Source organism: Leopardus geoffroyi, chromosome B1 (assembly GCF_018350155.1).
Source record: "Leopardus geoffroyi isolate Oge1 chromosome B1, O.geoffroyi_Oge1_pat1.0, whole genome shotgun sequence".
NCBI lineage: Eukaryota > Metazoa > Chordata > Mammalia > Carnivora > Felidae > Leopardus > Leopardus geoffroyi.
In genome coordinates this window covers 147,167,383-147,311,561 of record NC_059327.1, presented here as the reverse complement: position 1 = coordinate 147,311,561, position 144,179 = coordinate 147,167,383, and the positions used below count along the sequence as shown (strand labels likewise).

General features: G+C 36.9%; 1 protein-coding gene across 3 annotated transcripts; it reads left to right on the top strand.

The window, feature by feature from the left end:
- The first annotated feature begins 43,478 nt into the window (after positions 1-43,478).
- Positions 43,479-138,496, top strand: NPFFR2 (neuropeptide FF receptor 2). 3 transcript variants are annotated; one of them, XM_045473792.1, is made up of 6 exons: positions 108,204-108,800; positions 111,785-111,838; positions 112,487-112,623; positions 120,184-120,533; positions 130,225-130,324; positions 136,899-138,496. In XM_045473792.1, the coding sequence occupies exons 3-6, from the start codon at positions 112,601-112,603 to the stop codon at positions 137,746-137,748; spliced, it is 1,323 nt and encodes a 440-aa protein (XP_045329748.1). In that variant the 5' UTR covers positions 108,204-108,800; positions 111,785-111,838; positions 112,487-112,600; the 3' UTR covers positions 137,749-138,496. The 3 variants fall into 3 exon arrangements, with proteins under 3 accessions (XP_045329749.1, XP_045329750.1, XP_045329748.1); XM_045473793.1 differs by lacking the exons at positions 108,204-108,800; positions 111,785-111,838 and adding an exon at positions 43,479-43,982; XM_045473794.1 differs by lacking the exons at positions 108,204-108,800; positions 111,785-111,838; positions 112,487-112,623 and adding an exon at positions 43,479-43,982.
- Positions 138,497-144,179: the final 5,683 nt, after the last annotated feature.

Genomic DNA, 144,179 nt, shown 5'->3' with positions numbered 1-144,179 from the left:
AGATAGAGATAAAAACAGACCCTCAGAAAGATGAACATTGAGTTACAAGGCACCATCATAATTTGAGGCCTCTGCAAATTTTTTAAGCAGGGCACATAGGGAAGGGGCTCTGCCTTTCCACAGGGGGAATGGACCATTACTTCAGGCTTTGAGGGTTTAAAGAAATCTGAAGATTTATAGTTTTCAAGTGTACACACCCTGATAGGTCCATTCTAAGTCTCTGAGTCCTGTTCATTCTATATCAGGGCCCTGACTTTGACGTAATAGTCTAGGCTCTGAAAATTTAAGCGTTCTTTGAAGTTCTGCCACCACTGCATTCTGCTCTTGAGCTCTATCTACCCTCTAGCTGCAGGAGATGAATGTCTCTTTAAATACTTACAAGATGGCCATGTCAGCCTCATACTTTCTGTCTTTAATGAACAATAACACTCAACAGCTATCTAAATCTGTAATCCTTATAGTCCATTATTTCCCCAGCATGCTAGGGACTGTGAATAATCCTCTTCTCACCGGTGATAGGGTTTTGGGGGGTGAGCTACCTCTAGAATCCATTTTTATTAAGAGTTTTCTGACATCACTCTTGGTGCAAACTGTCTAAGGTCCGTGTATTAGTCTGCTAAGGCTAGCATCACAGAATACAACAGAATGGGTGGTTTAAAAAACAGAAATTTATTTTCTCACAGTTTTGGGAGCTGGAAGTCCAAGAAGAAGCTGCCAACATGGTGGTTTTCTGGTTTTCTCTCTCCTTAGCTTACAAGCAACTGCCTTCTCACTGGGTCCTCACATGTGTACTCCTGGTGTTTCTTCATCTTCTTATTGGGTCAGGCCCCGCTATTTGACATCATTTAATTAATATCTAATTTTCTCTTTAAAGGCTATATCTCCAAATACAGTCACATTGAGGATTAAGAGTTTAACATGAATTTTGGAGGGACACCATTCTGTCCATAAAAAGTTAAATAGAATCAGAGCCTGAGAAAAGAGATTCCTGCGAATGTGATTTATTGAGGGAAGACTTTCAGGGAAAGAGAAGGAAGTGGGGGCATGATACAAAGCGAGAAAGAACTAAGCAAGACTGTAATCCATCTGAGACGAGTTTTGACCTGATTCTATAGAGAACTCTGGAGTTCAAACAGCCCCACAGAATTGTCCCCATCTTGAGGCAAGGAGGCTGGCACTTGTACCCCATATCCATCCGTTACTGGCTGCTGGATGTCCCTGGGAGTGTGGCATAGCCCTCAGTCCCAGGAGAGGGCAATTCTTTAGAGAAGAAAGCAGCTGTAAGCAGTTACCAGCTGGTGATATGTGTATCTACGTGTAAAGGAGGTCTGGACAACCAACAGCATCCATTGTACACAAAAAAGTTTGTTTCATGTCTCACAATATGTACACACCACTTAAACCACAATTTCACTTCTAGAAATCTATTGTTGGAAAAAATTCGAAGATACAATCAAACACTGATGAATAATGAAGTATGCCACATTATTATTTATGGTGTTGGAAATTGGCAAGCATTCTAAATGTCTAAAAAGAGAATAATGCTTAAAGGGATTGTAGTGCATCTCTATCTGGGAATTTCTGCATTAAATTTTCATAGTTTTAATGACTTGGAAATGTTTATCATATGTTGTTAAATAAGAGTAGAGATTTCAAAAAACTACATACAGTTTAACTTCAATTGTCTATCTCAACATATTTATATCAAAATGTCAGAATAACATATTAATATATTAACTGGGATTATCTACTAGTTATAGAATAAATGAGTTTTGGATTGTAGTTTTTCTAGGCTTTTCTGTACATTTTAAATTACAAAGTCAACATCTTTATGAGTTATAAGACTAGAAAGATTTCTAGTTATTCTTAGATTTGTTCATGTTTCTTTTAATGGACATGTCCATTTTGTCCTTGCCAAATTTTTTGGCCTAGAAATGTTTATATTACCCCCATGTTTCTAGTAATGCCTAGAAGATCTTTGGTGTATCCTCTTTTCATTCCTAATATTGGTGATTATATCTTCTCTCTTTTCATAATTAGTCTCACTAAAGGTTTGTTAATTTTATTGAGCTTTCAAGGGAACAGCTTTTGCCTTGTGGTAGCAGAGTAATGACACTCCAAAGATGTCCATATCCAAGTCCCAGGAACTATGAATATGTTATTTAGACAGCAAAGGAACTTTGCCAATGTGATTGGGGTTAAGGATGGTGAGATAGAAGATTATCCTGGATTATCTGAATGGACCCAGAATAATTACATAAATCGTTAAGAGTAGAGAAATTTGCAGCTGAGTCAGAGAGAGATGTGACTACATAAGGTCAAAAAGAGGCAATGTGAGGGGCTCCTGGGTGGCTCAGTCAGTTGAGCGTCCGACTTCAGCTCAGGTCATGATCTCACGGCCTGTGGGTTCAAGCCCCACGTCAGGCTCTGTGCTGACAGCTCAGAGCCTGGAGCTTGCTTATGATTCTGTGTCTCTCTCCCTCTCTCTCTCTACCCCTCCCTTGTTCACACTCTGTGTGTGCCTCTCTCTCAAAAATAAACATTAAAAAAAATAATAAAAAATAAAAAGAGGCAATGTGAGTTGACACTATAATCCTGGCTTTGATGATAAAGGAAGGGGGCTAAGGAATATGGCAGCAGAAAATTAACACATTGTTTAATTTCTCTATTCTTTGGTCGTTTATTGATTTCCTATTTATACTGTATATTTCCTTCACTTTTTATGGTATATTTTGCTTCCCCCCTCCCTTCACCTTCTTATGCTGGAAATTTAGATAATTTAGACGTTTTAAATGTCTATGCTTCTTATGCTGGAAATTTAGATAATTGATTTTAAATTTCCCTTTCTAACATAAACATTTAAAGCTAAATTTTTAATTCTCTAAATTTATAGCTGTACCCTACAACTAGTTATGTTGTGTTTTTCTCATCATTTATTTAGAAATATTTTTTAATTACCCTTGTGATTTCTTCTTTCACCATTATGTAGTTCCATTTCTGTATATTTGGGGGTATTTTGGATACTGTCCAGTTAGTTGTAATACAATTCCATGCTAGCCAGATTTGTGTGATTTCAATTGTTCTAAATGCATTGAGGCTTGTTTTATAGGCTAACATATTGCTAATTTCCTTTATCATTTCTTATAATTAAGTTTTTCTGTTAATGAATTTTCTTGTATTTTTGTCTGGAACATCTTTGTTTTCTTTCATTTCTAGATAAATCTAGATTGACAGCTTCCCTCTCCATCTTCAACATGCTAAGGATGTCATCACACTGTCTTCTGAATTGCATTATGTCTAACAAAATGTGCATGATCATGATTATTTTCCCTGTGTTCATGCTTTTAAGATTTTTGTCACTGGTTTTTAGTAATCTGATAGTAATCTGCCTTGTTGTGGTTTTATTTAGATCTATGCTGATTAGAGTTGGCTGAGTTTCTTGGATCTGTGGGTTTATAGCTTTTATTAAGTTCATAAAGCTTCTAATTATTATTTTTTCAAATATTATTCTGACCCTTCCCCTTTAATGAGTCCAATGACATGTATTTGACCTCCTAATATTTTTCATGTGTCAATGAGGTACTCCTCATTGTTTTTCAGTCAGCTTCTTTGTGCTTCAGTAGTGCTAATTTGTCCTGTTGTTTGCTCATGTTCACTAATCTTTTCTTCTGCGGTATCTAATGTGTTGACACCATCTGGTAAAATTTTCATTTTGGTAGTTGTATTTTTCAGCTCTCTCAAGTCCATTTTGACTTGTATGTATATCTTTTCTTCCTCATTATGTTAATACAAATTCCAGTTGCTTTGACCTCTTTGAAGGCCATCTCTTTCCTCATCTCAACAGAAATGCCATGCTCTGCTTAAAGTGTCCCTCTTTGATCTGGGTCCGGAAAATACATCTAGAAAGAAAGCTAGGAAAAATGATGGGACTCCTCATTTGTACCTTCTCATCTCTCAGGGACCACAGTCCTGTACTACTTACTGTTAAATTTCAGAGAACATTTTCCCATATATTTTGTGTAGTTTTCTAGTTGTTTTTAGTGATAACATAATTCCTGAGTCTGTTTTTTCCCTTATGACCCAATGCAGAAGTCTGCTGTATTTTTAGGCTATGTCCGAAAAAAAAAAAAAAAAAAAAAAAAGAAAAGAAAAATTGGCCCAACCAATTGATTTGTGAAATGTGAGTATGTTGAATTATGGATAACATAGTTGCTTCTTGTTAAATTTTTAACAAGCTATGCATCTGTATTCAAGTAGGAGAAAGGAATATTTCTTCTGCTTCTCAATTTTCTACTTTGTAGCTGGATCCCAGAAAAGTTTTCCTGCTTAAAAATCATGCATACCCTTTAAGGTCAAGATCACATAATTGTATCTTCCAAAAGAACTTCTTTTTCTCCAAGGAAACAAGGGAAATTCTTTTTGCCTTTGGACTTCTTAGAGCATGTATTTATACCTTTGTTAGGGGACTTACAATGTACTATCTTGAAAGCAGGCATGTCTCTTTTCTAGCTTGCCTGAAAATTCCATAAGGGAAAGAACTGAATCATACCATCTCTAAAATTGCCATGATAGCCTACACAATACCTTTCTTAGAGTAACTATCAAGAAGTATTTTTAAATAAGTAAATAGACTTAACTGTTTTGTCTTTGTATTAATTTTGTAATACATATCACATTCTTATATATTGTGTATAAGGAGAAGTTAACTATACTTTCAAAGTGTCAGTATTGTGTTAAGGAATATTTTGGAGTTAAAAGGGGCTATTTTGGAAAGAATTGAGTCATACCTTTAAGATTCGAGCTAAATGGAACAGTAGAATTCCCATTAGTTTATTTTTATGTGCCAAAAAAACAGTACAAATCCATGATCTTAAAACCTGGAGGCACATTTTCAGTAGAGCTCCTTTTGAAACTTTTATTAATTGTAGGCATACGTAGAAGAGAACTACACATTGTTCTGGTTCAGTTGTCATATGAACAGAGTCACCCTGAAATAAAATTAAGGCTACTATTCTGTCTTTAGAAGAGAATGAATATATCAAGCTAACTTTAAGGGGAAAATGTACTATATAACATTTGGAGACCTATAAAAATAAAGAATAGTGTTATTTTTTAAAAGCTAGCTTATTGCTGCTCAACTTTTTTAAAATTTTTTTAACGTTTATTTATTTTTGAGACAGAGAGAGACAGAGCATGAACAGGGGAGGGGCAGAGAGAGAGGGAGACACAGAATCCGAAACAGGCTCCAGGCTCTGAGCGGTCAGCACAGAGCCCGACGCGGGGCTTGAACTCACTGAACATGAGATCATGACCTGAGCCGAAGTCGGACGCTTAACCGACCAAGCCACCCAGGCGCCCTGCTGCTCATCTTTTTTATTGTTAAATTTTCAAATCTACAGAGGAATTGAAAGACAAATACAAGAAATATCTGCCTATCCTTTGCATAAATTCACTCATAGTTTACCAACATTGCTACCGTTTTGCTCTCTTCCTTTGCAAAGACACACACATACACACCCCTTATTTTTGGTTGAATCATTTGAACTGGAGTTGCTGACATCATGACACTTGAGTTTCAGTATTCAACTACAAAAAAGTATAGCAGTTTTCCAAATTAACCTAATTATCACTAATACAAAAACATCATAACCAATATAGTTCATATGTAAATTTCCCTGATTGCACGAGGTGTAGATTTTAACAGTTACTTGATTATTCATCATTCATTCATTCCTTTGTTTGTTTTAGGTAGTAAGATCCATAAGCTCTAACTGAAGTTCCTGCACAGCGTTTGAGTGTTATAGGACTTTTGTTTCTTTTAATACCTAACAGTAGAAAAGTCCCAATCTACTTTTGTTTTTATTTTGTTCTGTTTTTCATAGTATTGAGTCTTTTAAAGGATCCAAGCCAGTTCCTTTGTAAAATGTGCCAAGTCCTGGATTCATTTGATAATTCCTCATGATTGGATTAAGTCCAGATAGTTTAAGCAAGAATATACTATGTCAGTGACATGTATTTTTTATATATCAAATCAGAAAGTGTAAAATGTCACATTGTCACACACTAGCCATGCTAAGATTGATTGTGCTTAAGTAGAAGAAAGCATAATTTTGTACAAATTTGTACAAGTATAGTATAAAGATTTATATAAAATTATATATAGTATAAAATTTATATAAAGAATAAATTTATATTGATCATAGCAAGTGAAGGCATTTTAAAAATAATGCTAAATATATAATTTATTGTTGGGTTTCTCTACTTCATTGATAAGTGTATAAATTTAAAACACATTCAGATTTTGAATCTGAATATTAGCTGTTATAGCTTTGCTACATTAAAGCACTTATTTATTTCTTTTTGGTGCCTATTATCTTGGGTCAAGCTATTATCTCGAAGACCATAGAAAGGTGAATTTCAATGAAAAATGTGTATACATAAATTTGGTTGCAAAATTTTATTTTTAATGATAAAATGACCAATTAATCTGCTCATAAGCATGAATAGGATAGTGTGTTATTGTAGGTAGGTCCATAAAACTAATTTGAATAGAATTTCATGTATCACAATTTTAAATGAGCCTGAATCACCAACCATCCTATTTATTTGATAACCAGGAGGAAATGATTATGCTAAACATCTTTTAATGAATAATCATAACTTGATTTGAAAGCACCAGAGAATTCTGCAGATTTTGATAAATTGTCATAGAAACTTTCTATCAGTAATGGGCCAAGAAAATGAAATGCTATCGTCTACTTCTGTTTGCGAAGCTACCTCTTTCCTGTTCTTACTGCATGTGCCAGAAACACAAGCATTTATAACTAACTGAAGCTCTCTATTGAAATGCAATTCTATGATCAGAAAAGGTAGGCAGGAGTATGTTGGCATTAGGATTAGCTGAGGGGTAAGGAGAGCTGATTTTACTATTATGAACTACTCTTTGAGTCATGGTTTGAAAATAATATTTTTTGTCAGTTCTTCCATCTGGAATTGGTAATATAAAAAATCCATTCCCCTTCTACTTCTTTCCATTCATTTATTCTACAACTACTTACCCAATAGCTACCAGGTGCTGGGATATGGTTGAATAGGCAGGAAGAAGATAACATTTCCTATGGAGCTTACATTTTCATGAGAGAGACAAATGATAAACAGATTTGTATCATAAAATGGCAGGTTGGGACAATTACATTAAAAAATAAAGCAGGGATAAAGAATAATTGAAAATAAAAGGGCCTTTTACACAGAGTGATTAAGGAAAATATCTTTATTGACATTTTAGCAGAAACCAGTGAAGTAAGAGAGAACCATGAATTGATTTGAGGGAATAGAATTTAAGGCACATGGAAGAAAGAGCAAGCATAAAGGTCTTGAAAAAAGAGAGATTGATGCATTCATAGAAAACCAAGGAGGCCAAGGGTGTTAGAGCAGAATGAATAAAGGCAGAAGGAAGTGATAGGTGATCAAGGCAGGTTAATTAAGAACTGGGATGTTATCAGAGTGCAGAGCCTAAACGACAAAACCCTTAGCAGTAGTTCTCAGGCAGGGGTAATTTTGTCCCCAGGGGACATTTGGCAAAGGCTGGAAAACTTGTGAGTTGTCACAACTGAGGGTTTGATATTGACATTAGTGGGTAGAAGAAAGAGATAACTGTCAAACTTTCTACAAGGCACAGGACAGCCATCAACAATATAGAATCTTCCCATGCAGAGTGGCAATAGTGCCAAGGTAGAGAAACCCTGAGGACCAGAGGGCAAAGAGGTCTTTTGGGCTACTCTGTGGAGATGCAGGTGCAGGTAGAGCTGCAAGAATAAAAGCAGTGTGGCTGGGTAGGAAGTTATTGCAGGATGGTGGTTTGGACTACTGGCGATAAGAGGAATAAGGAACAACGGAGCAATGCAATCAGATAGTGATTTAAATATATGATCAACCAACTATAAATCAAAGGAATGGGAATCTTAAGAATGACGTGTTATTTATCATTGACAAAATGAAAGGTAAGGGTTAATTTGTCCCACGCTTTTCTGGGCAACCTGCTTATCCAGAAAAAGTCTCCACCCACTCCTGCAAAGCTCCATGGAAAAATGGATATCATCCAGTGCTTAAAGCAGTCAGCCCTGATCGACTCCAAGAAATGGACCCCGCTCCGACATACCCAGGCAAGGACTGGTATTTGCACAGCCGTAGAGGCTGGTGTGGCAAATCCTTCCAGAATCTTGATCTGGTAAGCTGCCTGCAATGCAAAGCTTTGACCCCAGGCAAGTGAATACATCAGGAAGAGGCAGGATGGGACTGGAGTTAAGGTTCTGACATATCATATTGCTACTGTCCCTGATCCCACCAGAGGAGGGGTTAACACTTCCCCTAATTATGGACTTACAGCCACATAGTCCGTGGGACAGGGTGTCTCTCACTGAGCTAATGTTCTTTTCTGCCACATTGCTGACCATTGCTTTGAACTATGAGGAGGCAAGAGGCCAAGTTAGGAGAGAAGAGGGACAGCCCTACACCTGCTCTTGATCCTTTCTCAGCAAGTTTTTCCCTACAAAAGCAAAACCAGCACATGTGGTATATGTGCCCATCGGCCATTTGGATTTATTTGTATCCAAATACACAAATATTACTACTTGGAAATATACTTACAAATACTAGTGAGTATATCAAGATATAAGCACTCTTGTACATGTCTGACCTTTCTGGGGTGAAATCTGGAAATAAATTCCAAAATATAAATCATGGAAATGCTGTGATGCAACAGTCTAACGTCTAAAAAATAATTAGGCAAATATACAAGGATATATATATATATAAGCAGTGAAGCACTATCTTTGTTAGTGAAAATTGGCCAAAAGACTTAATCTAATCATTAAGGAATTGGGTCCATAATTTATAATATATCAACAAAAGGATTCCATTGGATATGATATATTTCTGTGTAAAATATGTAGTAGCATGGATAGTGAAATTCCTTTTTATATTAGTAAAAATATATACATGTGTGCATTACATATGCAGCAAAATGTTTATTAGTAATGATTTTCTCTGAGGAATAGGAGTGAGGGGGGTTTTCCAAATTGTGATTTTTTTATAACTAGTTTGAATTTCTTAAGATAATCATACTTTTACAAAAGACACACTAAATTTTATTTTTTTTAATTTTTTTTATTTTATTTTTGAGAGGCAGACAGAGTGCGAGTGGGGGAGGGGCAGGGAGAGAGGGAGACAACAGAATCCAAAACAGGCTCCAGGCTCTGAGCTGTCAGCACAGAGCCGGATGCGGGCCCGAACTCGGAGATGGTGAGATCATGACCTGAGCTGAAGTCGGATGTTCAACCAATTGAGCCACCCAGGTGCCCCTAGACACACTAAATTATAAACACAGGAAACTCTCCATCTTAATGTGTTCTATATTTTTGCCTTTTAAATGTTGTTTCAATATATCACAAAAAAAGAACTGGAAAGTAAGAGAATAATTTCAGTCCTCCAATTGCTACATCATGATAGATTTGCTTTAAATTAATTTTCACACACAACTGCCTCTTGAATTTCCATACAGTATCTTATAGGTGAAAAATAAAACGAATGCCAAGAAGAAATACGTTGTCTTTGAGTGGTGCTATATTTAAAGGGAAATTTGACTTTTTTGTATCAAAAAGGTGTATTTGTTGGCAATATAACACTATAGTCATATAGTTATATATACGTTCAGTGTCTTGCTATTACCTAAAGTGAAGAAATAAAAGGAATCTATGCAAATATTATGTAGAAAATACATGCACACGGAGAAATTACAGATCTTGTCAATGCTAGAAAGAAAAACTGCCCCCAACATGCAGTAGCTAGTACTCATAGCTAGATCTTGGTGTTCTTCTGGACATACATTTCCGGGAGCACTGACATCTGACGAGGCAAAAACGAGATTGCTGTGTAATGACAATCATGACAGACATGATTACATGTCTGAACACAAAGACATAAAAATTGTCCAAACCACAAAAATGATCAAATATCCCAATATGTCAGCCAATATAAGTAGTGTTTCTTCTTTAATTAAGGCATTAGCTTCATTTAATTCTTCCTACCTTCCCGATAAGATTTATTAGGCTATCCAATCAGAGAAAACTTCCCCACTTTCTGATACCATCCAAGCCAGAGAAAGCCCTGCTTTTTAAAACCCACTTTGAAATCACTTAACACAAAACCTAGATGTTAAAATATGTCTTTCCCACCCTTCTTCAATAAGCTGCCGCAGAATCACCATGACACAGGTTCTTCCTCACTGCAACAGCATGAAAAGGAAGATTTGTGTCCCTGATGCTATTGAGTTGGATTGACAATACCACCGGTTCTTGAAATAGACAGATTTGTCTCTATGGGCCCTTTCAGCTCTAAGGTTTTTCTGTTCATCTAGTCATATTGAAGCTGTCAAGTTAAACCATTCTTAAATAGTTGATTGTGATGTTTTCTGGTGCTTAAGATCTCCATGCCCCGACATGAAATAGCTGTTTAATCATGAGTAAATTATTTAGCCTCTTAAGTTTTCATTCTTTCAACTGTAAAGTCTGGAGAATAATACCTATCTGGGAGAATTTGGCAAGAATTAAGTCAGATATTGTATAAGAGTATTTAGCACTATTGTTGGTCTGTAGTAATTGCTCAATAAGTGGTACTTGAATTGACTGTTAGCGTGGTCATTATTATTTTTTATTACTGTAATTCAATCCTCTGTGTAAAACATGTTTTTCTATGATTTATCTGAGTATATGAATTTAAAGTCTATCCAATGTCTAAATTTATAAATTTCTACTGCATAAGTCAATATTTTCAAAAAATTAACATCCACATCATTGTGTTATAACTTGATTTAAGTCTACTATCTTCACCTGTTGGCCATACTACTTTAAATTATCTCAATTTCTTTAATAACATTTATACCAATATGTACAGAAAGCTCAGTTTTTATATTTCCTTTTTATATTTTAGAATAGAACATATAACAATGAATAAAATATTCCAGAAAAGAGTGAAACATCTAAATTTAGGGGTGTCTGGCCCCGATTGTACATGGGTGACTGTTTACCTGTAGACCACTGTGACTTCTTCATTCATTCCTTCAATTGCTTAGGCTATAAATCTGAGTTAGCCCAAGTTCCTTTCTTTCTCTCCTATTGATCATTTCTCCTTCTACTCTCCTCTCCTTGGCTGAGCTACAGCTCCTGCCTCTTCCTATTTAACAATAAATCCTTTAAAATATATGATGACCTGATAATTTATGTTCCTCTCTGTGTGAACCGCCCCAGTTCAAATCATGTCTGTCACCAACACAGACTATCACAAATGCTTTCTAATTGACTTTTCTGTTTCCATTATTTTTGCTTCTCTTTTGTACATTTCTATCTGATAGCTGGGATGAACTTTTAAACAAACAAATCATATCAGGTCATGTCCCTGCTTACAACTTTCCAATGGTCTTTCAGTAAACTAAAAACTCAAACTCCTTATAATGGCCTACATGATCTAGCCCTGTCTCCTCTCACTCATTTCCTCATCTTTTAACTTTGTCACTATTGGCTCCTCTTTTGACCTTCGTTAATGAGTCTCTTCTTCAGAAAAGTTTTCTACCACCCATCTAAAGTGTCTCTCCCCCAATCACTTTCAAGTCCCTTATTTTTTTCATAGTATCTATCATGATCTGATATTACATCATTTGCTTGTTTGATTGGCTATTCCACCTTCCTAATTTCTCAAATCTCAAAGTATAATGGAAACTATTAAAGAGATAAACGGTAGGCATGGAGGTGGCCGAGGTTATTAATGCTAAAACGATGGATTCCCAACAATGCAAATTCCAAGGCAGTTCTGTCAGAACACAATTTATAAAATATGTTAGTAAACACAGGGAACCAATTCCTACTTCCTGTGCCAAGAGGTCAGTTTGCTGTTTTAGACAGTAAAGGCAGTTCTGACAAAACTCACCAATACCCCTTTCTGCAGAGGGACAAAGATGGAGGCAAGGGAGAATGACCTCAGGGACTTTTTCACCAAAGATAGAGGATGATTCCCCTCTCTTCACCACATCCAGAATAGCAAAAGTAATTTTAAAAATGAAACAGTAACTGGGGCGCCTGGGTGGCGCAGTCGGTTAAGCGTCCGACTTCAGCCAGGTCACGATCTCGCGGTCCGTGAGTTCGAGCCCTGCATCAGGCTCTGGGCTCATGGCTCAGAGCCTGGAGCCTGTTTCCAATTCTGTGTCTCCCTCTCTCTCTGTCCCAAAAATAAATAAACGTTGGAAAAAAAAAATTAAAAAAAATGAAACAGTAACAAATTCAGAATCAGTAGGGTTTTTTAGTCAATTCTCTTTATTTTTTTGATCTGATAAGTAATAGATTTTACCTGCACTATTTCGTTTATGTTAAGATTTCTCTCCTTAATGGTGACACTATTTCAAATTTCTAGCAGGGACGTAAGACCTCCAAACTGCTCACCCCCATCCTAATTTTAGAAAAGGCAGAGAAAAAGATATTTCTTCATTGAAAATATCCTGATCTTGGTCCAGTCACTGTTTCTCCCTTTATAGGTACTGTGTTTCCCTCTTTATTCAATGTGAATGATCATGTGGATTCAAAATTCAACTTGTCCTTTCTCATTTTGAGAGGCCAGCCTCATATATTCTCTAACAGAGCTCTTACCAAATGACAAGAATGTAAAAGAATTCTCACAACGTAATGCATAAAACTAAGGGACATGCTATGCATAACTCTGTTGCCTTGTCAAAACTTACATAAAATAACCTACAGGGAACAGAACAATTTAACCTTTCTGATTCATGCTAAGTAGCAGTTCCCCAGATATGCATGTTCACAAAAAAGGACACACTATCATCTAGAAATTGGCCTACGAGCCTCATTAGTTTGCTTAGGTAGAATTGCCCGAGGTTCTTTGGCAAAGCGGATCCTGCAAGTGAACAGAATTAACACGTACTTTGAGATCCTTTCCCTGAACAATCTGGGGTCATGAAAGAAAAATGTTAATTTCCCATTTTCCACCAACAAGTTCTGTTAGCAGTGGAAGAGACTCCCTTCAGTGAGAGGGAATCATAATTATATTGAGGGAGAAGTCTGGAGGCGATCCAAACCTAAGAAAGAGATGAAGATTGATGTATTTGAAAGTAATTTGCACATGTTAACCAATAGTCAACACAAGGGTGGCTGATGTGCAGTACAGAATACTTCACTAAAAAGTCACAGTTCTTAGGACACTTCTCTAATTCAGCTCCCCCATTCTATTCCAAAGCAAGGCACCTGAAGTACATGATAATGAAAGAGATTAATCCATCCACAGGGACAGGTGGAAAACAAAAACACAGAGATTTTAGCCATATTGTATTCTTGAAGGAAAAAAAAAAAAACTGAGCAGAGATAGAACTAATTACTGGGCCACTGGTTTTAATATACCTGGGAAAACAGTTCCAAATGCCTAAAATGTCCCTCTTTGTTCAGGCTGTCTAGATGACTTGAAAGGATAATGTAAACATTATTAAGCAGGATCTTCGGCTTAAAGTCTAAGGATGACATTTCAATATTATTCAGTAACTCGGATCTACCCTTGCAGGATCCACCCCAATGACTTTAAGACAAATAGCAGTGCTAGATGAACCTACTCCCCTTCAAAAATGAATGCAAAGGAGGGGCACTTGGGTAGCTCAGTCTGTTAAGTGTCCAACTTTGGCTCAGGTCATGATCTCATGGTTCATGGGTTCTAGCCCCATGTTGGGCTCTGTGCTGACAGCCTGGAACCTTCTTTGAATTCTGTCTCTCTATGCCTCTTCCTGGCTGCACTCTGTCTCTCTGTCTCTCTCTCTCTCTCAAAAATAAACATTAATTTTTTTTTTAAATGAATACAAAGGAAAAAGAAAGCAAGAGAGGAAAAACTAGATAAGGGTAATAAAGACCATGGCATCTATGCAAAAATTCTGCAAAAGAAAAAAATAAAATTAGCAAAACATTCAAAAAACTTTTTTAAAAAAGCATTCTTTTAAAAAATATGCCATATTCATGGGGCGCCTGGGTGGCTCAGTCGGTTAAGCGTCCGACTTCAGCCAGGTCACGATCTTGCAGTCCGTGAGTTCGAGCCCCGCGTCAGGCTCTGGGCTGATGGCTCAGAGCCTGGAGCCTGTTTCCGATTCTGTGTCTCCCTCTCTCTCTGCCCCTCCCCCGTTCATGCTCTGTCTCTCTCTGTCCCAAAAACAAATAAACGTTGAAAAATATTTATTAAAAAAAAAAAAATATGCCATATTCTTAACAGCATTTTTACAAACCAAAGTTATAATTGAATTCAGTTTAAATCACAAGAACTATTTTTTTTTGTTTTCCCATCATAACACTCTCATAACAAATATTTATATTTTTATTATCCCTTTTTAACATTTAAAAATGGAGAATTTTACTGCTCTATATGTAAGATTTAAAGCCCTTTTATCTGTATATACTTTGAAACTAAACCGTATAAACATTATGTTAAAATTCTTATTCCAAACTATTACCAGAACTTGAGTGGTGTCATCAACTATGGATATTGTGGTATAATATTAAACTTGCATGGTTTTCTTTTTCTTGTAAGGCTAGTTTAGTGGTGATAAACTCCTTTGTCTTTTGTTTATCTGTAAAGCTCTTTATCTGTCCTTCAAATCTGAGTGATAACCTTGCAGCAGAGAGTAATTTTGGCTGTAGATTTTCTTCTTTTTTTTTTTTCTTTTAATGTTTGTTTGTTTATTTTTTTAATTTTTTATTTATTTTTTTTAAATTTTTTTTAACATTTATTTATTTTTGAGACACAGAGAGACAGAGAATGAACAGGGGAGGGGCAGAGAGAGAGGGAGACACAGAATCTGAAACAGGCTCCAGGCTCTGAGCTGTCAGCACAGAGCCCGACGCGGGGCTTGAACTCATGGACCTTGAGATCATGACCTGAGCCGAAGTCGGACGCTTAACCAACCAAGCCACCCAGGCGCCCCTGTTTGTTTATTTTTGAGAGAGAGACAGAGAGTGGGGGAGGGACAGAGAGAGACAAAGAATTCAAAGCAGGCTCCAGGCTCTGAGCCATCAGCACAGAGCCCAACACAGGGCTCAAACCCACAAACCATGAGATCATAACCTTAGCTGAAGTCAGACCCTTAACTGACTGAGCCACCCAGACACCCCTGTAGGTTTTCTTCTTTCAGAACTTTGAATATGTCATGCTACTCCTTTGTGACCTGAAAAATTTCTGCTGAAAAAGCAGCTGATAACCTTATAGTTTCCCTTACTTTTACCTACAAAAAGTTATAAGTAACTTTTTGTTTTTCTCTTGCTGCTTTTAAGATTCTTTATCCTTGACCTTCGACATTTTAGTTATTATGTATCATGGTATGGTCCTTCTTGGGTTTAAGGGCAGTTTTCAGTTATTATTTCTTCAACTAAGTTTTATCTCTTTCTCTTTCTTCTTCTCTTGGGACCCCTATCATATGAATGTTTGTTCACTTGATCTTTTTCAAGAGATCCCTTAATTTATTTTATTTTATTTTTTTTTAATTAATGTGTATTTATTTTTGAGAGAGAGACAGAGAGACAGAGTGAGAGCAGGAGAAGGGCAGAGAGAGAGGGAGTCACAGAGTCTGAGGCAGGCTCCAGGGTCTGATCTGTGAACACACAGCCTGATGCGGGGCTCAAATTCACAAATGCAAGATCATGACTTGAACCGAAGTTGGACGCTTAACCCACTGAGCCACCCAGGTCCCCAAATTTATCCTCTTTTTAAAAAAATGCTTTTTTTGCTGTTGAGCTTGTATGCTTTCCATTACTCTTTCTTCCAGATTGCTGATATGTTCTTCTGTATCCTCTAGTGTGATTTTTACCAATTTCCTCTAGTGTGCTTTCTATTTTTACTTATCATATGCTCCAACTCTTATTGGTTCTTTTGAATATTTTCTATCTATTTATTGAAGGTCTCACTGAGTTCTTCCACTCGTTTCTCCAGCCCAGTGAGTACCTTTATGATCATTACTTCAAATTTTCTATCAGGCATTTTACTTACCTCAGTTTCATTTAATTCTCTGAAGTTTTTTTTTTTCTTGTTTCTTTTTTTTTTTTTTAATTTTTTTTTCAACGTTTATTTATTTATTTTTTGGGACAGAGAGAGACAGAGCATGAACGGGGGAGGGGCAGAGAGAGAGGGAGACACAGAATCGGAAACAGGCTCCAGGCTCTGAGCCATCAGCCCAGAGCCCGAAGCGGGGCTCGAACTCACGGACCGCGAGATCGTGACCTGGCTGAAGTCGGACGCTTAACCGACTGCACCACCCAGGCGCCCCAACTTGTTTCTTATCTTAATGCATATTCCTCTCTCCTAATTTTGCTTGACTTCCTGTGTTAGTTTCTGTGGATGCTGTGGATTTGTTTTTATGCATCTAGTGAAGCGGCTAAGTCTAACATTGGAGAAGTGGTCTTATGTATGATGGCCTCTATGTAGACTGTGTGTATTTGGTGCCTTTTGCTGACTGTTTGGACCTGTGGCTTTATATGCTAGTTACTCTCTTAAACTGTGGTGTGCCTTGATCTGTCTTGCAGTTCTCTCTCTTTGGTTGTCCAGAAGCTATTTAGTCCGCCCTGTGTTCTTTAGGAGGAATTGTTCTATTATTAGGTGTCATTCTGTGTGTTCTGCAGAGGAGGGGAGTTCAGTCTTCCTTCACCATCTTAAACTGGAACCCAGATCATTCAGTTAACTTGACTGGTTATTTCTTCACAGGTGACAGTTACGTGGGCAGGTTCACATTGTGGTAACTCATTGAGCTGTACGTGCATGATTTGTGGGCCTTTCTATATAGATGTTATTCTTCCACACACAGAATTATTGTTAAAAGGATTGATTAGCTTTCTTTTTCATAGGCTCCTTTATTTAAATTTAGGCCTGGGTTTTTGTTGTTGTTGTTTGTTCTGGTTTGTTTTACTAGAAATCGCATAATTTGGGCAAGCAGCGAGGTGTAGGAGCCGTTGGGAATACACCAGATAGAACACATTCTGATGCTGGAGGTAAAATAAGTGTGTGTGTCTGAATGGCACCTTTTCTTTCAGGCAAGCCCTGCCTCACCTGTCATTAGGAACACAAATTATGGGAGATCATTATTGAACATCAGTAATACATACTATTCTGCTCTGTGTGGACTGTGAGGGTCCCGATCCAGATTCATTCTCAGAGAAGACCAAATAAGGAATCACCTTCAGAGAAAATCTTGTCAAAGCAGAGAAATTAGAAGGAAATATATATATTTATATACACACAGTCGATATATAAATTTAGTGTGTATATATATATGTATAAATTTAGTGTATAAAACATATATATGAATATGAATATATATTTATATTTATGGCCAATGGTATTTTATGTTGTCATTTTTAAATAACATTGCACTCATATTGTCTATTAAAAATGACTAGTTATAAAAACTTGTATTAAAAGAAGAATATTTGGGAGCATCTGGGTGGCTCAGTGGACTAAGTATCTGACTCTTGATTTTGGCTCAGGTCATGATCTCATGGTTTGTGAGTTCAAGCCCTGTGTCTGGCTCTGCACTGACAGTGTGGAGCCTACTTGGGATTCTGTCTCTCCCTCTTTCTGCCCCTGCCCCTCTCCCTCCCTCCCTCCCCCCCTCCCCCTCACTCTGTCTCAAATAAACTTAAAAGAAAAGAAGAATATTTGGAATGAAGTAATATCACCAAAGACTTCAATGTACATTGAAAGATTCATTAGGATTTGATGAAGATAAATTGATTCGCATAGTCATTTAAGTTGCTTAATGAATCAATTTGAAATTAAAATTGGTTTAATTTTATTAAATGTCATCTGTTTCTATTCCAACGAAAGCTGTAGTGCATTGCTTAGATGTTTATCATAAATATTAACAGTAAAAATTCTAGGTCACTGGGTAATTTTTCTTTCTTTTGATTTTATTATCTATGCCTTAGGTACAAACAGGACTATTTATCAGCGAGGTAAAAAATCTGACAGGGTAAGCAAATTGAAGACTTTTTCCCAAGTATTATTTATGGTACCAACTACTCAAAACTTAGTTTTTACATTACTTCTATTCTTATAATTTGACTTGTCTGTTTCTATATACATAGATTTCCAATTTTTACTTACTTTCTGTTTTTTTAACACTACGTTAAGGAAAATCTTCCCACTTTTAGGATCATTTCTAAAAATAGCCATTGATTCGTATACCAAAGTAAAAAGCAAACTAAATATTTATAGTCAGTAGTTTCAAAATATTTTAGTAGGCAGTATAATTTTTCTGTTTATTTTTTATTAAGTTTTTAAAAGAAATTTTAGGTTCATAGCAATACTGAACAGAAAGTATGGCGTTCTCATATACTCCCTGTGCACACATACACACAGTCTCCCCCTCTGTCAAATCTCCCACCAGAAGGGAGTACATTTGCTACAGTCAGCGAACCTACACTGCCACATAATTATTGCAGTGCAGTATTTTTAACTGACATTTTCTAAGAACTTTAGTGCTAATCTGTTTCTTCAGGCAGTTTAAATGTCATTTGAGAGATAATACCATAGTGACTCAGAATCTCTGAAAACCCCTCTTATTCAGTGAGGCATAGTTTGCAAAGCAGGGTTCTAAATAATAGTTATAAGTTATGAAGCACTAGTTATTACACCTGTTCATCAACTAATAAGAATTCAACAAAACAGAACCTTTTAAATTAATATGCTCCTTCTGCATTTTTTTTGTTTTATTTTTCAATAATTATTAAGCAATTGTTGCCATACGCTGAACATTTCTTACTGTCCAATATCTGTATAAGTGACAGTTATGTCTTGTATTTGCATAGTACACCATTGTTTACAATACACAATGCTACCTCATATTTAAGCATGAATACATTTATTCTGCTGTGAAATGATCTTCACAATCATGGCCCTGAAACCCTTTGGCATCCTGAGTAATCCAAGAAAGCCCAATTATAACCCTGCTACTATACTTTAAAATCCAGAGGAGTATAGATTTTTCTTTTAAGCATTAGGTAGTAGTTTGAAAAAAACAACATTGGTAGCAGTGGTAACAAAATAATCATATATCCTGGCTGTCATTATTTATGCAGTCACTGCAATTATGTTACATTTTCTTATATCCCTATTAAGCTAATATTTTACTGCTTAAAATGTACAACTTTATTATATCATTTCTTCCTTATTTCTTTCTTTCACACTTCTGTTACAAAATCACAGCGTATATAGTCAATAGAGATTAAAGGCTTCAAGATCTAAGGCAAACATTATATTGACTAGGCTGGACTGAGGATTAATATGAAGACTTTGGGGAACGATATGATTCTTTAAATCTGATGTGGTGGCACCTTTAACTTCACCTTACTCATCAATTAATAAATGCTATTTATTGATGCATGGGTTTTAAATAAATACAAAGCAATTGACAACACACTGCAATGAGGACAAATACCTGAATCCACGGAAGTATCCATGCCCAGTAAAGATAATATAGAGCACAGCAGACTAGTAATCATGCAACACAGGAGAGTAAGATCAGGAAACTGAACAGAGCCAAGATGACATGTCTTAGCCTCATCTGGTAGAGTCTATACTAACTAGTCAGGAAGTAACAACCAAGCAATTTTGGTTTATATGCTATTTTACTTTATTGTCTCTGTGTTCATGGTTATGTTAGCTATTGTAATAGTTAGGAATGTTTTAACCAGGGATCTCTACATCACAGGGCCTCAGGCTAGGATGAAAGCACTCTGTTTTCTTTTGGACTTTGCAAGCCTAAGGCCGCAAAGTGGGAGAGGTGAATGTGACACAACAAAAAATGAGAAGCTCTAAGAAGTTACATTTGACTATGCTGGCTGCCACTCCACCATAAGCCATTAAGAGACACAGCATAATTTTTGGAGGTACTTATGTTTAGCCTGGGAGACTTCTCCGTGGCTAGAAAAATCATGCATCAGAGCAGTCCAAGGAAGAGAGAGAATTAATCTGCCTAGCTCCCTCCATTCTCCCACTTCCCATTCGTCAACTACCTTCAACTTCTGGGTTTCATTTCATTATTTGGTCCCTTCTTTTTTTATCTGGTATGCCATATTTCAATCCCTGTGGTATGGTGGTTCACTGAAGCCTCGAAGGGGTAGTAGGGATCAGAAACTCTAGGCATGTAGCTAGTCAGCCTAACTGTTCTAGAGGGAAAGGGTTCCACAGTCACCAGCTCTCCTAGGGTAGGTGGTTGGTCACAGGCAACGGAAGTCCCAGCAGTCAGATGGTTGAGTATGGAGGCAACTGAGGAGGAGAACAAGAAGCTGCTGGTTTAGGGAATCTGAGGAGGTGCCTAAGTCTTATACAAAGTCCCAATAAAAAGCACAACACTTTAGTTTGGTTTATTTACGGAGAGTTTATTGCCAAAGTGGTTTATTTAAAAAGCTTATTCTGCAAAGGTGTGGGTGGATTGTATTGGAACGATAGGCACTAGTATAATTATAGTAATCTTTTCACTGTGTGCTAGAGCTCCCCATGAGCTGAATCCAAGAAGAAGCCAGAGCCCTTTGATGCTAATCAAAACAGATTTTCCTTCCAGGGCACAAAACAGGATGGAAGAGTGGAGTCGATCAGAAGGGGCAAAGAAAAGCTCTCGCACACCATTCAATAAATGGAACTTGTTATTTTGTAACGTGAAATTACTTAAATTTCCAAGTAAAGGAATCTCTTCAAGCTTGTCTATAGTGCACCCTACCTTCTGCTTTTAAACTAGTCTCACCTACTAATCCAATGGTTTTCAAACTGCAGTAAGCACCAGAATCACCTGAAGGGCTTAGTACAACACAGATTGTAAGTCCATGACCAGAGGCCCAGTTTCTGATTGAGTAGTTCTGAGACAGGCCCAAGAATTAACATGTCTAACAAGTCCTAGGTGATCCCATTGTTGCTGGGCTGGGGACCACACTCTGAGAACCACTGCACTTGCTTATCATAAAGGCAAGCCTCAAATGCAAACATTGAGGCGATTGCTCAGGTGCCCCCTTGACCTTTCACCATCTCTTGCTTGGCAGTCTGTTGCCCACTATAGCAGCTGCTCTTTCTACCTCGCCCCTGCCTATACACAGAGTTTTGATCCTTAGTTTTGCTTGAGATGGTTATAAATTCACGGCTTTAGTGAATTCGCTGACTTTACTCTTTTCCTCCTACCCTTTCCGGACTAGCCTCTTGACCATTGCCCTGCATTTGGATTACCTCTCTCCCACACTGTTTCTGGTTTAGCTCCCCTGGCAAGTCTTTCTTTCTCCTGTTCTTTTCCATAATAGGCTTCTGATCTTGGGAAGGATCTTGAGAAGGATTCCAGTTCCCAGACTTTCAAAACCTCAGTCTTGTTCATTCTCTTCCTCAGTGTCTCTCCAGAGTTTCCTTCCTCACCTCCAGGATAGGTGGTTGTGAAAAAAAATGACCAGTTGGGACTCTGACCCCAATTAACAAATGCAATCATAATTCTAGTGCCCAGAATGAAAACACAAAAATGTAATGTATGCTACAATATAATACAGATCAAAATTATTTATTTCTCTTCTCTAAGTCTAGGTGTTTTACACAGTATGTAAACAGTTTTTGTTTGCTTACTTTTTTAGGTAGATTAAGCTGGAGGCAGCATTCAGGATGGTTGGGAAAATGAAGAGCCAAAAGTTCTCTTTGGAAATTTAGAAAGAGAAATATCTTCTAGCTAGAACATTCAACATATCTTTAGTCTGTGTGATGACATGCTCTTTGGAATGGGGGGAACAAAGGCAGAAAAAGTCATTGCTTTGTGTACTAAGATTAAGTTTTCTAGTAGGAGGGATTTTAGGCTACATATCAATCTTGTTGATGGCTAATGAAGAGAGATTGACATCTCGAAACAAGTAAGCATTTTTAAGGCATCTGTTCTGCTTTCCCTCTCATAGCTCTGATTAAGGTCATATACCTCTGCTACTGTGCATACCCTCCCTCCTAGCCTTACCCATCTGAAGGTGGTCATTACTGTCGTGGACATGGTAGTAAAGTGCATTTATTTTCTCTTAATTTGGGGAGCACAACCATTCTGATGAAATCACATTGTTAAACTTCCCATGGCATGTTGTAAAGTCATGATGACTTCCCTGGTGAAGCTGAATTAATTCTGAGAGTTCAGTTGGCATCTTGCCCTCATTGCCATGATTATAGCCTCCTGGGAAAGAAAACATACCCTAAAATTTATGCTTCAGCTCATGGATACCTAATACAACAGTCTTTGAATTAAATATATAATAGTGCCATTCAACTCTTTGTTGGTTAAAAGGCTGTGTGCCTAGTTTTGTATACTTAAATCTTTAGTATGGCCTTGGTGATTTATTTTTAAGTATGGTTCCCTAGAATTTATCTTCCGTTTTCTGGAGCATAAGGAATTCCTTCTGTGGAAAGAACTCTAAGAGTTTTCAACAAGAGTTCTGGGAAGACAATGTCATCAAACACTGCAGAAAGGAAGTTGTTCCTCTAAGTGCCTTGTCTTGATTTAGATATGGTAGATCACAACATAACCCACTCAGTCTCTCAACTGAAAGCTTGAGTCAGAAATCCATGGATGATCTGGGGCGCCTCAGTGGCTCAGTCAGTTAAGTGTCCCACTTCAGCTCAGGCCACGATCTTACATTCATGAGTTTGAGCCCTGTGTCAGCCTCTGTGCTGACATCTCAGAGCCTGGAGCCTGCTTTGGATTCTGTGTCTCCCTCTCTCTGACCCTCCCCTGCTCATGCTCTGTCTCTCAAAAATGAATAAACAGTAAAAAAAAGAATCCATGGATGGTATAATACTTCCTCAACCTTAATAGAAATTAAAAATTTGGCAAAACTGGAACATCTTGTAATTAAGTTAACCATCAAAGAAAGTTTTTGCATCTTGTTCTTTCTGAAGTGCTCCACTCATCAAAACCACTGACATACTCTCTCCCTTTCAAAATGCTGCTTAATCCCAGGCACTTGATATGTTTGGCCATACTGGGAAATTAATAATCAACTCGTCTCTGATCACTGAGTTCCTCTGTTTTTCTCTATTTCAAAGAAATAGCAGAAAAGCTTTTTTTTTTTTTTTTAAACTTTTGTTTCAGGATGTTTAAGCAACTTTTTTGACTTTTGTTTTTTCAGTGAGGTGACTCAGCTCTTTTGAGGAAACATAATTCAGGAACGTTTCACAGTTGATTAAAAAACATAAAGTGTATGCAATAAAACGCTAATGAAGAGAAATGCTAATCCTGAATAACGTTAAGAGGAAATACACATTTTAAAAAATGAGAACAAGAAGTGAGTAAAAAGGTCTCTCTCTTGTATAACCACATTTCCCAGGCTTTCATGCCCCACATGGCTTCTCGGTAGGTTAATCGGAGGCCCTGGCCAAAGACTAGAACGTGGAAGGGGAGAAGCAGCCAAAACATTTCTCCTCTTTCTGTACCATCTGTCCCTTGTTCATGGCCCCAATTTCCCATTAGATTGTCCTTCCTTCTGTAGTCCCAGCTCTCCTTGGACAGGCCCACTGTTATTCCAGCTTCTTCTGGGCAGCCACCCCCTGAGCTCTGCTAATACCACCTCCCCCACTTGACCCTCCAGCACTCAGACTGCTAGCAGCTTCCACCTCTTTTCTCTTTGGTTTCTTAGCTCTTCCATCTCTTTTATAACCAACTGTTGACATTAAATTCCTTTTGATTGCAATATCTCAAGTCACTTCAGTTTTCATGATGTACATAATGATTTCTCTTTACTGGCTTTTTGGAATGTTTGTTTATTTGAGAAAGAGAGTGAGGAGGGACAGAGAGAGAGAGGGAGAAAGAGAATCCCAAGAGGGCTCTGCATGTCAGCACGGAACCTGATGTGTGGCTCCATCTAATGAACCGTGAGATCATGATCTGAGCCAAAAATCAAGAGTCAGACGATTAACTGACTGAGTCACCCAGGTGCCCCTTTACTGATTTTTTAAAGTAAATTTTGTTTTTTAGAACAATTATGGTGTACAGAAGATGTGTGAAAATAATACAGAGAGTTCTCATACACCCTGCATTCAGTTTTCCCCATTAGGAACATCTTACATGAGTATAGCACACTTGTAACAATTAATGAATCACTATTAATATATTATTGTTTTTAAAAGTCTATAATTTATTCCAATCTCCTTTGCTTTTTTGCCACATATCCTTTTTCTATTCTAAGACCTTATCCAGGATATTAATTACACTCATGTAGAATCGTCTGGGCTGTAATAAGTTCTTCAACTTTGCTGGTTTTGTATAACTCTGACAGTTTTGAGAAGTAGGTCAGATAGAATTTTGTAGAATGTACTCTATTTGGATTTATCTGATGTTTTTCTTATGATTAAACTGAGTTTTGGGGAGGAAGATTGCAACAGTAAAATGTCATTTTTTTGTCATCTCATATCAAAGGTACATACTATCAACATGATTGATCTCTATGGAAGTTGTCCTTAGTTGACTATGGTAATGTTTGTAAATTTTCTCCACTGTAAAGTTGCTCTCTCCCCTCCCCTTTTCATATTGTACTTTTTGGAAGGAAATCACTATGTGTGGCTCACATGGAGGGAGTATGGGTGCTCTAGTGATTTTAAAGCCCTTATCTTGTAATTCCACAGGATTGAAGGTAATGTTTCTTGATGTAATGTTACTTGTACAATAGGAGAGCTGGCCCCAGACTGCTCAAGAGATCTTTGTCCATCTTGGCTATGAGCTATTCCTCTCATTTAATATGTTAACTACGGTATGTCTGTGAGTTACACAGACCACAGACTACAATACCTTTATACTATAGAAGAGTTGCCACTTTCTCTACTTCAAATGAAAAAAAATCTGAAATCAGCCAAAGTTCTCTTTTTCTATTACTTAAAATAGTCTTTGTATTCCACAACTCAAAGTGGGATACCAGAACCATGCAGTGTTTAAAGCCTCAAAGATTCCCTTCCCTGGAAAGGAACTGGAAGAACAACTAGGTATTCATATGGTAGAATCCTCTTATCCTCATTTGCATAGATAATGATAATAATAATCATAATAATAAACGGTACAAATGTAAGAGACTCAGATGAAACAGCTGTCAGCCACTGATCAAACAATTAGCAGTAAGGACCAAGTTCTCACTTAGTGGGATAGCCTTTAGCTTTTTCACCTGTAATAAGACTTAGTAAAAGCAAGCATGGCACAAGTCTGCTGCAGTAAGCATGTCATTGTTACTTTTGGGAATAAATAGCTTGAATCAGACAAACTAGTCATAATATTTTGAATGCAATGTTTCTTTTGAGGGTATTTAAAAATTGTTCCTCTGAAAGGATTTTAACAATCTTAATCAACAGTGCACTAGGTAGTAATATAGTAATGAAATGTTCATGTGAAAATACCTCCTGTCAACTTTTTCATGTTACAACACTGGGCATTGAGTTAAAGTTCTCATTCAACAAAAACCTACTGAACATATATAATATGCAAGCATATCTAATTTCTGTGGTATCCAGGGTAGTGCTACTCAAGGTGCTGTTTCTCAGTGGAATAATGGGCTTATGTCAGGAATATAAATGAGACACAATTACCTTCATCAAGAGTCTTGTTATAATTTTTCATAATATTCTCTTATAATCCTATGTATTTCTGTGATGTCAGTTGTTTGTCCTCCATTTTATTTGAGTTCTCTCTCTCTCTCTCTCTCTTTTTTTTTTTTTTTTTTTTGAGGAGTCTAGCTAGAGGTTAATCAATTTTATTTTTTCAAAGAACCAGCTCCTGGTTCTATTGATCTGTTCTACTATTTTTTAGTTTCTATTTCATTTTCTTTTGCTGTAATCTTAATTATATCTTTTTTTCTACTGCCTTTGGATTTTATTTGTTCTTTTCCAGCTTTTTTTTTGGTGTAAGGTTAGGTTGTTTGAGATTTTTCTTGCTTCTGAGGTAGGCCTGTATTTCTATAGTCTTCTCTCTTAACAGTTTTTGCTCTATCCCAAATATTTTGGATCACTGTGTTTTCATTTTCATTTGTTTCCATGTGCTTTTAGATTTCCTCTTGATTTCTTGGTTGATTCATTCATTGTATAGTAGCATGTTATTTATCTTCACGTATTTGTGTTCTTTCCAGATTTTTTATTATGATTGATTTCTAGTTTTATACCATTGTAGTCAGAAAAGATATAGTATAATTTCAATATTTTTTAATTTATTGAGACTTGTTTTGTGGCCAATGAATCAGACAACCTAGAGGAAATGGATAAATTCCTAGAAATATATAACTTCCAAAACTGAGTCAGGAAGAAATGGAAAATTTGAGCAGAGTGACTACAAGTGCAAATTGGTACAGCCACTGTAGAAAAGAGTATGGAAGTTCCTCAAAAAATTAAAAATAGAGTTAACATATAATACAGTAATTCCACTATTGGGCACTCAAGCAAAGAAAACAAAAACACTAATTTGGAGAGAGATGTACATCCTATGTTTATTGCAGCATTATTCACAATAGCCAAGATATGGAAGCAAGCCAACTGTCCATCCATAAATCAATGAATAAAGAAGATGTGGTATGTGTGTGTGTGTGTGTGTGTGTGTGTGTACATACAGTAGCATTATTTATAATAGCCAAGATGTGAAAGCAGCTGACATGTCCATTGATGAATGGATAAAGAAGATGTGGGGTGTGTGTGTGTGTGTGCGTGGTGTGAGAGAGAGAAATGGAATATTATGAGGCCATAAAAATTGAAATCTTGCCATTTGCAACATGGATGGATCTAGAGAATATAATACTAAGTGAAATGAGCCAGTCAGAGAAAGACAAATACAATAAATTCACTCATATGTGGAATTTAAGAAACAAAACAAAAAAGAGACAAAAACAAAAGAAAAGAAAACACAACAAACCCAGACTCCTCAATACAGAGAACAAAGGGTGGTTTGTCGGGAGGGATGGGTGAAATTGGTGAAGGGGATTAAGAGGACACTTACTGTGATGAACACCGGGTGGTGTACTGAATTGTTAAATCACTATATTGTATACCTGAAAGTAACACTATGTGTTAAGTATACTTCAATTAAAAAAAAAAAAAAAGTCTAGCTGTAAAGAAATGTCAGCTTAACTACACAGTGTTCTTAGTGATATATTTAACTTACATTCTATCACATGCTCTTCATTTTGTATCTGACAAGTAACAAACAGTTCATAGATTCACACCTGTCCTTGGACTGCATTTTGAGTAGCAATGGTCTAGGAAATGATATATAACGGCTTAGTAGTTACCTGCATTTTAGTTTTGCTCTTAGAATATGGTTAAGACAGATCTATATGACTTCAGTTATTCTAAAAATCAGGTTAGAGCTCTTTTGTATTATTCTAGGCATACCTTTTAATGTAAAATCAAGAAGAGTAGGTCTCAGAGATGAAGAAAGGACAGATCATTCAGAACGTATGCAAAGGATTAGATTTTGAAGTCAGGACAAACATCTGCATACCCTTATAGAGTCCAGAATAACAGAAGGATTTCATTGAGAATGCAGAGTGTTTTTATAAGGAGACATAAAATTCACATTAATTGCTCTGTTTCCCCCATATGATAGGTATTAAATTCAATCTCCTAAAATGCCCTGTAATGTGACCAGGTCTCTCCATTCCCACTGCCTCTGCCACATTCAAGACTCTTATTTATCCTGTACGATCATTCATAGCATCTTATACTTTTTTGCTCATGTTTTGCATACTCTGCTTTATAACCATTTCTAACATATATATTTTATATTAGATTTTAATAATTTGGAAATATCAGAAGTACTTAAGGATATAATTTTACATATCAGATAAAGGGTTGGTATCCAAAATCTATAAAGAACTTATCAAACTCAATACCCCCCAAAAATGAATAATCCAGTGAAGAAATGGGCAAAAGACGTGAATAGAGACTTCTCCAAAGAAAACATCCAGATGGCCAAACAACACATGAAAAGATGCTCAACATCACTTATCATCAGGGAAATACAAATCAAAACCACAATGAGAAACCAACTCACACTGGTAAGAATGGTTAACATTAACAACTCAGGAAACAACAGATGTTGGTGAGGATGTGAAGATGAACCCTTTTACACTGCTGGTGGGAATGCAAACTGGTGCAGCCACTCTGGAAAACAGTATGGAGGTTCCTCAAAAAATTAAAAATAGAACTACCCTATGACCTAGTAATTGCACTACTATGTATTTATCCAAGGGATACAGGTATGCTGTTTCGAAGGGGCACAGGCACCTCAATGTTTATAACAGCACTATCAACCATAGCCAAAGTATAGAAAGAGCCCAAATGTCCATCAATGGATGAATGAATGGATAAAGATGATGTGTGTGTGTGTATGTGTGTGTGTATATATATATTATATATATACACATATATACACACATATATATGTATATATGCATATGTGTACACACATACACATACATACAATGGAGTATTACTTGGCAATCAAAAAGAATGAAATCTTGCCTTTTGTAACTACGTGGATGGAACTAGAGGGTATTATGCTAAGTGAAATTAGAGAAAGTTGTTTCTTCTAAGACTCATTTGATGACTGTATCCTTAAGTTTTCTATAATTCTAGACTGTGAGCTTTTATTTGGCCAATCTTAATCTATGGGAATACTGCAAGGCCTGGTTCTATAAAGAGACATTTATTTTCACTTCTTCCATGAACTCAAGAGTTCTATTAATAAGGGACTTCGTCAATTAACTCATTATATTTTGTGTATAGAATCAACCGGAGAGTAAAAGTTCAAGTTGTAAACCTGTCCAAAGGCAGAATTATGTTTTTAATTTATCTCGGGAATCACTTTTCTCTGTAGAACACAGACTTAGATAGGTATCTTTCCCTGTCTTCCACTTTTTCCTTGACTCTTCCCTCACCCTTAATATTAAAGGAATAACTTTTCAAAGATCCTGCTTCAGTGGTGTCTCAGTTCCAACTTACGTGCATGATTGTGTATCCTTGTCTTTAGTTTTCTTTGCAGTCATTAAAATGCAAGGTCTTGGGGCGCCTGGGTGGCGCAGTCGGTTAAGCGTCTGACTTCAGCCAGGTCACGATCTCGCGGTCCGTGAGTTCGAGCCCCACGTCAGGCTCTGGGCTGATGGCTCAGAGCCTGGAGCCTGTTTCCGATTCTGTGTCTCCCTCTCTCTCTGCCCCTCCCCCGTTCATGCTCTGTCTCTCTCTGTCCTAAAAATAAATAAACGTTGAAAAAAAAAATTTTAAATGCAAGGGCTAGTATTGGCAAAGGCCTTCAAAGTCTCGAGAGCTGTGGCTTTAGCTATGTTTTTCCAACATCTTCGTGTTTGACCCTAGGGATTTCCCTATTCTCTTGTATTTTCAAATAGGTATTTCAAATCATCATTACTATATTATCCTCATCATTAATAATCTTTTCAAGCAGGAGTCACAAACTCCCCAAAATGGAAATTCACAGAAGCTTTTCCCTTCTGATTTTCCTTTTATTTCTTAAATATTATGAAGAAGACATGTCACTGCTTTAAATCATACTCTTCTAATTTTATAGTGGTGATTCACTAATTTTCTTTTTTTTTTTAATTTTTAAAAATGTTGATTTATTTTTTGGGAGACGCAGAGCAGGGGAGGAGAAGAGATAGAGGGAGACACAGAATCCAAAGCAGGCTCCAGGCTCTGAGCTATAAGCACAGAGCCCTGTGCAGGGCTCAAACCCATGAACCATGAGATCATGACCTGGGCTGAAGTCAGATGCTTAACAGATTGAGCCACACTGGTGCCTTAAATTTTCTAATGTCTGCTAAATAATGGGCAGATGCTTTTATAGCATATAATAAAACTTGAAAGCATTAGCCAGAGTTTGAAGTCCCTAGTGCATCCATTAGGAAACTTGGTTGGACAGGTTATTGCTAGCCTTTTCTCTAACACTCATGTGTTTAATTTTCTCTGTCGTTATTTTATCTAAATTACCTTTATATATTTCTAGAAGCAGCCCTCAGGGTGGATTTTTTGTTCTTTATGCCAATTCTATTCTTTCCTGCTTAAATGATACTTCCCTTTGTGCCTATTTAATGCCCTGATTGTTGGACAGTATTTGTGCATTAAAAAGTCACCGTTTATTTTTTCTCATTGAAAAACTGAAGACTTATTACATTATTCCAAGGATATTCTCTCTTGAGGTAGGCAAGCGCCTTTATCTGAGCAAAGTCTCTTTTGAAATAGCTCTCCAAATGTTAAAAACTATAGCAAATAAGCAACCAAGACAAATGGTCTAATGATGACAATTTTAAAATGACATGAATTTGATAGGTTTAAGTTAACATTGCTGTAACAGTCTGTTGATATTCGATGTTAAGATGTTTACTGTCTAGTCTAGCAGACTCTTTTGCTGTCCCCAAAGGAGTGTTCTTATATTTTTTTCATAAAAAACAAAAAACAACAGGCCTGGAATACTGTACAACTGCCTAGGTTTCGTTTGTTTTTTTGTAATGGTGATGTAATTATCTAATTATCAGAAACATCCAACTGAAAAGTCTAGTACTTTGGGACGTGCTCAGTGGATTTCTTTGTAGACAAAAATATTTATTTAAAAAAATTTTTAACATTTATTTATTTTTGAGAAACACAGAGACAGAGCATGAGCAGAGGAGGGGCAGAGAGAGAGGGAGACACAGAACCCAAAGCAGGCTCCAGGCTCTGAGCTGTCAGCACAGAGCCCAATGCAGGGCTCAAACCCATGAACTGTGAGATCATGACTTGAGCTGAAGTCGGATGCTCAACCTACTGAGCCACCCAGGTGCCCTTGTAGACAAAAATATTTACACTAACTGTTTCTTCTACAAATTGAGAGTATTTATATTTCTCTGATTCTTTAGAACTTTTGAGAACTGATTTGTTATTCAAAGTAAAACACATAGAATATAAATAGACTGACTAATCCTCAATTCTACTGTTCTGTGTAGTCACAAGGAACCAATATGTTATTTTTAAATAATTTTAGTGCTTATGTTTCACTAAAAATGTCAAAATAATGAATCTATCCAATAAGTGATAAATTCTTCACATTGTTTTTTATTTAAAAAGCATTAATAGATAATTGGCATGGAGCTAGTATTTTAATGGGGCATGTTGATTTATTATGGGGTCAGGATGATATTATTAAATGAATTTGTTGTCAAGGGGCACCCTCCACAGAAATATATGTAAATTGGTCATGAATAAATCACTAATATAAAGAATGTATTAAAATCTTAATCTAATTATAATTTCATTGAAAGTTTACAACTTTCTATTCTTATAGCCCACATCCATTGTTACAAACGTGTAAAAAGAGAAATATTAGCTAATTGTTTTTTACATCTTTTAAAATGCCCAGAGTTCTTTTTTAAAGTTTATTTTAAGAGAGAGAGCATGGGAGAGGCAGAGTGGGAGGAAGAGAGAGAGAATCCCAAGCAGGTTCCACACTAACAGTGTGGAGGAGCTTGAACTCATGAACCTTGAGATCATGACCTGAACTGATATCAAGAGTTGGATGCTTAACCAACTGAGACACTCAGGTCCCCCAGATTTCTTCATTTGAATACTTTTGGGAATTCTTCATGGGTATGAAAGTGATGCTAAACATAAATCCTCGTATCTCTTTACTTATAAAAAATTATAATATAGGGGCACCTGGGTGGCTCAGTTGGTTGAGCGTCTGACTTCAGCTCAGGTCATGATCTCACGGTTCATGGGTTTGGGCCCAACAACAGGCTCTGTGATGACAGCTCAGAGCCTGAAGCCTGCTTTGGATTCTATGTTTCCCTCTCTCTCTGCTCCTCCCCTGCCCACACTCTTCTCTCTATCAAAAATAAATAAAGATTAATTTTTTTAAAATTATAATATATAATCAATATCTTTAAAAATGATGTAATACTTATTCAAATCTGAGAAATTTGATCTTCGGTGATTGGTAAGAAAACACTTTAAGAAAGCAAGAGTTCATAAATAAAACATTTATTTTGAAATAAACCCAGATCTATTACCTATCTTGTATTGTGATTTTTTAAACTAGGCAAACGATTCAAATATCTCTTGCATCGATACATTTTAAAAGAGGGAAATGGGGATATATTTATCATCCAGCTTGCTGGTAGACTACTGTGAAGATTAATGGGATACTATTTACACTTTAATGACAAGCATTTTATCTAAATGAAAGTAACCTAAATTCTACTTCCCTCAGAGCTGGGTGGTGAAGAGCATTATTCATTGTTAAGCACATAACATCTTTTTTTGTTGTTGTTCTCTTAGATCCTAAGAAAAGGGAAACATAATCTTGGGAGAGAAAGAGAAAAAAAGTAAAATTTGTGACTAATATCTACCATCTGACTAAAACCTGGAAATTAACAGCTAATTTTTGAGGTCTCTGATGTATCAGATATTATTATACATTATATGTACTAACTTATTTAATCGTCACAAATGCCTTATGAATAGATAATACTATTATCCTCATTTTACAGATAAGGAAACCAAATAACAGAGAAGTTAAATAACATGTCCAAAATTCACAAAGCTGATAGCTATAGGACTAAAATTCAATTCCAGGTAGTCTGGCCCCAGTCATGCCCTCAACTATGATGTTCAATTGCTTTTATAACAAATACTACTTTTATCAAAGTAACGCCATACTTGATGACATCATATCTGGCTTTCTAATCCTGATTTCCTAAAGCAATTTATTAGCTCAACCAACATGCTTACCTGTTATGTACCAGTAACAATTTTAAGAGCTGGGTTTTCATAAGTGATTAAATCAGCACCCACTTACTTGGGGCTTATATTTAATGAAGAAAGCAGTTAGGTAAATATATATTAAAATGTGATGAATTTTAATAGATGTCTGCATAAAGTGCTAAAAGGGCACAAGAGAGGGCACCCTCTTTAGGGGAAGGCCATAAAGCAAACACCCCGTGTTGAAAAAGCAGGGCTTGTTTAGAGAATCATAGACTCAGAATGGCTGGAACATAGAAAGCAAAGGCAGACTGATAAGAGATAAGAATGGAAAAGTGGTAGAGGATAAACCAGAGAGCACAGTCTGTTCAATTGTCTACTTGATATTTTTCGCTTTGAAAACAACATGTTTAAAACAGAGCTCATTTTCTTCTGGCAAAATGTCCTTCTGGAGTGGTTCTCAATTTGGTGAATAATGCCCTAAACTACCTAACCAACCAAGGGAAAAATATTTGAGGCATCTTCATTGCTTCTTATTTTCTCGTATTGTAAGCCAACGAGCTTCCAAGTTCTGTCAATTGTACATCCTAGGTATCCAGACGGTCTCCATTCATCTCTCAGTCTAAATTGCTATGTGCAGTCCAGTACTTTTTTTGTTCTTAGCATCTTTTGAGGCAATCCTATATGCTTGTTCTCCCTCCAATGCATTGTATGTATATAGAGAGCAATCATTGTATAATACCAGTGCAATCATTCCATTATTCTGCTTAAATCTTCAACAGCTCCCTATTGCCCTCAGGAAAAACCTCCTAATTCTTGGTGCACTCAGCTCTTGACTTTCTGCTGCAATCTGTCCTTCCAGTCTTGCTCTGATGGCATGCGCTCTGGAATCCTGCTTTCCTGAACCACTTACTGTTATTCTAATGCAGATGTGGAATAGTTTAGTGGTTAAACTTGTGGCCTACCTGGTCAATCTGACTTGATTTCAAGTCCTGGCAATTCAACTGTTAGCTGTGTGGTTTTAAAAAAAGTTATTTAGCTTCTCTGAGACTACACATTCTTAGCTCTAAAAGAAAAAAATACACAGAATTTTTGTAAGGAGCAAATAAGATAATGCACTTTGCAAATTCCTGGCTTTTATTTAGCATTTAATAAATATTAATTTTGTGTCTTTTTTTTTTTTTTTCTCTTTTCTCCTCGGTTCCTGCAAATATGTTGTTCTGTCTACTTGGAATACCCTCTTTCTACCCAAGGGTTTGTCTGACAATTTTTTCCTTGCACTTTAGTATTATTTGAAGTACTAAATACTCTAATAACACACAGCTGAAATGTCGCCTCTTCCAGGAGGTCTTGCCTGGAGTCCCGAAGGAGGATCTAGAGAAATCTTGTTAAATATCCCCATAGTGACTTTATTACAGTTATCACAGGAATGTAATTATTCATTTGCCTGCTTTTGAGCCCTGGAAGAGACACTCTTTGAACTTGCTGCGCTCTGGAAATCCAGTAAATTCACAATACTTGTTGACTGAATATTATCAACCAGTTCAAGCAGATGTTTTGTTGGCTTGACTGTTACCATCTTACCAATATGTACTATTTTCTCAAGATAATTTTAAACCTAAGAAAAATCAGATATCTTTGCCCATTTACTCCTTCATTTATTAAATATTCATTGGGATTCTATACTAGGGCACTTTGCTAGGTTCAGGGATAAAAGCAACAGCAACCTCAAAACAAGCATTTAGTTCATACTATCGATATTTGAAGCCAAAACTTGATGTGTTAATAACCCCTGAGCCTGAAATAATGCTATAACTATTGGTTAACAAACCATCTAGTTAAGAACTGTTTTATTGACCTTTTTAAAATCAGTCTGCAAACCCCTGCAAAATCACTCTTCTTTATTTACATGTACATATGCTTGAAATACACATAGTGTTACTAAAAGAGACACTGACTTTATGAGACAGTAAGAAGCTTTTGCATGGCTTTGTATATCAGGTGGGCCAAACTTAGCAGACAATTTCTGACATTGGAAATACTTGTAAGTCTACACATGCATCCACAGGGAGGAATAGGAACATCCCAGGTATAGCTACATGGATATAAGCATAAAGATTCTTAGGCCTATATCCTAGATTTGATTTTGAGTGAAACACTTAGCTTCTTTCTCCCTCACTCTTCTCAAGTGGAAAAAGAAAACTATTTGATCACTTAGAACTCTTTATGATTTAGGGCGCCTGGGTGGTTCAGTCGGTTAAGCGTCCAAATTTGGCTCAGGTCATGATCTCATCGTTCGTGGGTTTGAGCCCCATGTCGGGCTCTGTGCTGACAGCTCAGAGCCTGGAACCTGCTTCAGATTCTGTGTCTCTCCTGTCTGCCCCTCCCCTGCTCATGCTCTGTCTCTCTCTCCCCAAAAGAAATAAACGTTAAAAAAATGTTCTTAAAAGAACTCTTTATGATTCTCCATAGTCTATGTGTGCCAGACCCATAACCTTATGTCCCTGCCCCCCTCACCCCTTGTCATTGAAATCCTCCAGTGGCCTTGTCTCCTTGCTCTTTCTCTTGACTTCTTGAGGCACCTGATGTTAGTATGTCCTTTTTGAAACTTGCCTGCTTTGATTTGATTTCCATGCCACTGGACACATTCTTTTCACACCTTTCTAATTAATCCTCATTTATTTCCCAGGACTATCTTGCTTTCTAACTTATAGATATTCCTTAAAGCTCTTAATTCAAGCTGCCTCTCTTTTCAAATTTTCCCTTGCTGAGTCAACTTATTCCTTCTGCTTTAACTATCACCTCCATGTGGATGACTCCCCAAATCTAAATTGGAAATCTAATCTCTCTGGCATACTCCAATTCCATATTTCAGCTGCTTATTTGGTATCACCATCTGGCTCTCCTGGATTCAACTTAAATTCAGTGTTTAAGGCAGAATCAGCATTGTGTTCAGGGTGTACATCTTTCTCTAGACCTTATGTTAATTGTGTTAGCATCCCCTGGTTATTGAAATTCTAAATCTAGTACAGGAGTCATCTTGGCCACATAGCAAGTTCCTGCAGCATGTACCTATATCAAGCATCCTACTTACCCCTTCTTTTCCCTTTCACTGTCTATTTAATGCAGATTACAGAAGATCTCTGCTCACATCCTCTTCCCGCTTACTGCTACTCTCACCTTTGTTGTCTGCTTAGGATTTGATGTACTCAATATTTAGGTCAGGCTCCTTCTCCTCAGCTAGCCTTGCCCATAGGGACCCACACATGCCCAGCTAGCCCACCCCCCATCCCAGGTCCCCAGACATAGTCCTCAAACCATGGGAGAAAGACAACACAAATCTTCCTAAATTGTAGATAACCCAATGCATGGAACACACAGTAGAGATGCTGAAAGTAATGGATAAGATATTCAAGATTTCCTTCTATAAAAATTTTTTTGCCTACTCATTCTAAGGATTCAAGAATTATATCTCAAATCAATTGTAATCAAATACATACAAATAACAATACATTGCTTACTGATAGCACCATTGGTTGTATTCTTTTTTCCACTTGCCTATTTCCTTGCGTTTTTTACATTATGACATTTGTCAAAGGAATAGCTTAGTTTAGGCAGATTAAAATGCTAAGGTGGAAGAAAGGAATTAGATCTGGAACAAAAAGAGGTCTTCTATTTTCCTTTCTAAATTGTGGTCAATGCTGTGAGCTTGGTCAACTTTCTGAGTGTCTATATGAGTGCACCCTTTCACCTTCATATAATACAGCAATAATGCCTGTCCTGATTACTTCTGAGTGATTGAGAAGCTCTAATTAGATGTAAAAAGATCTTTAGAGATTCCCAAACCTCTGGGAATTTGGCTAATCATCCAAATCACCTGGGAGAGTTTCCTAAGGCCTTGTCCCCAGAAATCTCATCTTTAAAGTCCCCAGTAACCTGCCATTTAGAAACCTTATTATACAAAATTTCAAAAGTGAGTATTATTGTAATATAACTCCTGGAGTCTAACAGTTGTCTTCCTGGGTCTTTGGCCACTGTTATTTCTGAGTTCAATAGCATCTTGATCATCTTTGGACTGCTTTTAGTTCTAAACTTCATATGTGTAGTTACCCTGACTTCAAAATCTTTAGATAATGACAAGTTTTGACCTTTACCTGTAAGGCCTCTGGCAAAGGGTTGATAAATGGATTTAGTCATTTCAGATGGTCAGAGCATTTTACAGTCTAAGTTGACAACATAAATCCACTCTTACATACAATGGATTAAACTAAATTCTCTAAAGTTATGGGTACTTGAGAAAACCCAGAAACACAGATATTTTGGAGTTAATAAAATGAATTGAATGAAAACATGCTTCTCACTCTAATGCTTCTTGGTGGTTTTGAACATCATCTTTCCAGGAAATGTGAGATTTTTAATTCCTAAGCATTCACCATAACGTGATCTATTTTTCCAGAAGCAGCACATAACTTTATCTGTCACATATTGTTACTGGAGTTTTGATAACCCATGATTTTTTTAAGGCAGCTTAAATGTAAGAATGAGCTCCTAGAATAGAACCAAAGCATATAACTAGAAACTACTTTGTAATGCCTTTCCACGGTTCAGTCTAACATAAAAGAGAGGTTAAGCAGGAAAGAAGTCTAATAATATCATTCTTTGAAGAAGAATGAAGTCTAATAATATCATTAATATTATTCCATACTACTCGGCAAAGCATTCATCACATCGCGGAGATATATAAAAAAGGTCAAATATATATTGTTTAGAAATCAATTGTCCAGTTGACCCTTGGACAATGCAGGGGTAGTGGGGTGCTGACCCCCATGCAGTCAAAACCCATGTGTAATTTTTGACTCTTCAAAACTTAACTATTAATAGCCTGCTGTGGACTGCAAGACTCACAGATAACACAGTTGGTTAACATATATTTTCCATGTTATATATATTATATACTGTGTGCCTACAGTAAGGTGAGCTAGAGAAAAGAAAAAGTTATTAGGGAAATCATAAGAGAAAATGCATTTGTGGTACTGTACTGTATTAATGGAAAAAATTTGCATATAAGTAGATCCACACAGCTCATGCCCATGTTGTTCAAGGGGCAATTGCATCTTGACTGATTCTGACTTTACCAATTCCTTTGTAAAAGAAAAGAAACTAGAGTATTTAGTACAAATTTGTTCCACGTGCTTAACGGCCCCCTGGCTTTGACATATGCCAAGTTTTAGCCTACCTACTCATCTATAATCAGGCCTTGAATAACTTTCATACTATCTATCAAAGGTCCCTGTGTTTCGATTTTATAAATGAATTTCAATTTCCTTATGTAGAGTTAGCATAATAGATAATCACGAAGGCGTGGGGCTCAGGCAAATTCGGGTTCAAACACTGTCCCTATCATTTACTAGCTGTGTGACTTTGGTTAATTACTAACTTCTGTAAGATTGTGCTGCTCAAAGTGTTGTCACTGGACCAGCAACATTTGCATCATCTGGGAGCTTGTGAATTCATAATATCACAATCACTTGTGGCAATGCTGTCTTCTCTTCCCTGTTTCCTGCTATGATGGTATTAAGTCATTATAGGTAGAGAAAGGGCACCAGGCAATGATAGGTCAGGTCTGGTTCCTTGAGCTAAAACCAGCCTCATCTGGCCTTTTAGAGAAAGGAGCTGTCCCTCACTGCTGAATCTGTTTTTCTGATTGCATAATTCCTGTGCACAGAGACTTCTTACGCAGATCAAGACCCAGACTCTCTAGGCACTTTGAATAATTTCAGTGGAGAATATGTGGGGTTTTTTTGTTTGTTTGTTTTTGTTTTGTTTTGTTTTGGTTCTTTATTTCACACACAATTTGTGGGGAATGAGGAGAGGAACAAGGCTTTGGACTCCTCTATTTGATTACCTTACTCCATAATGGCAGCTCTATCCCTCCCATGGAGCACCTTTTAGGGTTCATGACAAGCAACTGAAAAAGCCCCTCCTATCACTTCAGTGAGCAGCTGTGCAGACAGTGTTACAGAATAGGCTGGCCCTGGTCCTAAAGAGTCTAACATTCTCTCTCGTCTCCTACAGCCTATGCTTCTCTCATATAATCAAGCAAGGAACTGTTTCTACACATCCCTCAGGGTTCCCTAGCTCCTTAACTTTGCTCTTGCTGTTTCCTTTGCATCACCTGCCTAATCTACCCTATCCCCATCTTTCCATGTCTGAATGGAATTTATTCTTTGATGCTTAGCTCTTGATGCTTCCACATGTGATAACTTTCTTCTTTGACTCCAAACCTCTTTCCTAATCACATGCTAACCTGTGTCTTGCCACTCCATAACAAGCAAAAATGGAAGTTTCCTGAGTTTAGGAGCAGAGTTTTATGTATTTAAGTCCTATTCATTTTCCCCTTGCCCATCCAAAGTATTAGCACATGATTTTACCCAAGTAGAGCGTCAACAAATGTTAAGTGAATGAAATAGACTTCTTTCTGGAGAGACAAGGAAATAGACTAATTTGGAAAGCAAGGTGGACCGTTTGTATGGCTGGGATAACTAGAATAACTCAGTAACTAGATTTTAACTGAGAATTAGAATCATAGGCCCTTTATAACTTGAAAAACACTGGTTGAATATCTTTATATTATATAGACAAGCTGAAATTCATGAATCACTAAAATGACAAAATGGAACCAGGTTCTAGGACTCCTGATTTTCCATTCTGGTGTTTTTATCCAACTAAATAACATTTTCTTTTTAATTTTACAAACATTATTATAGTATAATTAATAAAAATTCTGGAAACAATATATTCATTCTACAATCATACCACCATGACATGTACACTGTTTTATCATTCAGACGCTCACTCAGATATTATACATAAGAATTCATATTTTTGTACACATGAGATCCTAATTTACCTAAAATATCATGCTTAATTTATTTCACTTAATATTTTCTACTTTTTTCTCTCTGAAGTTGTCACAGTCCTATAAATTTCATTGAGTTTGTATGCCAGATTGCCTATGGTTTTTCAACTTTAAGTTATTACAAATAATTTTCTGCTTGTAGCATTTATTTCCTTTGAATTATTTCTGATGGATATATTTACAGGAATTAGTTTATGAAGTCAGAGTCTAGGAACATTTTTTTTTTGGCTTCTATACATATTATCAAACTGCCTTTCAAAAGGATTATTTTAATTATAATACCTTCATATCAACCTGACAACCTGACAACCTGACAAATATTATTATATTTAATGGGAAAACGGAGTTTGACTATTGCCTTAATATGCATTGTTCTGATTATTAGCAATATCTGTTTCTTCTTTACAATTATAATGGTGTGAATTTTTACCTATGTCCTTTGTCTTAGGTTTTTCTTAATACAACATAAGCCTGGGTTATCTTCAGTGCAAACATTATTTTTAATCAATCTGTTGATTGACCACGAGGTCAAAACAACTAAATCAGAAAATATTGGACCAGAAACGACTACAGTTATGGTTATGTTCTTTCCCCACCCTCTTTCCCTCATCTTACCCTCCCACTAGTCACTTGGTTCATTTCTGCTCCTTTCTTTCTGGTTCTCTTTCTCCTTCCTGCTGTGCCTTCTATGATCTACTCTCCCAAAGCTACCATATGGTTAGCATGTCTGATCCTTCCTTCTGCACCACAACATATCAGTTTATTATCATACTGTGTAAAGCAATATTTCCAAAGTAGGGTACACATCATTTTAAATACCATGTAGACAAACTATTTTAAAATTCTTATTTTGTACTGTATATTAATATGCACTTTCTACTTACATCAAGTTATACTGAACTTTTTAAATGTTTTTTTAACGTTTTATTTATTTTTGAGAGAGAGAGAGACAGAGTGCAAGTGGGAGAGGGACAGAGAGAGGGAGATACAGAATCTGAAGCAGGCTCCAGGCTCTAAGCTGTCAGCACAGAGCCCGATGTGGGGCTTGAACTCACAAACCGTGAGATCGTGATCTGAAATGAAGTTAGATGCTTAATGGACTGAACCACCCAGGCGCCCCAAGTTATACTGATTTTAAACTTATACTAAAGATTATACTAAGTGAGGATTATACTAAGTAATAAATAATGACACATAAAGAGGTATATCTTTCTTTTAAAGATGAACTTTCATTTCTCTCACATGTAAAAGAAGTCAGAGATAAGCCAGTAAAAACTGGAAAAGGAGTTTTCCAGAGCAGTCCAGGACTCAGGCTCCTTTTATTCTGCTTCTCTGCCATCCTCAGCATGTAGTTTCTGTCCCATTATGCAAGGTGGTGTCTTGGGTTGCACCATATTTAAGTCAGCAGAGAAAAGGATGGATGGAAATGCTATTAAATGAGCAGGGAAACAATGTTTTAGGAAGAAGACAATCTAGTTAGACATGTTGAATTAGAGTTGACATGGAAATAGCAATTGGAGATGTCAAGTAAGAGTCTGGAACTCTGAGGAGAGGCCTACAAGTACAAATGTTTGGGTATCCTGCGTATATGTGGTAATTGAGGGCACTGGTGTGGCTATGAATGCCTAGAAGTTTAATTCAGAGTAAGAAGAGAAACGAACCTAGCACTGAGCTTTAAGTTGGTGCATTTATTAAATGGCTGTGTTGGAAACAAGAAGCCTGTAAGAGAGGGAAAAGTCATTAGCTACATATGCAGGGTAAATAACCAACAAAAAAATAGAGAAGAATTATGAAAGATGCCAAGAGAAGACACTGTTTCCAAAGAAGTCAAGCCCTCAAAAGCCAAGTAAAAATACTGGCTGAAAACAAATCCAATATATTTATCAACAGGGAGGATATCGGTGATCTTTGCTAGGCTGTTGCAAAGATGAGACATTTAGAATGAGATCACCAGAAGCTTGATCGGAGCAGGTCGATAAGTGAGCAAGTGAGAAAATGCCAACAGCACAATTGGACTGCAGTTTACAGTATGGCCTTGCCTGGAGGGACTGATGTGGGTGTGTGTACTTAAGGCCTTGCAGGAGCTTTTTATTAAATGGGATGGATCGAGTTGGTTAAGCGTCAGACTCTAGATCTCGGCACAGGTCATGATCTCACAGTTCATGAGTTCTAGCCCCGCACTGGGCTCTGCGCTGGCAGCTTGGGATTCTCTCTCTCTCTCTCTCTCTCTCTCTCTCTCTCTCTCTCCCTCTCTCCCCCTTGCTCTCTGCCCCTCCCCTAACTTGTATCTGCTCGTTCTCTCTTTCTCTCAAAATAAATAAATAAACCTAAAAAAAAGTGGGAATAACTCATTTGACAGGGAGATATACAAGAGAGATAGTGTGAGAATGCAGAAATGTGGGAGAGGGTGGCGAGCAAAGCTTACAGTTGTAGAGGTGAGCCTTAGCTAGTGGGAAAGACAAGCTTTTCTGTTTGAACCAGGTGAGGTGAAGCAGGATAAATGAAAGGGTAGAGGTTAAAGCAGTGTGTGTGGGTATTCAAGGGGAAGTAGAGAAGAGAAAGGGCATCTCAGGTCCTTCTCTGGTTTTATATAACTTTTCCTGCTATGGACATGGTCTAACATTTCCAGTAGGGTTTGGGGGTGTGGGGTAGAGAATCAGGACAACAGGTCACACTGTGTCATTTTATATGGTACAGCAAGTGTCTCACAATTTAATGACTATTGCATGACAAGTTTTGTATTTCTTTTCATTTGTAATAAAATTCTCACAAGCTAGACATTACCTCACTGTCTCATCAAAAACATTGCTATTATTCCTATCATTTTGATGATCTTTTTTTTTCCAGTAGGAAGAGAGATTGAATGGGATGGTGGTCTACATTTTTTTTTTCCACTTCAATTTGAGAATCTCAGATTAATTACAGAATGCCTTCCTCTTTTTAGCTTTCTTTCCCTGACATAATTTATTTTCTAAGCCTTGGTTCCTATTAGTTATCTGTTTAATGTCTTTCTTTTTTCTATGACTTTCTATGCATAGGGTATCCAGATAAACCTCACAGAGGTGGGAGTGGTGTCTCTACCTTGAACTTGGTGAAGTCTCAGGAGAGATACGTCTTTCTGCATCTTCAACATAGCCATAAAGCAGGTTTAAACACATGCATATCTGAATCAACAACCTTAATTCAAGGCCTAGGGATCCTATTTTAAAAGGTCTCTTCAAGCAGTTTTTGTATCCCACATTTACCAGGGATTCAGGAAGAAAGATTTAATAGAGAACTGAATTCAGCTTCTGAAGTCCTGCTTTGTCATTTGAAAACTGCCTCAGTGGCTTTGGACAAGCCACTGAACCTTGGAGCCTCTGTGTGGACTGGGGAGTAATTATATACCACCCATTGCTTAATAAGCCCATCCTTGTGAGGATCAGACCTGATAGCAAGCATATGCAAAGGCTGTACCCACACTTGACCCTGCCTGTGTTACTATCTTAAAGTACCTTTAAATGTTCCTTTCTCAGTAATTCTATAAACCTCTAAGTTAATACATTAAGTTTTAGGCATGGTCCATTAGCAACTTCCAGCTGAGCAGATTTTCTTGTCACAATCACTGAGCATTCACCCCTGGCTCTCTCCTTGCCCCTTCTAATTATGATGTGAATTCACATTTCCAGAATTCCAGAGAGGTTTTCTTGCAACCTAAAAGGCCTTTGCAAGGACTCACGGATGTGATGAGAACCTTAAAACAATAGCTAACGTTTATGGAATGTTTAATATGTCCAGGCATTTTGCACATACATGCCCATTCAATTCTCAGACTCCCCAGTTATTATCACCATAACCTCTATCTCTATTTTACCAAAGAGGCAGCTGAGGCACAGAGAGGCTAAATCACTCGCCCAAGGTGTGGAGAGGCAACTAACCACGCAAAACCAGAGGGCTGCTTTCTTTCCTTTGCTGCACACGGATTCTCAATTTCACAGAAAGTATCCACGTTGCCCTAGGCGGGATGAGAATAGCTTCTCCTCAATCCCAGCAGCCGGCAGGTGCCCCCTGGAGAGTGACGTTTCAGCTGGAGGGGACGAGGAGGCAGCGAGCTGAGCTCAGAGCCCGGGGCGCCCAGCCGGCGGGCAGCGACAAGCAGGGTTGGAGCCGCGGGGACAGCGGCAGGTGGCGGGAGCCGGGCCGAGCTGCAGCCCCGGGAGAGGTGGAACCTGTTGCTGAAGCCCGGCCAGGGCTCTCTGGCTGCCAGGACTCGGCCGTTGTGCGGGTGCAGGTAAGGGCGCGGCCAGGCTGGGCTGGGGTGCGCAGCGCTTCCGCCGGCTTTGAGGATTCCTGTTTGCGATTGGGGACGGTTACCTTGGATTTTGCACCTTTCCTCTTTCGACCTTTCCTCAATCCCTCTCCATCTAGTTCCTCGGGCACCCTCTGTGGAATCACTGTCCAGGAGGGTGTCACTTTGGTCACCAGCCCAACTTTTGCGGGGTGGGGGGATCTTTCCCGCCCGGACTCTCCAGGCCACGGATGCCTGTTCCCAGGCTGGCAGAGCTGGGACGCGACGAGGGAAAAGCGGCGCTTTGTTAACCATGAAGTTCAAAAACCCTCTCCAGGGCCATATTGATACAACTGTTAGATCTCCTCGCAGAGAGTGCTTGTTGCTAGCGAGACTTTTCTAAACTGCTGTCTTCACCCGTGGTGATTCTGAGCAATGATCTTTGCGTCTATGGCTGCATCTTGTGCGTTTCGACTTGCCAGAAAGGCTAAAATGTGGTTTCTTACCCTGGTACAGGACACCACAGAGCCCTCGGTGAAGGCACTTGGAGAGATTTTTTAGCTCTTCTTTGGACTGATATAGGGTTTCCAGAAATGCTGGTTTAGCCTCCCTTCTACCAAACCACCAGGCATTTTCCAACAGGCAGCCCTAGGTCAAGGTTAGGGTCTGGAAAATTAATCTGCCCTACGCTGTCGTTTTCGCTAAAGACAGAACTGTAAGGAACGAAAACGTATTTGTTTACTCCCCCCCCCCCCCCCGCCCCCCGCCGTTTCCCCTTGGCCAGATTGTAGATATTTAAAATATTTACTTATTTTAAAGACTTTTAAATATGACGTAAGCTATAAGAAGATGCTGGGTTTTTTCCCCGACCAAAATAGTTGAGGTTGTGTTAACCATGTGTCTGAATTTCTCTTTCCATCAGACAACCAGATTATTTTCTATTGATAACATCTGACGAGGGAGGCGGATAAGCCAACGGTGGTTTGTTAACTCTGGATATACTTGTTTTCAGCTAGAATCTTAATTAAACCAAAACACAGCTCGTGTAAAATTACCTTAATAATGGTATTTTAAGTTACGGTTCAATTTCCAAAATTGCTGTGAAATGGCCAAAGATAGAATCACTCTCATGAACAGAAAGTTGTGTGGCAGAGTTGTGTGTATAGCTCAGTGAGAGTCTTCTGTCTGTTAAAAGCTGTGATAGATTAATCATTTAAGAAAATAGCTGCTTCACATACACTGCACTATCTTTAAAGGTACACGTATTAAGATATGTATCAATATTATCAAAGAGTAGATATTGTTGTAATAATCTAAACTGTGCTTTCATTATTGCTTGATAAGGACACGTTACTCATATATCTTTATCCTGTGCTTTTTATCGCTGTATAAGGTTTTCTAAACTCCATATAATCCAATAAGATCTTTCTACCAGCCATTTTTTTCTTGATGTTTATAGGTATCTTCGGGAGAGCTTGGATCTGAAACTTATTTTTTCTTCATTTACCTAGCACTCTGTCATCTTATCCGGCATTTTTATTCTGGAAGATTTTGTGAATGTATTATTTAAAAGTATATGTTAGAAACTTGTTGTTTTATTTTTGATTCTTTTACCTCATAGCTCCTGTCAATCACGCTGCTCACCAATATTTTCTCTCACAGATGTCAAAGACTATAGACTGTATAGATATGAATTCACTAGTATCAGTGAATAATTTCCTCCTAGAAAATCAGTTCATTTATGGTTCTTGGCTGTTGTGTGATTCTTTTATGAGAATTCCATGCAAATGTCTCTGTGATAAATATTCATGAGCTTTTTCACTGTATTGTATTAAAATATATTTCTAGCTATAGTCAAGATGCAAGATGAGAATTTTGTTCCTCAAAGCTTCATCTGCTTAAAAATAGTCATTTTGTTAAATACTATCTATTCTCCTCATTATGAAAAGGGAGAATTGATTGTAGGTGAACCCTTCAAAACTGTCCTATATATTTAAAGAATGCGAGATAAATACAACCTTACATTTCTTAAACATATCTATATGCTCTTCTAACAATCTTGAATTGTTTTCTTAACCACATGATTTCTGTGCTTACCGTTAGCCCGGCGTTGACAGCTTATTTTTTTCTTCCTCTTTCTCTTTAGTTTTAAGCTCTGGCTCTATGGGATAAAATGGCTCTTCAATGAATTTTCTGGTTGCCTTGAAGCTGGACATTAAGGGCCCAGAGGGTCCCTCCCTCTGCTGAACCAAAGGCAGATGTAAATGTACTGCCCCAGCAATGAGCTGGCATGGTCACCCCAACAGACAGCTGTCTAGCATGGATCTCACGTCCTTCCTGTGCCTTGCGGGATTTTGAGATATGAGCCTTCTAAAAGTGAAGAGATCCGGTTCTCTTCCCCGACAGGCTTCTAACTGGCTCTGTGCCTGAAGCAAATCATTTAATTTTGAGTCTAAAATTTTCTCAGATGTAAAAGGAGTTATGAGTTCGAATAAGATTCCCCGCAAATTTTCACTCCTCTTGGTTTCCTTGTTTCTGTAGTAAGTGAGCGAAGGATCCAGAGGGAGAAGGCTTAGATACCCTTGACACTTGACAGCAGCTATCTCAGGCAAAGCCCTGAAAATCCTGTGACCTCAATACCTCCTGTGTAAAATGGGCTCTTAAAAGAAGTGAATAGGATGGTGTATATGACGGCTGGATGCCGCTTTGGGCACGTGGGAGATGCACAGTGATATTTTTTTAAGGCACCCATCTGACAAATGTAAAGGTTTTTCTGGCTCTGGCCAGGGAGGAGACGAGCAAAGGGCACAGAAGTCTCTCCTACATATTCGGATGGTCATTACCGGTATGGCTCCTATGGTAGCAGCCGAGACCAGGTGATGGAAGGTTCAAGCATGTTATGAATGCCTCTTTGATGTCTCCCCAACCCCCACCCCTTCCCCCAACACATGCAAAAAAGTCAGAGTGAATCAGGACAGCAGAGTCATCAATTTGTTGCAATGCCACACAAGACTGGGAAGACTGCCCTGTTCTAGTTGTCTTGTAAAACTAGCTTCGGTCGTCTGTCACCAGTGAGCACACCTGGTATGTTACATCACGGAATCAGAATAGCAGCACGACCCAAATCACACCATGCCAGTAATTCGGGAAAAGAAAAAAAACAAAACGACCCCTGGAGTGCCAAGAAATTGGCTCTTTCTTTGTTGCCATTGAAAATTTGACGTTTCTAAATATTCCCCAAGTACGTTTCTTATTTGCTTCTTGGGCCGTTGAAAGGGGTCTCATTTAAGTGCCTGCCTAAATGGACAGTCTGGGTCCACTGGAGTCTGGGTTCCAGTGTGACAACAACAGACTGACATCCTCTGCTACAACTGACGCCCGTTTCTCCGGTCCCTCACAGAAATCTCCATCGGCCCATGCTTTCAAACCTCCAGAGGTCTACCAAGCACGTTAGAATTTTCTAGCTCTGGCTGCATTCCCACAAAATTTAAAAAATAACAATTTTCCAAATGAGATAGGAATAACTCAACCTGGAGGGAGCAGTAACTATAATATGAAATAATATGCATAATCTCATTCAATTTTTATGATTTTAGATATTAAGTACAATTACAATCCCTGTCTTCTTCATAAGGAAACTGAGGCTCAGGAATCAGTTGCCCGAAGTAAACATATTAACTAGGCTGAGGAATCAGGATAATGAACTCAGGTAGCCTTAAAACCCACATGCTTAGGGGCACCTAAGTGACTCAGGTCATGCATGATCTCACAGTTGGTGGGTTCGAGCCCCTTGTCGGGCTCTGTATTGACAGCTCAGAGCCTTGAGCCTACTTCAGATTCTATATCTCCCTGTCTCTTTCTCTGCCCCACTGCCCCTCTCCCCTGCTCACACAGACACTCACTCACTCTCTCTCTCTCTCTCTCTCTCTCTCACAATAAATAAATAAATAAATAAATAAATAAATAAATAAATAATAAAATTTAAATTTAATTAAAGGTAACTGTTTAAGTTTTTAAATCTTCCTTTCCATTTTATTTCCTGTCCCTGAATTCTTGGCACACTGGTACTGAAGTGAATGTCGGCTTTCTCTAGGAACTTACCTTCTGATCCTTTTTATAAGCAGAGTGTATCAAATTTGTAACAGGCACCCTTTCAGCAGTTTATAGCCTTACCTCTCCTTTGGCTCCTTACTCGGAATCTTCCGGTTATGTCTCTGGAATTCCCTAAACTTCAACAGGTTTGCAATCTTTTTTTGTTTTTTCCATAGCCATTATATAATTGATATCACTTGATATACTACTTCAGGCTTAAAAGTCTTCGGCTAGAATCCCACGTCTTCGAGAAGGTTCTTTTTTCCCCCGCTTAATTCAGCTGGAGTAACTATCTCAGATGATTTCTGACGTGGAGTGTGCTTTATGCTCCTTAAAGCGAGTGGCCCTACAGGTTCCCTGGCAAGTAAACCCTGAGCTTCCCCAAGTACCCCATCCTCAGCTTGATTTCCTTGATATTTTGATATTCCAGGTTTTAGCAACTTCTAATTTGTGTTTTCTCACACAAATGAGGCCTTGAAGGTTCTACCACATGCAAAGCCTTCCAGTTGTCTCTGACTTCATCTTTAGCCCTCAGCCCTCTTATCTTCATTTAGTCCCCTCCAGCCTTGTATGGACCAGGCTTAGTCCTACTTACAGCTTTGGCATTCACTATTCTCCCTGCCTGAGAATGTTGCCTGTCAGAGCTGCACTGGGAGGCATTTTGCCCTGTCAGTCTCAGATCTGCTGTGCCTTCCCATGCCACAGGTCGTCACAGTACCATCTGCTGTCCCGGAGCCCACTTGCTCCTGGAGACTACCTCCATTGACTCGTTGACTTGTTTATGATCTTACTTTTCAGAAAGAGAATCTAAGCTCCATGTAAGGAACTATGTGCTTTCATTTTTACCACTGGCTTCAGTACCTAGAACAGAGTCTGGCACCTGGGGGATACTGGCAAATACTTGCTCATTGAAAATTTCATTGCCATCTCCCTATCAGATTCCCCTGCATCTTTCTGGAGGTGCAATCAAGTTACTAAAATTTCAACCTTAGGCTGGTCCCATTCTTCCTTTCTGCTGTTTTCTCCTTTCCACTGATTCTACCTTAATTAAAAGACCAATCCCTATATATGTTTTCCCTTTCATGTTGGAGAAAAAAATTTGAAAAAGCTATTTACCATCGATTGCATTATTTTAATATACATTCAAGCTTTGCAGTATCATTTTATGTTGAATGTTAAGAAAATCTGGGTCTGAACTAGGAAAATATAAATGCCGCATTTACTTTAGATTTAAGTTAAATCTACCCATTCTGTTTTCATCACCATGATAATTTTTCATCTTTAAAAATATTTTATTTAAAAATATGTACATATGTAATTTTATATAAATGTCCAAATTATATCACAATGCTATTGCTTTTGAATTTGTAATTTTTCTGTTTCCTTTAACTGCCTTTGTCCACTCCTTATTCTCTTCTGTGTCCATATCACAGATAACCCATGTTAGCAACTGAGTTCTATTACCCTAGATTTTCATACACTTTTGTAACCATTCACATACATACATGTGCAAACATGTTTGTGTATACACACATGCACATCAGTCTTTTTGTCATCATTTTTAAGAAATGTGCACCTTATTTTTTCTTACTCATTGATACCTTGTGGAAAGTCTCCATGTCAACCATTATACATGAAACTAAAATTTTACATGTCTGTATAATATTCCGTGGTGGACATATTAAGAAACAATAAATTCAGCCAATTACTACTTTATAAACATTCACTTTATTTCCTGAGGTTTTTATTGTCTTCAGTTTTATCACAAAACAAGGTCATAATAAAAATTGTTGATTTCTTTTATTTCTAAGTTCAAGGGGTAAAAATATTTATAAGTTTTAAAGTATGTTGCCCTATTGCTTCTGAAGTGTTATATTCACATTTTTACCAGCAAATTGTGAAACAATCCATGTCCCTACAGCTATCAATGTTATAATTCTTCAGTTTATAATTGTTACATTTATTTAAATATCTTAACTTGTGAAGTTAGTATCTTTTCATGCTTTTCAGATATGTGGATTTGCTCTTATGTAAATTGTTTAATCAGTTCTTGTCCATAGGTTCTGCTGGGCTATTTGTCATTGTCTGATGAATATTTAAGTGTTCCTTAAATATTGTCAATATTAACTCTTGTACAGTAAATATTTCCCATTTTGTCATGTTTTTGCTTATAACTTATACTGTGCACAAACTATTTTTTTAATAATCCACACATTTAATTCTTATTATGTAAATTCTAAGATTTTAGTGTTTGATTACTGCAGCTTTGTAATATATCTTGAAATCTGGAGTTGTGAGACCTTCAATGGATTGCTTTGGTTTATCGGGGTCTTCTGTGGTTCCATACAAATTTTAGTAGCATTTGTTGTAGTTCTATGAAAAATCTGTTGGTATTTTGATAGGAATTGCACTGAATCTGTATATTCCTTTGGGTAAGTATGAACATTTTGATAATATTAATTCTTGCAATCCATGAGCATGGTATATCTTTCCATTTGTGTCATCTTCAATTACTTTCATCAGTGTTTTATGGTTTTCAGAGTACATATCTATCACCACTTTAAGTTTATTCTTAAGTATTCTATTCTTTTTTGGTACATTTATATATGGTGTTGTTTTTTTTAAATTTCTCTTTCTGTGACTTCATTACTGTCACAGATTTCTGTGTATTACCAATTCTGGGTATTAATTTTGTATCCTTCCACTAGACTGAATTCATTTATTACTTCAGTAGTTTTTTGGCGGAGTCCTTAGGGTTGTCTATGTAATATCATGTCATCTGCAAATAGTGAAACTTAGCTTCTTATTTACCAATTAGATGCCTCTTATTTCTTTTTATTGTCTGATTGTAGTGGCTAGGACTTCCAGTACTATGTTGAATAAAAGTGTTGAGAGTGGACATCTTGCCTTGTTTCTGATTTTAGAGGAAAAGCTCTGTTTTTCACCATTAAGTATGATGTTAGATGTGAGTTTTCCTATATGGCCTTTAGTATGTTGAAGTATGGTCTCTCTAAGCCTGCACTGTTGAGATTTTTTATCATGAATGGCTGTTGAATCTTGTCAAATGTTTTTTTCCACATCTGTTGAAAAGATTGTATGATTTTTATTCCTTGATTTGTTGATGGGTATAATATTAAATGATTTGTGTATATTGGACCATCCTTGTACTTCTGGAATAAATCCTGCCTGATTATGGTGAATTATCTTTTTAAAGTATTGTATGCCATTTGCTAATATTTTGAGGATTTTTGCATTTACCTTCATTAGGGATATTGGCCTGCAGTTTCTTTTTTGTGGTATCTTTTTCTGGTTTTGGTATCAAGGCAAAGCTGGCCTCATAAGAATGTATTTGGAAGCTTTCTTCCCTCTTCTGTTTTGTTTTGTTTTGTTTTGTTTTGTTTTGTTTTGTTTGAAATAGTTTGAGAATAGGTATTGACTCTTCTTTAAATGTCTGAGAGAATTCACCTGTGAAGCCATCTAGCCCTGGTCTTGTATTTTTTGGTAGGCTTTTTATTACTAATTGAATTTAATTACTTGTAATCAGTCTGTTTAGACTTTCTATTTTCTTCCCAGTTTAGTTTTGGAAGATTGTGTGTTTCTAAGAATTGATCCATTTCTTTTAGGTTGTCCAGTTTGTTGGCAAACAATTTTTCATAGTACCGTCTTATGATTCTTTGTATTTCTGTGGTGTTGTTACTTCTCCTATCTTATATCTGATTTTATTTATTTGGGTCCTTTTTCTTGATGAGTCTGGCTAAGGGTTTTAGTCTTTACATCATTTATTTCTGCTCTGATCTTTATTGTTTCCTTTCTTCTACTCACCATGGACTTGTTCTTCCTTTTCCAGATCCTTTAGGTGTAAGATTAGACTGTTTGAATTTTTTCTTGTTTCTTGAGATAGACCTGTATTGCTACATACTTCACTCTTAGAACTGCTTTTGCTATGTCACAGAGGTTTTGGACTGTTGTGTTTTTATTTTCACTTGTCTTCATGTATTTTTTAAATTTCTTCATTGAAGAAGAAATCACCATCGATTTCTCTACTTATGTCCATTAATATTTGCTTTATGTATTGAAGTGCTTCAGTTTTGAGTGCATAGATATTTACAATTGTTATATCCTCTTGTTTGATTGATCCCTTTATCATTATGTGATGCCCTTCCCTGTCTCTTGTGACAGTGTTTGTTCTAAAATATATTTTCTGATATAAGTATTGCTACCTCATCTTTTTTAAAAAAAAACAAACTTTCATTTGCATGGTGAATGTTTTTCCATCCTTTCACTTTCAGTCTGAATATGTCTTCAGATCTAAAGTGAATCTCTTGTATGCAGCAAGTAGATGGGTCTTGCTTTTTTATCCGTTCTGCCTCTTTGTGTCTTTTGATTGGAGCATTTAGCCATTTATATTTAAAGTAGTTATTGATAGGTGTGTACTTGTTGCCATTTAAAAAATGTGTTTTCTTGTTGTTTTTGTAGGTCTTCTCTTGCTCTCTTTCTTTGTGATTGATGAAGATAGTGTTTTCTTTGACTTTCTCTCTATTTTTGTGTATCTATCATTGGTTTTGGGTTTGTGGTTACCATGAGGTTTATATTTAACATCTTAAGTAACTAGGCCATATTAATTTTATAGTCATTTAAGTTCAGACACATTTAAAATAACAGAAAAATAAAAAATATTTTTCCCTTTTTCCCCTTATCTTCCCTTTTTACCCCTTTCTCCACCTTTTATGTATATGTTGTCATAGTTTACATCTTTTCATCCACATTTTTCTTATGTCTAACTATGGACATTTCTTCTCCACTTAAAGAAATCTCTTTAACATTTCTTAAAAGACTCGTTTAATGGTGATAAACTTCTTTGTCTTTTGTTTTTTTCCTGGGAAGCTCTATTTCTCTTTCAAATATGAACAATAACCTTGCTGGATAGAGTATTCTTGATTGTGGATTTTTTTCCCTTTAGCACTTTGAATTTATCGTGCCACTCCCTTCTGGCTTGCAAAGTTTCTGCTGAAAAATCAGCTAGTAGCCTTATAGATTTTCCCTTGGAGGTAACTTTTTTTGTGTTTCTCTTGCTGCTTTTAAGATTCTCTTTATCTTTAACCTTTGACATATAAATTATGATGTGCTGTGGTGTAGACTTCCTTGGGTTATTCTTGTTTGGAACTCTCTGTGCTTTTTGGACTTGGATGTCTATTTTCTTCTCTAGGATAGAGAAGTTATTATTTCTTTAAATAGGAAACTTATTTCTCTCTTCTTCTGGAACCCCAAAATGTGAATGTCACCTGATGTTGTTCAAGAGATCAGTATCCTCATTTGAAAAATTCTTTTCTCTTTTTGCTCTTCACCTTGTGTGTTCTCCATTACCCCGTTTTTGAGATTGCTGTTATGCCCTTCTGCATCCTCTAATCTACTGTTGATTCCCTCTAGTATGATTTTATTTCAGTTGTTGTATACTTCAACCCTAATTGGTTCTTTTTAATATTTTCTATCTCTTTATGGAAGATCTCACTGGCTTCTTCCGCTCTTTACTCCAGCCCAGTGCATATCTTTATGCTCATTATTTTAAATTCTTTGTCAGCCATATTGCTTATCTCTTTCATTTAGTTATTTTCCTGAAGTTTTTTTCTTGTTCTTTCTTTTGGAGTATATTCTTCTGTCTCTATGTTTGGTTGATTTTTGTGTATTTATGGATTAGGTGAAGCAGCTACTTCTCCTAAAGTTCAAAGAGTAGTCTTGTGTATGGTGTCCCCTATGTAGACTGTGTATGCAAGGTGAATTTTCCTGGCTAGCTGACCTATGGCTGTTTATGCTAGTTACTCTTTTAAGCTGTGACATGTCTCTGTCTCTCTTCCTGTACTCTTGCCATTCCACCTTTGGTTGTTCAGTAGCTTCTCAATAAGCCCTCAGTTCTTTTTCAGGAGGAATTTTTCTATTAGTATGTATAAATTGGTGTGTTCCATGGAGAAGGTGAGTTCGGAGTCCTCCTAGGTCACCATTTTGAACTGCAACTCCTCTAATACTGTTTTCTTTTTATAATACTGTTTTAAAACTGCTTCTAATTCCTTTCTGCAGTTTTTTAGCCCTCTATAATGTTTTATTGATCTGAGGTTTATCTAGAATTAATCATGTTAGTTTCCAAATGCTCACTTTTCAATTATTTATTTCTAACTTTATTATTGTATAGCCACAGGTTGTGCCAAGTATACATAGATAGTTCCTAAAACTAATACAGAGATCATTAAAAATAAACAAGGAAAATGAATGGGAGAAGTACATGTAAACATTTAAAAAAATGATGCTGAAACTCACTGGTAATCAGAGCATTCAAATTAAAACAAGATAGTGATGTCAGCAAGATGGCTGAATAGGATGTCCCTTGCTCATATACTCCTCTCAGCAGCAACAATTGACATCCATCCATGGGCAAAAGTACCTTTTTGGCAACTGTAGGATCCAGGAAGAATATTATGAAACTGCATGTTGTCCAAGAAGAAGGAGAGATGTTTTGAGAAAACAGGCACCCACGCTGTTTTTTGACAGGTGACTGCCAAATGGGCCTCAGCTACGGATCCAGAAATAGCTCCATACCCCTGAACATTTGGCTTCATCTCTCTTTGGCTTTGTTTCTGTCGATGGTACCATACATCAAGGTACCTTGGCATCTCACTCATATACCTGGTGATGGGCAAACAGATCTCAGTCCCATTCCTGGACCTTGTAGGGTCCTGTGAACTGGTTCTAGCTCCTCTTGGCCATGATCTAGGAGACTCTGGCAAACACTTATTTAAATAATCACCCACAAGCAAGAGAGCTTTAGTGGAAGTTCAGGAAGCTAGTGGAGAAATTCTAGCACAACATTGAGAAAAAAATTCAGAGGTCAGACACATTGGAGAGAATAAGAGGAACTGGTTAGCTTTACCCACAACACCCTCCCACCAAGGGGGGGCGGAGTACAGCTCAGTCCCAAGAGAGCCCTTCTTGGCCTATGATTTCTCCTTCAGGGGAAAGTGAGAGCCTGAGATTAAGTATCAGCTTTCCCAGCTGTGTGGGATGCTGCCAGAAAGGCCCATTTATCTCTTGCCCCATTCAGAGTACTGAATCATGAGCTTCATAACTGGGAACACAGCAGCCAGAGCTTGAAATAGATGTGAATCCTAGTATCTGTGTCAGACTACAGGCCTTCCAGGCCTGCCTGTGAACCACTGGAGACTCCTCAGCTGCAGATTCCCCAACTGGCAACCCCCAAAACTTTACATGCCTCACTTACATATCTACCCACACACATTGTGCCTAGCTCTCATTGGCAGCTCCAGGGAGCAGAGAACAAGCTTTTGCAGTAAGTAGGGACAAGCAATAAGCCAGCCCTAATATGTGGGTCTGGAAGAAACCACAAACTTGAGCATTTAGCAGTGCCTGTGGAAAATAAAAGGGAGGCTGTCAACTCTCAGCCTGGCTTGGCAGGATCAAGAGAAGATATATAAGCTTAAGAATCCTGCTACATAAGGGAACAAGAAGTGTGAAGCAAGTGTATCCAAACGTGTGAAAGAGACCAAGAATCCCTAGCTGGGCTAATGAAAGGTTTCTGTCCTAATGTCCATCAACAAACACTGGAGGAAATGAATCCTCCTACAAATGTGAAGACAGCAACACAAGACCTTAAGGAACATGAGAAATTAAGGAAACATGACACCACCAAAGGAACACAGTAATTTTCCTGTAACTGACCTCAAAGACATGGAGATTTTGATTTACCCAGTAAAGAAGTCAAAATAGCTGTTTTAAGGAAGTTCAGTGAGCTACAAGAAAATGGTTAATTCAATGAAATCAGGAAAACAATACATTAATAAAATGAGATGTTTAGCAAAAACATAGAAGTCATAAAAAAGACCAACAAAATCTGGAGCTGATGAATACAATATATGAAATGAAAAATGCAGTATAGAGGGTCAATGACAGAATGGACCAAGCAGAAGAAACTATGATGCAGAGGACACAAGGAGACATATATAAGCTTCACTGTTATATAATGTGAATTACTGTATTGTTATAATGAAACGGTGGAAGTCATAAAATGCAATCCTAATCAAAATTGCACTGGCATTCTTCTCAAAGCTAGAACAAACAATCCTGTAATTTGTATGGAGCCACAAAAGACCCTGAACAGCCAAAGTAAAGTTGAAAAAGAAAACCAAAGCTGGAGGCATCACAATCCCAGACTTCAGCCTCTACTACAAAGTTGTAGTCATCAAGACTGTATGGTATTGGCACAAAAACAGACACATAGACCAATGGACCAGAATAAAGAACCCATAATTGGACCCACAAATGCATGGCCAACTAATTTTTGACAAAGCAGGAAAGAGTATCCAATGGAAAAAAGACAGTCCCTTTAGCAAATGGTGCTGGGAGAACTGGACAGCAACATGCAAAAGAATGAAACTGGACCACTTTCTTACACCATACACAAAAATAAACTCAAAATCCTAGGTCCTTAGGATTAAGGACCTAAATGTGAGACAGAAAACCAGCAAAACCCTAGAAAACAGGCACACCTCTTTGACCTCAGCCACAGCAGTTTCTTACTTGACATGTCTCTGAAGGCAAGGGAAATAAAAGCAAAAATGAACTATTGGGACTTCATCAAGATAAAAAGCTTCTGTACCATGAAAGAAACAATCAACAAAACTAAAAGGCAATCAATGGAATGATAGAAGATATTTGCAAATAACATATTGGACGATAAAGTGTTAGTATCCAAAATCTATAAAGTACTTACCAAAATCAACACCTGAAAAACAAATAACCCAGTGAAGAAATGGGCAGAATACATGAATAGACACTTTTCCAAAGAAGACATCCAGATGGCCAACTGACACATGAAAAGATGCTCAGCATCATTCATCATCAGGGAAATACAAATCAAAACCACACTGAGATAGTACTTCACACCAGTCGGAGTGGCTAAAATTAACAACTCAGGAAACAACAGATGCTGGCAAGGATGTGGAGAAACAGGAACCCTCTTGTACTGTTGTGAATGCAAACTGTGCAGCTGCTCTGGAAAACTGTTGAGGTTCCTCAAAAAATTAAGAATAGAAATACCCTACAACCCAGAAATAGCACTACAAGGAATTTATCCAAAGGACACACATCCAAAGGATATCCAAAGGATATGAGTGCTGATTCATAGGGGCATATGTACCCTAAATGTTTATAGCAGTGCTTTCAACAATAGCCAAATTATGGAAAGAACCTAAATGTCCATCAACTGATGAATGGATAAAGGAGAGGCGATTTATATATACAATGGAATACTACTTGGCAATGAGAAAGAATGAAGTCATGCCATTTGCAACAACATGAATGGCACTGGAAGGTATTATGCTAAGTGAAATAAGTCAGACAAAGACAGGTGTCATATGTTTTCACTCATATGTGGAACTTAATAAACTTAACAAAAGACCATGGGGGAAGGGAAGGGGAAAAAATAGTTTCAGAGAGGGAGGCAAACCATAAGAGACTCTTAAGTACAGAGAACAAACTGAGGGTTGATAGCGGAGCAGGGAAGAGGGGAAAATGGGTGATGGGCATTGAGGAGGGCACTGGTTGGGATGAGCACTGGGTGTTGTATGTAAGCAATGAATCATGGGAATCTACCCCCAAAACCAAGAGCACACTGTGTATACCGTATGTTAGCCAATTTGACAATAAATTATATTTTTTAAAAAGTAAATATAAGATTATTTGGTTATTTTGGTTCTGAGTTATATATATTCTTTATGTATTTGGGAAAATAGCCCTTTATCAGATGTGTCGTTTGCAAATATGTTCTCCCTGCTTTCATTCAGTAGGTTGTCTTTTAGTTTTGTTGGTTGTTTCCTTTGCTGTGTGGAAGCTTTATATTTTAATGAAGTCCCAATATTTTGTTGTTGTTGTTTTCCTTGTCTGGGGACACACTAGAAAGATGTTGCTATGACCAATGTCATAGAAATTCCTACCTGTGTTTTCATCTAGGGTTTTTATGGTTTCAGGTCTCACATTTAGGTCTTTAGTCATTTTGAATTTAGCTTTATTTTTGGTGTAAGAAAGTGGTTCAGTTTCATTATTTTGGCATATATTTGTCCGGTTTCCCCAACACCATTTGCTGAAGAGATTGTCTTTTTCCCATTGTATATTCTTGCTTTCTTTATTGAAGATTAATTTTCCATATAATTGTGGGTTTATTTCTGGGCTTTCTATTCTGTTCTATTGATCTATGTTTCTATTTTTGTGCAGTTCCATACTGTCTAAATCACTACAGCTTTGTAATGTAACTTGAATTGGAATTGTGATACCTCCAGCTTTGCTTTTCTTTTTCAAGATTGCTTTGGCTATTTAGGGTATTTTGTGGTTGCATGCAAATTTTAGGATTGTTTTTCCAGTTTTGTGAAAAAAATGTTGGTATTTTGATAGGGATTGGATTAAATCTGTTGATTGTTTTGGGTAGTATGGACATTTGAACAATATTTCTTCTTATCCATGAACGTGGAATATCTTTCCATATCTTTGTGTCATCTTCCATTTCCTTTGTCAGTATTTTATAATTTTCAGAGTGTAGGTTTTTCACATCTTTAAGTTTATTCCTAGGCATTTTATTATTTTTAGTGTAACTATAAATGGGATTGCTTTCTGAATTTTTCTGCTGCTTCATTATTGGTGCATAGAAATGCAACAGATTTCTATATATTGATTTTGTATCCTACAAATTCTTTTGTCAGTTCTAATAGTTTCCTGGTGGAGTCTTTAGGGTTTTCCATATAGAATACCATGTCATCTGCAAATAGTGAAAGTTTGACTTCTTCCTAACCAATTTGGATGCCTTTTATTTCTTTTTGTTGTCTGACTACTGTGGCTAGGAATTTCAGTGTCACATTGAATAAAAGTGGCGAAAGTGGACATCTGTGTCTTGTTCTTGACCTTAGGGGAAAAGCTCTTAGTTTTTCCCCATTGAGTATGATGTCAGCTGTGTTTTTTTTCATAGAAGGCCTTTATTATTTTGAGGTCTGTTTCCTCTAAACTTACTTTGTTAAGGGTTTTTTTTCATGATAATGTACTTTTTCAAGTGCTTTTTCTGCATCTGTTGAAATGATTCTATGGTTTTTGTCCTTTCTCTTAAGGTTATGGTGTATGATATTGATTGATTTGTGAATACTGAAGCTTCTTCACATTCCAGGAATAAATCTTACTTAATCATGGTGAATGATTCATGATTAATATATTGTTGGATTGGGTTTGATAATATTTTGCAGACTTTTGCATATTTTTTCTTTCTTTTAAGATTTTATTTTTAAGTAATTTCTACACCCAACATGGGGCTTGAACTTACAACCCCAAGATAAGGAGTTGCATGCTTTACTAACAGAACCAGTTAGGCACCCCTGCATCATTTTCATTAGAGATATTGGCCTATAGTTTATTCTTATTTTTTTGTAGTGTCTTTATCTGATTTTGGTATCAGAATAATGCTGGCCTCATAAAATGAATTTGGAAGCTTTCTTTGCTTTTTTTTTTTTTTTTGAATAGTTCGAAAAGAATAGCTATTAACCCTTCTTCAAATGTTTGGTAGAATTTACCTTTGAAGCCGTCTGGTCCTGGAATTTTGTTTTTGGGGAGTTTTTTGATTACTAATTTAATTTCTTTGCTGATAATTGGTTTATCCAAATTTTCTATTTCTTCCAGCTTCAGTTTTGGTAGGTTATATGTTTTAGGAATTTATCTATTCCTCCTATGTTGTCCAATTCATTGGCATATAATTTTTCATAATATTCTCTCACAATTATTTGTATATCTGTGGTGTCAGTTGTTATTATCCCCCTTTCATTTGTGATTTTGAGTTCTTTCTCCCTCTCTCTCATTTTTTAAGAGTCTAGTTAGAGGTTTATCAGTTTTGTTGATCTTTTCAAAGAACCAGCTCCTGGTTTCATTGATATGTTGTATTTTTTCTTAGATTCTATATCATTTATTTCTGTTTTAATTATTATTATTTCTTTCCTTTTGCTGGTTAGAGTTTTGTCTTTTTCTTCTTTTTCTAGCTCATTTAGGTGCAAGATTAAGTTGCTTGAGATTTTTCTTGCTTCCTGAGGTAGACCTGTAATGCTGTAAACTTCCCTCTTTTCCTACATCCCCAAAATTTTGGACTGACCATTATGTTTTCATTTTCGTTTGTCTCCATGTATCATTTTTTTATTTCCTCTTTGATTTCTTGGTTGACCCATTCATTTTTTAGTAGCATGTTATTTATCGTCCATATATTTGTGCTCTGTCCATAGTTTTTCTTGTGATTGATTTCTAGTTTCATAGCATTGTGGTCAGAAAAGATGCATGGTATAATTCAGTCTTTTCAAATTTGTTGAGACTTATTTTGTAGCCTAAAATGTAATCTATCCTGGGGAATGTTCCATGTGCACTTGAAAAGAATGTACTTCTGCTCTGTCAGGATAGAATGTTTGAAAATATCTGTTAAGTCCATCTAGTCAAGTGTGTCATTCAAAGCCACTGTTTCTTTGCTGAAGAAGAAACAGCAAATGATCTGTCCATTGATGTAATTGCTGTGTTAAGGTCCCCTCCTGTTAAATTGTATTACTATAAATTCATTTCTTTATGGTTGTTGTTTTTATGTATTTGGGTGCTTTTATGTTGGGCGCATAACTATTTATAATTGTTATATCTTCCTGTTAGATTGTCCCCTTTATTATTATACAATGTCCTTTGTCTCTTGTTACAATCTTTGTTTGAAAGTCTATTTTGTTTAAATATTGCTACCTTAACTTTCTTTTAAAATCCCACTTGCATGATAAATATTTCACCATCCCCTCACTTTCTATCTACATGTGTTTAGGTCTGAAATGAGTCTCTTGTAGTAAGACTTCATGTATTAATAACATATTTTATGAATAAGCAATTACAAAAGACAAAATATAAAAAGCTTAAAGTACAAGTAAAGATTTGCCATTTCACCAATAATCAAAAAAATGTTATTTGGAGCAAAAATATGCAATTGTGTTGATCTCTCATATGAACCATTTTTAAAGTGATAATGTTAATGAAACAGGTACTATTTATGTTGCTAGTGTGGCACTGTAAACTTTTCGATAACCTCAAAATAACTTGAGTATAACTTAATATAAGTTAATACGTTTACATCATAGCTAGTAAATGAAAAATGCCAAATAAACAACTCCATAAACAGTGATGTTTGGGCATGTCAGTAGAGGTTTAATATCTATTGCCCTTAGGGTACCATCCAAGTTCTTATTATGGCTTAAAGGTGCTTTTTCATTGAATATTATATATATTTATATATGAATAATTATATATAATGAATAATTGTATATATATACTATATATAATATAATGAACCGAGCATAAACATCTCTGGCCTATTTATATAATATAATTTCATTATGTATATATACATATATATTTATATATATGCAAAGAAGGGTATTTTAGATAGATACATAGATTTATTATGTATATAATAGTTTTCCTTGCACCACACTACCTCTTCATCTCTAGGCTTTGTCTACAGTTAACTAACTCCTGCCAGGCTCTCTTGTTTCCCTCAGGTCTTGGTGAATACTGATTCTGCTATTCTCATTGAACCTCCCCTTCCCACCTGCCCATCCCCTGCCTAAATATGTCTCATACTTCAGGTCTTGACTTAATTTTTTACCCATAGGAGGCCTGCCCAGTCCAGGTTAAATCTCCCTGATACTTTGAACTAGCGCTCACATTGCCCAGTCATACAACTCATTATCTTTGTAGTTAATTGATTAGTGTTTGTCTTTAATGCATGACTGTTAGCTTTATGTAGGCTGCTAAGTCTGAGTACTGTGTTTTGTTAATGCTGAAAGATAATAAATGCATGCATGCATGAATATAAATAGAAAAATATGCTGACATGTTAACATTTGGGTTCTATAAATTTTACAATTGATAACAGCCTCCTTTCTGCCCACCTGAGTTTGGAGCTATTTAGAGATAGATGCAGGGCTCAGGCATAAAAATATCATATCAGCATTTGATTATTTGAGAATCTGGCTTAGAGTTGTAGGCAAGGGGATTTGCTATGAAAGTTGGTTTTAAATTAGACAGGGTTTCCCACTTCATTCCTCTGTCATAGGGAGACCACCCAGTTCATTTTTTATGAACACAGAGAGCTCCTTATGGCAGCAAGTTCCAAAAGAGAGTATTAAAAAGGCCAGAGATGCTTACGTTCAGTTTCTTCTCCCAAACTTTCTGATTCTTATCAGAAGAGTGAATGAAGACCCAGGAGGTTGATCTGAAACAAGCTTTCTCTGTATGGAAACATCAGGAATAAAGAATGTTACCTCTAGGTAGTAGTAATTTGAGTTTTTAGTTTTTTTCTTTATAATTTCTGTATTTTATAATGATCATGAACTATTTTTAATTAGAAAAAAAATTCCTAAAATCTAAGTTGCAACAGTAGTTTTTCTTGGCTATATTTTCTCACCAGTGTTAGCTGAGCCAATCTGTAACATATCTATATCCATGTAAAATTGTAGATCCCATGTGAGGATGAAAAAAAAGCCTGATGGAGAAAAATGAGCACATTTTTGGAATATATAGAAGAAAATATCCATATTAATGGTTTACAATTGCATGGGGATAGCCTCCTATATGAGAAAGTTATGTTTTAAACAAAGTGATTGTTGCCAAAAGATATGAATGCTGAGATTCATGTTACAATACTTTGGTAAGGTGACCGAAATTTTTTTTCCTTGTCTTTTTCTCCAGTATTTTCTCACTATTTTTCCACCAGCAATTCATAATCATTAGGGGTGTGTGTGTGTGTGTGTGTGTGTGTGTGTGTGTGTATGTGTGTTTTGTTTTTTTAAGTTTTATTCATTTTGAGAGAGAGAGAGAGTGTGTGTGAGCAGGGGGCAGAGAGAGAGGAAGAGAGAAAATCCCAAGTAGGCTCCTTACTGTCAGTGAAGAGCCCAACACATGGTTTGAACCCATAAATCAGGAGATAATGACCTGAGCCAAAGTTAAGAGTTGGACCTTTAGCCGACTGAGCCACCCAGGTGCCCCAGGTGTTTTTTTTTTTTTTTTAATTTAAGTATACTTGACATTGAATGTTATATTAGTTTCAAATGCACAACATAGTGATTCAACAATTCTATGTATTACTCTGTTCACCACAATAAATGTAGTCACCATACAGTGCTATTACAATCTTACTGTCTGTATATGCTGTACTTATCATCTCTGTGACTTTTTTATAACTGGAATTTGGTACCTCTTAATCCCCTTGATTTCCTTTGCCTATCCCACCCACCCATCTCTTCTCTGGGGACCACCAGTTTGTTTTCTGTGTTTCAAAGACTGTGGTTTGTTTTCGTTTTTTAGATTCTACATATAAGTGAAGTCATATGATATTTGTCTTCTCTGTCTTATCTCACTTAGCATAATACTTCTAGGTCCCTCCATGTTGTTGTGAATGACAAGATTTCATTCTTTAAATGGCCAATATTCCATTGCATGCATGTATATGTATGCATGTCTCCATTCATCTACTGATGGACACTTGGGTTGCTTCCATATCTTGGCTATTATAAATCATGCTGAAGTAAACAGAGGCATTATAACCATTAGTTTTATTGGAGTTAATGGGAAGTTTTAAGGCTAGAAAAACATCACACATAATTTTTATGTTCGAAATTTTAGAGATTATCAAATTAAAATGTATAAATATTAAGTCACATAGCTTAGGGAGAACCAAAATGAGGAGTCAAATTTCTTATCCTCTAACTGGATGTATTTTCTGCTTTAGAATACTGCCCTCCAAAGACTGTACTTTCAGGGATCATTTACATAGTTCGTAGAATACTGCCATCCACCACAGTTCGCAACTTCTGAAAAGCTTATAAAGGAAGAAATACAGGAAGGTCCACAGCAATACAGCTTCCAATAAAGAAAAGGAAGAAAGTTCTCATTTCCCTGAAAACTTTTTTGAATAAAACATGATGGATAGTTCTGCTAGGTAACTAACCTTTTTTTCTGTGGAACATATTATTCAAATTGAAAGCTTATCTCTTACATTCAAATATTTTTAAACCTACTTTTAAACTTTGTATTTGATGATTTTAGTGCTCTGTTGCACAACATAATTGGATTATTTTCTCTACAAGTAAATGACAAGGATAAAACTTCAAAAATAGAACTGTTTGACCTTAAACCATGTCCTCTTAAAAATACTATTTGGAAATGAACCAATGTACATTTATTAAATAGAATCTTTAAAAACTCAGTTTCAAGGTGTGGTTGTTTCATTGGTTGCCTTTAGTTAGACCCAGAGAGTAATTTTCAACTCAGAGTCCTCATAAAGAATGCATATGTGTTCCAGTGCATTCAATATGAACAAAAGTTTAATTTAGCTTGGCAGGGTATAGCGCGATAGAATTTTTTGAGGGTGGTTATTTTGGTAAAATGGGTAAATGGCCTAGGAAATGATCTTTTAGCTAAAGCTACAGAAAACAGACTACGATTGATTTGCAGAATATGTTGTTTGGTGTTTATTTTAAACATCTGGGAAATGTTTTGGGGAAGTTTTAAAAAGCTGATACAATTTTTGCCTTGGACGTGATAGGGTTTGGTAACTAACGGATTTACCTTACAAAGCTGTGATCCCCTAGCAGTGGTCTGGTGGGAACACTGATGTGATATATGTCCTGATCCATATAACTGACCTGTGGTGACATATGTAGCAACTTGTCTGGTTTTCTAAAGTAGCAGTGGTTGGTTAGAGGATTATATAACTGTGCTTCCTTGTCAACCTGTGAACAGGCTTAGGAAAAATAAAATGTCTGGGCTGTTTATGATTTAATTAGAATTATTTGAGTGTTCTATTTAAAGTTATATCTGTTTCAATAAAGATAAACATGGCTATGGAATGAAACCCAATTATTTTGGAATACAAGGACCAGTTCAATAGAAAAATATGTCAATCTTTTTTAATGCCGCATCGGTCACAAGGTGCTGCTGCCACATCCTGTTGTCCCAATAATAGATTGTGTCTCTGTCTAGACATATGGGTTTCCTCGTATCATCTTAAGTGGATTAAGGACAGCTCATGCCCTGGTTGTAGGCTGGTGGTATGTGCATTTAATGGTTCGAAAAAGAGATGATGGCTAGTATACTCAGTGGTAAAAAAAACTTCGTTACAGTGGGATATGTGTTTCTGTGTTTCTTGTATTATAATTTTATGGTAGTAAGAGTTCTCATAAACAGCTGGCATCCTGGTATAATCTGACTAAGTTTCATCATAGGCATGCTTTGGTTAGAATGAAGTTGCCAGAAAAAAAAAATGTAGTTGCCAGGTTAAATTAAGGAAAGTGTGTGGAACTTTTGCGGAAGGACAGCTGAACTTGTATATGATAAAACTAAGAGAACTAATAAGGTCTTGGCAATATGTGATATTATTGCTGGTTACCTGTACTGCAAGGCACTAAGGTCCTAGGAAAGAGGCAGGTTGCTTTAGAAGTCAATATCTGTTTTTCCTATTGGTTGTAGCTCTCACATATTTTAGAACAATAGGTAAGGTTTCAAATCAATTGAAATATGTGCTATAACAAAGCTAATCCATTTGTTCAAAATTTAAAAAAAATTCCATTTCTTCTTCTCTAGTACACTCTGCAGGTGGCGACAAAGTTAACTTGTTGTACAATAAAATTTGTTCATTTATTTTCCTCTTAACCACTGAAATTTTCCCTCTGTCACTGATAATGCAAAAAGGTAAACCTGATGTGGGAATGCTATCATTAGAAAATTTTTACTCTAATTGAATAAGTTCTTCTGCAAAGACAATCTTCCATTCTTATACATGATGAATGTATAACTACAAAACAATAATTATGCCCACTTGGAAGGAGAGCAAAATTTTTTTAGGTTTAATAAAGAAATCAAAATATTAATTTTGTTGTCACAATTGATAAAAAAAAAGAGGTTTCTCTAAATTAATAGCTTGACATGGTATGAGATGATAGCTATTTGTTTGCTTTGTTGGTAAAACAAAGTATTTTTCACCCTGAATTATCCTCTGTTCTCTGATACTATGTGAAATATAAAAGTAAGATGGGGAAGAATATTTAAAGGCTATAAGATGCTTCTCCAGGTAATTAGCATATAAAAAAACAACTTGCCTTGCCCCAATTCTTTTTTCCAAGGGCTAGATCTTATAAACTGGATATATTCCAAAGGAGTTTTTCATTTTTTATTAATAAAATACATTCACTTGAAGAAAAGAAATCATATTAAAGGATGATACCTGAACTTCAAAGGAAGCCCATATAATTTCTTTTCACGCTACATTGGTATTTTTATTTTTAGTCTCAATATCTGCATGAAGTACACTGCAGTCGTATTAAATATCTGGAATTAAGTATATCATATATGGGCTCCTTTTAGAATAAATGAACATTTCCCGGGGCGCCTGATTGGCTTAGTTGGTAAGTGTCCAACTTCGGCTCAGATCACAATCTCAGATATCATGGTTGGTGGGTTCGAGCCCCACATTGGGCTCTGTGCTGACAGTTCAGAGGCTGGAGCCTGTTTCATATTCTGTGTCTCCTCTCTCTCTGCCCCTCCCTCCCTCCCTCTCTCTCTCTCTCTCTCTCTCAAAGACAAATAAACATTAAAAAAATATAAAAAATAAAATACACCATGCTCCACAGTTTATTGTTTTGTTGCAACTAAATGATCCCAATAGAAGAAGGATATGATTGATTCTGAGAGAGTTTACATAGTAGAAAAGCTTATATTGAAGAAGCAGTGTAGCCTATGGGTGAGATTTCAGTTAAAAAACTGTGAGCCCATCAGTGAGGTTCCAGTTAAAAAACCAGAGATTGAAGCAAGAAGAGTTTTAATATAGATAATTAGGTATTTGCAAAATTGTTTGGAGAACTGGAGGAATGGAAGTCAAGGAAAGCTACTGCGAAATCTCAGGTTTACTCCAAATTTTAAAGAATCAGGATGTCGCGTGACACACAAGAAACTACCACCAGTGATCACAGCTCCCTGTCACAGGGGGTGCATGGCTTGCAAGAATGCTGTGAGTCTGCAACAGCCTATGCTGCTTCCCTCTGTTGCCAGAGGAACAACAGTATCAATCACTTCTAATCTCTCTTCTGGCCTCCAAACATCATTTGAGTAGCTCTTGTTGTCAGTGTCTAACATGGAGCTCTGCTGGCAGAGAAGTGCAATGAAGGATAAGGGAATGCTGATGAGCTGGGAATAGCCATATAAGGATAGTCTTTTCTTTTGGCTACTCAGCATGCTTACATATCTTTCTGTGCATGTTTACCTTCCAGATTACAAAATCAACAGCATCAATCCTCTGTCTAAATTGGTGAATATATCTCTCATGGAAGTAAAGATATGCTTACACTCTTTCCAGTTATAGGAAACCCATCAGTCACTGTATCCATTTCTATGTGATGCTCATTCCTCTCTTTAAAAAAAATATTAATGTTTTTTTAAAATTTATTTTTGAATATGAGAGTGTGAGTGGGGGAGAGACAGAGAGGGGAACAGGAGATCTGAAGCGGGCTCTGTGCTGATAGCAGCAAGCCCGAGGCAGGGCTCAAATTCACAAATTGTGAGATCACGACCCAAGCCAATGTGGAACACTCAACCGACTGAGCCATCCAGGCACCCTCATTCCTCTTTGAATTAACTCACAATCCTCCTTTGATGTCCAGTAATCTGAAGACTAATTAGAAATTTAACCACCACCATCACCCATTATATATTATGCTAGTGGAAGAGAAAGAAGGTTTAAAAAGATAGGACACACACACACACACACACACATGCACACACACACGTTACCTAAATAAGCAAGAAGAAAATATTCATAGGTAATATAACCTTCACTTATGCACCTAGTATTAGACCAGAATTGGTATTTATAACTTCATTCACTACTTATTCATTGTCCATTTGATCTCAGTAGGGATGTTTACTGATTTTGTTCTTTACCAAGTTGAATAACCCAAACTTTCATTCTTGGTATCCTACCTGTACTGGGTTGCTGTAGATTCCATTTAGTTTTACCACTGGACGTGGAAATATTAAGAAAAACTCCTAGAATCTAGACATACCTTCATTGTATGTAACAACAGCCCTATATCCCGTTATAATTTGATGAATCACTCCAACTGGTACAGTAACCTCCTTCTTTGCCTCTTGATTCAATGACACTATAATCCCAAAATGGTTAAATGAGATCTCAAATCTCATTCACTGGAAATATTTTTGTGTTCTCTGGTAGTGGAACTCTTCCTTAGGAGCCCAAAATTTAAACCAGAAAAGCTTAAAGATGTATGGCTGGAATGGAAAAATTTTGCAGTTTGATTCTCATGAGTACTAGGGAAAGGAATCACTACTGTTTTGATACTCTAGTATAAGGGCCTGTGTATTCTGTTGTGGGAAAAACAGCATATAATGGCTGTATTTCAGAGAAAATAGGGCAATCTGTAGGACTGGCTTCATTCTGAATGATACTGTTTCCCAAGGAGGGAGTCTACTGTTCTATAAAGTCTATTATTTCTGGGTTATGAATTCCATGGAAAGACTAATGAATGCATTGGATACCATATGATTGTTTTCCTTATTTTTTCTGTAAAATGTTTGTGGAGCAGAAGCACAATGCATAATGTGCCATGAAAATGAGTCATGTATTTAGTAAGTGTTAGCAGTACAGACAAAAGCATCACAGCAGGAAAGGCAAATCCATATCCATAGTTAGAGTCTATTTTAGTAAGAAACGAACCTTACTGCCATGGTGTTAGCTGGATCAGTGTCAAAAAGAGAAATTTATGTTATTGAACACATATATAGTATCTGTGGATATTTAAGCACAGGGTAGCTTGGGAAAGAGGCTAGTTAGCCACCTGGAATAGGTCACATTATATATATACGTGAATATTGAGAGTCTCCAATGAAGAGAGTCTCCATCTTCATTCACATGAAAATGACCTCACAATCTGTGTTTATTTAAATTGCTTGATCTGTATACTTCATTCCCAGACCCAATATCACCAGTTCTCCAGTATTGGTCCATTAGCCGTTGATAATTAATCACTATATATCCATGTATTTGGTAATCTCCCATGGCAGACAAACTACACAACCAGATGACTAATCAATTTGCTATCCACTGGGAAGATTTCCTTCTCCTGATGCCCCTCAGAGCCATTCCTAAGCTGTCTGTTGCAAAACCTTCCCTTGCTCTGTGCTCCATTAAAATTTGGCAGCTCTAGGGGTTATTTAGCAAATACATTAGTAATCCTTTGTAAATATTGTTTATAGATGTCAGATGAGCTCCTCAAATGCTGTGCTGCTTAGCTGTTGAAGGGTACAAGATGAAGCAAAGGGCTTTCCTTTTGGCAGGGATAATTATTCATGCCTCGGATCATTATTCCCCTGGAAATTTCATTAAGTGGCAGGTTCCTGAATTTTTGTGGAGTTTATCTCCTACCATCTGGTACTCATGTGTCTTATCAAGGCATCTACCGTATTAGCTAATTTCTGTTCACCAGGTCTAATTAAGATGATTTCATCATTTTAATAGACCAGTGACAGGAATATGAACAAGGTCCCTGCAAGCTAAGTTATAAAACAGAACTAAAGAATTTACATAGTTCAACATAACTTTGAGGTAAAGGAATGAAGATATACTATTGTCTCTGCACAGTAAAAGCAAATTAGTTCTTGTAGCTTTTGACCATGGCATGGAGAAAGAGACTTTTCAGACAAAGAGCTGCATACTAGGTTCCAGGGACTCTAGTGATTTTTTCCTATAATAGAAGTACTTCTAGAATAGCAAAGTCAATGAGAATCAATACTATATTTAAATTACAATAAGACCCCATCATTCTCCAACATCATCTTTTTTCCTCCACTTTTTAAAGTCTATTTAACAGTTATATTGATTTGTAGATAATTGATATAAAAGAACTGCACATTTTTAGTGTGCACAATTTGATTAGTTTGGACGTATACAATCACCCATGGTATCATCACCACAATCAAGGTAGTAGATCCAACACTTCCAAGTTTCCTTGTGTCCCTTTGATTTTGCTTTATTTTGTTTTATTTTGCGGTGAGAACACAACATGAGATCTATCTTCTTAACAAATTTCGAAATGCACCATACCTAAGTTTTAACTATATGCACTATGCTATATAGCAGATCTCTAGAATTTATTCATCTAACATAACGGATCTTATACCCACTGAATACCATCTTCCCATTTCCCTCACTCCCTAGCCCCTGGCAACCACTATTCTATTCTCTGATTCTATGGGTTTGACTATTTTAGATACCTCATTTGTCCTTCTGTGAATGGCTTATTTCACTTAGCATAATGTCCTACAGGTCCCTTTATGTTGTCAGAAATGGCAAGAATTCCTCCTTTTTTCAGGCTAAATAATATTACATAATATGTATACACCATATTTTCTTTATCCTTTTATCTATTGATGAATAGTTCGGTTGTTTCTATGCCTTGACTATTATAAATGATACTGCAATGAACATGGGAGTGCATATATCTCTTTAAGATCTAGATTTCAATTCATTTGGATATATACCCAGATTGCTGGATCATAAGGAAGTTCTGTTTTTAATCTTTTGAGGAATCTCCATATTTTTTTTATTTTTTGCTTACAAGTTTTTATTTAAATTCCATTTAGTTAACATACAGTGTAATATTTGTTTCATTTGTGGGATTTTGTGATTCATCACTTACATAAAACATCCAGTGCTTACAACAAGTGCCCTCCTAATCCCCATCACCCATTTAACCTATCCCTCTGCCCACCTCCCCTCCAGCAATCATTAGTTTGTTCTCTATGGTTAAGGGTCACCTTTATGGTTTCCTCTGCCTTTTTCCGCCCCTATTTTCATCTGCTACGTTTCCTAAATTCCACATATGAGTGAAATCATATGGTATTCGTCTTTCTATGAATGACTTATTTCACCTAGCGTAATACTTTCTAGCTCCATGCCCATCATTGGAAATGACAAGATTTCATTCTTTTTTATGGCTGAGTAATATACCAGTGTGTGTGTGTGTGTGTGTGTGTGTGTGTGTGTACATGCCACATTTTCTTTATCCATTCATCAGTCAGTGGACATTTGGGCCCTTTCCATAATTCGGCTACCATTGATCATGCTGCTATAAACATTGGCGTGCATGTAACATTTCAAATAAGTATTTTTGTATCCTTTGGGTAAATACCTAGTAGTGCAATTGCTGGATCATAGGGCAGTTCTGTTTTTAACTTTTTGAGGAACATCCATACTGTTTTCCAGAGTGGCTATGCTAGTTTTCATTCCCACCAACAGTGTAAGGGGGTTCACTTTAATCCACATCCTTGCCAACATCTGTTGTTTCCTGAGTTGTTAACTTTAGCCATTCTGACAGGTGTGAAGTAGTATCTCATTGTAGTTTTGATTGTATTTCCCAGTTGAGTGATGTTGAGCATCTCTTCATGTGTCTGCTAGCCATCTGTGTCTTCTTTGGAAAATGTCTATTCATGTCTTCTGCCTGTTTTTTTTTTTTTTTTTTTTTTTTAATTTTTTTTTTCAACGTTTATTTATTTTTGGGACAGAGAGAGACAGAGCATGAACGGGGGAGGGGCAGAGAGAGAGGGAGACACAGAATCGGAAACAGGCTCCAGGCTCTGAGCCATCAGCCCAGAGCCTGACGCGGTCTTCTGCCTGTTTTTAACTGGACTGTTAAAAATCCAGTTTGTTTTTTGGGTGTTGAGTTGGATAAATTCTTTATATATTTTGGATACTATCAGATATGTCATTTGCAAATATCTTCTTCCATTCTAAAGGTTGCCTTTTAATTGTTGATTGTTTTCTTCACTGTGCAGAAGGTTTTCATCTTGACAAGTCCCAGTAGTTTATTTTTGCCTTTGTTTTCCTGGCCTCAGGAGATGTATCTAGTAAGAAGATGCTTCAGCCGATGTTAAAGAGGTTACTTACGGTCTCTGTTCTCCTCTAGGATTTTTTTTTATAGTTTCCTATCTCACATTTAGGTCTTTGATCCATTTAGAATTTATTTTTATATATGGTGTAAGAAAGTGGCCCAGTTTCATTCTTTTGCATGTTCCTGTCCAGTGTTCTCAACATCATTTGTTGAAGAGACTTATCTATTGGATATTCTTTCCTGCTTCGTCAAAGATTAGTTGACCTTATATTTGTAGGTTAATTTTTGGGTTTTCTGTTCTGTTTCATTGATCCATGTGTATTTTTGTGCCAGTTACCAAACTGTCTTAATCACTATAGCTTTGTGATCTATCTTGAAGTCCAGAATTGTGATGCCTCCGGTTTTGCTTTTCTTTTTGAAGATTGCTTTGGCTATTTGGGGTATTGATAAAAATCCTCAACACAGTAGGGGTAGAGGGAATATACCTCAACATCATAAAGGCCATATGTGAGGATAGCTAATATCATCCTCAATGGGAAAAATTGATAGCTTTTCCTCTACAGTCAGGAACAAGACTGGGATGTCCACTCTCCTGTCAGCACAGAGCCCGCTTTGGATCCTCTGACCCCTCTCTCACTGCCCCTCCCCTGCTTGCTCTCTCTCTCTCTCTCAAAAAGTTTGGAACACTTGCTTTTATTACATGCATTTCTTATTCTTTCAAAAGTCTATTGGCAACACCTACAAGTCAGAGACATTTAATTATTAAAAAAAAATTTTTAATGTTTATTTTTGAGACAGAGACAGAGCATGAGTGGGGGAGGGGTAGAGAGACAGAGGGAGACACAGAATCTGAAGGAGCCTCCAGGCTCTGAGCTGTCAGCACAGAGCCTGACGCGGGGCTCAAACTCACGGACCATGAGATCATGACCTGAGCTGAAGTCACATGCTTAAGTGACTGAGCCACCCAGGCGCCCATTTACATTTTTTATTCTGTACTTATTTGCTTGCTTACATTGAAATAAACAAGGCAATTTGAAGAAATGAATGTTTTCCCTCTAATACTGCTGTGCAGCAGGGAAGGCAGCCTCTAAAGAAATGTGGTTTGAAGTAACTAAAGAGAAAAAAAAAAAAACGTTCATAAGTACATTGGGGTCATGAAGATGCCCTAACAATCAAAGTAAGAGGAAAATGTTGCAAGTGGAAAGCAGTGCAATTTCAAGCATTGAATGTGCAGCTTTTCAAAGCAAAATGTCAATTGGCACAAATAGGAATAAAAAGCACCCTGCAGATTTGCTTGAGAAAAGCAAGAGTGATTATTTCTCAGCAACCCCACTCTTAACTCAAGACCAAGGGAAGCTTTCCTGCTTAGGTGAATAGGACATGGAAAAACCTTTATGGGAGGAGGGGGTCTCAAGTCAATTCAGGAAAATCTGGTCTTTGACTCTGCTAGGTGCTGAGGATACAGACTTGGCCAAAGCAAGTGATTGTTAATCTGTGTGAAAAGCAGAATAAAAGCATAGATAAGATGAAAGCCATAAAATTTGCTTAATCAGAGAATGGGTCATGGATGAGGAAACATGTGACCAGGTCTCAATTTATGTTTATAGTTTACCAGATAAAATAAGTGGTGGCGGTAATAAAAAGGAATCACGTATACAAAAGCATAGCCGTGAATAAGTGAGTCACAATGGGAAAACTCTGTCCGCCAGGAGCATAGGTGCTCTGGGATAGAAGAGAATGAAGACGAAATATGACAGTAAAGATGGCATATTAATTATTTATCACTGCAGGTAAATTATCCCAACACTTAGTTGCTTAAAACATTTGTGTCACAGTTTCTGTGGGTCAGGAATTAGGCATAGTTGAACTGCCCTCTGGCTCATGATCTGTCACAAGACTGCAGTCAAGAGTTTGGTTTCATCTGGTGACACAATAAGGAAGGATCCACTTCCAAGCTCACTAGCATGGTGGTTAGACAGATCCAGTTTCTGGTGTGCTCTTGGCTTGAGGTCCAAGGTTCCCCATCTCATCCCCAGTTCCTTGCACTCTCCTTACATAGCTCACAGCTTGTCAGCTTGCTTCATCACAATAAGTTAGCAAGAAGAGCCAGGGAAAGAATAAGAGGGAAGTGACAATCTTTTGTAGCTTAATCTCAGAAGCGACTTCCATGATTTTTAAAACTTTTTAATTTTTTAATTTTAATTTTTATTTGATTTTGATGTAGTTGACATACAGTGTAATATTAGTTTCAGGTGTACAATATAGTGACTCAACATGTCCATACAGTACCCGATGCTCATCACAGCAAGTACACTCCTTAATCCCCATCAGCTATTTAACCTATCCCTCCATCTACCTCACTCTGGTAACCATCAGTTTGTTCTCCGTATTTAAGACTCTGTTTCTTGGTTTCCCTCCCTCTCTTCTTTGTTCTCCCTTTGCTCATTTGTTTTGTTTCTTAAATTCCACATAGGAGTGAAATCATATGGTATTTGTCTTTCTGACTGACTTATTTCACCTAGCATAAAACTCTAAAGCTCCATCCATGTTGTCCCAAATGCCAGGATTCTATTCTTTTTTATGGCTCAGTAATATTCCATTGTGTGTATGCATGTGTGTGTGTGTGTGTGTGTATATATATATATATATATATATATATATATATTAGATATATACATATATTTCTATTTCTATTTATATGTATGTGTATGTACATGCCTGTTGGCCATCTGTATGTCTCCTTTGGAAAAATGTCTATACATGTCTTCTGCCCATTTTTTAATTGGAGTCTTCATTTTGGGGGTGTTTAGTTGTATAAGTCTTTTATGTAATTTGGACACTAATGCTTTATCAGATGTGTCATTTGCAAATATCTTCTCCCATTCCGTATATTGACTTTTAGTTTTGTTGATTGTTTCCTTTGCTGTGCAGAACTTTTTATTTTTATTTATTTTATTTTTTTAATCTTTATTCACTTTTGAGAAAGAGACAGAGCATGACCGGGCGAAGGGTAGAGAGAGAGGGAGACACAGAATCTGAAGTAGGCTCCAGGCTCTGTGCTGACAGCTTGTGAGATCATGACCTGAGTTGAAGTCAGACACTTAACTGACCGAGCCACCCAGGCATCCCAGAAGCTTTTTATTTTGATGAAGTCCCAATAATTTATTTTTGCTTGAGTTTCCCTTCCTCAGGAGACCTATCTGGAAATAGGTTGCTATAGCCAATGTCACAGAGATTACTGCCAGTCTTCTCCTCTAGAATTGTTATGGTTTCAAGTCTCATATTTAGGTTTTTAATCCATTTTGAATCTACTTTGTTTGGTGTAAGAAAGTGGCCCACCTCATTCTTGTGCACGTTGCTGTCCAGTTTTACCAACACCGTTTGTTGAAGGTACTGTCTTTTTTCCATTGGATAATCTTTCTTGCTTTCTTGAATCTTAATTGACCATATGGTTATGGGTTCATTTCTGGGTTTTCTATTCTATTCTATTCCATTGATCTGTGTGTTTATTTTTGTGCCAGTACCATACTGATTTGATCACTACAGCTTTGTAATATAACTTAAAGTCCAGAATTGTAATGCCTTCCAGCTTCTCTTTTTGAAGATTACTTTGGCTATTTGGGGTCTTTTGTGGTTCCAGACAAATTTTGGGATTGCTTATTCCAGGTCTATAAAAAATGCTGTTGGGGGGCGCCTGGGTGGCTCAGTCAGTTGAGCATCCAACTTCGGCTCAGGTCATGATCTCATGGTTCGTGAGTTCCAGCCCCGTGTCGGGCTCTGTGCTGACAGCTCAGAGCCTGGAGCCTGCTTCGGATTCTGTGTCCCCCTCTCTCTCCGCCCCACCCCTACTTGTGCTCTGTCTCTCTCTGTCTTTCAAAAATGAATAAACATAAAAAAAATTTCTTTTTAAATAAAAATTAAAAATAATACTGTTGGTATTTTGATAGTGATTGCATTAAATGTGTAGATTGCTTTGGGTAGTTTAGACATTATAACAATATTTGTTCTTCCAATCCATGAGCATGGAATGTCTTTCCATTTCTTTGTGTCCTCTTCAATTTCTTTCATCAGTATTTTATAGTTTTCACAATACTGTTCTTTCACCTTTTGGTTAGGTTTATTCCTAGGTATCTTATTTTTGGTGCAGTTGTAATTGCAGCTGATTCCTTGATTTCTCTTTCCACTGCTTCATTATTGGTGTATAAAAATGCAGTAGATTTCTGCATGTTGATTTTGTAGCCTGTGACTTTACTGAATTCATTTGTCAGTTCTAGCAGATTTTTGGTGGAGTCTTTCATGTCATGTATATACATATACATATACATATACTTATACATACATATATATACATATAAATGTATTTGGACACTGTATTATATATATATAATATAGTGTGTGTGTGACACATATATGTGTGTCATCTGCCAATAGTGAAAGTTTGAATGTTTCCTTACCGATTTGGATGCCTTTTATTTCTTTTTGTTGTCTGATTGCTGTGGCTAGGACTTCCAGTACCAAGGTAAATAACAGTGGTGAAGAGTGGACATCCCTGTATTGTTCCTGACAACAGAGGAAAAGCTCTCAGTTTTTCTCCCTTGAGTATGATATTAGCTGTGGGTTTTTCATATATGACCTTTGTTATGTTGAGGTATGTTTTCTCTAAACCAACTTTATTGAGGGTTTTTTTTTATCATGAATTAATGTTGAATCTTGTCAAATGCTTTTTATGAATCTATTGAAATGATCATATAGCTGTTATTTTCTTAAAGTAGGTTACATACCCAGCATGGAGCCCGGTGCAGGGCTTGAACTCATGATGTTGAGATCAGTACCTGAGCTGAGATCAAGAGTCAGATGCTTCACTGACTGAGCCACTCAGGCACCCCAATGATCATATGGTTCTTATCCTTTCTTTTGTTAACGTGGTGAATTTGTGAACATTGACTACCCTTGCAACCCAGGAATAAATCCCACTTGATCATGATGAATGATTTTTTTTAATGTATTGTTAGATTTGGTATGCTAGTATTTTATTGAGAAATTTTGCATCCATGGGGCGCCTGGGTGGTGCAGTCGGTTAAGCGTCCAACTTCAGCCAGGTCACGATCTCGCAGTCCGTGAGTTCGAGCCCGGCGTCAGGCTCTGGGCTGATGGCTCAGAGCCTGGAGCCTGTTTCCGATTCTGTGTCTCCCTCTCTCTCTGCCCCTCCCCCGTTCATGCTCTGTCTCTCTCTGTCCCAAAAATAAATAAACGTTGAGAAATTTTGCATCCACATTTATCAGGAATATTGGCCTGTAGTTCTGTTTTTTAGTAGAGTCTTTATCTGGTTTGGTATCAAGGTAATGCTGGCTTCATTAGAATGAATTTTTCCTACCTTTTCTATTTTGGGGGGATAGTTAAGAAGAATAGGTATTAAGTCTTTTTTAAATGTTTGGTAGAATTTGCCTATGAAGCCATCTGGCCCTGGAGATTTTTTGTTGGGAGATTTTATGATTACTGATCCAATTTCTTTGCTGGTTATCAGTCTGTTCAAGTTTTCTATTTCGTCCCACTTCATTTTTGGTAGTTTGTATGTTTGTAGGAATTTATCCATTTCATCTAGGTTGTCTAAATTGTTGGTATGTAGGTTTTAATACTATTCCCTTATAATTGTATCTATGGCATTGGTTGTTATTTCTCCTCCCATTTGTGATTTTATTTATTTGGGTCCTTTCTCTTTTCTTTTTGATAAGTCTGGCTATAGGTTTATCAGTTTTGTTATTTTTTTCAAAGAACCAGCTCCTGGTTTCCTTGATCAGTTCTATTTTTTTAATATCTATATTATGTTTATTTCTGCTATAATCTTTATTTCCTTCCTTCTGCTGGCTTTAGGCTTCATTTGTTCTTTTTCTAGCTTCTTTAGGTGTAAGCTTAGGTTGTTTATGTGAGATTTTTCTTGCTTCTTAAGGTAGGCTGGTATTGCTATACACTTCTGTCTTAGGGCCCCTTTTGCCGCATCTGAAAGGTTTTAGACCATTGTATTTTTATTTTCATTTGTTTCCATGTTTTTTTTTTTTTTTATTTCTTTTGATTTCCTGGTCCACTGATTCATTGTTTAGTGGATGTTTTTTCAACCTCAATGTATTTGTGGTCTTTACAAATTTTTTCTTGAGGTTGAATTCTGGTTTCATAGCATCGTGGTTAGAAAAGGTACATGATATTATTTCAGTCTTTTTGTATTTGTCAAAACCTGTTTTGTGACCTAATATGTGATCTGGAGAGTGTTCCATGTTCATACACTTGAAAAGAAGGTGTATGCTGCTGTCTTAGGATGGAATGTTCTGAATATATCTTTTAAGTTGGTCTCATCCAATGTGTCATTCAAAGCCATTGTTTCCTTGTTTATTTTCTATTTAGATTATCTATTAATAAAAGTTCAGTATTAAAGTCTTCTATTGTGTTATTATCAGTTAGTTCCTTTACGTTTTTTATTGTTTTGTATATTTGAGTGTTCCCTTCTTGGGTGCATGAATACGTACAATTGTTATTTGTTGAATTGTCCCCTTTATGATTATATAATGCCCTTCTTTGTCTCTTTTTAAAGTCTTTGCTTTAAAGTTTAGTTTATCTGAGATCATTATTGCTACTCTAGCTTTCTTTTGACATCCATTTGCATGATGTTTCTCCATCCTTCTACTTTCAGTCTACAGGTTTCTTTAGGTCTTAAAAGAGTCTTTTGTAGGCAGCATATAGATCCATGATTTTGTCATATTTTATCCATTAAAGGCAAGCCACTAGGTCCAATGCCCATTCAAGGAAGAGGGTGGGAAGATTATACGAGGGTATAGATACCAGGAGGCAGAAGTCATTGGGGGTCATTTTAGAAACAAACTTCACAAGATGGTAAAAGTAGTTCCTTCCATCAGGAATAATAGTATTGTGGAAAAGAGGTAGGTTATAGGGGAAAATGGAATTGATGAAGTAGGCATGTAGCAAATTGTGGAGAACAATTTAGTGTTCTAGTGGAATGACAGGAAAGCTTGCATAAGAGAGATACACTGAATCCTGTGCTTGAGGCTAAAGAATGCTAATGTTTGTCACCAGAGAGATCCAGAAACAAAAGGGCTTCAAGTACCTCAGCAAAGGCCTGACAGCTTACTGATGAACACAGATAGCACTGGCCCACAGCACCAGGGACACTCGTTCCTACCCTGCAGGTGTACTGCTGCCAGAGAGATGCTTGCATCCTCACCAGCCTGCCAAATATGAACAGGGACATGAGAGGCAAATGACAGAGGGCAGTAGCAATGCCCTCTCGCCCCGGGGTGGGGCAGGGGGCTCAAGGAAAAACAAAACTAGACATGACAGAGACAGTTTGCACATAGTACTGAGAACATTTAAAAATTTACAAGAAAGCATAAAAAAGACTTTGTAAAAAAATCATTATTTGGGATTCAAATTATTTTGTAGGCATGGGAAGAGGTAATGTTAAGAATTGAGAACAGAATTAGTGACCTAGAATATCAAGTTAAGAAAAGGTTTTCTGAAAAAAGATGTGAGAGATAAAATAGAATGAGATGGAAATAATGGATGCCTAAAATGTGAATGTCAGAAGTTCTATAAAAAGAAAAAGTAATAGATAAATAACAAGTAATTATTAAATAAATAAGTGAAATAGGCCCTTGGTCTGACAAAAGCTTTCTTCCTTAACAGATTGAAACAGAAATCAAACTCCAGTATTAATGTTTTTAAAGAAACTCCTGGTCATGTGTTAGCATAATTATCTAATTCTGATGAAAGAGAATTTCTGACCCTACTATAAGTAATAAAAATTGACCAAGGGAAGTATACATTTTTTTTTTCTCATGCGCTCTATTCCAGCCAAAGTGGACTATTTACTATTCATTGAACACACACCACCATTTACTCATTTCCTTCTGCTGGAGGAGCTTTGCTCCAGCAATAGATGTACTATGCAGCTTATATTGGAGAATAAAAAGTCTATAATAATTATATCAAGACAGCAGCAGGATACTGCAACTCTCCCAGGCAAACTAGTTCTGTGGTCACCCTACCAGAACTCCAGAAGGCTCACCATTGCACTGCCTTCAGGTCTCTGCTCAAGTATCAACTTCTTAGCTTTCGAGATCACCCAACATGAAATAGCAGTCATCACTACACCTGCACTTCCTGTCACCCTTGACCTACTTGATATTTCACCTTGCATATTATGCATTTACTTGTTTTATTATTTCTTCCCACTTCTGATAGTAGGGCCTCCTACTCAGTTTGGTTTACTGCTATATCCCCAGTGCCTAAAAGAGAATGGCACATTGTAAGTATTCAATAAATGTGTAATGAATAGATCAATTAACAAATGAGTAAGTGAAGAAAGTAGAAAACTCAAATAGACAATTTCTGTAGAAGAAATTGGAAGAGGATAGGGAGATAGGTCTAGCTGAGGCAGTATAGAAGTAGTGGTTAAGTGTAAGGTTCTGTAATTTGACTGCCTAAGGTTCACTTCTGACTTTTCCTTTCTTAGCTACATGACACTGGACAGATATTTCTTGGTTTCTTTACTTCCAATGTCTTCAGTTTTGAAATAGTGATGATAATTACAGCTTCTAAATAATAAGGAACTTCATGAGGATTGAATGTCTTAGGAGTGAAGTACATAGATCTGTGAGTGGCATAAAATATTTTTTGATCTTTTGAAGAATATAAAATACCAATGCTATTTAAGCTATCCTAACGAGGAAAGTAAGATATAACAGTAGCATAACACTACTTGTAAAAACTAAATCTCACTGCTGACTAATCTCATTTATGAGTAAAATTTTTTTAAAAAGTAATCTAAAAATGAGCTGTGTGTCAAAAGAGCAATGAAGTATGACCTATAAGTGAATATCCTATGAATGCAAATAAAGTTAGTGGTAGATTATAAAACTGAATCCTATCAACACAAGTAATTTTAAAAACTTTATCATTGCATCCTGAAAAGACTTTTTATAAAATGTCTTTCTTTACCAGTATTTCCTAGGTAAAGTGCTAAAAAACACAGAAATAAAAGAAAAATGTTTATATATAGAGTCTTCACCAAACTCCAACTGGAAAAATTCTAATAAGTGGGTTGCTTAAGCCATTTTAGGAGTCAGACAAAGATGCCCATGATTACTGCAGGTGCTGCGGTTATTATTACTTAACACGAGAGTTCCAAAGCATTTGCTGTAAGACAAGAAAATAAACAATGTTGGTGAAAGATATAATGCAATCAAAAGTCTTTTCAAAGATTAGAAAAAAAATTCCAACTTTTTCAGGTAGATATTTAATGTACAGATTATTTCTGCAAATTAATAAAGAAGTGACAACCAACAAAATGAAAATATTGCTGGAAATAAAATTGGAAGTTCAAAGCAAAATAAATCTAGTCATTAACCATATAGAAGTATGTTCAACTTAGTTATAAGGAACTATAAATTAAAGTTAGATAACACTTTCTGTATATCAGATTTGTAAAAATTAAAAGATGTGATCATACCATACCCACTTTCCTTAATAATAGCTTGTATTTATCAAGCACTGATTATATACTAAGGACTGTTCTCATATTCCATGTGAATAACTCATTCTTCATAATGAGTATATGGCTTAGATACCATTATTATCATCACTACATTCAACACCTGGTTAAACTGAAGAACATGGAGGGTTAGTAATTTTAGTAATTTAGCAAAGTCACACTGCTGAAAAGTTGCAGAGCTAGAATTTGAACCCAAGCAGCCTGGCTTCAGAGATTGTGTCTTTAAACACTAAGACAAATTTCTTCATCATTCTCAGTAGTAGAGATATAGGGCTGTTAGATATTACTCATTGAGATGGGAATTATTACAGACTTTTTAGTGAGTACTCACACAATGTCTATTGAAATGAAAACTATCAGTATTCTTTTACCCCACATTTCACTGAGGAATCCATTCCATAGGGGAAAAAAGTACAAGAATATATGGATATTTACACAAGGCTGTGTATTATAGCATGTGGCTCTAAGGAGCAGAGGTAAAGGGGATGTGTAACATTAAAATAATGATTGAAAAATCTATAATTGTAATAATGGGCCTTGAGATTGCCTCCTTAATATTATTCCCATTTTTCTTAGAAACATCTTTATTCAGCATTTTTTTTCTATCTGCATTCCCCCTCAACCCATGCCAATAAGACCTGCTCTATTTCTTTTCATTTTTAAATTTTTAAAAATTTTTATTTTTAATTCCAGTATAATTAACAGTTTATATTAGTTTCAGGTGGACAGTATAGTGACTCAACAATTCTATGCATTACTCAGTGCTCATCATGATAAGTGATCCCCTTCACCTGTTTCACCCATTCCCCCACCCACCTCCCTCAGGGAACCACCAGTTTATTCTCTACAATTAAGAGTCTGTTTTTTAGTTTGTCTCTTTATCTCTTTGTTCATTTATTTCTTAGATTTTACATATGAGTGAAATCATATGGTATTTGTCTTTCTCTGATTTATTTCACTTGGCATTTATAACCTCTAGATCTATCCATGTTGTTGCACATGGCAGGATTTCTCACTGTATTTTATGGCTGAGTAATATTCCATTGTGTTTGTGTATGTATATATACATATACATATATATACATATATGTGTGTGTATTTATTTTTTATTTATCTATTTATTAATTTATGGAAGCAACCCAAGGGTCCATAAATAGATAATAGATTCTTTGTCCATTCATCTGTTGATGGATCATTCATCTATTGATGGACACCTGGGTTGCTTCCATAATTCAGCTATTGTGAGTAATGCTGCAATGAACATAAGGATGCATATATCTTTTCAAATGAGTGTTTTCATATTATTTGGGTAAATACCCAGTAGTGGAATTACTGGATCATATGGTAATTCTATTTGTAATTTTTGAGGAACCTCCATACTGTTTTCCCCTGTGGCTGTTTCCCCAGTTTGCATTCTCATCAACGGTGCATGAGTGTTCCTTCTCCACATCCTTGCTAACACTTGTTGTTTATTGTGTTTTCTATTTTAGCCATTCTGCCACGTGTGAGATGATATCTCATTGTGGTTTTGATTTGTATTTATTTCCCTGATGATGAGTGATATTGACCATCTTTTCATGTGTTTCTTAGCCATGTGTATGTCTTCTTTGGAGAAATATCTCTTCATGTCTTCTGCCCATTTTAAATTGGTTTATTTGTGTTATGGTGTTGAGTTGTATTAGTTCTTTATATATTTTAGATACTAACCACTTATTGGATATCTCATTTGCAAATATCTCCTCTCATTAAGTAGGTGTATTTTTGTTTTAATTGTTTGCTTTGTGCAAAAGTTTTTTTTTTTTTAATGTATTCCCAGTAGTTTGTTTTTGCTTTTATTTCCCTTGCCTCAGGAAACAAGGGAAACAAAATAGGTAGACATATCTAGAACGATGTTGCAATGGACAGTGTCATAGAAATTAGTACCTGTGCTATTTTCTAGGGATTTTGTGGTTTTAGGTCTCACATTTAGGTCTTTAATCCATTTTGAGTTTATATTTGTGTACGGTGTAAGGAATGGCCCTATTTCGTTTTTTCCATGTAGCTGCCCAGTTTTCCTCCCATTTTATGAAAAGACTGTCTTTTTTTCCCATTGTATATTCTTGGCTTCTTTGTCATAGATTAATTGACCATACTACTGTGGGTTATTCCTGGGTCTTATTCTGTTCTGTTGATTTCTGTGTCTAATTTTGCACCGGTACCATACTATTGTGATTACTACAACTTTGTAGTGTAGTGTATCTAGAAATCTGAGATTGCAATACCTCCAGCTTGGTTCCTTTTCTTCAAGATTTGCTTGGCTATTTGGGGTGTTTTATGACTCCATACAAATTAGGATTGTTTGTTCTAGTTCTGTGAAAAATGCTGTTGGTATTTTGATGGGGATTGCATTAAATCCTTAGAGCACTTTGGATAGTATCAACATTTTAATAATATTTGTCCTCCCAATCCATGAGCATTGGAGTATCTTTCCATTTGTTTGTGTCATCTTCAATTTCCTTCATCAGGGGTTTATAGTTTTCTGAATGTAGGTCTCTTACCTCCTTGTTTATTCCTGGGATTTTATTCTTTTTAGTGTAATTGTGGATGGAATTGTTTTCTTAATTTCTCTTCCTACTACTTAATTATTAGTGTATAGAAATGCAACAGATTTCTGTATATTGATTACATATACTGTGAATTTACCAAATTCATGTATTAGTTCTGGTGGTTTTTGGTCAAGACTTTCAGATTTTCTGTATATAGATAGTATCATATCATCTGCAAATAGTGAAAGGTTTACTTCTTCCTAACCAATGCTTTTTATTTCTTTATGTTGTCTCATTACTGTGGCTAGGACTTCCAGTTCTAGTTTGAATGTTGTCTCGTTCCTGACCTCAGGGGAAAAGCTCTCAGTTTTTCCCCATAAAAGGTGATGTTAGCTGTGGGGTTTGCATAGATGGCTATGTTATGTTGAGGTATGTTCCCTCTAAACCTCCTTTGTTGAGGGTTTTTATTATGAATGGACGTTGAATCTTGTAAAACGCTTTTTCTGCATCTATTGAAATGATCATATGTTTTTTATCCTTTCTCTTGTTGATGTGGTGTATCTCTTTGATTTGCAAATATTGAACGATGCTTGCATTTTAGGAATGAATCCCACTTGATTGTGGGGAATGATGCTTTTAATATTCTTTTGGATTTGGTTTGCTAATATTTTGTTGAGGATTTCTGAATCTATGTTTGTTAGAAATGTTGGCCTGCAGTACTCTTTTTTTGTAGTGTTTTTATCTGGTTTTATTATCAAGGTAATGCTGGCCTTGAAGAATGTATTTGGAAGCTTTCCTTCCTCTTTTATTTTTTTGGAATAGTTTTAGAAGACTAGGCATGAACCCTTCTTTAAATCTTTGGTAAACTTACCTTGAAGACATCTGGTCCTGGATTTTTGTCTGTTGAGAGTTTTTTGATTATTGATTCAATTTCATTGCTGGTTTCAGTCTGTTCAAAAAATCTATTTCTTCCTGGTTCAGTTTTGGAAGGTTATATGTTTCTAGGAATTGATCCATTTCTTATAGGTTGTCCAATTTACTGACATATAATTTTTCTTAATATTCTCTTATAATCATTTGCGTTTCTGTGATTTCAGTTGTTATTTCTTCTCTTTCATTTCTGATTTTGTTTGAGTCCTTTTTTTTTTTTTTTTGATAAGTCTGGCTGAAAATTTATCAATTTGTTGATCTTTTCAAAGAACTAGCTCCTGGTTTCATCGATCTGTCCTACTCTTTTTAGTTTCTATTTTGTCTATTTCTGTTCTAATCCTGATTATTCCCTTCCTTCAACTGTTTTGGGGTTTTGTTCTTTTGTTTCTAACTGCTTTAGGTCTAAAGTTAGGTTCTTTATGTGATATTTTGCTTGCTTCTTGAGGTCGGCCTGTATTACTGTAAACTCCCTCTTAGAATACCTTTTGCTGCATCCCCTAAATTTTGGACCATTGTGTTTTCATGTTCATTTGTCACCATGTATTTTTTTATTTCATCTTGATTTTTTAGTTGACCCATTTATTGTTTAGTAGCATGTTATTTACCTCCATGTATTTTTATTTCAGACTCTTTTTGGTTGATTTCTGCTTTCATAGAATGGTGTTCAAAAAAGACTTCAGTCCTTTTGAAATTGTTGAGATATGTTTTGTGCCCTAAAATATAATGTTTTCTAAAGAATATATATGCTGCTGTTCTATGATGGAATGTCCTGAATATACCTGTTAGATCCATCTGGGCCAATGTGTCATTCAAAGCCACTGTTGTTGATTTTCTCTTTGGATGATCTATCCGTTGATGGGATAGATCATCCAAATACTTTTGGGGTTCAAAAGTCTCCTACTATTATTGTATTACTACCAGTTTCTTACTTTATGTTTGTTAATAGATGCTTTATGTATTTAGATACTGCTATGTTGGGTGAATAAATACTTGCCATTTTTATATCTTCTTGTTGGATTGTTCCCTTGATAATTATGTAGTGTCCTTTGTTTCTTGTTAAGTGCCTTTATTTTAAAGTCTATTTTGTCCAGTATAAGTATTGCTATCCCAGCTTTCTTTTCATTTCCATTTGCATGATAAATACTTTTCCATCCCTTCACTTTCAATCTACATGTATCTTTAGGCCTGAAAGGAATCTCTAATAGGTAGCACATAGATGGGTTTTGCTTTTTTATCCATTCCAACACCCTGTATCTTTTTGATTGGAGCATTTAGTCCATTTACATTCAAAGTAATTACTGATAGGCATGTACTTATTGCCATTTTGTTACCTTTTTATGCTTATTTTTGTAGTTCTGTTTCTTTTCTTCTCTCAGTCTGCTGGCTTTCTGTAGTGAAATTTTTGAATGCCTTTCTCTTTTTTTTGCATGTCTATTTCTGGTAGTTGATTTGTGTTTACCATTATGTTTACATGTAACATCTTATACATATAGCAGTCTATATTAATTGGTGGTTGCTTAAGTTTGAACGCATCCCAAAAGAGCTAAAATTTTACTCCTTTGCTCCCTAACATTTTAGGTATGTGGTGTCATACTTTATATACTTTTGTGAATCCCTTGACAGATTGTTGTAGGTATACTTAATTTTACCTCTTTTGTGCCTTCTACTTTTCTTATTCCTGCTTATGGTCTTTCCTTTCCACTCAAAGAACCCCTTTTAATATTTATTTTAAGGCTGGTTTAGTGGCTATGAATTCCTTTAACTTATGCTAAATGTCAGTGAAACTCTTCATCTATTCTTCTATGCTGAATGATAGGCTTGCAGGATAGACTATTCTTGGTGGCAGGTTCTTTTCTTTCAGCACTTGGAATATATCATGCCACTGTATTCTGGCCTGCAAAGTTCCTGCTGAAAAATCAGCTGATAGCCTTATCTTGCTGCTGTTAGAATTCTCTGTTTGTCACTACTTTTTGATATTATAATTACTTGTGTGTTTTGGTGTGCACCTCTTTTGGTTGATTTTGTTGGGGACTCTCTTTGCCTCTTGGGTCTGAATTTCTGTTTCTTTCCCCAGATTTGGAAAGTTTTCAGCTATTTATTTTTTCAAATAAATTTTCTGCCCCCTTTCTCTCTCTTCTCCTTGTGGGATGTCTATAATGTGAATGTTATTCTGCCCGATGGTGTCATTGAGTTTTCTTAATCTATTCTTATTTTTTATTATTCTTTTTTCTCTCTCCTGTTCAGCCCGGTCCCTTTCCATTACTCTGTCTTCCAGAATGCTGAAGACACTCTGGTTCCACTTCTGCTTCCTCTAATCCACTGTTCTGTCTGCTGTATTTTTTTAAGTTTATTTATTTATTTTGAGAGAAAGAGAGAAAGAGAGGGAGGGAGGAAGGGAGGGAGTGCACACATGTGGGCAGGGCAAAGAGAAAAGAGAGAGGGAAAGAAAATCCCAAGCAGGCTCTGCACTGTCAGCATGGAGCCTAATGTGGGGCTCGAACCCATATACTGTAAGATCACAACCTGAGTCAAAATCAAGAGTTGGACGCTTAACCAACTGAGCCACCCAGGCATCCCTATTCCCTTTCATGTATTTTTAATTTCAGTTATTGAGTTCTTCATCTCTGATATGTTCATTTTTATGTTTATCTCTTTGTTATGTGTCTCACTGCAGTCCTCCACTCTTTTCTCCAGCCCATTGAGTATCTTTATGATCATTAGTTTAAATTCTCTATCAGGCCTATTATTTATCTCTGTTTCATTTAGCTCTCTTGCTGATATTTTTGTCCCATTCTTTCATTTGAGACCTATTCCTCTGTCTCCTCACTTTGTCTAACTCTCATTCTGTTTTTATGTGTTAGGAAAGTCAGCTCTGTCTCCTACTCTTGAAAGTAGTGGCTTTATGAAGAAGAGGTTCTGTAGTGTTCTACAGTATAGTGCAATGTTCCCTGATCACTGGGATCTGGCACTTTAGGGATATCTCCTAAGTGTTTTGTGTGTCCCTACTATTGTGGCTGAGCTGCATTTATGTTCAGTTTAGTCATCTGCAGTGGCTCTTTCTGTCTCTTTTGGGCAGGGTTTAGTCCCTGTGTTGTTAATGGGCCACCTGGGCTGCCTGGGCTTGATTTGGGTTAGAAGAAGCATTTGCCACTGCTGCAATAGCACCGAAGTTCAGAGCACTGTCTTTGTGTTTTCATTGGTGGATGGGGCCTGCAGGCAGACCAGATCTGCCCTCAGCCCACTGCTCGAGCCACAGTAGAACTCCTATGTGTGGTTTTCTTTTCCTCTTCCTGGGGCAGGAGTCACTTTGGGGTGGTTCTGACCCCTGGGGGCTGCTTGCACACTGCCAAACTTGTGGCACCACTTTGGGTGGATGGTAGCCAAGGTCAGGTTGGATGGAGCAGGTGTGCAGGAGAATGCAGGAGTGGAGGTATGCTGTTAGCAAACTAGGTGAAGAGTGTTAGGCTGTGCTTGTTCCCATAGGTGTTCATGTATCTAGGCTGGAGGGTATGGGAGGGAATTGATGCCTTCTAGCTCTTTGTTCTTCTAGAAGTCTCCTAAAGGCTCCTGCCCTTCTAGCACATGCTCTGAAATAAGTAAACAAATATCCATCCCATTTACTCCAGGCGTTTTTCAAACTGCTGCTCCTGTGTTGTACTCAGCAGACCTGTTATTCTGTCTCTTTAAGAGTGGAGACTCAATTTCTTCTTGCCCTCCTGCTTTCCCAGGGCCAAGCGCACTGATTTTTAAAATTCCAGATGTTAAGCTACACTGATTGTAAGAACTCATGAAGCAATACCCCTTCTGTTTTCAATTAAATGTTACGGGGATTTGCCTTCCCAGTGCAGGTTCCCCATGCTTGGGTACCTAGGGGGTCTGACTTGGGATCTGCTTCTTTCCCCTCTCCACAAATGGGGCCTCCCTCCCTCCCGCAGACATTCTTACAGGTCAGCTGGCTCCCAACTGCATCTCCACCCTTTTTATTCTCCTTGATGTAGCCTCTTCTCTACATTTAGCCGTGGAGAGACTGTTCTTTCAGTCTTCAAGTCATTTTCTGGGTTATTTAGACAATGTGGGTATTTAGGTATATCTGGGGGAATGAGGTGAGCCTAGTATCTTCCTACTCTGCCATCTTCCCCAGAAGTCCTTTTTTCTCATTTTTTATTACTACTTTTCTCTCTCCTATTCAGCTTGATTGTCTTTCCATTACTCTGTCCTCCAAGTTGTTAATCCATTATTCTACTTTCTCTAGTCCACTATTTTTTCTCTCTAGTGTATTTTTAATTTCAGTTATTGAGTTCTTCATCTCTAATTGGTTCTTCTTTATGTTTCCTATCTCTTTGTTCAGGATCTCACTCTAGTAGCCCATGTTCCTTGAGAGAAAGTGACAGCTAATTCTATCCTAGCTTTAAGCATGGGGTAGATAATTGAGGCCTTATCAGTGCTATGAAGTAGAACTTTCTGCTATGATGGAAATGTTCAATCCAATACAGTAGCTAGAAGCCAGTAAGCTATTGAGTACTTGAAATGTGCTAGTGTCTATCATAGTAGACTGTGCAGCCTCAGCTAATCAGTGTAATATCATTTCCTGAACACAATGGTCACTTTAAGGATGGTCATGTTACCTGATTCAAATCATTGAGACTCATGGAGTTTTCTTTGGATCTTCAGGGATAGCATTTTTGTGCCTTTTTTGAGCTGTGCTTTAGGCAATCTCCCTAGATGTGGATGAGGCATCATGTAGTCTCAGGAGTAATTGCGATCCACTCTGGAAATGTGAAAGGTAGCCATTTTAAAAATAGGTAGACATGATTGAAGACAAAGTAGACACAAACAAGCTAACCAACTGAATCCAATCAAGTTTGTAGTTGATTCTACTTCTGTATTTTCTAGTAGCATATGCTATAAATCATTCTTCTTGTTCAACACATCTGAGATGGGTCTCCTCTTGCATCTGAGTATATCCTGATTCAATATTTGTCATGTGGAATAGTGTATATCAATTAACATATGATTTACAATTGTTTTAGTTCAACTAAAATGAGTTCTAGGATATTTTTTTTAAGTTTTTATTTATTTATTTTGAGAGCTAGCAAGCACAAGCAGAGGAGGGGAAGAGAGAGGGGAATAGAGAGAGAATACCAAGTAGGTTCCACACTGTCAGCACCGAGCCCGATGTGGGGCTCAATCTCACGAACCATGAGATCATGGCTTGAGCTGAAACCAAGAGTCACTTGCTTAACTATGACATCCAGACACCCCAAGTTCTAGGAAATATTTTTAAAAGAAAAAAAAGCAAGATACAAGAGACAGTGTATGATGTCACATTTAAATGAATGATTTTAAAAACTTTCTGTAAGTGGGAGTTTACAGACAAGGAAGGGGGACTCAGGCTCTGGTGGTCTGTATGGTGATGGATTAGAGTTCGAAACATCAGTATCAACTCATGTTCAACTTAATATAAACATTGTTACATGTAGAAATATTTATAGATATCCATTTATGCAGGAGTTAGTGTACATATTTCCTGTTCTAAGATTTCAGAAAAAAAAATAAATACAATACAGATAAAATATAGACTTTAGTTAATAATGTGTCAATATTCAATAATTTTTTTTTTTTTTTTTTTTTTTTTTTTTTTTTTTTTTTTTTAAATTTTTTTCAACGTTTATTCATTTTTGGGACAGAGAGAGACACAGCATGAACGGGGGAAGGGCAGAGAGAGAGGGAGACACAGAATCGGAAACAGGCTCCAGGCTCTGAGCCATCAGCCCAGAGCCCGACGCGGGGCTCGAACCCACGGACCGCGAGATCGTGACCTGGCTGAAGTCGGACGCTTAACCGACTGCGCCACCCAGGCGCCCCAATAATTTTTAAAACTGTACCAAACTAACATAAAATGTTAATAAGAGGAAAAACTGAGTTTTGGAGCGTATGAGAACTCTCAGTTCTATGTTTATTTAAAAAATCCCTATATATGTGTTACTGTGGAATTGAAGATGAAGAATGGTGTAAAAACAATGCACAGTATCCTTGTGTAATAATTATTGAGGGAGTGAGAAAAGGGGAGAAAGGAAAAAACATTGTAGATAAATGGAAAATATCGAAGGCATAAATTAATCAAGGCATGTAATATAAAATATATGAACAATGTTGTTAAACATAATTAGATATATTTGTGAACAAAAATTATTTCAGGAATAAATGACGACGTTGATGAAATCTTAGGATGAGTCATTGAGATTTTCTTCCTGTATTTCTGTCACTTTTTTGTACTATCTGTAGTAAAATGTCAGAAGCAAATAACATTGAAACTCAGAGAAAAACATAGTTTTGAACACCATCAACAGAAGTTATGATTCAATAGATCTGGGGTTACTGCTCAGTGAACCTGCGTTTTTAGCAACTCCCTAATGTTTCTCATATACAAACATGTATAAGAAACAAACATGAGTACAATGAATGTCAAAACTCTTTGGTAAATTTCACCCTGCAGAAGCTATGGATTCATGGAGAAGAGTGTAATTAATTGTCAAGATCAGGGGAACATGCAGAAATTGACATTTAGTTGATTATTGAAGATCGAGTAGGATTTTGTAGTTGTAAGGAAGAGTGTGGCCTAAAAGAACGATAGCACAACCAAGACAGGAACGAATGAAGCCTTTGTATTTTTGGAAATAGCAAAAGGGCCTCTGAGGCTACAGGGTGTAAGTGGTCAGTAATAATTCTAGAAAGATAGGTAAATGCCAAATGTAAAAATCATCAAATGCTCTTCTGTGAAGACTTTTTCTTATAGTTTATTACTAATCCATTCCTGTAGTAAAGAATGAAGTGACCTAATTTGATGTATGCATTAGAAAAAAAAAAAAAAAGATTTCTCTGAAAAGATGGATTACAAGAAGAAAGAGAGTTGGGTAATAGCATATATTTTGTATTTTTGATGTTTGGGAAGAACATTGTTTTTTCTGTTTTTAACTCAATTGTTATATTCTAATAAAATTATGTATATACATACGTGTATATATATACATATATATATACATATATATCATTTTAAGAATAAAATCATATATATCATTCTAAGAAAACTTTATGCAAACTACTCCTCTGATGAGCATGTACCCCAAAAGTGAAATTGTCAAATGTATTAGAGTATATAAGAGGTCAAGATTCAGACTGCAAAAGCAGCCATTGCCTTCGAGCTTTAGGAAGTAGCCTTAGCAAGTACACGTTCCGTGGAAAGTAGAGGCGGGACCCAAATTGCTGTGCACTGAAGAATGAATGTTCTAAAAATAGACAGCATTATTCTTCTGCAGGAGAAATGATAAGCAAGTGCTACGTGAGGAGGCAGGCTTGAGAGTGACCAAATCATTGTAGCAAAAAACCAAGCTGATATATCCAAGCTGTGAGAGAAAGAGTTCATGAAAAAGTCACCGAGAGAGAATGATTGCTCATCACCCACTTTTTGCTGCACTCTTAGACAATAGATCTAATGTAATCGTATGAGATCACTGAAGAAGTACTATGCATTGTCAGCAAAACATTGTTTAAAATGCTTATTCAATGCTGCTGCCTATAGCAAACGGCATTTCTCAGAAAAAGTAAAATATTGCCATTTGAACTACAAAGTAATAAATTATCTGGATGTAATCCTACTTTTTCTTCAAAATGAGAAAATATGCCCTCCTACCAACTTACATAGTAAATGACTTGCCTGGGTACGTGGGATAAAACTCTTAAAAATAGCTTTTGTTTATGTCTTGAGGTTTCCACGGTCTTCCCCTACCTCATATTCAGCCTGTTCAGAAATACTACTTTCCTGAGTTCCATTCTGTTGCACTAATGTAACCTTGTGTACATGATACTGAATGTGTTCTGTCTTTCTGTTGGCTGGCATAAACCAATTAGTAGAAAATTGGTCCCCGTGCCACATGCTATGGGGATAAAACCACCTCTTCCAGGGGCTGTAGTGGGCCAGGGAAAGTGGAAAATTTACTGCTAAGTCTAATGAAAGATAGAATTAAATAAAAAGAAATATTCAACTGCTCTCTCAGTCACCACACACACATAACTGAGGTCTCTTGCTTCTCTTTCCAGTTGACCTTCAACAAGGGCAATACAAAACTTACAGTCCATTCATGATTTTAGTCCTGGTATAAACGAAGTTCTCTTAAAAGGAGGTTGATTATTAATTAGCATCCCTGAAAGGTTGTTCGTTTTGCCAGTCTTTACCAGTGGTACTGACAATGTTACAGATCATAACAAGCACATACTTAGAATCCTCACTTAAAGGGGCTCTCTGCTCAGGTAAGAGAACCATCAACTCCCTTAGCTCACGAGTGTCCTGAAAATTTAGGGCAAACTTTCCACAGGGCTTTAATTTTCACTTGATTCCATTTGCCTATTTTGCTGTGGTAATTCTTTCACACATTGTAGCTCTTAGGAAACCAGTATTAACTGACATATTCTTGTAAAAAAAATAGATTTGCTTCAGAAGATATTTTACTCAGGATGTAAATTTGGTTTAGTTTTCAATCTCCATATAGAGGTTTTATCTTTTTTAATGTTTATTTTATGAGAGTTATCATGAGCAGGGGAAGGGCAGAGAGAGAGAGGGAGGGAGAGAGAGAATCCCAAGCAGACTCCTCACTGTCAGCATGGAGCCCAGTGTAGGGCTCAATCTCATGAACCATGAGATCATGACATGAGCCGAAATCAAGAGTCAGAAGCTTAACCGACTGAGCCACCCAGGTGCCCCTCCATATAGAGATTTTAAAGGTCATTTATGTTTGTGTAAGTGTGTTAGGGTGGTATGTTGAGAGTCATTATTTCTTTTCTTTTCTAGAACCATTCTTTTATTTAACAAGTTAATATAAATTAGGAAATAATGGTATCTGACCCTTTATAATGTATACTTGTGTTACAATGTTTGTTCCATAAGACATGTCATGGGTTATCAGGCATAAATTATTGTGCCTTAACTTTTTGGAGTTCTTCAGTATAAGGCTGTCTTACCCATCACTAAAATATAAAAAATCATATTCTTATTTCTTAATTGCAGCTGCTGGTTTGTAATAAATATTGATTAGCTAGCTATATTTTGTTTTTAGAGTAAGGATTTGCATGCACAATATGCTGAAATTTTCAAAAGGCTATCCAAACATTAGTATTTGAAAGCATACAACGTATATATATATATATTTTTTTTTTCACTACGGACTACAAAAACAAAGATGAGTAAGACCAAATCATTTCTCCTCCATCCTCTTTTTTTAGTATTTTATTTTGAGGTAAGTGTAGATTCACATGCAGTTGTAAGAAACTATACAGAGAGATTCCAGGTACCTTTCACCAACTTTCCCCAAATGGTAACATCTTGCATAAGTAAAATACAATATCACAAGCAGGAATTTGACATGGATACAATCAATTGATTTGACCTAGATTTTACCAGTTTTATATTCTTGTGTATGTCTTCAGTTTTATGCAGTTTTAAAATGCGTAGCTCTGTTTGACCATCACAACAGTCAAGGTACAGACCAGTTCCATCACAAGGATCTGTCATGCTGCCATTCCGTAGCAGTAGCCACCTCCCACCTCCCTAAACTGCTAATGTGTTGTCTACGTCTAGAATGTTGCCATCTCAAGAATGTTAAATAAGTGAAGTCATACACTATGGAAAATTTTGAGATTCATCTTTTTCACTCAGCATAATTGTACTGAATTCACAGGCTTGTAGGTCTACTTTAGGGTTCTCTATTCTGTTCCACTGACCTAGGTGTCTATCCATTCACCAATACCACATTTCCTTTATGAATGTAGTTACGTAGATAGCTTTAGCAGTAGGTAGAGTGATTCCTTCCCCCTTTATCCTTCTTTTTAAAATTGTCTTAGCTATTTTAGATCCTATGCTTTTCCATATAAAATTTAGAATAAATTTGTCTAGGCCCCCCCAACCCCTACCAAAAAAAAAAAAAACCCAAAAAACCTTGTATGGATTTTGATAGAAACTGTAATGAGTTTTTTGACCAATTTTGGGGAATCTTATGTCCTCTTTTAACTTTTTTTTTTTTTTTAACTTTTATTCATTTTTGAGACACAGAGTGTGAGCAGGGGAGGGGCAGAGAGAGAGAGAGGGAGACACAGAATCGGAAGCAGGCTCCAGGCTCTGAGCTGTCAGCACAGAGCCCGACACGCGGGCCAGCTCACAGACCTTGAGATGATGACCTGAGCTGAAGTCAGACGCTTAACTGACTGAGCCACCCAGGCGCCCTCTTCTGTCCTGTTTTAAAAGCCCCAGATTTTTTGAAGCTCATGTCATAACACAAAGCTCCCTACTAACCTTCCTTGTTGCTATCATGTGATCTCACTTATTCAGTGATATCTCTAGCTCTGGTTCACTGGTTCACTCTTTCTCTCCATTCTTTTTCTAGGCGTTGTCAGAGGGCTTATTGTTTCTTTTGGGTTTCTTAACTGCCTTCCCTGAAATGACATTTTTCTACATGCTGTCCTATCACCTTTATGTTTTACTCCCTCATCTTCATCTATGTATCAGGAAACACTCTTTAACATCCAGTTCATTTACTTGAGCACATCACTCCAGTGATTCTTCAACTGTATTAAAAGCTTCTTTTCAATAGTACTGGAACACTATAAGATATCCATATGCAAAAAAAAAAAAAAAAGGAGTAAAACGATTCTTAACCTGTACCTCATACTGATAACAAAATTTAATTCCAAGTGGATTAGAGACCGAAATGTAAAACTTCAAACAATAATTCATCTAGGGGAAAATATGAAGAAATATTTGTGGTTTTGGTTAGGAAAAGATAAAATTCAAAAACTGAACATCATACGAATTAAGAACTTATACTCTAAAAAGCCAGTGTTGAGAGAATGAAAAGGCAAATTGCAAAAAGAAAATATTTGCAAACCACACATCTGATAAATGTTATGTATCCAGAATATATGAAAATCTTCCAAAACTAAATATTAACAAAACAACCCCAGTGAAAGCTTGGCAAAAGGTTTAAGTGAACACTTTACTAAAGAAGATATATACATGACAAATAAGCACATGGAAAGATGCTCACCACCAATATCATTAGGGAAAGACAAAACCACACTGATGTATCTCTACATACCTATTAAGATGGCTAATATTTTTAAAAATGATAATACCAAGCGTTAATAAAGATCCAAAGCAACCAAAATCCTATATTGTGGTTGAGAATACATAACAGTACAACTATTCTGGAAAACTGTTTGGCTGTTTCTTATAGATATGTTTCTTATAGATATGACCTAATAGTTCTACATGTAGGCATTTATCCAAGTGAAATGAAAACTTTTATTCAGACAAAAACCATAGAGAAATGTTTATAGTGGCCTTAGTAGTGGTTGCCTCAAACTAGAAAAGAAACTTCAAAACTAGAGAATAGATAAATGTGGGATGGGCAAAATAGGGAAAGGGGTGGGAGATACAGATTTTCAGTTCGGAATGAATAAGCCACAAGGAATAAAAGATAGGGGATAGATAGTCAATGACATTATAATAGCTTTGCATGGTGACAGATGGTAGCTATACTTGTGAGCACAGCACAACATATAGAGAAGTTGAACCACTATGTTGTACACCTGAGACGAATGTAACATTGTGTGTCAACTCAAGAAAATTTTTTTTAATGTGGTGCATTTGGGGTGCCCGAGTGGCTCAGTTGGTTAGGCTTCTGACTCTCAATTTCGGCTCAGGTCATGATCTCGCAGTTTGTAGGTTTGAGCCCCGCATCGGGCTCTGATGGTGCAGAGCCTGCTCGGGCTTCTCCCTGTTCCTCTCTCTGCCCCTCTTGTTCTTTCTCTCACACTCTCTCAAGATAAATGAATAACTTAAAAAAAGATTTTAAAAATGTGATACATTCACACAGTGGAATACTACTCAACAAAAAAATAGTTCAGTAGTTGCAACAATATGGAAAAATTTCAAATGTATTATGCTAAATTGAATGAAATGACTCGAAAGGTATCATATAATACCATTTTTGTGACATTCTGGTAACTGGAAAACTGTAGGGACAGAAAACAGTGGTTGCAAGTGATGGGAGCTGAGGAGGAGAGATTGACTACAAGTGGTGCATGGAGGAATTTTACGAGCTATTGGAGTTGTTCCGTATCTTGATTATAATGGTGGTTCACGACTGTGTACATTTGTCAAAAGTCACAGAACTATATACTAAAAAGGTAAATTTTACCGTATATAAATTATTTCCAGCAAATGAAAAATAAAACCCACATCTAATCCAATGACCTTACCATCCTGTTATTATTCATACACCCATTAGGTTCTATTGTCTACACTTGATTCCATGTCATTCGTAAGTTCCTTATAAATACTTAACTAATTTATTCTCTCTACTATTTTTTTATTTAAACTTTTAATTTCAGAATCATTGTGGATTCACATGCAGTTTTAAGATCTCTCCACAGAGGGGTTTCCTGCTTCCTTACACAAGTTCTACCAGTAGTCACATCTTACAAAACTACAAAGTACAGTATTACAACCAGGACTTCAACATTCATAGAGTCAAGACACAGATGCTTCTATCCGTAAATACACAGACATTTCCATCCATGTTGCACTTTGACTACATCTATGTCCCTCTTACCTGTACTGCTTCAACCCCTGGCAACCACCAATCTGTTCTCTCATTCTATAATCATGTTATTTCAAGAATGTCATAAATATGATGCCACACAGTTTGTAATTTGGGGATTTGCTTTTCACTCAGCATAATACTCTGGGGATTTATCCAGGTTGTTGTTATCTATCAATGATTCATTTCTTTTTATTGCTAAGTAATATTCTGTGATTTAGATGTATCGTACTTTAACAATTAGCTCTGTTTACTTCTAGGTAGATATAGAAGTCCAGGTTTCCCACTCAGGGTGAGTCCAGGGGTAGATGGGTGGTGGTTATTGCTCAGTAGGCGTGGCAGTCCTAACTGTCCAATAGACCTCTGTTGATACCTTCCAGACCATGAGAGCTGTGTTTGTCTCATAACTGCTTCCCAGTAGCCATCACTGACACTGGATGGGGAGGACTTGTTACCGCTTGGCAGTGATGAAAGTCCTAGCTCTCTTAGTTTCCTTTGATGCTACCATGGTAGAGGGTGGAGATGCCTTGCTAGAAGTTTGGTCCACCCTCTTCTCCTTTGCTGGTATGAGTATTGATGGAGCCTCACTTTTTTTGTGTGTTTTTGTCTGGAATAGGGTGATGAGTGTTTAAGAGTTTGTTGTCATACTATTCTGTCCCATTTTTGGTCCTTTGGCTAAAAAGAGCAGACTTTTGAGCACCCATTGGCATTTCCAGTTTGCTTGGTTCTTCAGCTTCAAGTCTGAAATCTATGAAACACAAGGAAAACCCAGAGAACTCTCCAACATATCATTATTTGCATCCGAATATCTCCGCCTGCCCTGCCTTATTCTCTCCACTATTCAGAATCTTCTTGTATTTGCTTTGTGTAATGTCCAGGGTTTTTAGTTGCTTTTAGTGGGAAAAATAGGGGAAAGATGCATCCTCTGTCTTCCCAGATGCAGAAGCGCTTTCCTAGTTTATTCTCTTGGGAAGAATTCTGAATACAGTTAGAACCAAATGTCTTTCTACTTTTGCCTATACAGAATAGCCTGATTTTTCTGGAGGAAAAAAAATCATACAATTACATAACTAATCATTTAATTTCATTAATGTAGACTTGGCCTTTGCCTTCATTCTACATTTCTCTGTAAGCTCTATTTTTCTCTTTTTTAGATATCAATTTCATAACTTCTCTTCCCTCTTTGAATCTCTAGTAAACTTTTCTCCCTGTACTTTGTTCTCAACTGGTAACTTTATTCACTCACACTGTACTTTATCCATTCTAATAATATGTATAAATATCTAAGAATATCCATAAATGAGAACATGTCTTAGAATTAGTGATGCCTAACAATCAGCAAGATGACAGCCATAATATAGTTGTCATTGGTGACATTGGACAGTATTAGCTATTCATACTATTGTCGTTTTTCTGTCTAAAAGTATGCTATTAATAAACTCAATATTATAAGGGGTAAAGTATTGAATGTTTAATTTTCAACATTTTTTCTTTCTTGGCAGTATATAAAATAAAGTTGCATCTTATAATTTACAGTGTCTTGCATTTGATGAAACATAATGTATTTAAAAACATTTTTTAATGTTTATTTATTTTTGAGACAGAGAGAGACAGAGTATGAATGGAGGAAGGTCAGAGAGAGGGAGACACAGAATCCGAAGCAGGCTCCCAGCTCCGAGCTGTCAGCACAGAGTCCGACGTGGGGCTCGAACTCACAGACCATGAGATCATGACCTGAGCCGAAGGCCAACGCTCAATCGACTGAGCCACCCAGGCACCCCAGATGAAACATAATGTATTATAAAATTATAAGCAGTCTGAGGTGTTGCCCCATTTGCACAAGTACATATTTCTATATAGATAGATAAATGGACAGACATATGCATACTTAAAACACATGAGGTGGCTAAGTTAGGGAAAAGAGTTTTATTTATACCCATGGAAAGACAACAGACAGATTAACACTGCAACATAGGTCCCCTGTGCCCAGCAAGTCTGTGGATTGGCACAGTGTGAACCAGATAGAGATATGACCTACACAACTGGCAGATTTCACTTAGTAGGTGAAGGAAACAGAAAAAATGAATATTTTTCATTTATAAAGAAAAAAAATCCCTGCAACCCCCCCCTGCCCTCCTACCCCCCGCTCCTTGTGAGAGAATCTTCTGAAGATGTAATGGAAAGAATCTGTGCTCTAGCTCTTTTATATATAAATAAATCTTTTTAGGGGTGAAATAAGTCCAATGTGTTCAGCATTCACAACCTAGAGATTTCACCAAGGGCCTGGGATTCATCTATTTTGAAGTTTAACACCTGGGAGGGTTACACTAAAGTCTTCCTGGAAATCTCTGGGATAGTCAGTCACTTTTGGAGTTAACATAAATGCCTATCCCATGGCATAGCCATTTGGCTCTTGGGGATATACTAGAAGATTTATTAGTCTTTTGTATGAGAGCAATTAACTTCATCAGAAAAACAAATGACTAAAGACCTAATCTAATGATTCTAGATGAAGTAAAAGCAAACATTCTCCGTATTTATACTATATACATTTCTGTTTCAGAAACCTAAGGCGTTTTAACAGAAACATTGAAAAATCCAAGGAAGATTTATTTTCCCACAGTTACATAATGCTAAAATGAGAATCTATCTCAATTTCATCTACAGGTCAAAGATAGAACATACCAATTTGTTCCAATGCCAGCTTTATTAAGTTGGGAATTGTGTTTCCTAGAATCTCCCTCACCTGTATATTTCTACTTTAGATTTGGATAAGAGAGAAAAATCTCATGAAATTTAGGGAAGTGAAAGGGAAATAGTAACTATTACTCTTGGAAGGACCTACGAGTGAGAGGCAGTGACAAATAGTTGGAGACATGCTTAGCTTTTGCTCACTCTCCTTGGTTCCAAATCAAACCCTTTTCCCAACTGCTGACCCTGAGGACCAACAGAGGCAGTAGACACACTGAGACACCAGCTTCCCATAGATCTCACTATAATTCCCTTTATACAATCTTTGTAAAGTTGTTGAACTTGCTTGGCTTCCCAGGTGTCCTCTGCACCAGTGCTTAAGGATGACAGTTGAGTGACATTTAATAAAGCCCATATCACATGGTTCCTCCTTCTGTACTGAACCCTTATTGATATACCCCCTAACCAGGACAAATAAAGGGGGTGGCTAATAATTGACCTAGTAATTCTTTGTTGACCTCCCACTACCCACCTCTGAAAATTTTAGAGTCTCAGAATTCAAGGAACAATTGGAGATGGAATTTTGCTGGAGAAAAATGGCATAGAGATGTGGTGTTTTCCCTTGTTCACCGTTCTCCCATCCCACTACTAAATACACATACACTTCATAAGCAAGAGATGGGTATATTCCTACTAATATCAAACCTACTCGGGGAGTGAGATGGAGGCAAGAGTGAATTTAAGGAGACTACCATGGGTTTGAGACTAAAGACTTGTAACTGACTCAGACTTAATGGGCAGGAGGCTGGTTGATGCTGACTATGGTAGCAAATAGATGACTGTGTTTGGAAAGTAACTGTACTCCCAATACAACTTCAGTAAGGATACATGTTTCCCAGGGAACAGAGAGAAAAACTGTGGAGACCCCAGCATGGGACTAGTTTAGAAATAACTTCTTTCAAAACAACTTCCTTCAAGGAATAGAGCGAGCTCAGTAAAAATATTGGAAGGGTTCCATCTAATGAAGTAGCTAGAGGAGAGTATCTTCTCTCAAAATTACTTTTTGTCATTGCAGTCAGGCTTTCGTCCTACATACTCTGCCAAAGATAATCTCGTATGGTTTATACAGAATATCTATTTTGCCAAATCCAGTGACTACTCTTTTGTTCTCATCTTACTCAATATCTTAGCAGCTTTTGAGTATTTGAGATAATTGACTGTTCTCTCCTTCTTGAAATACTTTCCTCTCTTAGTTTTAGAAACATCATACTGCTGGCTTTTTGTTACCTCGCTAAGTGCCCCCTTTCCAATCTCCTTCACTGATTTGACCTCTTCTGCCTAAACTCTAAATATTGGAGGACCTTGAGCTTGCCTCTGGACCTCTCTTCTTCCTGTCTACCTTCTTTCCATATGTGACATCATCAGATTCCATAACTTAAAATACCATCAATGTGCTAATAGTTTCCAGATTGGTCTCCTCAGCCCTTGTCTCTTCCCTGAGCCCCAATTCATATAGCCAATGCTTTCCATCTTCACTTGGGCATCTAAAAGGCATCTTCTCTAATATGTCCAAAACAGTACATGCTTACTAATTTAAATAAATATTGCTGCATCCCATTCATTTCTCAGGCCAACCCAGAGTCTGTCTGCTTGTTCTAGTCTTTTCTACCCAAGTCATATCCATTTCATTGGCAAACAGAATTAGTACTACCACCAACAAAGATCACCAATCCATCCTTCTCTATTTGCGCTGCTGTTACCTAATCTAAGGGATCAGCATCTTCTATGTGAATTGGAATCACTTAACTGACTTTTCTGCTTCTCTTCCTGTCCCCTCCTCTGTGCAATCCATTCAACATATAACAGCTGAGAAAATATTACTAAATTGTAAATCAGATTATTTCCCCCCTAGCTTAAAACCCTATTAGGATAAAATTTATTATTTTTACTATGACTTATAAGAATTTACACGATTTTGTCTTTGCCCTCTTGTCTCAATTCCGCAAAGGGACAGGAAACAGCATGTTGCAGCTGGGTAACTGCAAATAGTTTATATGGTTGAGGATAAAGTAGGTGGAAATTTGGAAATTGATGACACTGGAAATATATGAGGGGTCAATGTGAGAAAGACATAGGAACTTAGAAGTTCAGATACTCTGAAGAATTTGAGCAATACAATGACTAGATCAAAACTTAAATGAACATTTCTGAGACCGATTGGAACTAAACCAACTTTTCTTATATAGTCATGATATAAACAATGGTTCAGATTCACCTTTGTAGTAGATGTTCTAAGTGACCCACTTATTCTGTCAGCCCTCTTGTGATTTCAGCAGCCGCTGCAGTGGACAGTTCCTATCACAATATCAGCATTCTAGCTCAATAGTCTGCCCACTCTGGATTCTCTGCTTCAGTGCTTCCCAGGAAGCAGCAGGACTTTCAGCCTGGGAAGCAAGACGTTAATGCCCTGATAGGCAATGCTCAACAAGAGTCTGCAGTCAGTAGATAAATGATTTGGCCACCTATTATGCTTTCAACACATTTACTCAGAGAGTCCTCCTTTGTCCACAGTGGAAGCCAGCTTGAGGACTCATCTTTATTGGTTTTTCTTCTTTTACGTTCTTGTTCACCCTGCTCTTTCATTCTTAATTCCTGAAATTTCCTCTTAAATAAACTACCTGCACTTAAGTCCCTGTCTTAGTCTCTGCTTTATATGGAACCCAAAAATGATAATCATTCATTTCTTTATTCAAGAACTATTAATTGAGAACATCGTGTAGTATGTTAAGAAAACAAAATCATTAAAAAGACGTCATCTAATAGGGGCAAGTCTTCTAAGAATATAATTTGAATCTATGGGACAAAAAAGAAACAATATTAACACTCTTCTACATTCTGTAGCCATATCCATTTTTTCCCTAGTTATTATAAGTGACATGAGGTGGTTTTCAGCTAAACATAGAGTTATGGTTTGTTCCAAGATTTATTTCTTATGTCATTGCTATCCCAGACTTCTTTGAAGCTAAATAATCTTCAGCTATGCAAGAGGAGAAAAGAATGTGTATTAGGACTAAGGGTTTATGATTGGATTTTGCATTTCAAGATTCAAGATTGGTGGTGGTATTTTTCCCAGCATTTTTATGTTTTGCTCTCCTTCCTCTCTCCTATATGACTTAATCTTTTTTTTTTTCTGTTAAAAGTAGATATATGCTATGTTGAGATTATCAGAGCATAAAACATATCCTTTAATTTTAGAGTTGTTTTTGCATAATTGCCTTGGCAAATGGTGTTCTATTACTTTTCTTTTCACTTTTTATTGAGGTAATTACGGATTACGGAGAGCAACTGAATTATGTCAGATTTGATGAACTAAATCCGTAAGACAATTTAGACATAAAGAAGCGTTAATCATTATCTAATTAAAAACAAAAGCTTCTGAACCCTCCTACACTACCTTTCACACCATTCTGTAGCATATGATTTCTTAGAGAAAATTAAAACTTTGAGATGAAATTAATGGGTAAAAATCAAATGACCTTTGGTAATTCCTAAAACTACCAGTTTAGATGTACATGCATATTGCCACAGCAGGCCAAAATCTGAGAGAAAAGGATGGAGTAGAAAGGTGGCTTTCCTCATCTTACAAGCTTCAAGAGAGTAGGGTCTGTGTCTGGCTTCCATGATACATAGTAAGATGCTTGATAATGACTGCTGGTTCTCAGTGTGCCCTCATAAGGTCATTGTGAGCATTCTTTACATGAAATAACGCATATAGGATTATTGAGTAGCAAGCACATAGTAAGTAGCAAAATCAATGTCTTTCCTTGGCATCCCCAATTTCTTGTTTGGTCATCAAAGTGTCAATCATTGCTCTCAATTGAGGTTTAAATGTAATTTTAAGAAAACAGTCCATGAACTGGCTTAGATAGGATACAAAGATTTAGGCCTCTTTTGCTGTGAAATAGGGAAAAGGTTTTAGTTTTTGAAGCCCTCAAATCTTCTAAGTCAGTAGTACTTTAATGGTCCAGATCATGGGCGTCATTAACAACTGTGTTTCTGTACGCCTGGCTATAGGCAGGCTACGTAATTTGAAGCTATTCTTGGCATCTGTATGTTCTATTTAGGCCTTTCAGCATGTGAGTTGATAAACTGACAATTAAACATTAGTTCTTAATTTTAAGCAAGGGCATTCTGGATACTGAGATACTGTGAAGTAATCTACGTGTTTTCTGATTTTCTAACTAATTACAAGGGAATAATCTTATGTCTATTTACTTGAACATTTTAAACTGGTTAGCAGAGAAAAAGTTCGAAATTGATTCATTGCATTAGCTCTGTTTAGTATTCAGGATGCTTTAAAATCACTTTATTCCAATTGTATGCTATTCATCAAAAAATGGATTCTCTTACAGATATTTTGGAAGAGTGTTAACAGCTTACTGCTAAAGCAGGGTAAATAGCAAATTGTCGGTAGAGACTGAGTTGAATATAAACAGTGTAAGATGACGTGCTTAAGAAAGAGTTATAGGGGCGCCTGGGTGGCGCAGTCGGTTAAGCGTCCGACTTCAGCCAGGTCACGATCTCGCGGTCCGTGAGTTCGAGCCCCGCGTCGGGCTCTGGGCTGATGGCTCAGAGCCTGGAGCCTGTTTCCGATTCTGTGTCTCCCTCTCTCTCTGTCCCTCCCCCGTTCATGCTCTGTCTCTCTCTGTCCCAAAAATAAATAAACATTGAAAAAAAAAAAAAGAGTTATAAAGCCATTGGGAACACAAAAATATATCTTTTAGATTACTAAATTGATAAATTTTGGTATGGTATTTAATTACAAACAATATTTTACAGATCTGTAATTTGCTCATAAACATTGTTAGAAAAATTGGGAGAAAAAATAAAACTTAAAAAACAATTATTTAGCATCAGAAGAGTGTTAGGCTCCATCAGAAATGACAACTGGAGTTTGAGAGGTTATTTCATGCTAACACTATTTTGTTGATGTGCATGAATATTTTGATATGCGGATTGTGCCCTGAAGGTACGTGGCAGCTTGTAGGAGTTTGAGTTTTAACACTCATCTCTGATCACTGAAAAATCTGAGTTATGCTACACACAGTAGCTTGCTAGAAATATGTCTAAGACCCCCTAGAGATTCTGTGAATTGTTTTACTAAAAGCTTTGCTTGCTGCTGTTGCTAATGCGCTGGGAAGAAAATCAAAACAACATACAAAAAAAAAAAAAAAAAAAATCCATGACACTTGGTGTCTCCCCTGGAAAGACAGATAATATGATTTTTTATTGCCTTCTACTTCCAGAGATTGTTGCAAGGGCAGACAAACCAGGCTAAAATGTAACTTAGAAAAGTTTTATTAAAACTTTAAATTTTGCTGGTTATTTGAGTTGCTAAGTGTTAGTAAATGACCAAGCTTTAGTGAATGATTCTCTTGTTTATGTAACCTTTTTTCAGTTGTGACTGGTGGGGACCCCTCTAAAGAATCTACAGGAAGATTCAGAGAAATAAGCTAACTTTCTGAATAAAAAGCTAACAAGGATTTGAGAACTTCCCCTAGGCTGAGGATGAAAGGGATGTGTTTGTTTTCTCGGAGCAGGTGGCTAGGATTGTGGGAAGAGAAAACTGAGGGGACTGAATGGTGAGAGTAAGAGCGGTTCCTACCAGTTGTGGTTACAGAAAAGGAATTACCCCTGAGGGAAAAACCTTTTCATGGTGGACATGGCTGAGAGAGATAATATTTTTAAATAAAATGAATCTTGGGTGGGGGGGGGGGGAGGAAAAAAAAAAAGGGAGGGAGAGAGCCAAAACATAAGAGACTCTTAAAAACTGAGAATAAACTGAGGGTTGATGGGGGGTGGGAGGGAGGGGAAAGTGGGTGATGGGCATTGAGGAGGGCACCTGTTGGGATGAGCACTGGGTGTTGTATGAAAACCAATGACAAAATTTCATATTAAAAAAAAAAAAGATTCCACATATAAGAAAAAATCACTATGTTGTAACCTGAAACTAATGTAACATATGTCAACTATACCCATATAATATTTTAATTAATAAAAATTCAAATATTAAAAATGAATAAAAGGACATGAAACATGAAAAAAATAACAAAATTAAGACTATTTCAAAATACATAATACGTAAATACTTTTTTTTTAAAGACTAACAATCTGAGCTCATACCTAATTTCTGAATTTGTATCTTCGGAAATATTGAAATATTTTGATCCCTAAAAATAAGTTCAGGTCATTTATGCTTGAAGTCCAATTTCATACTTTATATGTAGATTTGATATTTAACTTAATAATTCTGCTCAGCTAATGTATTTTCAGCATTCCACATTCTGTGCTCCAAAAAATTAGTAAATTTTCATTCCAAATGTAACTGTAAGAAGTATAAGGAAAACATTAAGAAATAAAGAACGTAGGATTTGGTCTCCATAATATACAAATGAAGAAACTGCTTACTACTGGCTGAGTGAGTCACACAAGAATTGAATCAGTAACTTAAGAATTGTAAAGAAAACTGTATAATCTCGGGATTCAGACACAGTTGAATTCAAATTTTGGCTCTTTTGCTTAATTCCTGTGTGATGGTGTTTTAAGTTACTTAATCTTCTTAACTCTGTCTTTTCATTTATAAAATAGGGATAATGCATGAATTTCAGAATTGCTATGATTAAATGAATAATTGCTATGATTAATGAAATTAAATGCTATAATTAGCTGTATAGCAGCTAATACATGGCTCAATAGAATTTGTCATTACTATTAACTTCCTATCTCTGACAGGAATAATAATAATAATAATAATAATAATAATAATAATAATAATATATTTTTCCAAATTGCATACTTAGCAAATCATCTTCAAACTAAGATAGCATAGGAAGGTTTGCTTGACTTTGTTTTCTTTTGCACACCATTAATAGCAGATTGAATTTTGGTAAGGAAGTTTCCTATTAATGTAATTTCTTAATGTGTTTAACATGTATAAAATATGTCATCCAAACACAGAGGTAATTATGTTACAATTGAACATGATGAATAGCAGAGAATTGAAAGTAATACAAACTTCAGAAATGTTTTGTGTTGTTAGAACACTAACCGGCAGGAAGATGCTCTATTTTAGGTCTGTTATCATTTCGAATCATCCAGGCAGAACTCAGAGGTCTGAGAAGCGTCTTTCCATGCATTTTCCACTCTTATAGCTTTATATTGAGAGAAATAGTTCTATTTTCTTGTCAATGATAGTATCTAGTTGCTAAAATATAATTACTTGCAAACAGTCTTCAAGAGTTATTTTTTACCTTATAGGAAAAGGAAACATCTGTGCTATGTCCATTTACTTACACATAAAATAATAAATTTCCATTAGGAAAAAATTAAAAAAAATGCTTGGTCACAAGAGTCAGTCTTTGTTCTGCACATTACTTCATTTTATGTTAACAAATTTATTGAGATAATTCACATACCATGCAATTCACGGATTTCTGCTTTTTACTTCCTGAACAAGATCTACCTAAGATTCCAAAGATAAAAGCTAAATAAACAAATATATATTGAATACTAAATCCATTTAAAAAACAAAGTCTGGAGTAGAATATAGTAGGTGCTCAGGAGGAGACAAATATTTACAACATTTTTTTTCCCTTCAAGGCATTAATGTTTAAGGGAAATAGACATATGTATACAAATATGTAAAATATCGAATCATAATTATATATATATATGTGTGGAGAGAGATTATTTTCAGTGACTAATAATCAAATACCTGGCACAAAAACTGAGTTAGGAATTTGAGGGAAAAATACATATTTCACACTAGGTTAGTCCATGAGAATTTCCTAGATAAGATTTATGTTGGGAGTTTAAAGGAAGGAAAGGACGAGGGTATCTTACCCATCTCCCTGAGTGAAGATGAAAGAAGGCATAAAATCATGAACAGAAGCAAAGGAGTGGAAAACAAGAGGACATCCTCAAAGAACAGTATGAGGAAAAAACCCAGTTCCTCTTGAGGAAAACTATAATATATTCTCCGACTAGGATAGCCATGAGTAAGATTGTTAGCCAGCACTTCCACAAAAACCACAGGATGTATAGCAGTTTCCTGAAATATTGCATTTTCACAGGAGTGAGCTAATTGAAAATGATTTTCATTTTTTAAAAACTCGGATATGCAGATACACTAAATATTATCTTCTAAGTCATTTTAAGTGTTTCAAAAATGCACAAATTCCATGCATATGGGCTCATTCTCTGAACCATTTGAGTTCTTGAGTAGAGAAACTGGAGTATTGAGAATTGAAGGAGATGAGGCTGAGGAGACCCATTGGATTCACCTTGGGGAGGAACTTGAGTGCCAGGTAAGTAGGTGGACTTCACTCAGTAGTTTTGAGAAGCCTTTGAAAAAAGCTAAACAACTAGGGAAACGTGAAAAATAAAAGTACTTTAGGAAATTACAATGGCAACTTAATATACAGGATGGATGAACTAGGAGAGATTATAGGCTGAGACCAGCTTAGAAGATGCAAACACCAATGATTTATTGAGAGTCGCACTGTTGTGAGAGCCAGTTCTGTGATCTGATTCATAAAAACTAGGGTCCTTTCTTCTTGACTGTTAAAGATTAGAAAACTCATTTCATTGGGCCCTACAATTACTAATTTAAAATCTAACAACTGTTGGTAGTCAAAGGGAAATATTACAAAGGCAGTAGCCTTGCCTTTAAGGAAACACAGTGACACTAAGTGATAGTGCCATGTTATTTTTAAACTGTTATTTCTAAACGAATGGAAAATATTACCCACTAATAATCTGTGTTGAATATCAGAAAAAAGTGCCTTCCAAATTTTATCAGAAGTCATTCAAGAAATACATCTCATTTTATATGAGACATTAAAGTAGAGCCAATCATAAGCTACCCTAAGTCACAAATGTTCATATGGTCATCTATTTTAAGAAAAATATCAGACAATGTTTTGAAATCATTCTCAAAAAGTTAACTATTCCCTCAAAAGGCGTTAATGTTTTTAAGCATTCCTGGCAGAATATTTAATGAGCAGTTTAGCTGTGGTTCCTTAGCAGAATGAAAAGGTCTTGGAATGGTGAAAAGTATGAGGAAGTAAGTGGTAAAGTCACATTTCTGCTCAGGAGGGTCTCTGTTATAACCACATAAGTCTTCTGCCATATTTAATTCTCTCCATTTCTGTAGATAGTAAAACATTCTTTCACAGGAAGTAAAGAAGCTACCATGAAAGTAAAAGGCCTTAGGGTACCACATCAGGCCTAAGTTTCCCTTGATGATAAGTCTGTTATTTGGGGCTTTTATTCATCTTCTTTGGGGGCATGGAACGTTGTTTCATACGATATCAATTTCTGAAGCTGCCAGGACAACTAGGACAACATATATTCTGGCTATTTCTTTTTTTTACAAAGGCTTACATCATGATGTATGGTGAAATCCCTGGTTGAAAATGTGGAATGTTTATATACATTTCTGAAGAGTGGTAAACTATCTAGTTTCCATATTCCTGTATTAATTTTCCACTCAAATCATCCAAGACTCAAATCTCATAACCCCCAAAGCCTATGCAGCTGAGAGTGGAATAAAGTGGGCCAGGGATGCCTGGGACTAGTTTCTGCTCTTGGTTCTTCCCTTGTGCTTCCCTTCAGATGGTCTTTCCAGAAGATATAAGTATCATTAACTCCTGGAAATCAGTTCTTCCTTCAAAATGGTTACAAGCATAAAACCAGAAGTGTGCTAATAATATCAAAGGGATATTCAAGTTAAAGAGGGTTTTATATGCGATGTATATATTCATAGGACATTGTTAGGTGACACAGGAAATTGGGAAATCTGTTATCTTTCTGTAGTCCAAATATTTAAGGATAGATTATAGAAACATGTAGGAAAGAGTTGTAAACTACTGTAGTACAATGCCAGCTTTTTGTCAGATTTTAAAAGTGTATGAAGTACTGACAATTGTTATGATTCATATTTAATATTTTCAAAGGCTATATAATTGATGTATCTGAAAATTTGTCACTTAATTTTCAACATAATATGTATACTTTGACAAGTAAATTTAGGTGTTCAGAAAGTAAACAAAAAGCAACCAAATTTCTTCAGGATTCACAAGAGCACATGTATTTGAGTATTACTAATCATAATATGAAGGAAACTTAGTTAAAACTCAGATTTCAGATAATACCATTTCCATTTTAAAAGGCTTCTTTGAATGAATAATAGAGAAAGAAAAGACATACAATTAAAATAATAAAATACAAAATATATTTTAAATTCTATAAAATGTATGTGGATACTTACATGCTTCCAGAAAAAAAATATTTTACAGGAAATACAAAGAAATAATAGATTTTACTACATAAACATCTGAATTTTTTAACTTAAAAACACTGTAAAAATTAAGTGCTGGCTGAAAATGGCAAATGAAATATATATAACAAATGGCAAAATGTCTAATAAAAAAGCTTTTACGAACCATTAACAACCAAAAAAATGAATATTCAATATGAAAAAAGACAAATAAGCAGTTCACCTAAAAACAAATTCCAAAAATATGGAACTAAAGTTCAACTTTATTAATATATTTTTTAATTTAAATAAGGAGTTAACCATTTTTAAATATAGTAAATTGGCAAAATTTAAAAAGTAGTGGGGGGTAGAATTTTAGTGCCTAGTATCGGCAAGACAGAAGGAACATTTTTAGGCACCACTGAAATGTGAATTAAGGTCAGTGTCTGAATAGACAATAAATAATATTTGTCAGGAGCAAAAAATGACCATGATTTTTTATCTATTATTCCCATTCTAAGAATATTCTAGAAAATTCTAATAAGTTATAAAATATCAATATATTACTTTAATACCAGAAAAGCTGGAAATTTTTAAATTGTCCAATACCAGATGATAGGTTGAATAAATTGGAATACATCTTGTAACAGATCAATAGTCACCAATGAAAAATTATTCTTGGACAGAGTCAAAAAATTATTTTTGACTATGAACAAAAACGTATGGTATATCCTTAAGAGACAAAAAAAATATAAACATGTTTTTAGTATAATTCCGATTTCAAATATGAGTGTAGCTTGCTAAGATATTCACAGATCCTCACGCCTTTGGGGTTTATCCTTCTGTTAATTATGGAATGGAATGTAAAAATGAAAGTATTTCGGGGGTTCCTGGCTCGCTCAGTCACCAGAGCATGCAACTCTTGATCTCAGGGTTGTGAGTTTGAGCCCCACATTAGGTGTAGAGATTGCTTAAAAACAAAATCTTAAAAAAAAAAAAAAAAAAGACATAAAGGAACGATTCTGGTTTTAGTTCCAGGTAAAACCCCCGGACAACTATGTAGGATCACCATGCAGATTTGTAAAGGTGGGTACCAAGGGATATTGATCCTCAGGTTGAAGAGATTAAAAGGCCCAGGATTACAGATTAGAAGATGATTGAGAGAGGTTTGCTGAGGTGTGGTGAATCACCCACGTACAATATGGAGAAGTGGGGGTGCTTGCCCCCAAATCATGCTTAGAAGAGGGACTGATGGAGGCATGCAGAGTTTAACATATGAACTTACTGTTTCAGAGGACATCGTGAACTTTTATCTGCCTCGCATGTAAGACTGATGGGGTTCTTGAGCAAACGGCTAAGAAAGAATTCTTAACACCTCTTTGATGCAAATAGGTGATTTTGGTAAAGCACGGGGGACAGGACCCATGGGCAGAAAGAGCTGCACTGGGATCCTATGGACTGACTGATTATATACTTTTAAATTAGTGGGGGTTAGGGATAGCATAAGTCTCTAAAGAATTTGGAAGCAAGGCTTTCAGGACCCTGAGGGACTACTGTGAAAATAAGAGTTACTTTTAGTCTTTAATAAAACAAAACCACAAAGGAAGTAACGCTGTCATGAGTTGCTTGAGGAAGGTCACACTCTGCCTGTTTCAGGTGTCTATCAGTGGGCTCCAAGCTGTGAGGAGATTTAATTTAAGCTACTTTTCTCTTGCTTTTGTTTCCCTTATTAAGACCTCCAAAGTGCCAGGACCTGGCTGACTGGCTTGTTTCTCTGAAAGCAGATCGAACTACAGTTGATGGTATCGGTCAGCTTGCACTCCTAGAGTCTTTTTGGACAAAAGATGGATGAGTGTTCACAGTGGGACAAGGTGATTGGCATGGCTGCATGATGGTTAACACGGCTGCTCTATGGCAGGGTGAACAGTTGGGTTTCTCAAGGCTGAATAGAGCAGCCAGAGATGAATTTCCTCACATGAAGGGAACTGTATTTGAGAGATCCACAGCAATAGTTTAGCGTCTCTAAAGAGCCCACCAAAAGTGCCCACAAAAGTGAGCGTCAGCTTTAAAATTCTTTCTAGCCCAAGAACACCTCATAACAAGACTGGAAAGAAAAGTAGGACTTTTCCTGCCCCTTTCCACCACCCTTTGTCCACCCACAACTCTGGCAAGGATGGGAACTGAGACTGACAAGATGAGGGTGGAGATATTACAGAGCAAGTCAGCAAAGAAGACCAGGAGGCATCCTTCATGGAAATTTAAATTTTTGTTAGACTAGACAAGACATATTAATTACTATATTGCTTTTATGATCAGAAAATGATTAGAAAAGTAATAAAACCTCTTCAAAATTTCACCTCGGGCCAAGGAAGAAATTAGCCTCAAATAATAAAATTAAAGTGTCAGCAAGATACAAATGTAGTTGCTTTTACATTGCATCAGACAACTCATGCTTATTCAGTGTAGCTGTTATTTACAAATGGTCTTCATCCCATGTGCTTTGGAAAATCTAGCATTCACCTGTCTCTCCACCAACACCCCCCTCCCCAGTATCTCTAGGAATTCTCTAGATATCTATGATGCATTCTTGTTCCTGTCTAATTCTTTGTAATTGCTTTTTTCCCTCTGCCCTACACTAACCCAAATATTATAACACTTCCCTTGATAATTGAAAAATACCCCCCACAAAGTCAGTTAATGTTTAATAGACTCTTGCTGACAATTTGGGGTTATAGGCAGGGAGGAGTTTTCTGTGTAGAACAAAAGTTAGTTTGAAATTAAATATTAGACATGACAGAGTCTAGAAGTTCCTTGGCCACATCCAAGTCATGGAACTTCATTCTGGTCAGTTTCTAACTCTCAAGTTGCCCACACTTAGCTTTGTTGCTAATTTTTATACTCTTAGGATACCCTTTTTAATGTTTCCTGACTCTTCTTGACATTAATTGTGGAGCTCGAATCAGATTACTTAACATCTCCTGTCTTACTTTCCTTATATACTAAACACGGGTACTTTTAGTAGCTACTTTTACTAGACTAAATGGGTTGACACATATAAAGAAATTCACAGAGTGCTCAGCACAAAATATATATCAAAATGCTCAAAGGTAATAAAGTAATTAAAATAATAATTTAAATAAAGTACTTTGGATATTCTACTCATTGTTACTATGCCCTAGAGAGTGAGGTTGTATGAGTAAAGTCCCTTTCTCACATGAAGACAATTTCTCAAAGTATTTTTCTAAATGAAAGTTCTTATCCTAATAGAATATATTATCTCCTTGAAAATAATATTATTTTTCTTTCCAGCATATTTGTACAAAAAGATTGGTAGAAGATATACTAAAATATTAGATTACGTATTTCCAGGCATAATTATATGAAAGGCTGTTTAATTCTCCATGCATATTGGATTTTATAGCTAAAATCTGAATTACTTTTTTAAAGTCGGAGATCTTATTCATGTTCATGCCTTGGTAATAATTTCAAGGATATAGGCAATCAGGAAGCTTAATCAAAGAAGGTATGGAACTTTGAGGGTGGCTTTTTAGGACCCCTCCTCCTGCTGAGTGTGGCTTTTTAGGACCCCCTCATCCTGCATGAGATGTTCACTCTCTGGCTCAGAGTAGTAAGTAATACAGCTGAACCTTACCTGAAGACCTCATCTAACACTGCAGAGTGAGTGTTCCATTCATGAAATATCTCCATTTTATATCCCAGTTTATATGCCATTTCTTAGGGAGTCATACCTCATAAATCCATAGATTCTGTGTTTATTTACTCTAATATTTATCCAGGAATATCCTATTAAAAACTTTATATAGGTGAAGACTTAACATCCTAGCAAATATCATTCCCCTACCTGGAGGTAGAGTTATAATGTCCACAGGAACATTAGTCTGAATCTTCAGGCTTCCTTTTTTTCCCTGGGGGCATTCTCCTTGTGTCTGGGGGAGAAATGGATTACTGGCTGGCTGCTTTAACATCTTCCACCAATTCTCTCTGACCTCAGTTAATATTACTTTGCCACACATTTCTCGTTGTTATTCTTTGTCTTACTCCATTTTCTTTAGTATTTCAAAGAACGAATAGTGTTTATAATGCCTTGATGACCACCAAGATTTGATTTGAAGGTCCAATGAGGAGTAGGAGTAAAGCATGTTCATATTGACTGTATCTCTTTAAAGGTCTTTTGAAATCCTTTTTCCTTCTCTATGACTGTTTATCTTCAATTGTGCACAGTTGTTTGAACCTTGTTGTATGATCTGATGGAGACATTTAATTGAATGTGCAATGTTTCTAAAGTCCAGTTCACTTCCTCTTCTGGATAATGAATTGTAACGTGTTTTATATCAATCAGAGGTTCAGCTCAGCTTTCCAATGCATTACTTTCTTCTGGGGATCATCATTTGCATAAGTCTGGTTTTCACTTAATTCTACCAATGAAGTTACAAACCCTCTAGCATACCATGTTGCTGCGGCAGAGGCTTATACAACATTTGACACATTCTGCATTAATAAAACTAGGAGTAGTAAACTTCAGGGCCGTGTGTTCCTTCTTTTTTCTTTTTTTTTTTTTCCAGATTACAGATTAATGACCCAGGCTTTTTCCAGAGGAAAGAAGTCCAAGGATTTTTCTCTCAGTGTTGAGTATGTATTAATCAGGACCAGATCTGAGAGAGTGGAACTGACCAAGTTCGTCTTCCCCACTCCAGTGCTTCCAGACTGGTTTCTCTGTCCTCAGGAAACCAGGATCTAACAAAGGCTCACTCATCTGTGGGTGTCTTCCCAATTCAGCCCTCTCCGTGTTTTATCCCACTGTGGCTGGAAGGGGCTGAGGCCAGCTCATGGGCCCCTGCTGGTTCCACAGCCATATGAGGTCAGTCTGACTCTTCTCTGGTGCACAGGTGGGTGAGACTCCTCCTCCAAATGTTTTGGCCTTTGGTGCTGGCTACCACAGCTCCCACAGAAGCACTTCTGTTGGCAGACAGATGCTGAATTTTAGTTGTTAGAAGGGCATCTTATGCTTTCATGATGCTGATATCCTAAGGTCATATATTTGAAAGTGCTTTGAAAATGCAAATATTAGGCATTATTACTATCTCATAATTATTGCCAGTGATTCACACCCGGCTCGACCATGTGTGTTTCCAACATTTCTGGCCTTGCTATTTTCCCTCTCTCTCCTTTTCAATTATTTTAGCAATCTAAGTTGTCATAAATTAGTGACTTTAGTAACTACAATTACCCTTTAGTGATAATCATCAGAGTTTAGTTTAGGTCATCCAACATAAATGGAAGCAAATACTGCCACCTTCCTGTCCTTAAATCCTTGTATAAGTACACAGGGAAAAGAAAAGGAAAAAAATGAAGACTAGAGTATAATTAATAATAAATACCATGGTAATAATGGCAATACTGCAAATCCCAAGAGATGGATGAGCAAAATAGGGAGTAGCGACCACAGTTCACTTTTTTGTGTCTGGCAGTCTATGTAGCCTGTGATTGGTGATGATTTATTACAAAGTTGGTCACTTTAATGAGTATTTGATACACGAATAAAGGTCTAGACTCTTCCTTCAGATGACTCATTCTTTAGATGATCTGTATGAAACAGCACATTTCATATCAAAACTTAATACGTGAGGGTCTTTATGGATTCTTTTTTAATTGAAATTGGGGGGACATATCTATTTTAGGTAAGATAACACCATTGCTAGCCATTGGATGACTTACTCTGATTGTGAATTTATAAGAGTTTGAGTTACATTATCTGCTTCTGTTCTGTACAGTTGCATTCAGATAATAACACATTTTTTTCCGGATCATAAAAAAACCAAAAATCTGGAAATGTGAAATAAGTTGAAAAATATAGAAAAACACCAACATATACTAATATCAAACCAGTCCATCTCCCACTGAGTAATGCACTGTTAGTGGTTTCTAGCAAATACAATTACAGGAAGGAAAGAATTTTAAATTACTTGCTCTCTTGATTTCTCTTTCTGAAGACCCAGACCCTGTTTCTACAGATAAGCATAAGGGTCTGGATAAGCTCTGGCAACTTGGGCTCTAAATGGAGCTGATGCAGTTTAACCTACATCTGTGTTCTCCCCAGGGTCAAAGATGAAGGAATGATAAAGCTAACAACCAAGTTATTTTATTCATCACACGGATTTCCATGTAGAAATAAACAATACAAGACGAATTAGTGTTAAGATGGCTTATAATTAATTTACTCAACTTGTAAAATGCTAACTTAAAAAATTTAGACTTTGTTATTAAAAAGACATTACAGGGGCGCCTGGGTGGCGCAGTCGGTTAAGCGGCCGACTTCAGCCAGGTCACGATCTCGCGGTCCGGGAGTTCGAGCCCCGCGTCAGGCTCTGGGCTGATGGCTCAGAGTCTGGAGCCTGTTTCCGATTCTGTGTCTCCCTCTCTCTCTGCCCCTCCCCCGTTCATGCTCTGTCTCTCTCTGTCCCAAAAATAAATAAACGTTGAAAAAAAAATTAAAAAAAAAAAAAAGACATTACACATTTTCAGTGAAATATTCTGAAACTATTGAACCATCGATATGGGTAGACTATAAATCTGCCTTCTAGAAACTGGTATACACAAATTTCTTAGTCCTTATATTATTTCATCTACAGAATTAATATGCACAGAGTATACTTTACTTCTAGACTTAAAGATATTCAATCAGAGATTGATTTTATTTAAAGCATTTTAATCAACTGTATAGAACTTTTAAGTGTCCAGTGAAAAAGATGCCAGATGCAGGAATACCAAAGGGCAATTTTCCTTGGTGTATTAAACTGAGATAAGTGGATCCCCCTAGAATCAATCGGGACCTGGCTTTTCTCTGTCTCACTCACTACAGTAATACTAGGGGTGATGATGTTATCCCCAAAGTTATACTATTATAGGTTAACCTAATAGCCAAAGCTGTGGCCTCACATACAAAATTTTACAATTATGTGTCAGGAGGAAGTTAACACTTAAATATGACAGGTTCCTCCTTTACCCTCTATGTGGCATGTTGGCATGTTACCTTGCCAAATATAGTCATCAAGCCAATAATAGGAATAGTGAAATCCATGTTGGCTCCTAAAACAAAATCTTATTTTGGTTTATCAATAATACGTTAGAAGAAGAGGAAAAGAAACACTTACCTCTTTAACAACTGACATGGAGTTTAAGTTAACACACGGGAAGGTTTTGAAAACCTTGCTGCATCTCAACCTTCCAAACACTGTTATCCCAGCAGATATGGTTGCTCTAAGCTGGAGCATAAGAAAAACAGAATGTGAAAATATAAAGCATTATGTCTTATGAGATATTTCCCCCAATATATTTTTCAGCTCTAATTGAATCTGTGGGCAGAGGTTTCTTATCAGTGATATTTAGTGACCTACAGTGTTGTCATGCAGTTTTCATTTATATTTACGGCATTTCCTTGCCTTGGATACAAATATCTTTAAATATTTGTGTGAATGCTTTTCTTTTGGATACTTTGAAGAAATTTTTATCAAGCTAGTAGGTATTCTCAGTGTCAGGCTCTGGACCCAGACATTTTCAGCTTGACTCTGTATGGTAGAGTATATCTAGTCTTACTCAGATTCCATTCTTTTTTCTTTTCTTCTAACCCTCACCCCATCCCACACTCACTTTCTTTTCATTTTGCATTTTTGTTTGGGCTTAGGGACATTAAACATAGAAAGGCAGAGATGAGCTTTAAAAATTAGAGGAAAGGGAAGAAATAAAATGGCAAAATATTGGAGGAAAATGATCCCCTTTTATTGATTTATGTTTATATACTTGTTTTGTAGTAACTTACCTTGCTTACTTACTGTTTGTTCCCTGCACCTAAAATAGAGAAAACTATCCAAAGTTGAGTATTTGAAATGAATACTACATATCTTGATCTCCATGCAGTATTTACAAGAATAAACATGCTCCCCTAAAATGATACAGATATGTAGTTGGTGAAAGACTGAAAAATGCAGAGTGATAATGAGGTCGTTAATGTAAACTGGGGTCTGATTATCTATCTTACCAATTCAAAGTCCATGAAATTACTCCCCCCCCCCAAAAAAAAAAAAAGAATATGGGAGCTCAATTGTGTACTATCAAATTTATTTCCCTTTAAGGGCACATATAACGTTCTGTCCAACCAGTTGCAGAAAACAACATATGCAGAAAAGAGTTAATGAGCAGGTCAGAGCCTGACATCTTTAGAAAGGACTGCTTGCAAGGTCTGCCCTTGGTTAGAGTCTGGGAACGTAAATCAGAAACAGTTCCCTATAGTGACATAAAGTGTCCATAAGTGACTGAAGTGGCTCATTATACCTAATCTGTTTGTACAGACATTGTTCATGCTGCACATGTACTTTCCATCTGGGAGTCTGAAATTTTGATACTGCTTGGAGGAAGGTACCATGTGACCATTCTCCAATTAAAAACCTAGGATGCTGAGTTTCTAATGAGCCTCCCTGGTAGACAACACTTCACACATCTCGTCAAACTCATTGCTAGAGGAATTAATCTCACTGTGTGACTCCACCGAGGGAGACTCTTAGAAGCTAGTTCCTGGTTTCCTGCAGATATTACCTTATGTGCCGTATTATTTGCTGATTTTATGTTGTATCCGTTTGCTGTAATAAATATTGGCTGTGAATACACTATATGCTAAGTCCTCTGAATTCTTCTAGTAAATCACCAAACATGGGCATGTTCTTGAGGACCTCTGATACACAAGGTTGACTGAAATATCTACATGAAGATATATTGATTCTAAATAAAAATATGTATTGAATATATGTGAATGGAATTATGTTAAGTAAAACCAAGGCAAGTAGCATAGACTTCTTTTAAGAGATTCACAGTATACTGGCTATCTCTGCATACAGAAGTATATAAAAAGAATATTCAATTAACAGAGTCAAAGCAGAATAAGGAATATACAAAAAACTAATTTCTATGGGAGTTTTGAAGATATAGACACCTCATCTTGTTTCAATTGCCAGGAAAGCTGAAAACCTGTAAGTTAGCCTTAAAGGAACAAGTAGGTTTTGACAGGTTATGATATCTAGAGACAGGAGAAAAGGGGAATTTTGGAAGGTTTCCCTTACAGAGTTTCTCTTGAAACTTTGCAAATGAGTATGAGGTGTTATGAAAAAGTGAAATATAGAACCTATTGAGGAAATAAAAAATAATAATCGTTACTTAGGACACAAAGTGTAAATTTCAAATCTCTTGGTAAAAATCCTAATAATTTGAATGATCTATATAACTCATTTCCATGCAACATTCATGGATTATTATAGAAGGACCATCAAAATTCCATAGTGTTTTAAAAGTATTCCTCTTAAACTCAGGCACAGAACTGATTTATGTTCTATTGGTTTCTAATTATGCTTTTTCTTTTCTAGCTCTCCTTTGTTCAGGTCCATCATGAGTGAGAAATGGGACTCAAACTCTTCAGAAAACTGGCATTATATTTGGAGTGTCAATGGCACAAAATATCACCTATACTCAGATATCAATATTACCTATGTGAACTACTATCTTCACCAGCCTCAAGTAGCAGCAGTCTTCATCACTTCCTACTTTCTCATCTTCTTCCTGTGCATGGTGGGAAATACCGTGGTTTGCTTTACTGTAATGAGGAACAAGCATATGCACACAGTCACTAATCTCTTTATCTTGAACCTGGCAATAAGTGATTTACTGGTTGGCATATTTTGTATGCCTATCACACTCCTGGACAACATCATAGCAGGTATGTTGACAAGTGTGCTGTACAAGGATGACATGTTTCTTCCACATTCCTGTACCTATGGCAGGGTCATCCATTCATCTGCAAATATTTATGGAGTTCCAAGAACTTCTCCAGGTACCTGCCCTCATAGGGCCTACATTCTAAAGGAGGAGAAAGACAATAAACAGATGGAGGATAAGTAGTCAAAGAAAAGTAGGAATTATGGATAAAAATAAAGCAAGTGACAGAGATGAAGAGTGGAAACTGTCATTTTTATAGAGTTCACTGAAGGTAATCAGAGAATGAGATCTAACGTTTTTTTACTGATGACTTTAAATTTGCTTAATACAGTTCAGGGCACATAGAATGTAGTAAAAATATTGGGAATATTCTACACTGTAGAGTTCAAGGAACTGGTAAAGTCTGGTTTCAAATGATATAACGTCTTCAGTCTAACAGATGTTGGGTCCCTCTTGTGGTTAGCTAGGGAGATTTCCAATAGTTTTTGAGGGAAGCAGCAGTCCCGTGTACCACAAAAAGTGGTAGTTTAATCAGTGGCAATGTACATACGCAATATGAGTAACTTAACACTGCATCAGTTAGGGTGCTGCCCTGGAGTCCTTGTGGCCTGTCTTGCTACTTCTCTAGGGCTATGTCATACACTCTGGAAGTGCAGGGGCAGTGGATCTCCTGCTCCCAGAACAATTTTGGCACATGATACCTGCTTAATTGTTGTAGACTCCAACTCGAAAGTTCTCTTTGGCCAGCAAAAGAGCAGACTCAAGATTAAAACGAGAGATGGCTAATGTCCGGGAAGAGACAAGAGCCCTAATAAGGGTCCTTGTCCCACATTTATTCAAATCAGAAGGCTTGCAAATGTGATGGTCGTGTACAAAGAGACAAAGAAACTAGGAACATTAACTTGGGGACATGATGGGGAAAGGGGGATTTTGAAGATATACAGTGTTTGGGGTTTGGGTCAATATAAAACAAAATCCAGGTGCCAGGCAGATGGGTAGATAGTTGTTAATGGCAGACAGGAGGCGTCGTGCCTGTTTATCTTTGCCAGCCTAGGGGATGAGACAGATGGGGCATAACCTCAGGGTTAACAAGGCCCCTTTTCTTTTGTTAATCATCTCCGCTCTGGGCTGCTTTGCCTGCAGTGCAGCAGTCCACAGTCCAGTTCACCAATTTACCTACCCTGGCCCTCTTCTCCTATGAAAGCAGCTTTCTGCTATAGTACTAAATTTGGGGTGCTTTCATCATGAATATCTAATCTTGTTATTCCTATGTATTGGGCAACTTTGCGCCATTTCTATTTCAGGCCTTTGTCTCTATTTTGGGGGGCTCAGCACCCCCTCCCTATTTTGGGATGCCTTTGGACCTCCCTATTCCTGGCACCTTTGTGCCTCCCTATTTTTGGAGTGTCTTTGCACCCCCCTATTCTTGGAGTGCCAATCTGGTGTACCCAAACTCAGGTGTGAGCATTTTATGGCTTTGTATTTCTTTATGCCTTTTTTACCCATTGGTGTAACCCTGGGGATTCCTAAGCTTATCCCCCACACTTAATAAATATTTGTTGTATTAATGAGTGAGTGGTATTCATGAGAGATACTCATATTCCAAATATGTATAAGAAAAAATGATACAATAGGAACATATCAAAAATATTTAGAGTAGTGTGAGCCCTGTCATAGGTCCTACCCCTTCATTCAAGATCAGTGCACTGAAGAATGAGAGGTTTATCTTTAGAGATGACATCTGTTGCCTTCCTTTCTCTGCAGTGGGAGCAGGGAGAGTTTAAGAATGCCTCTTCTAGCATCTGTACTGCATAGATTCTGTGTTTTTTATGTACTTATTTTTAAAAATAGTTTATATTTTTAACAAAAAGGAATGTGCATTTAAAAAAAATGTTTTTAATGTTTATTTATTTTTGAGGGAGAGAGAGACAGAGTGCAAGCAGGGGAGGAGAGAGAGAGGGAGACACAGAATCTGAAGCAGGCTTCAGGCTCCGAGTTGTCAGCACAGAGCCCGATGTGGGGCTCGAACTCATGAACTGTGAGATCATGACCTGAGCTGGTCAGATGCTTAACTGACTGAGCCACCCAGGTGCCCCAAGGAATATACATTTTTAAGACACTGGGCTAGGCAAAAAGAGAGCAAAACAATTGATTTAAATTATTGTTATCGCTCTCAAGAAACTTACTTTGCCAGTAAGAAATGTTCTCACTATCTCCCCCTATAAATATTTATAAAGAAATTATCATCTAAACTCTTCCTTATTGTTACCCTTCCTTATCCCTGATTCTCATTCACAGGAGGCAGCCACATTCAACACCTTGCCTTTATTTTTGGTATTTATTCTCATGTTTCTAAATAACATATTTCCATTATAAAAGGTATTATCTTCACACTGTGGGAGATGTGATGTAGTTCTTCTAATCTTCTACCACAAGAGGTATTTCCCCCAGCAGTCTCCACTGAAATGACATAGAGCAAAAGAACATAAATTCACAGAAACTGCCACATACTGCTGAATGTGAAGGTGGGAAAACAGGATTGGCTGGAATTGTGTACACATGCAATCTGATGCATTTATATAGACACACAAAATCACATTCACACTCTTTACCTCCTCTCATTTTCCCAACATTATTATAATTTTTAGTTGTCAGTATGCAGAATATATGTTCCTATTATTTGTATCTTAGCTCTGCTGAGGCATGAATGTTAATACAAGAAAATTCCCCAGGATTAAGCACATGCTATTTTTGGTTGAAAGGACTATGATATCAATATGAAAGAGTGCTGTGATATCAATTTCTTTTTTCTTAGATTTAATAAGGGCATCGTATTTTTTTTATTTAAAAAAATTATTTTTGTAACGTTTATTATTGAGAGACAAACATAGAGCATGAGCAGGGGAGGGGTAGAGAGAGGGGGAGACACAGAATCTGAAGCAGGCTCCAGGCTCTGAGCTGTCATTACAGAGCCGGATGTGGGGCTTGAACTCAGGATCTGTGAGATCAGTGACCTGAGCTGAAGTCAGTTGCCTAAACAACTGAGCCACCCAGGCACCCCAGGGGCATTGTATTTTGATTTGCTTAGTTGGGGGTATGTACCTGTAAGTAATATAACCTCAACCTCTCTTCTACAAGTGTTAATTTCTTGTTAATACCTTCAGACATGTCAGGTAACTTGTGAATTGCATCTTTTTTTTCTGGAGATACCCTGTTGGTGCTCTCTACCCTTTTGTTTCTATTCAGATATACTGCTTTTTAGGCGTGGAGCTCAGCTGCTACTGCTCTGGGAAGTCCCTTCACTGAGACCCTAAGGACTCTCTTTACTATTCTTTGTGTTCAATCCCCTGTTTTCCAGAACCATGTCTTCTTTCTTGGTTTATTTCTCTGTTAGTTTCCTGAGAAAGTGTGCATTAAGATTAAAAAAAGAAAAACCAGGGGCACCTGGGTGGCTCAGTCGGTTAAGCGTCTGACTTCGGCTCAGGTCATGATCTCAAGGTCTGCTGTGCTGACAGCTCAGAGCCTGGAGCCTGCTTCGGATTCTGTGTCTCCCACTCCCTCTGACCCTCCCCCATTCATGTTCTGTCTCAAAAATAAATAAACGTTAATTTTTTTTTTTAAGAAAAAACATTTGAGATCTTGTTTGTCTGCAGTTATCTTTATTCTGTTCTCATACCTGATTATGGTTAGCTGTATGAAGTATTTAAGACTGGACATTTTCTCCCCCTCAGAATTTTAACAGAGTTGTCTATTGTTACTGCTGGGAAACCTGATATTACTGTTGAAAAATCTAATGATGTTCTTTTTTTTATCATGATTTGCATTTTGAAAACTTGGGGCTTGTCTTTATCCTCAGTGTTCTGAATTTCAAGCAATTATGCCTTCCATAGGTCTTTTTATTTTTCATGTGTTGGACACAAACCAGGTTATTTCAATCAGAAACAGAATGCTCCTTAATCCTGGGGAATTTCTTGCATAATTCTCTTCCATTTTACTTTTTTCAATTCATATTAGTCAGATATTAGAGGTTCTGGGTTGCCTTTTGTTTCTTCATCTTTCTTGTTTCTGTTCCTTATTGTTCTTTTTTCAAAGATTTTCTTAGTTTTCTCTACCAGACATTATATTGAATTCCACATTTCTGCTCTCATGTTTTAAATTCTTTGACCTATTTTATTTTCTGCATGTTTCCTATACTATCGTGTACATTTCATCAATCAAATGTGTTATATCTCTGAGGTTTATTTTTATGCTTTTATTTTAATTCCAGTTAACAGGGTTATATTAGTTTCAGCTGTACTGGTGATTCAAATGGTGATTCAAAAATTCCATACATCACCCAGTGCTCATGATAGTACGTGCACTGCTTAATCCCCATCACCTATTTCACCCATCCTCCCACCCACCTCCTCTCTGGTAACCATCAGTTTGTTCTGTATAGTTAAGAGTCTGTTTCTTGGTTTATCTTTTTTCCTATGCTAGTTTGTTTTGTTTCTTTTTTTTTTTTTTTCTAAATTTTTTTTTTAACGTTTATTTATTTTTGAGACAGAGACAGAGCATGAACGGGGGAGGGTCAGAGAGAGGGAGACACAGAATCTGAAACAGGCTCCAGGCTCTGAGCTGTCAGCACAGAGCCCGACGCGGGGCTCGAACTCATGGACCACGAGATCATGACCTGAGCTGAAGTCGGCCGCTTAACCGACTGAGCCACCCAGGCGCCCCTGTTTTGTTTCTTAAATTCTACATATGAGTGAAATCATATTGTATTTCTTTCTCTAACTGGCTTACTTCACTTAGCATTTTAATCCCTAGGTCCACCCATGTAATTGCAAATGGCAAGATTTCAGTCTTTTTTTTGCAGCTGAATAATATTCCATTGCACATGCATGTGCGTGTGTGTGTGTGTGTGACACATCTTCTTTTCCATTCATCAATCAATGGATACTTGGGCTGCTACACATCTTGGGTATTGTAGATAGTGCTGCTATGAACATAGGGGTGCAAGTATCCCTTTGAATTAGTATTTTTTTTATTCTTTGGGTAAATAGTAGTGAGATTGCTGGATCTTAAAGTAGTTTTATTTTTAGCTTTTTGAGGAACCTCTTTACAGTTTTCCAGCACTCCGGAAAATAGTTTGCATTCCCACCAACAGTGCAAGAAGATTCTTCTTTCTCCACATCCTTGCCAATACTTGTTTCTTGTGTTGTTGATTTTAGCCATTCTGACAGATGTGAGGTGATATTTCACTGTACTTTTGATTTGCATTTCCCTGATGATGAATGATGTTAATCAGCATCTTTTCATGTGTCTGTTGGCCATCTGTATGTCTTCCTTGGACAAATGTCTGTTCATGTCATCTGCCCATTTTTTAATGGGGTTGTGTTCTGGGTATTGAGTTGTAGAAGTTATTTATGTATTTAAAATACTAACACTTAATTGGATATGTCATTTGCAAATATCTTTTCCTATTCAGTAAGTTGTCTTTTAGTTTTGTTGATTGTTTCCTTTGCTGTGCAGTAGCTTTTTATTTTGATGAAGTCCCTATAGTTTATTTTTGTTTTTGTTTCCCTTGTCTCAGGAGACCTATCTAGAAAGAAGTTGCTATGGCTGATCTCAGAGAAGTTACTGCTTATGTTCTCATCTAGGATTTTCGTGGTTTCAGGTCTCAAATTTAGATCTTTAATCCATTTTGAGTTTATTTTTGTGTATGGTATAAGAAAGTGGTCCAGTTTTTCCAGGTTTCTTGAAGAGACTGTCTTTTTTTCCATTGGATATTATTTCCTACTTTGTTGAAGATTAATTGACCGTATAATTGTGGGTTTATTTCTGAGTTTTCTATTTTGTTTCAATGATCTATGTTTCTATTTTTGTGCCAGTTTAATACTGTTTTGATTACCACAGGTTTGTAATATAACTTGAAGTCTGGACTTGTGATATCTCCAGCTTTGCTTTTCTTTTTCAAGTTTGCTTTGGCTATTTGCGGTCTTTTTGTGGTTCCATACATATATTAGGATTGTTTGTTCTAGTTCTGTGAAAAATGCTATTGGCATTTTCATAGGGATCACATTAAATGTGTAGGTTGCTTTGGTAGTACAGACATTTTTACAATATTTGTTCTTCCAGTCCATGAGCATGGAATGTCTTTCCCTTTCTTTGTGTTATCTTCTATTTCTTTCATGAGTGTTTTATACTTTTCAGAGTATAGGTATTTCACCTCTTTTCTAGGTATCTTATTATTTTTGGTGCAGTTGTGAATGGGATTGCTTTCTTTATTTCTCTTTCTGCTGCTTCATTATCAGTGTATAGAAATGCAACAGATATCTATACATCGATTTTGTATCCTGCGAATCTTTTATCAGTCCTAGCAGCCTTTTGGCAGTCTTTCAGATTTTCAGTGTAGAGTATCATGTCATCTGCATAGTGAAAGTTTGACTTCTTCCTTACTGATTTGGATGCGTTTTATTTTTCTTGTCTGCCTGCCATGGGTAGGACTTATAGTACTATGTTGAATAAAAGTGAAAGGGAACATCCCTTGTTCCTGATCTTTGGGGAAAAGCTCTCAGTTTTTCATCATTAAGGATGAAGTTAGCTGTGGGTTTTTCATATAAGTCCTTTTTATGTTGAGGTATGTTCCCTCTAAACCTACTTGTTGAGAGTTTTTATCATGAATGGATATTGAATGCTGTCAAATGCTCTTTCTGTGTCTACTGAAATGATCATATGATCCTTATTCTTTATTTTACTGATGTAATGTATTATGTTGATTGATTAGCAAATACCAAACCACCCTTGCAACCCAGGAATAAATCCCACTTGATCACTTGAATGATTTTTTTAATGATTGTTGGATTCAGTTTGGTGTATTTCGTTGAGGACTTTTGCATCTATGTTCATTAGAGATATTGGCCTGTGGTGCTCTTTTTTTGGTATCTTTATCTGGTTTTAGTATCAGAGTAATGCTGGCCTCATAGAATGAATTTGGAAGTTTTCCTTTTTCTATTTTTTGGAATAGTTTGAGAAGAATAGGTATTAACACTTCTTTAGATGTTTGGTAGAATTCACCTTGAAGTCATCTGTTCCTGGGCTTTTGTTGAGAATTTTGTGATTACTGTTTCAGTTTCCTTGCTGGTAATTGACCTGCTCAAGTTTTCTATTTCTTCCTGTTTCAGTTTTCGTAGGTTATATGCTTCTGAGAATTTATCCATTTCTTCTAGGTTGTCAAAATTGTTGGCAAATAGTTTTTCATAATAATTATAATTGTATTTCTGTGGTGTTGGTTTCTCCTTTCTCATTTGTAATTTTGTGGCCTTTTTCCTTTTTTCTTATAAGTCTGGCTAAAGGTTTGAAGTAATTTTTTTTATATTTTTCATCTACTTGATTTTTTTTCTTAAGTTTCTTTTTTCCTATTTTAGCCACTTTTATATTCGAGGCTTCCCGTCTGTCAATTGCTGCTTAGCTGCTTGTGTTTCAGACTGAGACATGGTGCGGCTTCCTTGGACCTCTGCATGCCTTAGGTTTGAGGTTAGGCCCACTCTTAGCCTCATTAATCTGGCCCATTCGCTGGGAAATCCACAACTGTCAAAAATTGCACATCAGGGGGCTCAGTCGGTTGAGCCCCCGACTTCAGCTCAGGTCACGATCTCGCGGTCCGTGAGTTCGAGCCCCGCATCAGGCTCTGGGCTGATGGCTCAGAGCCTGGAGCCTGCTTCCAATTCTGTGTCTCCCTCTCTCTCTCTGCCCCTCCCCCGTTCATGCTCTGTCTCTGTCTCAAAAATAAATAAATGTTAAAAAAAAAATTAAAAATTGCACATCAGTGTTCTTGGAAGGATCACATTCCCCAGAAGGCAATTCTCTGACCTATTGCCATGGGAGTCGTAAGACTGGCTGCTCTGTTCCAGAGCCTAGTGGGTCTCTGGGCAGCAGGACCGCATGCAGAGCATATATTTTCACTTCATCATTGTGCGTCATTGTGGTACCTGTGGTACCCACCACACTTGCACCTGCTGACTCGGAGTCTAGAGCCCCTCTGCTTTTACTTCCTCAGAGAGTAACCTCCATTCTTCTGCTAGCAGGGGAAGAACAAGTGGCATCTGGTTGTATTTATTCATAATTCAGCCAGTTGTGTCATTTTCCCAGCTTTATTTTCTTTCTGCGTATTTGAGTTCTTTGTTCTCTGGTGCTTTCATTTCAGTGGAATTTAGTGAGGGAGATGAGATAAATCATATGTTCTATTTTTGACCAAAGGCTATTGACACTCCTTTTTGCCTTTTTAATACTGTAAACAGCCAAACATATTTTAGGACTAGGAAAATGTGTTCACTTTTGGTTTCTATTCAGGAGAGTCATTCAAGCATCTATTTTAACATGAGCTGGATAGATGCCAAAATGGTTTTTCTGGTAGACTTGGATCATTTAGATTATTGGGAATATTTTAAATTAGGTACAAATATTTTTAAAAAAAAAATTACAGATCTGTTTAAAAGAAAATGAATGTTATTTTTTTCTCAGATTTTTAAATTTTATCTTTTGGGAAACGAGAATATTTGCTAGTAGAAGAATATGATTACTTTCTTATAATAGCAGGGGTGTTTATATCAACCTGTTATAATAATTTTACTAATTTCTTTTATAAACATTCCAATAAGTGAAGTTTACTTAGAAAGTAATTCAAATGGACTATTTTTGTTTATGCAAAGTGTTCTTTATTCTTGAAATATGTTTTAGTCAGCTCAGGCTACCATAACAAAATACTATAGACTAGGTGGCTTAAGCAAAAGACATTTATTTTCTTTCTATTCCAGAGGCTAGACGTCTGAGATCAGGGTGCTGGCATGGTCAGCTTGTGGGTGAGGGTCCTTTTTTTGGTTTGTAGACAGCTACCTTCTTGCTTTGTGCTCACATGGCCTTTCTTCTGTGCATGCTCCTGGAGAAGAATCCTTTTTTTTTCTTCCTCTTCTTCTAACGGCACTAATCCCATCATGTGGGCACCACCTTGTGGCATCATCTAAATATAATTACTTTCCAGAGGCCCCACTTCCAAACACGTTGAAACTTAAGGCTAGAATATATGAATTTGATGGGAGGGCAGGTAGAGCACAAACATTCACTCTATAACAAAGTACCTCTGAGGTAAATTGTCTCATTACATTATATATGAATAAATATTAATTTTATTTATTCTACATGTGACTCCTATTCCCCATGATTTATGGGGTACATTTCAAAATTATAAAACCAATATTCTTCCTGTCTTACTCATTTAAAGGGCATTATTCCATAAGGGTTAATGGTTTAGGCTCTGGAACCATACAAGTAGGATTGAAATCCTAAGTATGTTGCTAACTAGCTGTGGCAAGGTATGTGATATATATGTGTTTATTAGCTAGTCTATATCATGAGGAAGAGAATAAAGCCTTCGAAAGTCTATTGGGGGATTAGATAAATTAATAGGTACAAAACACTTACCACAGTGCCTAGAATGTTGTAACTACCATAGGAGTTCTGACATTAATAGCAGTATACTAAAAACAGAGCTCTGGAGATATTAATGAAAATAATGGGAAACATTGATTGTTTTCTGGATATCATTTAGGAAGTAGTTGCATCAGTCTTGATTTCATGCTTTTCTGTTCATATTTTTTGTGAAATTAAAAAAAGTATGATCTTTTCAAAGACTGTTTCAATTTCCCTTTCAGGATGGCCCTTTGGAAGCACAATGTGCAAGATCAGCGGATTCATTCAGGGAGTATCAGTTGCAGCATCAGTCTTTACTTTAGTTGCGATAGCTGTGGATAGGTAAGTCAGCACCAACATATGAGTCCAGAGAAAAATTTATTATCTACCAAATTTGGTTATATTTGCCCCAAACTATATCCATAATATCTATCCTTTAAGAGCAAGGTGTATCTATCTACTAAAGGTTCAGTAATAAAACTACTGAAATTTTCATATTTTAGAATTAAATAATTAGGGATGATACGTGTCTTAGTTTGGGCTGCTCTAACAAGATTCCATAGACTTTGTGGCTGAAGCAAAAAAACTTATTCCTCAGTTCTGGAGGCGGGACGGTCCAAGGTAAGGATGCCAGTATCTTCTGTGTTTAGTGAGAGACCTTTTCTTGGTTTGCAGAAGGCTATCTTCTCCTTGGAGAGCACAAACTCTAGTCTCTTCCTGTTCTTATAAAAGGTCATTAATCCTATCATGAGGAACCTACCCTCTTGATCTCTTCTACCTAGTTACTTCCTAAAGGTCATGGCTTCTAATATCATACAACCAAGGGTTAGGGTTTCAACCCTATTCAAAGTATGAATTTCTGGGGGACGCAAACCTGAAGTTCATAACAGCATAGTTTATATATTTTTCACACTAGAATATTGTATTTTCTAATGGTGAAAATATGAAATAAATCTGATATTTTATCCAAATGTTAAGGTAAAATTTAATAATCCATTTACACATATTGTTGAGTGTGCCTGTAATGGGCTGGGTTGTATACCATCTCAAACAAATTAGACAAAGTACCTCCTAAAGAAGTCCACACTCTGGTAGAGGTAGACAAGACACATTAATGAATACTACTCTCTTACATAACAATGGTACAAAGGAGAGAGTGATCAAGTTATTTCTCAGGACAGGGAGTGTTGCATTCACAGAAAAGGTCGTATCTGTCTAAATCTTGAGGGGTCAGAAATTTACCTTGGAAAGAAACCGAGGAAAGAGCATCTCTTAAGACAGAGATATATATACGGCAATTGAAATAGGAGGATACTTGTCAAGAGAAGTGCAGAGAGATAGTCCAGCTAGAACATGGGAGGGTGGAATAGCACATTAGGTCACAGAAAGTCTATGATAGACCTGGGGCACCTGGGTGCTCAGTCAGTTGAGCCTCTGACTCATTTCAGGTCAGCTTATGATCCCAGGGTCTTGGGATGGAGCCCTGCATCAGGCTCTGCCCTGAGTGTGGAGCCTGCTTGAGCTTCTTTCTTTGTAAAACAAAACAAAACAAAACACATGTCTGTGGATCTGTCTTCCATTTGTCCTGAAGACAGCAGGGAGCTGCTACTAACATCTTTTATGTAGGGGAATAATGACTAGATTTTCATTTTAGAAAAACAAGTAGAAAGGGTTTAGAGTTGTGTTAAGACTAAAGAAAAGAAAAAGTTAAACTTTTGTAACAACTTAGATGGGAGAGGATGTGTGCATGTGTTAAGGCAGTGGCAATTAAGGGATACTTGAGAAGGAAACTGAACAATGTCCTGAAAGATGTCTCCCCAGCCAAGGAAAAGGACCAAAAAGGAACCAACCAGTCAGCAACACATACGCACATATATGTAGATGAGAGAGTGTTTAAAAAATACAATAGAATTGTTGACATTAAAAAAAGCAAAACAACTAGTAGATCCTATTTTCAACATTAATCTGTTTTTAAGAACCCATCTTATACATCCAGTTTTTTTGGTTTACATGTAAGAAGAATAAAATTTATATATATATGCTAGCCACCAAATGCCAAAGATATCTTTTTACATTAAAATTTGGAAGCTAATTATTTCCAAATTTACCATATCCTGTTACTACTATTATTTTCTACTACTAACTAGTGCTACTACTAAATTATTTAGTTGTGAATATTTGTAGTACTCTATCTTAATTTTACAATTATTTATGTCATCTTTACAGTGAATTAAAAAACTGTAATATCCTTTGTATTTTCTACTTGAATCTTGAGTTTATCAGGTTTATTTCATTACATTTAGTATTAAGTATCCCTTAATTTCTTTTTCATGGTTTCTAGTATGCCTCCTAATTAGAGATTTAGAAATAAACATTGCTGTTCATTTTTTAAAAATGTTTATTTTTGAGAGAGAAGACTGCATGTATGTGCACGCACACAAGTGGGAGAGGGGAGAGAGAGAGGATTTGAAGCAGGTTCTGCACTGATAGCAGAGAGCAGAATGCAGGGCTTGAATGCACAAACCTTAAGAACATGACCTGAGCTCAAGCTGGATGCTTAGCCAAAACTGAACCATCCAGGTGCCCCGACAGGAGGGATACATGGCAACGTCGAGATTCCTGAGTAAAATGGAAAAGGATTGAGTAGACCTACCAAGAGAATTTCAGCAGTGTCTGTCATGTTTTATGTCTTTTAAAAAGTGATGAAAATATGGTCACCTGTGACATACCCTTTGCTATCTGCCTTCCAATCCATATATCATTTCTTTGTGGTTTCAGTTATTTTTTGTAATACAACAAGTCACCTCCCAAAACAAGCCACTTATTTAGTGGCTCATGATGCTCATGAATCTGTGATGTGGGCAGATTCCCTGATTAGAGAAATATACCTTGTCTCTGCTCCACTTGGCATCAGGGAGGGGAGCTCCATAAAACCCCACTCTGATGGTGGTGCCCAGATTGGGAGGACTTGAACAGCTAGGAGACAGACCTGAGTCTTCTTAGGCACTTTACTCCTACTGGTTTTTCTCCACATGGGCTCAATAGCATGGCAGCTTCAAGGTAGCTGACCTTCTTACATGTAGTCTAAGGCACGTGTGTCCTAAGTGCCAGTGAAAGTCATGTAGTGTCACTTCTACATCCTATTCATTAGAAGTGAGTCACTAGGGGTGCCTGGGTGGCTCAGTCGGTTGAGCGTCTGACTTCGGCTCAGGTCATGATCTCACAGTTCGTGGGTTCGAGCCCCACATCAGGCTCTGTGCTGACGGCTTGCTCAGAGCCTGGAGCCTGCTTCAGATTCTGTGTCTCCTTCTCTCTCTGCCCCTCCCCTGCTCACGCTTTGTCTCACTCTTTCTCAAAAATAAATAAGTGTAAAAAGAAGTGAGTCACTAAAACCAGCTCATATTCATGGAGAAGGGAATTGAATTTGGAGGACACGTTTTCAAACCATCACACCTTCATGTCCATCTGAACTACCTGCATCTGAATGCCTTTCTCAGGGTCAGCTCTTAGAGGAAGCCAAACTAAAAAATCTCCCAAACCTATTTCTCCAGACTAAGTCTTTCTCCTAAATTTCATACTTATATTCAAAATCCCTCCTGGATAACTTCACCTGCATATCCAACAACAAGCACTTCAAAATAGACCCAGAATTGAACTTGTCTTCTCTACCAGTCCCCCACAAAATAAGTAAACAAAAAGTTAGCTCCTTTTCTCATTTTCCAAAATCAGTGAATGATAGTATCACACATCCAATCTGTTCTTGAACTTTCCTTCTCTCTCCAACTTCTATCTAGTCACTCTTTAAATCCCATAAGTTCTTCACCAAACTCCACACCCAAGAAACAAAAAATCCAGTGAAGAAATGGGCTGAAGACATGAATAGACACTTCTCTAAAGAAGACATCCAATTGGCCAACAGGCACATGAAAAGATGCTCAACGTTGCTCCTCATCAGGGAAACACAAATCAAAACCACACTCAGATACCACCTCATGCCAGTCAGAGTGGCTAAAATGAACAAATCAGGAGACTATAGATGCTGGCGAGGATGTGGAGAAACGGGAACCTTCTTGCACCCTCTTGTTAGTGGAAATGCAAGCTGGTGCAGCCACTCTGGAAAACAGTGTGGAGTTTCCTCAAAATATTAAAAATAGATCTACCCTATGACCCAGCAATAGCCTTGCTAGGAATTCACCCAAGGGATACAGGAGTGCTGATGCATAGGGGCACTTGTACCCCAATGTTTATAGCAGCACTTTCAACAATAGCCAAATTATGGAAAGAGCCTAAATGTCCATCAACTGATGAATGGATAAAGAAATTGTGGTTTATATACACAAAGGAATACTATTTGGCAATGAGAAAGAATGAAATCTGGCCATTTGTGGCAATGTGGATGGAACTGGAGGGTATTATGCTAAGTGAAATAAGTCATAGAGAGAAAGATAGATACCATATGTTTTCACTCTTATGTGGATCCTGAGAAGCTTAACAGAAGAACATGAGGAGGGGAAGGAATAAAAAAAGGTTAGAGAGGGAGGGAGCCAAAACATAAGAGACTTTTAAAAGCTGAGAACAAACTGAGGGTTGGTGATGGGTATTGAGGGCACCTGTTGGGATGAGCACTGGGTGTTGTATAGAAACCAATTTGACAATAAATTTCATATTAAAAAATATCCCATCAGTTCTGGGTGCTAACGGTCTTGAACAAGTCTACTATCTTCCATTGCTTGAGATAGAATACTGAGATTTTTTTTCCTAACTGGTTGTAGTGATAAGTTTTATGTGTGACCTTGACTGTTCCATGTGGTACCCAGATATTTGGTCAGACATTATTCTGGGTGTGTCTATGAGGGTACTTTTGATGAGATTAACATTTGAATCAATAGGTTGAGTAAAAGATTGCCCTCCCTACTATTGTTGGCCCTTATTCAATCAGTTGAAGGCCTGTATAGAACAAAGAAGCAAAAAGGCTGACCTTCCTGCAATTAAATGCCTGACTTTTATTGCTGAGACATCAGTCTTTTTCTGTCTTCAGACTTGAACTGCAACATTAGCTCTTCTGTTGTTGTGAGCCTGATAGCTTTTGGAACTTATAACGGTGGCTATCCTGTTCTCAAGCCCTTAGATGTGAACTGGACTATACCATGGGCTCTCCTGGTCCCCATTTTGCCAACTGCAGATCTTGGGACTTCTTCCTAAATTGCATGAGCCAATCCTTTAAATATCTTTCTATATATTTATGCATACTGTTGACTCTGTTTCTCTAGAGAAGCCTGAGTAACTTACTGGCCAAATCTAAACACCAGCATGATTTTAGCATAATTGCACAATATTTTCTTTGGCCATTTCTGACAGCATTTTCTTTTTTGTTCATATACATATATATATATTTATATTTACTTATTTATATTATAAATCAGTATATAAATTATTATAAATTTATATCAGTATATAAATTAAATATACAGTATATATCAGTATATAAGTTACATTTATATATACATATATATGTATATATATACATATATGTGTGTGTGTGTATATATACACACACACATATATATATGAATATATTGTATGTATATTTGTTGAATGAATGAAAAAATATTTGAAGACCCAATAGTTGGTTTGCAAAAAAAGAACAAAATACTTAGAATTGTGCCTATAAAGTTACCTATAATTTAAAGGTAGGTAGATGGGAGAAAAGGGGGTGCCTGGGTGGTTCAGTTGGTTAAGTGTCTGACTTCAGTTCTGATCATGATCTCACATGATCTCACGAGCCCCACATCAGGCTCTGTACTGACAGCCTGGAGCCTACTTCCAATTCTGTCTCCCTCTCTCTGTGCCCCTCCCCCACTTGTGCTCTTTCTCTCTCTCAAATAAATATAAATAAACAATAAAAAAAAAACACTAGAAGAAAACTTGTTTAAGATAGCAGACATTACCCATGCAATGAAGGACAATAGAGCAATTAAAGTTCAAATTAATTAGTATATGAAGATATGTCAGATAAAGCTTTTAAGTGGCTCAGCAGCAACTCCATGTTAATTTAAGTTTTCTTATCTGCTGATGTGGAAAGTAACAGTTTTCATAACATTTCCTTTTTATAGAGTCATCACGAAAATCAGAGATTTAGTAGGTGATAATACTTTGAAAAATATAAAATATTACACAGTTGTATATGGTATGATTATAATGAGCATGAATAATAACATCAAGACTCACAAAAGCAAAATTGCAGTAAAATGAAATCAGCATTATTCTACATACTGACATTGAACTTTCGTGCTCACCAGAGGGCATAGAACGTCTGGAAAGCAAGTAATCAGAACTCATAATGGAAATTCTCAGACTCTTACAGTTGTGAACCAAGCCACCAAAACACTTTAGTGACTTGAAACAAGAATGCTTAAACATTTCTCATGATGCTGTGGTTTGGTTGGGTGCCTCTGTGTCGTTTCTGTCATCTTGCTAATGTTCAGTTGGCCAAGCACACAGATAATGTGGGAGGGGAGCACAGAGGTCATGAAAGGAGAGTTTAACAATATGGTCTCTGAAGCCAAACTATCTGTTTTAAATCACGTGTAGTTGTGGGCAAGAGTTTTTACGTTTTCTAAGCCTATTGTGCCAGTAAATGGGGAAGCTTAAAGACCATCAATGCAAACCAATGAAAAAGAGCCTAAAACAAAATACTAACTATTCATGTTCAATATATGCTAGTTACCACTATCACTTTCATAATCTGAGTTGAAATTTATATCAGTTACAAAAGACATCAATGCATGCCTCTCTACTGCTAATGGTAACTTTCTATGCTTTTTGAGGGGAACGTGAGTGGGAGAATTAAATTCAATTCACAACTTGGTCAAAAGTTACAAGGCAGTGTCCCACTGCTATTTGCCTTTAATTGCAGGTTCCGCTGTGTTGTCTATCCTTTTAAGCCAAAGCTCACTATCAAGACAGCATCTGTCATTATTGTGATCATCTGGGTCCTGGCCATTGCCATTATGTCCCCATCTGCAATAATGTTACATGTACAAGAAGAAAAATATTACCAAGTGAGACTCAACTCCCAGAATAAAACCAGTCCAGTCTACTGGTGCCGGGAAGACTGGCCAAATCAGGAAATGAGGAAGATCTACACCACTGTGCTGTTCGCCAACATCTACCTGGCTCCCCTGTCCCTCATTGTCATCATGTATGGAAGGATTGGAATTTCACTCTTCAAGATGACAGTGCCCCACACAGGCAAACAGAACCAGGAGCAGTGGCATGTGGTGTCCAAGAAGAAACAGAAGGTCATTAAGATGCTCCTGATTGTGGCTCTGCTTTTTATTCTCTCCTGGCTGCCTCTGTGGACACTGATGATGCTCTCAGACTATGCTGACCTGTCTCCAAATGAACTGCGGGTTATCAACATCTACATCTACCCGTTTGCACATTGGCTGGCCTTTTGCAATAGCAGCGTCAACCCCATCATTTATGGTTTCTTCAATGAGAATTTTCACCGTGCATTCCAAGATGCTTTTCACTTCCAGCTCTGCCAAAAAAGAGCAAAGCCCAAGGAAACCTATACCGTAAGAGCTAAAAACAATGTGATCATAAGTACATCTCATCAGTTAGCCCCAGGACCTGCAATTCAAAATTCACATGAGGAAAATTTGCTTTGTAGGAAAAGTGCTGAAAAACCCAACCAAGAATTAATGATGGAAGAATTAGGAGGAGTCACCCAGAGCAATGAGATTTTAAAAGAGCTGGTATGATTATTTTAACTATACAGTGTGTTATATATAGAAATACTATTGCTTTCTATAGCTTTGTACTTGAATTCTATGAATGTTCTAAAGAAAATATGTACTGAAAGCCCTCTTTGAACAGAAGTGGAATAGTCTTATGTTCATATCCAATCTTATGGTATATAAAATATGTAGAGACTCACATACAAATTTGCCTGGATAAATCCATTTTCTAGGAACAATTTTCAAAGCCTGACCTTTTCCAATTTAGCCAGTTGGGTAGGAGTCAAACATATGTATTATGTGTATACAAATATATACAACACACACTTATTTTCTCCAAATGGCGATAAATGGGCAGTTATTTGCATGAGAGTACATTTTATCAATTCTCTTTTTGCTTTTGGAGTTGAAATTTTAGATTACAAAATTATTTGTGCTTTTAAAACATACTTAGCTTTCTTAGAAGAACTGCAATAGCAAATAGACACTATTTCTTTGTGTTTAAGGTTGATTTTTTCTTTTAAAGAGTACAGTTAAAGTTGGTGAAATCATAACATTGTTGGCTTTTTAATATTTTCATAAATAAAATTCATGCCGTAGCTGAACCCATATTTCTTAGAGGTGACTTGGGATGCCAGTTTGACCCCCTCTCTAATAGAATCTCTGACAAAGAAGAAAATCCTTTTTTTTTTAATGTTTATTTTTTGAGAGAGAGAGAATATGAGCAGTGGAGGGGCAGAGAAAGAGGGAAACACAGAATCTGAAGCAGGCTCTGACCTGTCAGTACAGAGCCTGATGTGGGGCTCGAAGACACAGACCGTGAGATCGTGACCTGAGCTGAAGTCAGATGCTCAACTGAGTGAGCCACCCAGGTACCCCAAGAAGCAAATCCTTTAGTAATGCAACATTTGGCCGACATTGGAGAATGACCACTCTCCTTTGAAGGGCTGAGTCAAAGATGTGTGACAATCATTAGTAAAGTCTGTGCAGAAAAAGACCAATTATTCCAGATTTCCTGCTGGGTACAGCAATTAAATCCAGCACTCTTACTGAATTAGTAAACTAATACCACTGCTAAAAAGAGAATTGCAAACCCTTGGGTTCTGCTATGTTTCAATTATGTAATGGCAATAGCTGTAAATGTTAGCTTTTATTCTAGGGTGAGATTAGTCCCTAGAAAATTTGAAAATAATAAATAATTTGGCAAATAAAAATTGCTTGGTTCAGGCCAAGAGTGATGAAAAGTGTTATTTCCTACAATCAGGAAGGACAACTTTTGAAGTCTAGGTATAGAATTTGATCATCTATTCCTTTGCCCCCAGTTACCGAAGTACTATTTACAGTAAATGTTGAAGGTTACTTTGTTGGACTCCTACTTTCTAATGGGCATCCTCACATTCTGTCAGCACCTGAAACTCATCATCATTAAACCCCACACCCTTACTTGTCATCTAACTACCTTCTATCAACTTCAACCCCCTTTCATATGTGTATTTCCACCAATAGTCTGTTTGTGACAATGTAGGTATTATCTAAAGTGATATATTTTCTCTACTGTGCTCCTTTTCTTGAGTCCTCCCAAGCAGAGTTGTTAATATCCATATTTTTACTAACAGTCTGTTCAAGACAATCTGGGCCACAAGCCACAGAGCATTAAACTTAATGGAATTTGCCTGACTAGATTTCAGACTTTCTTGGGATTAGTGACTTCTTTTTTCCTTCCATTTTTCTCCCTTATTGAACAGAAATATCTACAACTGTTATTCCATGCTTGTACCACCATTGTGTTTTGGGAGCAGATAACCTGCCTCTTTAGTTTCAGTGGTCCACAGATGGACAGAAATGGTGTCACTAAATTTGTGATAACGTGTTATGGCAAAAGTACAAAATACACTTCCTTTTCTTTTTCGTAGTTAATTCTTTGATATGTTTGAAGTGTATTTTTTGTAAGAGAAAAATACAAATTATTTATAGTATTTAAGCAGTTTTTCCATTCAATCATACCTCTGCCTGGCTTGAGCACTAGCTTCTTAAGGGATTCTAGTTTGAGAACGCCCTCCCTTCTATGTGTGTTGCCCATGCTGCTCCCTGGCTTAGGGACCGTGCTATGGTGCATTACCTTAATGGGAGATAATGGCCTATGAATTACACCATGTACAGATGAAGCACATGTTCAATACAGCAAAACAAATAAGAAAAATTCAGCTTCGGTGAACTTATACAGAAAGTTGTACTCCAAAGAGTATAAAAAGCTGTATGAATTTCAGTACAGATCTAAGTTTTGTGTTTTAGTTTTTGATTACAACGTGGAACAAGGATCACCACAGTCAGTGAGTAAGACCAGCATGACACAAAGGCAGTATGTGTGGTAGTTAGGATGACAGATACTGGAGCAAGGCAGACAGGTTCAAATCAAGGATCCTCTGCTTGTTACCCAGTGCATGATTATGTCGAAGTTACTTAATCCATCTCTACATTGGTGTCCTCATCTGTAAAATGGGGTAATAATGGTACCTGTTCATAATTTTGTCTTTAAATGAGTTATATTGCATAAAACATTTGAAACAGTGCTTAGCCTTCAAATACTCATGTGTGCAATTTGTTACATGTACTAAATAGTCAGGTGGAAAAAGTCACAGTTCTTAATCCTGGATAAAAAACATAATCCCTGAGCACTTACTTGTGTGTCAGCTTTTACCTAAGTGTCACACAGCGATTGACTTACAGAGGCTGACATAGATGTAGCATATGAATTCTAACTAAAGGGAAACTGGAAAAAAATAAATGTAAGTGAAAATCTCAAGCCGGGAGGAATGAGAGTGGGCTAAAAATGGACAAGAACTATGCATCACTTCTCTGTACGTTGCATATGTGCTTTCTTATGTATTTGCCTTCCTCTTTTAACTTTTGGGCTTTTGAGGGCAAAGATGCAGCTTTTCAATCTTCATATTTCTAGAGCTCAGCATGTTGTCCTAACCGTGTAGGTGAATAATAACTGATTTTGAGTAAATTGAATATCAGAACAAGTATTCTTATGAATTTGTTACTCTGCATCTTCATTACGTCTAGGATAAAACATGATCTGTGTGAATTGTAATAAAATAAATAAAAAATTTTCCCCAATAAGAACTATTGTTTTTCAATGAAATATTTCTCATAAACAAACATATTACTGAAGGATTCACAAGGGTACTTTAGATTTTACTGTGAAATCCAAAGTATTATGATGGCTAAAATTTTAGATAAATAATTTTGCCAGGAATTATATCACTAGCTTTTCAATTAGTTATTTAATTACATTTTAAAAAATATATTTTCAGAAATTATGAGTCTGACTTCTGGGTGAAATGGTGAAGTAGGAGCATCCAAAGTTCACCACACGAGTACACCTAGATAACACCCACATCAGTGTGAATAACCCAGCAAACAACCCGAAGACTGACAGAACAGACTCTCTATGGCTAAACGTTGAGAAGAGGCCACATCGAAAAAGGTAGGAAGGGCGGATACATGGTCGGAAACTAAACTGACTCACAACACTGTCCACAGGCATGAGAAATGGTGAGGAGCAGACCTCGCATTAGCCACCCCAGGCACAGAGGACCTACACTGGGAAGATGAATCCCCATAATACTTGGCTTTGAAACCAAAGGGGCTTAACTTTGAGAGTTGTTGCAGTCAATGGGACTGAACAACTAGAACTTTAAAAATCAGCAGGCTCCTCTCTGGGAAAGCTGGAGGGTGATAGGAAGCTGAATCCCTGTCCTTAAAGAGACAGCATAAGAGCCCCACTGAGAGAGAGTGTTGGAGCAGCAGTTTGAAAAACACCTGGGGTATATGGGAAGGAGATTTGTTTACTGATCTCAGAGTATGTGTCAGAGGGGCAGGAATCTTTAGGAGACTTCTCTAAGAACAAAAAAGCTGGTAGCTGCCATTTCCCTCTCTCACCCTCCCCAGCCTAGATACACAGACACCTGCAGGGACCAGCAGGACCTGAGAAGTCTATACAATAGCTTGCAAAGAGCACATCTAGCCCCTGTGCTCTTTCACAGACCCCCCCAACCCCAAATGGGCCTCAGCGAGAGTTCTCCAGAACAACAGTTCCCTCCCACAGCAGGCCAGCACAACACCTTGCTAACAGCACACAGCATTCTCCTGTAGACTCAACTCCTCCAACCCACCCTCAGCAAGTCAATCCAAAGTGATGCCACAAGCAAGACATTGTGCAAGCAGCACTGCAGGGACCAGCAGCACTCCAAAGTGACTCCTACCCGGGGTGGGGGGGGGGGAGTAAAAACCACATATACCCCTTTGGACCCAGACATCTGTTCTGACTGCAGGCCCTGCCAACCAACAAAAGCTTAGGGCACAGCACAGGGAGAGCACCCTGCAGATCAGTGCTGTGAGAAACCCTGATCTGACCCAACTCAAGCCCAAGGCAGTTCAGGTGGCCCACTAACATCACAGGGACCAAACCCTGCCCACAACAGAGAAAGAGAGCTTTTGTACACAATTGGACTGAAGACAAAGGTGGCTCAGTCTTAACACACATAGGAAACACCCATGAAGCACCAGGTTCTGGTGAACACGGGACGCTCCACTGCAGGGCACTATAGAACCTCTTCTTCATAAGGCCGCTACATTCAAGAGCAGGAGACGTAGCTGACTTTACTAACACAGAGAAACACACGTAGAGAGTTAGACAAAATGAGAGAAATATGCCTCAAATGAAATAAAAAAATCACAGCAAGAGAACTAAATGAAATGGACATAGTATGCCTCATAAGGAAATAAAGCAATGGTCATAAAGATACTGGACTTGAAAAAAAGATTGGAGGATCTAGGTGAGACCCTCAGCGAAGAGAAAACATAAAGAAGAACCAACCAGAGATGAAAAACCAAATAAGTGACATTAAAAATACACAAGAGAGGAAAAAACAGTAGACTGAAGGAAGCAGAAGAACAGATCAACCTGGAGAACAAAGTAATGGAAAGCAATCAAGCTGAACAGGAGAAAGAAAAAAGAAAAATTGAAAATAAACTAAGGTAACTCAGTGATACCATCAAGCATAGTAACATTTTCATTACAGGATTACATTACAGGGATTGTAAGGAAAAGAGAGAGAAAGGGGGACAGAAAATTTATTTAAAGAAATAATAGCTGAAATGTCCCAAGTCTGCGAAAGGAAACAGAAATCCAGGTTGAGGAGGCAGAGAGAGTCCCCAGTAAAATCAACCCAAAAGGTCTACACCAAGACACACAGTAATTAAAATAGCCAAAAGTAGTGATAAACAGAATTTTAAAAGCAGCAAAAGAAATAGTTCCATTGAAGGGAAACCACATAAGGCTATCAGCTGATTTTTCAGAGAAACTTTGCAAGCCAGAAGGGAGTGGCATAATATATTCAAAGTGCTGAAAGAAAAAAACCTGCAACTAAGAATACTTTATCCAACAAGGCTATCATTTAGCATGGAAGAAGAGATGAGGAGTTCCCACACAAACATAAGTGAAAGGAATTCATCACCACTAAACCAGCCTTATAAAAACATGTTAAATGGGATTCTTTGAATGGAAAGGAAAGACCATAAATGGGAGTAAGAAAAGAAGGAAGCACAAACGGGTAAAATTAAGTATACCTGTAAAAATCAAGGGATTCACAAAATAAAGTGATGTAAAGTATGACATAAATCTAAAATGTGGGGATGAGGCAGAGGAGTAAAATCTATTGCTTTTAGAATGGGTTCAAACTTAAGTGACAATCAACTTAATATAGATTGCTATATGCATAAGATGTTAGATAGAAACATAATGGTAAGCACAAATCAAAAACCAGTAAGATATATGCAAAAAATAAACATAAACAAATAATGAGAAAGGAATCCAAATATATCAGTAAAAGGGGGCACCTGGGTGGCTCAGTCATTTGAGCCACTGACTGGCTCAGGTCATGATCTCACAGTTCATGAGTTTGAGCTCTGCATCAGGCTCTGTGCTGACAGCTCAGAGCCTGAAGCCTGCTTTGGATTCTGTGTCTCCCTCTCTCTCTGCCCCTCCCCTGCTCACACTCTCTCTCTGTCTCTTGAAAATAAATAAACGCCAAATGTATTAGTAAACAAAGCCAGGAAAACCGTGAGGAGCAAAGAAAGAAACAGAAAAGAACTACAACAATCATAGAACAAGTAACAAAATGGCAATAACTGCATGCCTATCAGTAATTATTTTGAAGGTAAATATACTAAATACCCTGTCAAAAGACATAGGTTGACAGAATGGATAAAAACAGCAAGACCTATACATATGCTGCCTACCAGAGACTCATTTCAGACCCCAAAACACAATGTGGATTGAAAGTGAAAGAATAGGAAAGCGTTTATCATGCAAATGGAAGTGAAAAGAAAGCTGGGGTAGCAATACTTAGAAAAACAAAACTAGACTTTAAAACAAAGACTGTAAC

What these genes read in the sequence shown, in the direction of transcription:
- NPFFR2 (XM_045473793.1), top strand. Translation starts at nt 112,601, where the DNA reads ATGAGTGTTCACAGTGGGACAAG. An exon ending in AGTGTTCACAGTGGGACAAG is followed by an intron (nt 112,624 to 120,183) that starts GTGATTGGCATG and finishes TTTCTTTTCTAG; the next exon opens with CTCTCCTTTGTTCAGGTCCA. An exon ending in CCTGGACAACATCATAGCAG is followed by an intron (nt 120,534 to 130,224) that starts GTATGTTGACAA and finishes TTTCCCTTTCAG; the next exon opens with GATGGCCCTTTGGAAGCACA.